Source organism: Schistocerca cancellata, chromosome 10, assembly GCF_023864275.1.
Source record: "Schistocerca cancellata isolate TAMUIC-IGC-003103 chromosome 10, iqSchCanc2.1, whole genome shotgun sequence".
In the NCBI taxonomy this organism is placed as follows: Eukaryota; Metazoa; Arthropoda; class Insecta; order Orthoptera; family Acrididae; genus Schistocerca; species Schistocerca cancellata.
Genome location: NC_064635.1, coordinates 196072080 through 196216258, shown reverse-complemented (window position 1 = coordinate 196216258; position 144179 = coordinate 196072080). Strand labels below are relative to the sequence as shown.

At 46.0% G+C, this 144179-nt stretch overlaps 1 protein-coding gene across 1 annotated transcript; it reads left to right on the top strand.

Moving 5' to 3' along the window:
- The first annotated feature begins 42109 nt into the window (after positions 1–42109).
- LOC126106254 (ankyrin repeat domain-containing protein 2-like) lies at positions 42110–118703 on the top strand. The gene is made up of 3 exons (XM_049912479.1): positions 42110–42173; positions 82802–82901; positions 118226–118703. Exons 2-3 carry the CDS (start codon positions 82813–82815, stop codon positions 118701–118703), a joined length of 567 nt encoding a protein of 188 aa, XP_049768436.1. The 5' UTR covers positions 42110–42173; positions 82802–82812.
- The last annotated feature ends 25476 nt before the right edge of the window (positions 118704–144179 follow it).

The following is a 144179-nucleotide window of genomic DNA, read 5'->3' as shown; positions in this document are numbered from 1 at the left end:
AATCTCTACAGATGGATTGGGACTGCATTCATCTTACGACACACAGCAGTAGTGAGAGGTTGGCAGCCCAGCATACCTTCAGACACCCATAGCACTGTAGGGAAAGCCAAGCAGCATGCGTAAACATATCCATAACACCTGGGGAACAGTGTAGCAGGATTTGTATTCATGCTCACAGCAATGAAGGTGTTAAGATTCGTGAAAGGAGAACATAAAATGTGTGTTTTATTTTACATTACTTTTGTTGCAAATTTGTTTAATATTATATATACTTGATGGTCATCAGCTGAATATTGTTAAAGATTATAGCATGCTGTGGAAAACTCTTGGAAAATATTACAACTAAAAGATGTATGAAAAACACACTAAATAAAAATTATAATTCAGTGTACAAATCCATGGAGTAAAAATTATTATTTTCTGGGCAGCCGTACCAATCACTAGCAAATGACCTAATTATGTACTTGAGTAAATGTGAGGAGATGCACAGCTGAGGCAAGAAGCTGTGCTAAAATAAAATTTAAATTTGTATCAGACGAAACTTTAGGATTAAACAGTGGAAAATCAAGGATGGAATATTATGAAAAGGACAATTACTACTCACCATATAGGGGAGACGCTATGTCACAGATATGCGCAACAAAATGACTGTCAGAGAGTGTGCTTTCAGCCAACTAGGCCTTCATGGGAAATAGAAAAAAACACACACACAAATGCAACTCTCTCTCTCTCACACACACACATGACCACAGTCGCTACTAATCTGGATTCAGTAGCTAGACTCCGAATCTGGCTTCAGTAGCCAGAGACTGTCATTGTGTGTGTGTGTGTGTGTGTGTGTGTGTGTGTGTGTGTGTGTGTGTGTGAGGTGTCTATTTCCGACAAAAGCGTAGTTGGCTGAAACTTCACTTTCTGCCTGTTCTTTTGGTGTGCTTATCTGTGACTCAGCATCTTTGCTGTGTGGTGAGTAGCAACTTATTGAAATATTAGAATTTTTTAAGTTAATAAACATTATGGCAGGTTAATATACATTGAGTAACAAGTCTGTACAGAAACAGCAGTGTATTTCAAAATATATTGTTTGTGGAAATTACAAAATAAATTGGATTATTTATTAACCCTCCTGTTACCAAGCTTTGTCACACCTCTATTTTACCAAGTGGGGTATTTGGGCTACCCCAAAAGAGTTTTGTGTTTTATTGTAATATTTGTTCTCAGATTTTGTTATTTTCATTGAATGGGTTTATTTAGTATTGAAAAACAGCTTTCATGTTATTAGAAGTATTTAATCAGATCACAGATACAAAGTACAAAATTTTTTCATATCTTTCACTAAATTCAGTATTCAACGAACAGAAAATTAATTATCTATGTACCTCAACAGTCACTGCAGTAAAATGACACAAGACTTTTTTCAACTTTTCAGTCAAGTACATTTTTGCACTGCATGCACTTCACAGTAACAGTTTCTTCTCTGTGTATATTACAAACAGGTTTCTTGCACGTTACACAACAGAATCTTGTTTTCCTATCTTCGTTTCTCTTGCAATCTTGACATTGTTGTGGCGTTGGTAACTTGGAACACTGGGTCTGGATCACTGCTATAGGAATTGTAATCCACAAGCTTTCAGCGCATCTTGTACATCTTTATGAAGACCGTCAATATTTATGGCTGTTTCTTCCATGTTGCCTTTGCTGAGTCCAAATGCCAGTTCAGTCATGAAGAATTTACATCGGCTTCAGTTATTCTTCTGCCATTGAGGAAATCTGTGAGTGTACAGAATATACACATTCAATGCTGCAATATCTATCATTTCCATGGAGATTCTTAGTGGCCACCACCTCATTCCTCTAACGCAACTGTATTCTCTTGTCATTTTGTCCCCATTATCTACAGCACCTTTGGTTTTGTTGTAGTGCAGTATGATTTCGGGTTTGTGTTCACTTTCTTCACCACTCACTTGTCTCTCATTATGCTGAGTAGAGAGTAGTATTACTGCCTTTTCCTTCTTTGGAACATAGGAAACTTGGGTCAGGTCATTTGTGAAACCAAACATTGAAGAGTGAACTTCTCTCTTTCTGTTTGGCAAGAATTCCTTCGGAATCTCTTTCTTATTGGAACACAAGGTACCAACCAATGCCATGTTTCGTTTTAGTAGTTCAACAGCCAATGGAAAACTGGTGAAAAAATTATCAGTTGTTACACCATGAGTGTTATTCAGAAATGGTTCCATCAGATCCAAAATGACTCTCTGCCCTTGATTCACTTCCCGAGTATTGTCCACCATTTCTGTGTAAATTTGGATCCGTAATAAGTAAGATGTCTTCACATCAGCACAAACCCAAATTTTAATGCCGTACTTGCAGGCTTACTCTTCATATAAACCCTAAAAAAGCAGTTTCCTCAGTACGTTGCTAATCGTTCATCAATAGTCACGTATTCATAAGGATAGAAGTTCTTGCACAATTTAGATTGAAATTTGTCGAACACTACCCTGATGGCTTGTAGCTTGTCCTTGGTTTCTTCAATTCTATGTGCTCTTGTGTCTCTGTTGTCAAATCGCAAGAATTTCAGTATAGACAAAAATCGGTTTCTTGACATGGCAGCAGAAAAGAATGGTTGCCGAAAGGCAACATTACCTCCCCATGGATTGGAAGTACTTGTGCGATGTCCATGAGTTCGACCAGCTCCTATTAGAATTGCTAATACAGAGTACACTTCAGTTGCATTTATATCTCTCCATGTCGCTTTGTTCGAAGAATGAGCTGCATTCCACAATGAAATTACTTGTTTGGCTTCCCTGTTCGTTTCTTATACAATGATGCTCACGATTTCCAGTGGCATAAATAATAAAAATGACTCTGTTATTGTTTTGATTGTTTTTCCATCATTCACTGGGCCAGGTGTTACATTCAAAATGTTGTGACGTTGACACCATCCACCCTTTATTGGTTCACTACAAAATTGTAGTCCACTTCTAGAAACAAACAAATCTCCAGTGTCTTCTTCTATTTGTTCACGTGAATGTAGAGTGTCTTCTGATATTTCATCATCAGCTTCATCTGATGCTATGATATGGTCCATGCCAAGAGGTTCCAATTATTAATTCAGTTCATTATCAATGTCCCATTCATTTTCATCGTCACTGACATCAGAATTGTATAGAATTTCCCTGATCTCTTTGCTAGAAAGTCCTTTGGACATCCTTACTTGCAGATGAAATACTGACTCGTGTAATGTCAGCTCAACAGCGAACGTCAAATTCAACTCAACAGTAGTGACCAGCAACAATAACAAACATTGGATCTATGGCAAAACTCAACAAAGAAGATGAATGACATATATATTTCCCAAAATCTTCTTTTTCTTCAAATAAGAAAATAAGACGTTTCATACCAAGCGGGGTAGTCTCACAAACCCACCAATAAACGACTTGAATAACAATGATAAAGCCAAAAAAAACTACAGTCGAGAGTGTGAATTCAATGTCAATCATTTTAATACAAAGCCATGACACCACAGGCCCTTCAGATAACATTATTATGGGGAAAAAGTCAACCTGGGGTAGTCAGAATACCCCGCTTGGTAATGCGAGGGTTAAGACAATGGACAGTATGACAAGTGTCATGAACTGATTGGTGGAGGAGATTAGGTGAGGTTGTAATTTGTCTTTATATTGCATTACTCTCAAATGTAAATAAAAACCTATTATATTAGTTTCCTTGTCTTGTTCTCTATAACGGTTTGTGTATAATAAAGGAATATTCCAAATTAACCTACTGAATAAACTTTAGGATATGGTTAATTCATGTTGGGAATCAGACTTAATATAGGAAATAAAAGAATATTTCTCAAAATTTAATCATTGTTCCATGATTATACGCAGATCATACCACTCATATTTAAACAATGCTGCTATACTTAGGACTCTGTCTGATGTATTGTGTAAAGCCATTTTTTACCATATGTTTTCTCAGGTGGCATTGTGGGTATTGTTCCCATGGGGGATCAACTGAAATGGCCATAAAGCAGCACTGTCGCGTAGGGCATCATACTATGGCAGTATTAGTAAAACATAATGAAGAAGTTGCACCACTAAAACTCGAAAATGTAAAGCACCATGCAGTGCCAGAATTAGTGAAATATAATGAAGAAGTTGCATCATCGAAACTAGACGATGAATTCTTGGAGACAAATTATGAGCTTGGTACAAAATCTGTGCCTACTGCTTCTTCTGATTCTTCATCAGCCCAGCATGCAGAATCTCTTGTAAGAATAATTTATTTTATTTTTGAAAATTATTGTAACTGGATAGGCAAAAAAATCTAATCACGAAGCAGTGGCAGGAGAACACACATACAAAGGTTAAGTTAATTCGCAAGCATTTGGAGCTAGTAGTTCCTTCTTCTGGCAGTACTGTTGAAGGGGGAGGATGAGGGATGATAAAAGACTGGCAAGTTTTAGCAAAGGGGAGAGTTTGAGACTTACTGGTCATCTTACTAGTAAGTCTCCTCTGACCCTTAGTTCTGCACCTATTTCATAAACCTCACCAGTCCTTTTCCTTCACCTCTACTCCTTCCTCGTCAGACCTTCTGCCAGAAGGAGTCACTGGCTCCAGAAGCTTAAAAACTTCCTTAACCTTTGCATGTGTGTGTTCTCCTGCCCCCACTTGACAAGTAGTTACATTAGATTTTCAAAAATTAATTGTTTTAGTTACTTTGTGTTTGGCATTGCTACTGCTATAATTGCTTTGGATTGACTCCCTTAACCGCCTCCCCCTTCACCGCCTCCCGCACATCCTCATCATCTCCCCCCTTTTCTCCTTCCCCTCTCTCCCTTAACTTCTTCTTCCCCACCCACTCTTACTACTCTCTTTTCCCCTACCCCCAACTCTACCCCATAAGCCCCTCTCAATTCTCTTACACCCTCTTACACTCATCTCCCCCTAACACCTTGCCCTGCATTCCCCACCCACCCCCCTCCCCTGTGCTTCACCTTGGAATCCTCCCCTATCTCTAGCCTCCTCCTTCCCCAACTTCGCCACCCTCCCTCCCTCCTATCCCATCGCCCCTCCCCCTCTCTCTATTCCTTTCACCATCACCATCCATCCACCTTCTCCTTCTCAGCCCTAGGCCTCCTTTTGTCAGTTATATCTTACCCTGTTGATAAATTTCATCCAGACTTCTTTCAATTTTTTCTTTCTCTGCCATCCTTTGCAAGTTTTTCTGATGTACTTTTACTCTTTGTGCTGATTGCAGGCAGAGGAGGGGTATAGCCAAACAGAACTCCTAGAATTGCTGACTACAGAGGGGGCATGCTGCAAAAAATGGAAAGATTCTCAATCCTCTCAGACAGAAACTGCTACTGTGAAACATCCTAGTACAAGCAGTAAATTGTGTGTTGCTGGTAAATATGTGTGTATGTTGTGTTGCGCAAGGACTGATTCAGAGGAACAGTTTCATGAAGATCATCATAGCGTACACCATCCAAATGTAGAACCAAAATACTGTTTTCAGACAGTCAGTTATAAAGCTAAGCCCACAAAGTTTAAATGTCAAAAATGTTCTTTCTTTTCTGACAATTTTGAAATTCTGAAAGAGCACCTTCAGCGCCATATAAAAGCCTTTCAGATGTGGTTATGTGCACAGCAATGTGATTTAGAGAGTAGTGTTGTTAGACGTTGTCAGTTTTCTCATGAAGATTGTGATGTTGGGGAATTGGAGATAGAACATTTGAAAAAATTAGTTATGCAAAGAAATATGGATGATGAGAAAAGTTTGTGCCCTGATGTTCCAGGGCCAGAAAAGAAGGATATGCAGAGTATTCCACATAGAATTCAAAATGTTGCTCATAAAATGACAGGTTTATCTTCAGTTTCTGATAGGCCAATAATAAAATCATTATCAGCCAACAAGCCTGAACAGAATTGTACACAATCTTCTGAAAGTGATGACCCTAGTAATGAAAGCTCATACTCACACTATGGACGGTCACCATCACCCGTTGATGAAAACAAGTTGCTGGTATCTGTAAATTGTGGTGGTTCGGGTATAAGAATGAGTCTGAGCACATTTAAGAAGCTTTGCCATATTTATCCAAAAGTAAAAGTACGAGATTTGAAGCATGAGACATTTATGTCTGCTTGACAATATGTAACGGCTGTACCGTGTTGCATCTTGCACTAGCAGTTCCTCCATTTCTGCTGTGGGCCATGTCTGTTGGTAATAAATAACATGTTCAGCAGAACACTTATTTCAAATGAGACTGAGCTTTAGTACCATTTTTCAGCATTTACCACTGTACAGTGAACTGTAAAATATGAAAATAGAAGAAAATTTAGCAAAACTTTTGTCCACAATATTGTAGCATTGTAACTGTGTTCTGTATGTCTGCAATTACAAATAATTGTTGTAGAACTAAAAAATGTGATTCCTTTTAACTGTGACCATTTAAAAATAGAATATATTTTTTTTATTTGGTGACAATGCTGAAAAATGTTTTGTAATACTACTATTTCAAATAAATACAGTGTTTTTGATTGATATTACTTGTTAATATTTACCACTTTTGAGTAACATCAGAAGTGTTGTACCAGGTGTACCAGTATGAAATGAGCGTTTTTTTTTTTTGTGGAAATGAAACACTAATTTTGAATTGGAAAGTAAAAATAATTTATTCAAAGTACTGGCCATAGCTTTCTATACATTTTGACCACCTTTCTGGCAATTTGTGGACACCACGCCAAAGAAATATTCGTCTTTTGAAGCAAACCAATGAGACACCAAATTTTCGACTTCTTCGTAGGAATCGAAGTGTTCCTCAGCCAATGCATGTCCCATTGATGAAAACAAATGGTAGTCAGAAGGGTCCAAGTCTGGTGAATACTGCAGGTGGGGTAGCAGCTCCCAGCCAAGTGTTTTGATTGTATCCTGAACCAGTTTTGCTTTGTGTGCAGGTGCATTGTCGTGTAAAAAATTACTTTGCCATGTCTTCTGGGCCATTCTGGTCTTTTTTCGATCAATGCATAGTTCAAATTGATCATTTGTTGTTAGTATTCACAGTTTCACTGGGTTTTAGAAGCTCATGATACACCACACCTTTCTGATCCCACCAACTCAGAGCATTGTCTTCTTGTCAAATCAATCTGGTTTTGTAGTCGATGTTGATGGTTGTCCCGGATTAACCCATGATTTTTTCCCGTTTAGGATTCTTGAAATAAATCCATTTTTCATCGCCAGCAACAATTCGATGCAAAATTGATTTTCTTTCATGTCTTTGAAGCAAAATTTGACAAATGGTCTTTTGGTTTTCCATCTGTCTTTCATTCAATTCATGTGGCATCCATTTTCCACTCTTTTGGATCTTTCCCATAGCTTTCAAACGGTCAGAAATTGTTTGTTGTGCAACATTTAGCATTGCTGCCATTTGCTTCTGACTCAAAGTATCATCTTCATCCAATACTGCTTGCAATTCGGCGTCTCCAAACTTTTTTGGTGGTCTTCCACGTTCTTCATTTCTTACATCAAAATCATTATTTCTGAACCGTTGAAACCATTTTTTGCACGTTGCTTCTGATAGAGCATGACCACCATATGCCTCGACAAGCATTTGATGTGACACTGCAGCACTTTATTTCAAATGAAAACAAAAAATTAATGCTTTCCGCAAATCATCACTTTCTGGTACAAAATTCAACATTTTTAACATGATGAAAACATATGATGATGTTTGTTCCATGACTTGATGTATACTAAATATCTTTGACAGATGTCATACCAACCAAAAAAAATCAAGGCTCGTTCACAACAAATGTTGCCTATCGACACATTTGTATCTTAACGCTCATTTCATACCGGTACACCTGGTATATATAGAAATGATTATACTACTAAAGCCTGTATTCAGTCTCTCAACCTCCTCCTCCCATTTTTTTTGAACAATTTATTTAAACCTGGCTTGAAGAGATAATGAACACACAAATGCACTGCTGGGAAACAGTTGCAACACAATGAAGGTGGTGTGTGACATACAAATAATGACATACAAATAAAAGTTGATAGACATGTTTGTACAACTGAAGGATGCTGTCTTTTCAAATTTCACACCAGTTACATTGGAATGGCGCTAGTAGCACCAATATGAGGATGTAAACCAGGCCAAATGGTACTGGATGTCTACTTCTTATCGCAAAAAGTAGATCGGAGGATCTCCCCCTGTGTAATCCAAGATAGGCTGCAATCTGTGGCAGATTTGATGACAGGGTACAGTGCTGTTGCAGATACAAGTGTTTCACATCACACCGTTCACAGGCCATTGTTGGACATGGAGCTCCACATCACATGAACCCTATGTGTCCTGTTGACCCCAGGACATCGTCAGTTATGATTGCAGTGGGCACAGCATAACTAAGTTTTCATTGTGGATCAATAGAAACGTGTCAGCTGTCAAATGAATCACATATCTGATTACACCAGGTTGATGGTTGGGTCCCTATATGCTGTCATGCAGGTGAATGGTATGGGATACATTGAATTGGGCTTTTTTGAGACGTATGGTAGAATTCGAAGCAGCCCCGGATCTGGAGGAGGGGGTGGGGGTGGGGGGGCAAACCAGGATATCTACCCTGGACGGCAATTTCAGAGGGCGCCAAATTCATATTCATATTCTTGAAGAAAAACCTTGTTTCACAGAGCACCTAGCATACACCGCACGATGTTCTATTGATTATTCATATGATTTTGGAAAGCATCCCACTTTGTTTTTGAACACATTCTAAGTGGGTTGTTTCTGAAGGAATCATAAGTTGGTTGTTGAATGCGTGAATAGTGTATGTGTGTATCTGCCAGAGGAATCCCTAAAATAGGGGATGGGACTATACGAACTGGGACGAATAAACCCGAATGGGTGAATGCCAGCCGGCCGCGGTGGTCTAGCGGTTCTAGTGCTGCAGTCCGGAACCGTGGGATTGCTACGGTCGCAGGTTCGAATCCTGCCTCGGGCATGGGTGTGTGTGATGTCCTTAGGTTAGTTAGGTTTAAGTAGTTCTAAGTTCTAGGGGACTTATGACCTCAGATGTTGAGTCCCATAGTGCTCAGAGCCATTTTTTTTTTTTTTTTTTTTTTTTTTTTTTTTTTTTTTTTTTTTTTTTGGTGAATGCCAATCACTGTTTGTTTATGTGGTTGATTGGGTGTGAATTATCAGCATTGTTATAATTATTAGCAAAATCCATAGATTCAGGCTACCAGAGTGGAAATAAAAGAGTAATAGGAATAACAGGTAAGAAAGATTAAATATAGAAAATAAAATTTTGACAGAAAATGTTTGCTAAAGGGCTACACATGAGTTGTACAGTCCCTGGTTAGCAGCCACTGAGGTTCTGTTCTCAGAATAGTGTGGAAAACATGTATGAATAAGTAATAACACCTAGCTGGAGATAACTGAACCAGTGATTCTGGCAGGCTTAGCAAAGTTAACCGGAGAATAAATTTTGATGATAGCTACAGAGTTAGTGATGACAAAATTGTTTGTTGGAACGATGAAGGAGAGAAAAAACGGGAACATCACACAAATAATGTGGAAAACTATAGCGATTCCAAATTTATGTACTACTACTTTTCGATCTCGTGCTTGAGAAACTGGAGTGTATGAATGAAATTTGTAACTATTTCCTGGTATAAAACCTTTTGCTTGTAGTAGGTCTAATAGGCATTTGATTTTGGTACTTCATGAATTGTATTATCTCGTGTTATTTATGTAAATGAGGTACATAAAGGTGACCATTCATGCCAAAATAGTCTTGCTTATTTTGCGTATATTAAAATCGCTGCAATATTAGAAAGACCTGTTTCATTTTATATAGCAGAATAGCCGTAATCAAATCAAGCAACCACACCAGTCTTGGTACTGTTCATATTACCAGCTTTTTCATTATTAGACAACATTTTGATTCTTTATGCAGCAAAACGTTTGATGAGATAATAGATTCATCTGCAGAAAGGAAAGCACGGCGTGTAAAGCTGTAGCAATATTACAGAGAGAAAAATGCTGGGACCTAAGGACTGAAGAAGTGTGTACTGCTTTGCTTATCTCATGCCATAGCTGATTTTATATTTCCTGTATTTAATTTTAAGTCAACAAAAAAGGAAGTTACACTCCTGGAAATTGAAATAAGAACACCGTGAATTCATTGTCCCAGGAAGGGGAAACTTTATTGACACATTCCTGGGGTCAGATACATCACATGATCACACTGACAGAACCACAGGCACATAGACACAGGCAACAGAGCATGCACAATGTCGGCACTAGTACAGTGTATATCCACCTTTCGCAGCAATGCAGGCTGCTATTCTCCCATGGAGACGATCGTAGAGACGCTGGATGTAGTCCTGTGGAACGGCTTGCCATGCCATTTCCACCTGGCGCCTCAGTTGGACCAGCGTTCGTGCTGGACGTGCAGACCGCGTAGGACGACGCTTCATCCAGTCCCAAACATGCTCAATGGGGGACAGATCCGGAGATCTTGCTGGCCAGGGTAGTTGACTTACACCTTCTAGAGCACGTTGGGTGGCACGGGATACATGCGGACGTGCATTGTCCTGTTGGAACAGCAAGTTCCCTTGCCAGTCTAGGAATGGTAGAACGATGGGTTCGATGACGGTTTGGATGTACCGTGCACTATTCAGTGTCCCCTCGACGATCACCAGTGGTGTACGGCCAGTGTAGGAGATCGCTCCCCACACCATGATGCCGGGTGTTGGCCCTGTGTGCCTCGGTCGTATGCAGTCCTGATTGTGGCGCTCACCTGCACGGCGCCAAACACGCATACGACCATCATTGGCACCAAGGCAGAAGCGACTCTCATCGCTGAAGACGACACATCTCCATTCGTCCCTCCATTCACGCCTGTCGCGACACCACTGGAGGCGGGCGGCACGATGTTGGGGCGTGAGCGGAAGACGGCCTGACGGTGTGCGGGACCGTAGCCCAGCTTCATGGAGACGGTTGCGAATGGTCCTCGCCGATACCCCAGGAGCAACAGTGTCCCTAATTTGCTGGGAAGTGGCGGTGCAGTCCCCTACGGCACTGTGTAGGATCCTACGGTCTTGGCGTGCATCCGTGTGTCGCTGCGGTCCGGTCCCAGGTCGACGGGCACGTGCACCTTCCGCCGACCACTGGCGACAACATCGATGTACTGTGGAGACCTCACGCCCCACGTGTTGAGCAATTCGGCGGTACGTCCACCCGGCCTCCCGCATGCCCACTATACGCCCTCGCTCAAAGTCCGTCAAGTGCACATACGGTTCACGTCCACGCTGTCGCGGCATGCTACCAGTGTTAAAGACTGCATTGGAGCTCCGTATGCCATGGCAAACTGGCTGACACTGACGGCGGCGGTGCACAAATGCTGCGCAGCTAGCGCCATTCGACGGCCAAAACCGCGGTTCCTGGTGTGTCCGCTGTGCCGTGCGTGTGATCATTGCTTGTACAGCCCTCTCGCAGTGTCCGGAGCAAGTATGGTGGGTCTGACACACCGGTGTCAATGTGTTCTTTTTTCCATTTCCAGGAGTGTATTAGCCAATTGGCAATAAAGAGTGAAAATTTTTCCGAAGAGTTCTTATTTTCCTGGTCACAAATAATCCCATCCAGTATTAATTGTGTTTCTTTTAAGGGGCGTAGGCAGTCAAACCAGCCGAATGGCAGCAGGAGAGGCACCACAAGACATTTGAATTTCCGCTGTTCTGAATATAGGTTTGATGGCTTCCATTACAAAATATACGCATTTGAATTACACAGAGCGAAATACAGTGACATGGCACGGAAAAAAGCTGTGTGAAGAGGTGTGGAACTGCACTTTGGCACACTTAAGGCCAAATAACATGTCTTACAGTTCCTAGAATTTATATGTTTTATATATCAAACTCTTCAGAAAGATGTGCGCTACAAAATTAACATAATTTCCATAAATCGATTTTTTTAAAAAATTACATCCTATCTTAAACGCTTGGGAGGGGGGATGGAGCACTACTATCAAGTATTTGCCTAAATTCGGAAATATTATAGAGCCGCGGCTGACTCTAAGAAACCATGGCAGCAGTGAACCAGCAAACTACATGGGCATTATTGCGGACCACACGCAACTATTCATGGTTGAAGTCTACTCTGATGGTGATGACATCTTCCAGGAAGGTAACCCTCTGGAGCACAGAGTCAGAATCGTGCTGCAGTGGTTTAAGGAGCATGGTTTGAACTCACATTGTTGTCTTAGCCAGCAAATACCGCTGATCTGTATCCACTGGAACACACATCAGATGCCAGCTGAGTGCCCACAGACCACCGTCCCATAATTTGCGGGAATGTAGTGACCTGTGAATTGACTTTTGGTGCTACATCGTTTGGGAAATCTATCAAGAACTCGTAAAATCTATGCCAAGCAAAATCGGGGTCCTGTACTGTGTTTGAAAAGCGGACCAACATGCTATTAAACAGGTGGTCATAATATTTTGGCTCATTGGGGTACACTATGATGTTGACTCCTTCAGATGAGGTCACGAACTAGGGCAGAGTGCTGCCATACTAGGATCTGTATTGTCCCACGGCACAAGGGCGTTTCTGTGCTGAGACGGGAGGCGCAGTCTTCACGACTGCATCCTGTACATCGTTGTGGACTGCAGAGAGTCCGAGACCTCGCTAACGAGCAGGTATATAAACTACATAGAGTGGCTATCTGTGAGGTAACAGCGCTCCCAGCGGCAGCAAAAAGCAACATCGGCCGCCATTTTTTGAAACGTCTACATGTCAGTGTATTTACATTTGGTGTATAGTACTGGCGTTAGAAAATCACTGTTTTCCGGTTGTAATTTGTTTTAGAAGTCTTATTGACCGATAGCGAATCACGCCCAGTGTATGTGCAGCGTACAATTGCGCTAATAGAAGTGATAAAACAACTGGAATATCATATTTCAGGTGAGTATCTAAATGCGTGTTGTACTTAGCGTTTTGTGCATCATTTTCGTGTTTAAGCTGTATACAAAATGTAAATAAGCTACTGTATACACGTCTCTTTATTTTTAGATTTCCTCTGAAAAAGAAAGAGCTGTTAAGTCGGTGGGTAGCCAATACGAGACGAGATAAGTGGCAGCCAACTCAATATAGCTACATATGCTGGTTTCACTTTGAAGATAGATACATGTATAGTACAAACGAGAAAAGGCGACTTCTGGCAAACGCAGTACCGACAATATTTACGTTTCCTGACCATCTGCAGAAAACAACTATAGTATAGATACAACCAAGAAAACGGCCTGTCAGTGAAGAATCATCTTCCTTATCAAATGAACTAGGTAAAATAGTTTTCCTGTTATTTATTTGCTGTATGGGTTATGTGTGAATTTTACTATTAATCATCTACATCTACATCTACATCTATACTCCGCGAGCCACCTTACGGTGTGTGGCGGAGGGTACTTATTGTACCACTATCTGATCCCCCCTTCCCTGTTCCATTCACGAATTGTGCGTGGGAAGAACGACTGCTTGTAAGTCTCCGTATTTGCTCTAATTTCTCGGATCTTTTCGTTGTGATCATTACGCGAGATATATGTGGGCGGTAGTAATATGTTGCCCATCTCTTCCCGGAATGTGCTCTCTCGTAATTTCGATAATAAACCTCTCCGTATTGCGTAACGCCTTTCTTGAAGTGTCCGCCACTGGAGCTTGTTCAGCATCTCCGTAACGCTCTCGCGCTGACTAAATGTCCCCATGACGAATCGCGCTGCTTTTCGCTGGATCATGTCTATCTCTTCTATTAATCCAACCTGGTAAGGGTCCCATACTGATGAGCAATACTCAAGAATCGGACGAACAAGCGTTTTGTAAGCTACTTCTTTCGTCGATGAGTCACATTTTCTTAGAATTCTTCCTATGAATCTCAACCTGGCGCCTGCTTTTCCCACTATTTGTTTTATGTGATCATTCCACTTCAGATCGCTCCGGATAGTAACTCCTAAGTATTTTACGGTCGTTACCGCTTCCAATGATTTACCACCTATGGCATAATCGTACTGGAATGGATTTCTGCCCCTATGTATGCGCATTATATTACATTTATCTACGTTTAGGGAAAGCTGCCAGCTGTCGCACCATGCATTAATCCTCTGCAGGTCTTCCTGGAGTACGTACGAGTCTTCTGATGTTGCTACTTTCTTGTAGACAACCGTGTCATCTGCAAATAGCCTCACGGAGCTACCGATGTTGTCAACTAAGTCATTTATGTATATTGTAAACAATAAAGGTCCTATCACGCTTCCTTGCGGTACTCCCGAAATTACCTCTACATCTGCAGATTTTGAACCGTTAAGAATGACATGTTGTGTTCTTTCTTCTAGGAAATCCTGAATCCAATCACAAACCTGGTCCGATATTCCGTAAGCTCGTATTTTTTTCACTAAACGTAAGTGCGGAACCGTATCAAATGCCTTCCTGAAGTCCAGGAATACGGCATCAATCTGCTCGCCAGTGTCTACGGCACTGTGAATTTCTTGGGCAAATAGGGCGAGCTGAGTTTCACATGATCTCTGTTTGCGGAATCCATGTTGGTTATGATGAAGGAGATTTGTATTATCTAAGAACGTCATAATACGAGAACACAAAACATGTTCCATTATTCTACAACAGATTGACGTAAGCGAAATAGGCCTATAATTATTCGCATCTGATTTATGACCCTTCTTGAAAATGGGAACGACCTGCGCTTTCTTCCAGTCGCTAGGTACTTTACGTTCTTCCAGCGATCTACGATAAATTGCTGATAGAAAGGGGGCAAGTTCTTTAGCATAATCACTGTAGAATCTTAAGGGTATCTCGTCTGGTCCGGATGCTTTTCCGCTACTAAGTGATAGCAGTTGTTTTTCAATTCCGATATCGTTTATTTCAATATTTTCCATTTTGGCGTCCGTGCGACGGCTGAAGTCAGGGACCGTGTTACGATTTTCCGCAGTGAAACAGTTTCGGAACACTGAATTCAGTATTTCTGCCTTTCTTCGGTCGTCCTCTGTTTCGGTGCCATCGTGGTCAACGAGTGACTGAATAGGGGATTTAGATCCGCTTACCGATTTTACATATGACCAAAACTTTTTAGGGTTCTTGTTTAGATTGTTTGCCAATGTTTTATGTTCGAATTCGTTGAATGCTTCTCTCATTGCTCTCTTTACGCTCTTTTTCGCTTCGTTCAGCTTTTCCTTATCAGCTATGATTCGACTACTCTTAAACCTATGATGAAGCTTTCTTTGTTTCCGTAGTACCTTTCGTACATGATTGTTATACCACGGTGGATCTTTCCCCTCGCTTTGGACCTTAGTCGGTACGAACTTATCTAAGGCGTACTGGACGATGTTTCTGAATTTTTTCCATTTTTGTTCCACATCCTCTTCCTCAGAAATGAACGTTTGATGGTGGTCACTCAGATATTCTGCGATTTGTGCCCTATCACTCTTGTTAAGCAAATATATTTTCCTTCCTTTCTTGGCATTTCTTATTACACTTGTAGTCATTGATGCAACCACTGACTTATGATCACTGATACCCTCTTCTACATTCACGGAGTCGAAAAGTTCCGGTCTATTTGTTGCTATGAGGTCTAAAACGTTAGCTTCACGAGTTGGTTCTCTAACTATCTGCTCGAAGTAATTCTCGGACAAGGCAGTCAGGATAATGTCACAAGAGTCTCTGTCCCTGGCTCCAGTTCTGATTGTGTGACTATCCCATTCTATACCTGGTAGATTGAAGTCTCCCCCTATTACAATAGTATGATCACGAAACTTCTTCACGACGTTCTGCAGGTTCTCTCTGAGGCGCTCAACTACTACGGTTGCTGATGCAGGTGGTCTATAGAAGCATCCGACTATCATATCTGACCCACCTTTGATACTTAGCTTAACCCAGATTATTTCACATTCGCATTCGCTAATAACTTCACTGGATATTATTGAATTCTTTACTGCTATAAATACTCCTCCACCATTGGCGTTTATCCTATCCTTGCGGTATATATTCCATTCTGTGTTTAGGATTTCGTTACTGTTCACTTCCGGTTTTAACCAACTTTCCGTTCCTAATACTATATGCGCACTATTTCCTTCAATAAGAGATACTAATTCAGGAACCTTGCCCTGGATACTCCTGCAGTTTACCAATATTACGTTAACTTTTCCTGTTTTTGGTCTCTGAGGACGGACGTTCTTTATCAACGATGATAATGTCCTCTCTGGTAAGCCGTCAGGTATTTTATCGTTTCGCCCAAGGGGGGGTCCCTCTAACCTAAAAAACCCCCAATGTATGTTTAAAGAAAAATGAAGCTTAATGATAATACTTCATTTTTGTAGGTGAAAGAGTGAATCAGAATGATCATATAGATCATTCTTATTGTTTGCCTAGCCCCAAAAAATTGAAACAGAATTATGAGGCCCTACAGAAAAGGACCGAGAAACTGAGGAAGCAAGCGAAAGATGCAAGGCAAAGTGTTTCAAGAAAGAAGAAACAAATTGTGACATATAAAACAGTGGTTGTAGGCCTAAATAAGAGACTTCAAGACTGTGCTTCTGAAGTGATAGGATGTGACAAAAATAGTGATATTCTGAAGCACTTTTTGCAATGCAAAACAAATGTTCAATTCCTGATATCTTAAAGAAACAAGACAGTTTGCCCTTACACTCAGTTTTTACTCCTTCAAAGCTTATAATTATTTGAGGAAGTCTGTTAAATTACCCCATCCTCGAACACTCTGCAGGTGGGCAACTACAGTAAATGGCAGTCCTGGATCTACAGAAGAAAGCTTAAAAAAATTAGCAGATGAGGTTCAACATAGTTCAGGACCTATTTTAGCTGCACTTATGTTCGATGAGGGGGCTCTTAAAAAAAGACTTAAATATGGGATGGTAATAAGGTCTGGGGTTATGTTGACTTAGGGCAAGGATGTGAGGAAAGTGATGATAGCCAAATAGCAAACCGAGCGAGGTGGCGCAGTGGTTAGACACTGGACTCGCATTCGGGAGGACGACGGTTCAATCCCGCGTCCGGCCATCCTGAATTAGGTTTTCCGTGATTTCCCTAAATCACTCCAGGCAAATGCTGGGATGGTTCCTCTGAAAGGGCACGGCCGACTTCCTTCCCTAATCCAATGAGACCGATGACCACACTGTCTGGTCTCCTTTCCCAAACAACCAACCAACCAAATAGCAAAAGAGGCACTAGTGTTTATGGTCACTTGGATTAATAAGAGTTAGAAAATTCCTGTTGGCTATTGTTTTCTTAATGGTTTAACAGCCAGTGTGAAACTTAATTTACTGCAGCAGTACCTCCGTAAATTGGAGGAAACTGATGGAAAACAGCTTTCATTGCAATAAAATGCATCAAAAATAGTTTTTATACTGCTCCAAAGAGTGTATTCAAATTGTTAACAGTGGCAGAAAGGGTTTTCAGTGACTGTCAAACCTTAATACTGAAGAAGAACTTCCTTCTGTAGTTGTGTGTGGAATTGTTCAGAATGTTGGGTGACAGGCCGAATTTATTTACTCGATTTTGACCATCTAATGGTGCCAGCTGAATTTGGAGAAGAGTCACATTACTCTTTTCCAGTCAGGATGCTGTTAAAGTAGTATTTTAATTGTAGGTTACACCATTTGTGCAAAAACCAGGCCAATGGAAGAAAGAGGGGAACATATTCGGCAAATATATACAAACTTATATTGCTTAAGGAACAGTGAAACGTCCTGCGCTGTCAATTGATTGTTTTTGGACCTACTGAACTATTTAAAATTGTTTTTGACCTAATCTATATGACATTGCAGCGAAATGAACTGCAACATTTCGTAATAAACTTTTCAATTAATCGATGTCAGAAGTGTGTTTCATTTCTTTTAGCCTTCATCACTAGTAGAGAAATCTGATTGTCAGTGCAGATTGGCTTTTTTTTTTTTTTTTTTTACTCCATGCGTAGTAAACAATAACAACATTCAGTATTAGCAGACGACGTGTAGGCTGCACCTTGACGTTACAAGACATGGCGGCTCAGTTTTCAAGTTGCTTCAAAGATGGCGGTGCCATAGCCAGTCTGTGTTGTTTATATAGGTCGTTGCTCGCTAACATCTGTTATCAATATGTGTTGCCGACTTTGATGTGGCACAGCGATCTCTAGACGATATCAAATTTTGCATAGTTCATCCTAAATGTGTCCTAATTTTTCACTGGACAGTTCAAATATTAATTTATACCGAGTTCTGTTTTGTGTCATCTGATGACTTCTGACTAGTTAGACATGGCTCACCACGATTGTCTCTCCAATGATAATCTCAGTACATCAGAATAATATTTGCAACGTCTTCTATTATTTATTGCGTATGTTCCAGTCAATCTCTGTCATGTAGTAAAATGTTTTTGCTCTAAATTTCCCTCTAGTATTGTGGAAGGTACTGTACAGTGTGTAAACTTTTAGATGGCAAACCTCTCCCTAGTCCTGAATCGGTAGAAGTCGGTAAAACGTCGGGAGGCTTCGGTAGGTACGCATTTTCGACTGCTGCCAACATTACGTAGCTGACTGTCTTGTACAAGGTAGCCATTGTCGTCTGCTTCGTTATTGTTTTGCGCTGCACTGTTCCGCGTGTTTTTATTGTGCAGTTTGCTAAACATTATCAAAACGAGTGAAGAGGCAGTTGCTGGCCCATCTCGGGAGTTTTTTTTTTTAGGAATACGCCCGTGGTTTTATATACTTTTTTTAACACCTTTGCGAAACTTTTTGCGAATAGTGTTAGCAGTGAAGAAATAATAGACAAAACGTCGTGCCTGACGCGGAACTTTGTCACGCATCTCGATGTTTACCACGTCATATCTCCTGAATTATATGTTGTAAAGAGACATAAATTTGCCGGCGCATTTACTGATATATGTGGATACTGTATACCAAATATGTTGCGATTAGAGTTAATAGTATCGAAATAATACATTAAAACGTCATGCCTACTGCGGCAGATTTACGGTATGTACTGAGAAAATGTAGTAAGCGGCAACCTTTTTTCCTTTCATCGTACCTTTTTTGTACTCTCTGATATCGCCCTTTACATTATATCATCTTGTCACTCTTAGTCACTGTTTGTGCATATTCCTTCCCTAAATTATTTTACAGGGTACCTCTTTATTGTGCATTTTCAGCACGTTTTTATTATGCCTCATGCCAGACGCTTTGATTGTCTTTTTTTTTTGGGCCGTTCACAATTCATTTCTACGTGTTGATGTGCTCCAGACACAAGTTCTCAGAAACGAAGTATTTGATACTATAGTGTATTCACCGTAAGAACAATCCTGATGTAAACAAACACATGCGTTGTGGCACACATCTATGGGTATAGTCAGGCCATTGGAAGTAGAGCCGCATAATATATTACGTATTTTGTGTCATACTACCGCTAATGGAAATTTAAGACGTTCTACAGCATTAACAAACAGTTGCCGTTCAGTATGCTAAATGCTCACGCCATGAATTTCTTACTTCGTATCTCAGGTACAGTCGCTTTTCTGAACAACATTGTGCACGAAGTTATGGCTGCTCCAGATTGGTACATATTGTTTTTGGTTGTAAATGCTCTCTCAGTTTCTCGTTTGAACTCGAGTTCCTCAAACGCTTAAGTTTTCACCTACTGTTTATTAAATTTGAGAAACATGGAAATTTATCATTATAACAATATCTTAAATCGATGTAGTTGTGTTGGTATAGTGGATGTAGTAACTGACCTGTACACGCAAGGTTGTGAGTGATTCAACGCATACTTAATTTTCTTGAAATGGTTTTTGAAATGACATCTTGTTTTGTGCATTTGAGAGTGAACGGGGTGTGCGAAGGAAAATCGGTCTTTGTGTGTGACAATGCATTGTTCACCAATCCTCTGTTTGTGATCTACCTGTACAGGAGAGTTTAGTTATATGTGTCATTCTGAAGAAATATCCGAGGGGGTAGCAGGGTGCAAAGAAGTTCTTCCGTTTCTGATTCACCCTCCCCCGTCACGTTGCATTTCAACAATCATGCAGGCAATCATTGTGGTGCTCCTCACTCGTTCGTGTGTACCGTGAAAATTGCTGAAACTGCGTCGTGTTCTTTAGTGAAACACAGAAGAGGAACGCTGTTAAAAAGCGGTGAAATGTTGATGGTTCTAACGCTCTTTTTTTTCTAAGTTAAAATATGGTTTCCGCCTGGTTCCTTAAGAAGCATATTACCGGAGTATCACTGCATATTAATTTATTGCTTTAACAATTTAAATGGCATTTAAAGTTTTATTACTTGTCTGCTGTTTGTCGATTTTATTAATTATACTATGTGATCAAAAGTGGCTGAAAATGACTTACAAGTTCGTGGCGCCCTCCGTCGTTAATACAGGAATTCAATATGGTGTTGGCCCACCCTTGGCGTTGATGATAGCTTCCACCCTCGCGAGCATACGTTCAGTCAGGTGCTGGAAGGTTTCTTGGGGAATGGCAGCCTATTCTTCACGGAGTGCTGTACTGAGCAGAGGTATCGATGTCGGTCAGTGAGGCCTGGCACGAAGTCGGCGCTCCAAAACATCCCAAAGATGTTCTAGAGGATATAGGTCAGGACTCTGTGCAGGCCAGTCCATTACAGGGATGTTACTGTCGTGTAACCACTCCGCTAAAAGCCGTTCATTATAAACATATGCTCGATCGTGTTGAAAGATGCAATCGGAATCCCCGAATTGCTTTTTAGCAGTGGTAAGCAGGAAGGTGCTTAAAACATCAATTTAGATCTGTGCTGTGATAGTGCCACACAAAACAACAAGGGGTGCAAGCCCCCTACATGAAAAACACGACCACACCATAACACCAGTGTCTCCGAATTTTACTGTTGGCACTACATACGCTGGTAGATGACGTTCAACGGGCATTCGCCATACCCACACCCTGCCATCGCATCGCTACATTATGCACCGTGATTCGTCACTCCACACAACGTTTTTACATTGTTTAATCGTCCAATGTTTACGCTTCTTACACCAAGTGAGTCGTCGTTTGGCATTTACCGACGTCAGATGTATCAGGGCTGGAGACTTTCAACAGGCGAGAAGTTATTGCTTATCGTACATCTCAGATATGTGAAGTGTATAACAGAGATCGTGGTTCATCTTACTATATGTCTACAATGCCGTTGGTTCTTAGGACAAGAAATCGTCGTAAAGTAAATGAATGAGCGTCTGTGTCGGTATGGGTTAAAGGTGCACTGAGCTGTGCCAAGATCAAAGTTGTTGGTAATGTGAAACATTACTATAGAAACTGAATAAAAGTACATGTCCTTTCCTTGAGAAATCCAAGTTTTCTCACCTCCCGCCTAACTGTCATGGTACCTGCAGTGGATCCAGATGCAGTTTGGAATTCCTGTGTGATGGTCTGGATAGATGTCTGCCTCTTACACACTACGACCCTCTTCGACTGTCGGCGGTCTTTGTCAGTCAACAAATAAGGTCAACCTGCACGCTTTTGTGTTGTACGTGTCCGTTCACGTTTCCACTCCACTATCACGTCGGAAACAGAGGACCTAGGGATGTTTAGGAGCGTGGAAATATCGCGTACAGATGTATGACACCCAATCACCTGACCACGTTCGAAGTCCATGAGTTCTTCGGAGCGCCCAGTTCTGCTCTCTCATGATGTCTGATGACTACTGAGGTTACTTTGCAGTAGGTGGCAGCACAATGCACCTACTATGAAAAACGTATGCTTTTTTTTTGGGGAGGGGGGTGTCGTCCTTATATTTTTGATGACATAGTGTACCTGCAGGTCCAATGTTTGGTCTAATCTGATTCAGAATGTTTTATTTTAATACTTTTGACGTGAATGATTTCCCCGTTCCAGCATTTTCAAATACCTACCTGTGAGAAATGTTAAAATAAACCAACTGGGAACAGATGAAACGAAATATTATCATTTAGCTGTGGAATATCGAACAGAAACAAACTTCCACATGATGACCTGGGCTTGATGGACTGACTTCCCTGTTTACATGCATCAGTAATGTGAAGTGCACTGAGTTATCTTTCCTGAGTAGTCGGACAAGCTACGCTGCTTCATGAAGTGTAAGGTTACATTAGGTGAAGCTCCGTGCGAAATAAAATCCAACGAGCAAATAGCAAACGCGGAAGAATACACAGGGTTATGTTTACATCAGGATTGTTCTAATGATGAACAGACTATAGTAGACTTTTTGTACCGATGTTCTCCGTGTCGGTACTAATATGTTTCTTATCTTCTCCTTCAATCAAACGTCGTTGTTGTTGTGGTCTTCAGTCCTGAGACTGGTTTGAGGTAGCTCTCCATGCTACTCTATCCTGTGCAAGCTTCTTCATCTCCCAATACGTACTGCAGCCTACATCCTTCTGAATCTGCTTAGTGTATTCATCTCTTGGTCTCCCTCTACGATTTTTACCCTCCACGCTGCCCTCCAATACTAAATTGGTGATCCCTTGATGCCTCAGAACATGTCATACCAACCGATCCCTTCTTCTTGTCAAGTTGTGCCACAAACTTCTCTTCTCCCCAATCCTATTCAGTACCTCCTCATTAGTTATGTGATCTACCCATCTAATCTTCTGCATTCTTCAGTAGCACCACATTTCGAAAGCTTATATTCTCTTCTTGTCCAGACTATTTATTGTCCATGATTCATTTCCATACATGGCTACACTCCATACAAATACTTTCAGAAACGACTTCCTGACACTTAAATCTATACTCGATGTTAACAAATTTCTCTTCTTCAGAAACGCTTTCCTTGCCATTGCCAGTCTACATTTTATATCCTCTCTACTTCGACCATCATCAGTTATTTTGCTCCCCAAATAGCAAAACTCATTTACTACTTTAAGTGTCTCATTTCCTAATCTAATTCCCTCAGCATCGCCCGACTTAATTCGACTACATTCCATTATTCTCGTTTTGCTTTTGTTGATGTTCATCTTATATCCTCCCTTCAAGACACTGTCCAATCCAATCAAACATCTTGTGTTATTTTGACCTCAACGTAGCAGAACCCTTCAATTCGTCTACCGCACAGTCCCAAATGTACTGCAAAGTTGTTCGCTGATCATATTTCGACCAGCCTCGTCGTCAATCTTGTGGCATCTCGTGCCGCTGCTTACTCGGTTTTCTAGACAAACAAAGAACTCGTATTAATAAGTTCTATTACAGTTAATCAAATACAATACTTAACTTTGGCAATTACGTAGATGTGTCGCAAGCAAATGGCGACATACGAAGTAGTCTTTGCAGTGGCTGCTGATCTCTAATGAAAACAAGTCCTAAGCTGCTATCGAAGTGCCTAACGTTGACGCTGCTATCCAATTAGCTAATCTTGAAGCTGCTATCGAACTGGGCCGCCACCAGTCGGTCGCGGGACTGTGTCCTCTTCATATAAGAGCCACTGCTGTCGCGTTGTCATCCTGGAGAGAGACCCAGTCAGCGTGCGACTGGCTGACCCCTCCTCACCGCCTTCTCTGCTTTGTCGTTCCAGACTGGCGTGCCGGCGCTTGTCTTTACGTCATAACATATTATGCTGCTGCTGCTTTCTTTTGTTTTATTCTCATTGCATATTCCGAACTCAGTAGGTTGTTCCTGGTTTCCACTTTGGAAAGCAGGGATGGAAACTCAAAGAAGTTGTTACAATATACAAAGAAAAGTAAGAGAGGTTATCAAAGGGAAAACCTATTCATAAACGATAAAAAACAAAATATGCTAACGCATCTGGAAGGTATCCTAGAAAGATGGAAAGAGTATTTCTCAGAAATATGTTTTGTTAAAGTTTCGAGAACATACCTTCGCCGAAGAGTCAAGCAGTATATTGCTCCCTCCTACGTATAACTCGCGGAGAGACCATGAGGATAAAATCAGAGAGATTAGAGCCCACACAGAGGCATATCGACACTCCTTCTTTCCACGAACAATACGAGACTGGAATAGAAGGGAGAACCGATAGAGGTACTCAGGGTACCCTCCGCCACACACCGTCAGGTGGCTTGCGGAGTATGGATGTAGATGTAGACCAGATATCAGCAGAAAGAGGGCGGAAACAAACTACACAAAGCAATTTATAACCTTATCACAATGATCTGGAAAACTGAAACACTGCCTGAAGATTGGAAAACTGCGGTAATTTGTCCCATACACAAGAAAGGAAACAGAATGGAATGTGGAAATTACGGAGGAATCAGTTTGCTGATTCAGTGACCATTCTGGAAAAACTTAAACCTTATGCAGAAAACATCATTCAAGATTACCAGGCTGAATTTCGAACAAACCGTTCCACAACCGATAATTTGTTTGCTATACGACAGATCTTTGAGAAATAGTGGGAATTTAACAAAAATATCCACTGTCTCTTCATTGACTTCCAGCGAGCCTACGACAGCAGCCACAGAAGTAGCCTCTACAACACATTACGAGAATTTACTATACCCAGTAAAATCATTCGGATGATACAACTGTGCATGGATGGCTCCCAGGCACCAGTGAAGTTCAGAGGATCCATATCCCCCACCTTTCCAATTAAAACAGGCTTACGACAGGGAGACGCTCTTTCATGTGTCCTCTTCAACCTTGCATTAGAGAAAGTGGTTCGGGAGAGTAATTTACATCTATACAATGGCATCCGATTCGAACACAGTGAAGTAAAACTCCCGGCTTATGCAGATGATACAGTGTTGCTGAGTGAAACTGAAGAAAAACTGAAAGACATGTACAGATCTCTCAGGCACAGTGCCAGCAAAATCGGGCTTTTGGCTAAGAGAAACCCGAATATATGGAAATACGTCAAGTCATAAACCCAAATCCTTACTTTGAAATTGACCAACATTCTAAATTCAGAAAAGTTCTCCAGTTTAAATACCTTGGATCACGTTTCAACAGTAAAAATATCATAACAATGGATATAAATGAAAGAATAGCCTCAGGGTCGATGTCTGTACTCACTAAGCAATCCACTCAAAAGTAAAGCTTTGTCAATCACCACAAAGATGAAGATATACAACACTATTATCTGCCCCATAGTACTATACGGTTCAGAAAGCTGGACGCTTACAAAGAATGAAAAAGAAAACCTGAATGTTTTCGAAAGAAAAGTAATGAGAAAAATCTGGGGACCTGTGTTGGCGAATGGCGCATGAAAAATTCGAAAGAACAATGAAAGTTATCAGTTAATGAAGCAACCCACTATCATCCAGAAATTAAAAAGTAGGAGACTGCAATGGGCTGGACATGTGGCCAGAATGGAAAACAACAGAATCTCCAAGAAAGCATTTGAAGGGACTCTCCAGGCAACAAGACCATTGGGCCGACCCCGTACAAGGTGGAAAGGTGACATAGAGAAGGACATCGCAGCATTAGGCATTTCCGCAGGGCGGAGAGAGGCTGCGAGAGATGGAAGGCGGTGGAAGCAGATCGTTGATGCAGCGCGTGGTCTACAGGGCCTGTGATCGCTGAGAAGAAGAGGAAGTAGTAGGCTTTTCCTTCCGTTCAACAGGTCCTGTAATTCATCCGTTTCAATCGCTCATAGTAATGTTTTGAGCATATCTTATCATTGATACACTTTGACTTTGAATAATTCTTCTCCTGGATTTTTTTTCCCGTGTTCGTATACAGCATTTGTAGTGTCCTGCTTGACGTGGTCACGTACTTTAAATATGTGGTGTCACCGCCAGACACCACACTTGCTAGGTGGTAGCTTTAAATCGGCCGCGGTCCATTAGTACATGTCAGACCCGCATGTCGCCACTGTCAGTAGTTGCAGACCGAGCGCCAGCACACGGCAGGTCTAGAGAGACGTACTAGCACTCGCCCAAGTTGTACGACGACTTTGCTAGCGACTACACTAACGAAGCCTTTGTCTCATTTGCCGAGAGATAGTCAGAATAGCCTTCAGCTAAGTCCATGGCTACGACCTAGCAAGGCGCCATTAACCATTTCTGGAGAGAGTCTCACTTGTATCATCAAGAATGCTGTATACAAATGATGGATTAAAAGTTAAGTATCCCAGCAGCTACGTACTTTTCTTTATAGCATTGATTACGTATCCTGTTCCAGACTTCACGCCCGTCTGCGTTAGATTATAGCGTGCATTTCGGCCTCCTCTATCTACAAGGTGTTGGCACATTTGCCAACACGTCAAAATATATGGGCGTAACGTTGCAGATCGACGTGAAATGGAACAAGCATGTGAGGATTGTGGCTGGGAAGGCGAATGGGCAACTCCGATTTATTGGGAAAATTTTGAGGAAGTGTGGTTCATCTCTGAAGGAGACCAAGTATAGGAGTTTGGGTGACATATTCTTGATTACTGTTCGAGTGTTTGGAACCCATGCCAGGTCGGATTAAAGGAAGACATTGAAGCCATTCAGAAGTGGCTACTAGATTTGTTACCGTTTGGTTCGCACAAGACGCTTTTATTACGGAGATTATTTGGGAAATCAAATGGTAATCTCTGGAGGGAAGGCGACGTTCGAGGAACGCTGCCGAGAAGATTTCCAAGAACTGGCATTTGAAGCTGACTGCAGAACGATTCTACTGCCGCCAACATATATTTCGTATGAGGACCACGAAGAAAAGGTATGAGGAATTAGGGCTTATACGGAGGCATATAGACGGTCGTTTTTCCCTCGATCTACACTGAAGCGCCAAAGAAACTGGTATAGGTATGCGTATTCAAATACAGAGAGATGTAAACAGGCAGAATACGGCGCTGCAGTCGGCAGCGCTTATACAGCGTGGTCCATTTATAGTGACCGGGCCAAATATCTCACGAAATAAGCATCAAACGAAAAAACTACGACGAACGAAACTCGTCTAGCTGGAAGGGGGAAACCAGATGGCGCTATGGTTGGCCCGCTAGATGGCGCTGCCATAGGTCAAACGGATATCAACTGCGTTTTTTTTAAACAGGAACCCCCCATTTTTTATTACATATTCGTGTAGCACGTAAAGAAATATGAATCTTTTAGCTGGACCACTTTTTTCGCTTTGTGGTAGATAGTTCTGTAATAGTCACAAACGTATAAGTACGTGGTATCACGCAACATTCCGCCAGTGCGGACGGTATTTGCTTCGTGATACATTACCCGTGTTAAAATGGACCGTTTACCAATTGCGGAAAAGGTCGATATCGTGCTGCTGTATGGCTATTGTGTTCAAAATGCCCAACGAGCGTGTGCTATGTATGCTGCTCGGTATCCTGGACGACATCATCCAAAGTGTCCAGACCGTTCGCCGGATAGTTAGGTTATTTAAGGAAACAGGATGTGTTCAGCCACATGTGAAACGCCAACCACGACCTGCAACAAATGATGATGCCCAATTAGGTGTTTTAGCTGCTGTCGCGGCTAATCCGCACATCAGTAGCAGACAAATTGCGCGAGAATCGGCAATCTCAAAAACGTCGGTGTTGAGAATGCTACACCAACATCGATTGCACCCGTACCATATTTCTATGCACCAGGAACTGCGTGGCGACGACTTTCAACGTCGTGTACAGTTCTGCCACTGGGCACAAGAGAAATTATGGGACGATGACAGATTTTTTGCACGCGTTCTATTTAGCGACGAGGCGTCATTCTCCAACAGCGGTAACGTAAACCGGCATAATATGCACTATTGGACAACGGAAAATCCACGATGGCTGCGACAAGTGGAACATCAGCGACCTTGGGGGGTTAATTTATGATGCGGCATTATGGGAGCAAGGATAATTGGCCCCCATTTTATCGATGGTAATCTAAATGGTGCAATGTATGCTGATTTCCTACGTAATGTTGTACCGATGTTACTACAAGATGTTTCACTGCATTACAGAATGGCGATGTACTTCCAACATGATGTATGTCCGGCACATAGCTCGCGTGCGGTTGATGCGGTATTGAATAGCACATTTTATGACAGGTGGATTGGTCGTCGAAGCACCATACATACCATGGACCGCACGATCACTGGATCTGACGTCCCCAGATTTCTTTCTGTGGGGAAAATTGAAGGACATTTGCTATCGTGATCCGCCGAGAACGCCTGACAACATGCGTCAGCGCATTGCCAATGCATGTGTAAACATTACGGAAGGCGAACTACTCGCTGTTGAGAGGAATATCGTTACACGTATTTCCAAATGCATTGAGGTTGACGGACATCATTTTGAGCATTTATTGCATTTATGTGGTATTTACAGGTAATCACGCTGTAACAGCATGCGTTCTCAGAAATGATAAGTTCACAAAGGTACATGTATCACATTGGAACAACCGAAATAAAAAGTTCAAACATACCTACGATCTGTATTTTAATTTGAAAAAAACCTACCTGTTACCAACTGTTCGTCTAAAGTTGTGAGCCATATGTTTGTGACTATTACAGCGCCAACAATCACAAAGCGAAAAAAGTGGTCGAACTAAAAAATCCATATTTCTTTACGTACTACACGAATATGTAATAAAAATGGGGTTTCCTATTTAAAAAAAGAAAAAAAACGCAGTTGATATCCGTTTGACCTATTGCAGCGCCATCTAGCAGGCCAACCATAACGCCATCTGGTTTCCCCCTTCAAGCTAGACAAGTTTCGTTCTTTGTAGTTTTTTCTTTTGACGCTTATTTCGTGAGATATTTGGCCCGGTCAAGATCAATGGACCACCTTGTATAAGACAACAATTTGACAGGGTGTCCCACTGCAGGCTTTAACGAAGGTACAAGCTTATGGAACAGGTTCAAGATACGTGAATGGCTCGAAGACTTCTTAAGTAATACAACCCAATATGTTGTCCTCGACGGCGAGTGTTCATCAGAGACAAGGGTTTCATCAGGAGTGCCCCAGGGAAGTGCGATAGGACAGCTGTTGTTTTTATGCACATAAAATGAATGTTCTGGTGGACGGGATGGGGAGCAATATGCAGTTGTTTGCTGTCGGTTACTGCTGTTGCAATGGCAGGTTGTCAAGATTTAAGTGAGTTTGAACGTGGTGTTATAGTCGGCGCACGAGCGATGGGACGCAGCATCTCCGAGGCAGCGATGAAGTGGGGATTTTCCCATATGACCATTTCACGAGAGTATCAGGAATCTTGTAAAAAATCAAATCTCCGACATGGCTGCGACCGCAACGCAGGAACAGGACCAACGACGACAGAAGAGAATCGTTCAATGTGACAGAAGTGCAACCCTTCCGCAAATCGCTGCAGATTTCAACGCTGGGCCATCAACAAGTGTCAGCGCGCGAATCATTCAACGAAACAACATTATTATCGGCTTATGGAGCCGAAGGCCCATTCGGGTGGACTTGATTCGGGCAAGCAACAGTCGGTATTGTAGTTGTAAGTTGTCGTAGCTGTGTTGGAGAAGTACCAGAGCTTCAAGCGCTGAAAGAAAGCACTGAAGCTGAAATCGTTATAGGAACAGAAAGCTGGCTAAAGCCGGAGATAAATTCTGCCGAAATTTTTACAGAGGCGCAAACTGTGTTCAGAAAGTATAGATTAAATAAAGTAGGTGGTGGTGTGTTTGTGTCTGTTTGTAGTGGTTTATCTTGTAGTGAAGCTGAAATAGAGAGTTCCTGCGAATTACTGTGGGTCGAGGTTATACTCAACAGCCATACAAAAATAATAATTGGGTCCTTCTATCGATCCCCCGATTCAGATGATGTAATAGCTGAACGCTTCAAAGAAAACTTGAATCTCATTACAAATAAGTACCCCACTCATACAGTTATAACTGGTGGAGACTTCAATCTACCCTCGATTTTTTGGCGAAAATACATGTTCAGAGGCTGTGGTAGACAGAAAACATCTTCCGAAATTGTACTAAATGCTTACTCTGAGAATTACTTTGAACAATTAGTTCATGAGCCCACACAAATTGTAAATGGTTGCGAAAACACACTTGACCTCTAAGCCACAAATAATCATGATCTAGTAGAGAGTGCCATGACGGATGCAGGGATTGGTGAACACAAGGTCATTGTAGCGAGGCTCAAAACCATATCAACCAAAACCACTAAAAATAAACGCAAAATATATTTAAAACAGCAGATAAAAATTCGCTTGATGCCTTCCTAAGAGAGAGTCTCCATTCCTTCCAAGCTAATTATGCAAGCGTAGACTAGATATGGCTCAAATTCGTATCGACAGCAATAGATAGATTCGTACCGTGTAAGTTAATAAGAGACGGGACTGACCCACCATGGTACACAAAACACGTCAGAACACTGTTGCAGAAGCAACGAAAAAAGCATGCCAAATTCAGAAGAACGCAAAAGCCCCAAGACTGGCTAAGTTTCACGAAGCTCGAAATTTAGTGCGGACGTCAATGCGTGATGCTTTTAACAGTTTCCACAATGAAACATTGTCTCAAAATATGGTAAAAAACCCAAAGAGATTCTGGTCGTATGTAAAGTACACCAGTGACAAAAAACAGTCAATACCGCCACTGAGCGATAGCGATGGAAATGTTACCGATGTTGGTGCCACTAAAGCGGAGTTACTAAATACAGTTTTCCGTAATTCCTTCACAAAAGAAGACGAAATAAATATTCCAGAATTCTAAACCAGAACAGCTGTTAGCACGAGTGACATAAAAGTAGGTATCTTAGAAGTTGCGAAACAACTCAAATCACTTAAGAAAGGCAAGTCTTCCGGTCCAGGTGGTATACCAGTCAGGTTCCTTTCAGAGTATGCAGACACAATAACGCCTTTCTTAGCAATCATATACAACCGCTCACTTGACGAAAGGTCTGTTCCTAAAGACTGGAAAGTAGCACAGGTCACACTAATATTCAATAAAGGAAATAGGAGTAACCCATTGAATTACAGACCCATATCACTGACCTCAATCTGCAGTAGGATTTTGGAGCATATACAGTACTCGAACATTATGAATCACCTTGAAGAAAATGACTTATTGATACAGAAGATATCGTTCTTGTGCAACGCAGCTAGCCCTTTATTTCCATGAAGTAATGAGTGCAGTCGACAAGGGATCTCAGATCGATTCCATATTCCTAGATTTCCAGAAGGTTTTTCTGATACCGTTCCTCACAAGCCACTATTAATCAAATTGCGTGCATATGGATTATCGTCTCAGTTGTGTGGCGGGATTCGTGATTTCCTCCCAGAGAGGTCACAGTTCGTAGTGACAGAGTAGTTGAGTAGAACAGAAGTGATACCTGGCGCTCCGCAAAGTAGTGTCATAGGCCCTCTGCTATTCCTGATTTACATCAATGATCTAGGTGATAATCTGAGCAGCCCCCTTAGACTGTTCGCAGATGACGCTGTAATCTACCGTCTAGTAAAATCATCAGACGATCAATTCCAATTACTAAATGATCTATTAGAGAATTTCTGTATGGTGCGAAAAGTGGCAATTAGCACTAAACAAAGAAAAGTGCGAGGTCATCCACATGGGTACTAAAAGAAATCCGATAAATTTTGGGTATACGATAAATCGCACAAATCTAAGGGCTGTCAATTCGACTAAATACCTAGGAATTACGATTACGAGCAACTTAAATTAGAATGACCACATAAATAATATGGGGAAGGCGAAACAAAGACTGCGCTTTGTTGGCAGAACATTTAGAAGATGTGACAAACCCACTAAAGAGACAGCCTACATTACACTTGTCCGTCCTCTGCTGGAATATTACTGCGCGCTGTGGGATCCTTGCCTGGTAGGATTGACGGAGGATATCGAAAAAAGTGCAAAGAAGGCAGCTCGTGTCGTGTTATCGCGCAATAGGGGTGAGAGTGTCACTGATATGGTACGCGAGTTGGGGTAGCAGTCACTGAAACAAAGGCGGTTTTCTTTGCGGCGAGATCTATTTATGAAATTTCAATCACCAAATTTCTCTTCCGAAAGCGAAAATATTTTGTTGACACCCACGTACGTAGGGAGACACGATCGTCATAATAAAATAAGAGAAATCAGAGCTCGAACGGGAAGGTTTAGGTGTTCCTTTTTCCCACGCGCCATTCGAGAGTGGAATGGTAGAGAAGTAGCATGAAAATGGTTCGATGAACCCTTTGCCAGGCACTTAAGTATGAATTGCAGAGTAACCATGTAGATGTAGATGTAGATGGGGGAACACAGCAGGAATATGAGTCTCAATATCAACATCAAAAAGACAAAATTTATGATGGCCACTCGAAATCCAGATGAGCATCAAAATGCAGAATTATTAATGCGTAATAATCAACTCATAGACACGGTGAATAGATTTAACTACTTGGGGACGAGGTTGAGTGAAAATTGGTCATCGGACATGGAAATCAGATGCAGAATAGACAAGGCCCGCAGTATATTCATGAAATTTAACAAAGTGTTCACTAGTTAGATTTATGAATAGCTATGTGTGGTCAATGCTTTTGTACAGCTTGGAAAGTCGGACGTTGAAAGTGAACACTGTGAACGAGTTGGAAGCATTAGAGATGTGGTTATGTCGAAGAATACTTAAAATACCATGGACAGCAAGGAACACAAATGAAGAGAACTTGAGAATAGTAAAAAGAGACCGCGAACTCTTAACGACAATCAAACGTAAGAAAACAGCTTACTTAGGCCATGTGATACGGAATGAAAGGTATCACCTTCTTAAACTGATAACAGAGGGGAAGGTTGGACGAAAAAGAGAACTTAGCAGGAGAAAAATGTCATGGCTCCGCAACATCAGTGAACAGGAATGAGAAACGCCGGTGACTTGATCCATGCTGTAAGAGGAAGCGAAGACTGGGAATATGTGTTCACAATGCAAGACACAGCTGACCCTCTTTGTGAATGATATACAACAGGCTCTAGATGCCGGCTCCCAGGTTGATGCCATATTCCTCGACTTTCGAAAGGCGTTCGACTCAGTTTGGCACTGTCGCATGCTCCAAAAAGTGCGCGCTTACGGTCTATCCGATGACATATGCGGTTGGATAGAAAGTTTTCTAACAGACAGAGAGCAGTGTGTCGTCATGAATGGGGAGACTTAAACAGAAACAAGCGTAACATCAGGTGTGCCGCAGGGCAGCGTAATACACTCCTGGAAATTGAAATAAGAACACCGTGAATTCATTGTCCCAGGAAGGGGAAACTTTATTGACACATTCCTGGGGTCAGATACATCACATGATCACACTGACAGAACCACAGGCACATAGACACAGGCAACAGAGCATGCACAATGTCGGCACTAGTACAGTGTATATCCACCTTTCGCAGCAATGCAGGCTGCTATTCTCCCATGGAGACGATCGTAGAGATGCTGGATGTAGTCCTGTGGAACGGCTTGCCATGCCATTTCCACCTGGCGCCTCAGTTGGACCATCGTTCGTGCTGGACGTGCAGACCGCGTGAGACGACGCTTCATCCAGTTCCAAACATGCTCAATGGGGGACAGATCCGGAGATCTTGCTGGCCAGGGTAGTTGACTTACACCTTCTAGAGCACGTTGGGTGGCACGGGATACATGCGGACGTGCATTGTCCTGTTGGAACAGCAAGTTCCCTTGCCGGTCTAGGAATGGTAGAACGATGGGTTCGAAGACGGTTTGGATGTACCGTGCACTATTCAGTGTCCCCTCGACGATCACCAGTGGTGTACGGCCAGTGTAGGAGATCGCTCCCCACACCATGATGCCGGGTGTTGGCCCTGTGTGCCTCGGTCGTATGCAGTCCTGATTGTGGCGCTCACCTGCACGGCGCCAAACACGCATACGACCATCATTGGCACCAAGGCAGAAGCGACTCTCATCGCTGAAGACGACACGTCTCCATTCGTCCCTCCATTCACGCCTGTCGCGACACCACTGGAGCGGGCTGCACGATGTTGGGGCGTGAGCGGAAGACGGCCTAACGGTGTGCGGGACCGTAGCCCAGCTTCATGGAGACGGTTGCGAATGGTCCTCGCCGATACCCCAGGAGCAACAGTGTCCCTAATTTGCTGGGAAGTGGCGGTGCGGTCCCCTACGGCACTGCGTAGGATCCTACGGTCTTGGCGTGCATCCGTGCGTCGCTGCGGTCCGGTTCCAGGTCGACGGGCACGTGCACCTTCCGCCGATCACTGGCGACAACATCGATGTACTGTGGAGACCTCACGCCCCACGTGTTGAGCAATTCGGCGGTACGTCCACCCGGCCTCCCGCATGCCCACTATACGCCCTCGCTCAAAGTCCGTCAACTGCACATACGGTTCACGTCCACGCTGTCGCGGCATGCTACCAGTGTTAAAGACTGCGATGGAGCTCCGTATGCCACGGCAAACTGGCTGACACCGACGGCGGCGGTGCACAAATGCTGCGCAGCTAGCGCCATTCGACGGTCAACACCGCGGTTCCTGGTGTGTCCGCTGTGCCGTGCGTGTGATCATTGCTTGTACAGCCCTCTCGCAGTGTCCGGAGCAAGTATGGTGGGTCTGACACACCGTTGTCAATGTGTTCTTTTTTCCATTTCCAGGAGTGTAGGTCCGCTGCTTTTTATGATTTACATAAACGATCTGGTTGATGGTACTGACAGCGTTTGCCGATGATGCTGTAGTCTACAGGAAAATAGTATCACACGAAGGTTGTGAACAAATCAATGAGGATTTTCAGAAAATAAATGCATGGTGTAATGACTTACTCTCAATATTAGTAAGTGTAGCCTACTGCGTATAACAAAGCGAAAATCCCTATTAATGTACGAGTAAAAAATGATAGATAGACGACGCGCTAAACGGAAGGGACTGCTCAATAAATTCCAAAATCCGATCTTCGCCGAGGATGTAAACCATATATTACCATATATCACCAACTTTCAAATCGCGCAATGATCACCATTCAAAGATAACGGAAATTAGAGCTCGTACTGAGGCGTTCAGACAGTCGTTTTTCTCTAGCGCGATCCGCGAGTGGAACAGAGGGGGTGGGGGGGGGGAAATGATTTTGGCGCGAATAGTGTCCGCCACACACCGCTTGGTGGCTAGTGGAGTATATAAGTAGATATGTACATGTAGTCAAACATCCATTAGTGGATATGCAGCAGAAGAAGAAGAACAGCAAACGCACACAGAACATGTTACGGATCTCTAACTTTGTTAGTTCATCAGCTATCAAATTAAAATGTTTATTTATACTAATTGTGATCAGATCTCCTCTAGCTTTAAAAGGTCTATCAACAGTGATCTAAATACGTGATCCTTAGATAGTCCTACAACAGCTGTTTGCACATTCATATGACGATTGCAGTATATTCTGTATTATTACACTGCTTGACAGTTGCTAAGGAACAAGACATTTTTTTCCAGGAAAATCACTGGCAATGTTGAGTCACACGAAACACAGAATAGGCTGCAAGGTCTGTAGTTGTCTACCTAGGATTGAAATGTCCATTCCATTTCGCCATTAGGGCAGCGTATCGATCCTCTTGCGGTGTGGTGGTCCATCCACGACCAACGGCAAACTTTCGCATAGTTTTTCCACATTCTGGGGCCTCTTTTACTCGCGAGATGAGACTTTCGGACACACCAATAATCGTGGCCACAATAGTGACACTTCGACGGGCTTCGAATCATGCAGCCGCTTGCTCACAATCGTAAGCACTCAGATGATGTCTCGAGACATGTTGACATACCTCACAAAATATCGCACTAATCGGTTTCAAAACAACCTCTGTCAATCACCGTTGTTGTGTTGTTGTGGTCTTCAGTCCTGAGACTGCTTTGATGCAACTCTCCATGCTTCTCTATCCTGTGTAGGCTTCTTCATCTCCCAGTACCTACTGCAGCCTACATCCTTCTGAATCTGCTTAGTGTATTCATCTCTTGGTCACCCTCTACGATTTTTACCCTCCACGCTGCCCTCCAATACTAAATTGGTGATCCCTTGATGCCTCAGAACATGTCCTACCAACTGATCCCTTCTTCTTGTCAAGTTGTGCCACAAACTCCTCTTCTCCCCAATCATATTCAATACTTCCTCATTAGTTATGTGATCTACCCATCTAATCTTCAGCATTCTTCTGTAGCACCACATTTCGAAAGCTTCTATTCTCTTCTTGTCCAGACTATTTATTGTCCATGTTTCAATTCCATACATGGCTACACTCCATACAAATACTTCCAGAAACGACTTCCTGACACTTAAATCTATAATCGATGTTAACAAATTTCTCTTCTTCAGAAACGCTTTCCTTGTCATTGCCAGTCTACATTTTATATCGTCTCTACTTAGACCATCATCAGTTATTTTGCTCCCCAAATAGCTCCTATACTACTTCAAGTGTCTCATTTCCTAATCTAATTCCCTCAGCATCACCTGACTTAATTCGACTACATTCCATTATCCTCGTTTTGCTTTTGTTGATGTTCATCTTATATCCTCCTTTCAAGACATTGTCCATTCCGTTCAACTGCTCTTCCAAGTTCTTTGCTGTCTCTGACAGCATTGCAATGTCGTCGGTGAACCATAAAGTTTTTATTTCTTCTCCATGAATTTTAATACCTACTCTGAATTTTTCTTTGGTTTCTTTACTGCTTGCTCAATATAGAGATTGAATAACATCGGGGAGAGGCTACAACCCTGTCTCACTCCCTTCCCAACCACTGCTTCCCTTTCATGCCCCTCGACTCTTATAACTGCCATCTGGTTTCTGTACAAATTGGAAATAGCCTTTCGCTCCCTGTATTTTACCCATTCCACCTTTAGAATTTGAAAGAGTGTTCCAGTCAACATTGTCAAAAGCTTTCTCTAAGTCTACAAATGCTGGAAACGTAGGTTTGCCTTTCCTTAATCTAGCTTCTAAGATAAGTCTTAGGGTCAGTATTGCCTCATGTGTTCCCATATTTCTATGGAATCCAAACTGATCTTCCCCGAGGTCAGCTTCTACCAGTTTTTCCACTCGTCTGTAAAGAATTCGCGTTAGTATTTTGCAGCTGTGACTTATTAAACTGATAGCTCGGTAATGTTCACATTTGTCAATGCCTGCTTTCTTTGGGATTGGAATTATTATATTCTTCTTGGAGGCTGAAGGTATTTCTCCTGTCTCATACATTTTGCTCATCAGATGGTAGAGTTTTGTCAGGATTGGCTCTCCCAAGGCTGTCAGAAGTTCTAATGGAATCTTATCTACTTCCGAGGCCTTGTTTCAACTTAGGTCTTTCAGTGCTTTGTCAAACTCTTCACGCAGTATCATATCTCCCATTTCATCTTCATCTACATCCTCTTCCATTTCTATAACATTGCCCTCAAGTACATCACCCTTGTATAGACCCTCTATATACTCCTCCCACCTTTCTGCTTTCCCTTCTTTGCTTAGAACTGGGTTTCCATCTGAGCTCTTGATATTCATACAAGTGGTTCTCTTATCTCCAAAGGTCTCTTTAATTTTCCTGTAGGCAGTAACTCTCTTACCCCTAGTGAGATAAGCCTCCACATCCTTACATTTGTCCTCTAGCCATGCCTGCTTAGCCAATTTGCACGTCCTGTCAATCTAATTTTTGAGACGTTTGTATTCCTTTTTGCCTGCTTCATTTACTGCATTTTATATTTTCTCCTTTCGTCAATTAAATTCAATATTTCTTCTGTCACCCAAGGATTTCTACTAGCCCTCGTCTTTTTACCTCTTTTTACCTACTTGATCCTCTGCTGCCTTCACTACTCCATCCCTCAAAGCTACCCATTCTTCTCCTACTGTATTTATTTCCCCCATTCTTGTCAATTGTTCCCTTATGCTCTGCCTGAAACTCTATACAACCTCTGGTTTAGTCAGTTTATCCAGGTCCCATCTCCTTAAATTCCCACCTTTTTGCAGTTTCTTCAGTTTTAATCTACAGTTCATAACAAATAGATTGTGGTCAGAGTCCACATCTGCCCCTGGAAATGTCTTACAATTTAAAACCTGGTTCCTAAATCTCTGTCTTACCATTATATAATCTATCTGAAACCTGTCAGTATCTCCAGGCTTCTTCCATGTATACAGCCTTCTTCTATGATTCTTGGACCAAGTGTTAGCTTTGATTAAGTTGTGCTCTGTGCAGAATTCCACCAGGCGGCTTTCTCTTTCATTTCATACCTCCAATCCATATTCACCCACTACGTTTCCTTCTCCTCCTTTTCCTACTATCGAATTCCAGTCACCCATGACTATTAAATTTTCGTCTCCCTTCACTATCTGAATAATTTCTTTTATCTCATCACACATTTCTTCAATTTCTTCGTCATCTGCAGAGCTAGTTGGCATACAGACTTGTACTACTATAGTAGGCGTGGGCTTCGTGTCTATCTTGGCCACAACAATGCGTTCGCTGTGCTGTTTGTAGTAGCTTACCCGCATTCCTATTGTTTTATTCATTATTAAACCTACTTCTGCATTACCCCTTTTTGATTTTGTATTTATAACCCTGTATTCACCTGACCAAAAGTCTTGTTCCTCCTGGCACCGAACTTCACTAATTCCCACTATACCCAACTTTTAATTATCCATTTCCCTTTTTAAATTTTCTAACCTACCTGCCCGATTAAGGGATCTGACATTCCACGCTCCGATCCGTAGAACGCCAGTTTTCTTTCTCCTGTAACGACGTCCTCCTGAGCAGTCCCCGGAATATTTTGCCCAAGAGGACGCCATCATCATTTAACCATACAGTAAAGCTGCATGCCCTCGGGAGAAATTACGGCTGTAGTTTCCCCTTGCTTTCAGCCGTTCGCAGTACCAGTACAGCAAGGCCGTTTTGGTTACTGTTACAAGGCCAGATCAGTCAATCATCCAGACTGCTGCCCCTGCAACTACTGAAAAGGCTGCTGCCCCTCTTCAAGAACCATACGTCTGTCTGGCCTCTCAACAGATACCCCTCCGTTGTGGTTGCACCTACGGTAGGGCTATCTGTATCGCTGAGGCACACAAGTCTCCCCACCAACGGCAAGGTCTATGGTTCTTGGGGGGGGGGGGGGTGTCAATTACCGTAGTGCACGAATTGTCGAACGCATACAGAGCGTTCGACCACACGCCCCACCCTCTACATTTCCTTTTACTGTCATTGGACATGCGTTCCGTAGCAATTTGTTGTTCCGTGGCAATTGCCGGTTTTTCCGTACCTAGTATGAGCTGTTCCTTAACAGTTGTCAAGCAGTGTACAATGTCTCTACATCAGTGCTCCGTAATAAGTGCCACTCTGCTGTTCTAAGATAGATATTCATTTCCAATCCGATGTATTTTATTTTCAATAGACTGTACATTTTGATGAAATATAGGTTATCCCGAGCAAATCTCTGTGTGGATTGTGCACTACTGTGCAGTCTGTTCTACCTTTCGTGTACAAGTTGAATAAGTCTGGTTGAGAAACTTTTAACGGAGCGTAGCATGTAGTCACGGTTTATTCTAAATAAATAAATAAAATAAAAAACGGCTCGTCTAGCTATCGATGACAGCTGGTACTTGACCTGTATGGCCCCAATCCCAACTGGTATATGCTCACTAAATAACTTCACTGACTTTCCTTTCTGAATACTGTTGATGTGCATACATTGATTTATTTCAATGCCTGGAGGCGGCTGAAGTCCTTATTTCTCATAAAATATTTTCTCCAGAAAAATTTCCTATAGTTGCAGATATATACGCGTTATCCGGCGACTTCATTTGAGGTAAGAATTTGAAATTTATTCAGAATGATCTTTCAGGGCCATGACGCAGCACTGCTGACGTCCAAAATTTACCAGTTTAGATTCACAGTGGGTTAATTATTAAAAGGTTATATATGAGTCACAATTTTATTGAGAGGTTAGTCTCATTTTTATTGCGAGATTACGGAATAATAATCTGTTGGGAGGTTACACTAAATGTGAATGTTATATACATAATATTTTTACTGTTGGGAGGTTACACAGTCATCGACAGTCCAATGTCGGTGTTGAAGTACCCAGGCGAGGCGCAAAGCTTTGTGTCGTGCAGTCATCAAGGGTACACGAGTGGGCCTTCGGCTCCGAAAGCCCATATCGACCGTACTTGGTTGAATGTTTCGCACACTGACACTTGCTGATGGCCCAGCATTGAAATCTGCAGCAATTTGAACGGTTCTCTTCAGTCGTCGTTGGTCCCGTTCTTGCAGGAACTTTTTCCGTCCACAGACGTAACTGAGCAATCGCGTGTGAAGATATCGTTGTTTTAATCCCCGGACCGGTTACAGAAATGAATATTTGGAGCGCAGTATTGTAAGGTATAAGTCATGATCTGTGGGAACACCGGAACAGAAGAGAATGGAAGCGATCGAGATGTGGTGCTACGTAAAAAGTAGACAATTAGGTGGACTGATAAAAATTAGGAAGTTCTCTGCAGAAATGTCGAAGAAAGGAACAAGAAATTAAAAAAAAAAGGTTCAAAAGACCCTGAGCACTATGGGACTTAACATCTGAGGCCATAAGTCCCCTAGAACTTAGAACTACTTAAACCTAGCTAACCTAAGGACATCACAAACATCCATGCCCGAGGCAGGATTCGAACCTGCGACCTTAGCGGTCGCACGGTTCCGGACTGAAGCGCCTAGAACCGCTGGGCCACAACGCTCGGCGCCGGTGGTGTTTGCTCCGACGAACATGTCTGACAAAAAAGACACCAAATATCAGTAGAGATGTTTGTAAAGATAATTAGCAATTAATTATGGCACTATATGCACAAATCAAATCTTTAGTCCAAACGTGTAACTTTTTTGTAACCAAATAATGCAACGTGATAAATGCTATCCATAATAATGTTAGCTTGCACTATATTTTACAGATTAATTTCGTCTGTGGAGGATAAAAAAGAACCACTCGATGTTACAAATCATGTTGACTGGAACAGAAATCTCGTTATTCTCTCGGTACTTGGGACTGAGCGTGCAAACTCGGTGGCTCACATTTTCAGTTGTTAATGATATTCGAAAAATCTGATCTCTAAATTTCCTTTCATTGGGTTAAAGAATAATCGTGGACAACAGAAGAAAATCTTTGTAACGAAGTGGTCAAAAAGTACGATTAACTACCTCGATATAGCTAACGAAACGGACTGTCTTCTCAACCAAATGAACATCCTGCATTTGATTAGCTATAACTAACACTGTTAGCTTTCTTGAGTAAGACCAGCAGACTTTCTTTCTGTATTCGAAACATGCATCTTCATTTCCATATGGCACCGGTGCGTACACCGCAACATTTTTCAATAAACAGAGAACAGTAAACACATTTATTTGCATGGAGCAATACAGTTCAGCAAAAACCGAGTTAAATAAGACACTTACTCATTTACTTCTGATTCATCAATATTTCGGGTGGCTAGTGCTTGTTCTCACCGAAAACGAGCAGCTGATGCGCTTCAGCTTTTTAATAAGTCCATAAGTCCCTCTATTTCCTCTTGCGAAGCACAATTCCCGCGAAATTGGTCCTCCTTATCAGTCCTGAAATCTTTCAGCTTGTCCTTCATTATGCTCTCAAAAGCAGCGAACATACTGTATTCGCCACGTTTACATGGGGCTCCCAAACCCGGATTTCGTAAACCGATTTCCCAATACCCAGTTTCGGTGGCCATGTAAACAGTTCAAAACCGATTCCGGAAATCCGCTTCTGGTTGCCGGTTTTCCACTTTCACAATCGATAACGCACCCATGTAAAGGCAACCGGTTTTCAAACGTGCTTGGCCTATCAGGTTTAGGTTTGTTTTTCAAAATTTTCGGTTAATATGGGTGGAGTGGCTTTTTGCACAGTGAAGGATAAATAGAAATATTAGACTGAAGCTGTGTATACGTCGTCTAATTGAAGAGGAGTAGCGATTGTCCTGACTATAAATTAGAAACGGTAACAGCTTTTTTTCCAGCCGCAATGTTTAACCGGGCTAGCAAATCCGCTTCATACTTTAACATGTATACACGACAGCGAAAAACAGTTTTATAAATCCGGTTTTCGTCTTTCGGAAGATGTGTCGCATGCAAAGGAAGCAGAGAAAAACTCGAACTAGCGGCACACTGAAAGCGAATGACTACAGAGGTCGATATAAAACTGCATGATCGATATAGTATGACGATACACAAACAGGTTCGCCGTAGCTACACACAGAGAAGCGTGGATAGAAGCTGAAAGGAGCGCGTGAGAGCCAATTGTTTTCTGCGGGTTTACGAAGGACAGGTGAGACATCTATTATTTACGAGAATCACAAATATCGTCGCATTGCTGTTTGGAGGGTTTTGTGTGGTATTTTGCGTCACTCGTAACACATGAATATGTGAGAATAGCCGGAATCTGATGGGGGTGTTATTCTGTTACAAAAGTTGAAGGGTTGCTACAAACGAAAGCTGTGGCTTCGCGTGATGCTTAATAATTAACTGCTTGTTATTTATCGTGAGTTAACGGAATAGCGTAGAATCGAAGACAATTGATACCGTATTCGGTTGTTTAATCTTTTTCCAGTTTTCTCGCACCTAAGTTATTCCAAAACCTAGTTTCTGAACATGCCGCAGCAAAAAAAAAAAAAAAAAAAAAAAAAACTCTTCTGTACGTCGGACACTACAAAACCAATCAAATTCGATACTCAAGCTTCGTAACATTTTGATCCAACATTTCATCTTTCTTGGTTTTCCCTCCCAATATCTTTGCACGATATCATGCCTCTGACAGTGTAACAGACTTATGTTCAGTTCAATATTTTGATTATTTATGTAATTCAGGTTGTGCCGAACGATATGCTAATATTGCTGGACGACATCCTGGATAGAATGAAACTTGAAAGCCAGCGAGCTTTATCCTTTGAGAAGCTAATTTACTATTCGCACATCACGAATTTTATTCCTTGTGGGGTGTCATGACTGAGATGTCAGGTGTCATGTGATGTGATTTAGCCGTTGACAGGAAATAGAGCAGACAACGTAACAACTGCAACTTTCTGAAATTGAAACTACATATATGGATATTTTTACACTGAATTTCCCGTGCTACGAAAACTTATTTCGAAGCAGCAGTGCGTTAAGACATGTTTGAATCGCGTCGATTTTTTCGAGCTTAATGTTGTGCAGATCGTTGCTATCACGGATGTTCAGTGGTATCTTTTCATAAAACGAGTGTCCAAAGCAACACCATCAAATAGCCTTGTTAACGTGTTCACGAGGTGGTAAAACGACCCAAGTGCATTGTAAATTGTGTGTAGCATTTGATAACGTAGATGCCATAGTTCTTAATCATGTCTAAACTTCCAGTGTAAGAACTGTTAAGAAATGACTTTCGTTTATCTCCATGAAAGGAAAAGTTTACTGCAGCCCTAAACTTAGAGGTATTTGCTCAATACGTACGATAAACCCCCGTGGCAACAAGATTTCTTTGTATACTGTTTTTTTCGAAGAGTCCAGTTGGTCGGCTTTGGACCCATGACGTGACTGTTGTAACGTCATTGTTGCAGAGGTATTAACAATAAATCTTGTTTGAAGAGGGCATTTTTATTTTATGGCCGCCCAGTTATGAATGTCAATATTAGAATATGCTGTGAGTGTGATTAGTGTGTCATTGGTGTGTTGGTAAAGTGTTGTACCTAAGGTCTGTCTCGTACTGGAATTGGTTTGGAGATTTGTAGTGACTTATAGTGCCGATAAGTATTGGCTGCAGATTAGTTTTTGGGCTTGGAATTGTTAGTCTGACGTTGTTAGGTGGAGACTAATTGTTCGCATGTGCTCGTTTCGTCAAGGAAACTAACTAGTGTAGCGTTGCTTGCGCAGTGGCTGACAAGATGTTGACAAGGCTCCAGCTGTCTGATCTTATGACAGCGAAGGGCTAGTGGGGCAAGTGGAATGTTTACGGGAAATTCAAGAAGTTAAACTAAGCTGCTGCGTTTCAGGTCATGGTCTCTCTCTCTCTCTCTCTCTCTCTCTGTGTGTGTGTGTGTGTGTGTGTGTGTGTGTGTGTGTGTGTGTGTGGGGACGATTGCTCTGACTGGCTACAGGTGTTCGTGGAGCCTTTTCATGAAATTTGTTGTATTATTAGTTGCAGTTAACGATGAGTTAAGATTCGTGTGTGTGTGTGTGTGTGTGTGTGTGTGTGTGTGTGTGTGTGTGTGTGTGTGTGTATGTAATGGCTTTTTCTTTTGGTTGTTTTAAGGAGTACTGTGTGTGTGTGTGTGTGTGTGTGTGTGTGTGTGTGTGTGTGTGTGTGTGTGTGGGGACGATTGCTCTGACTGGCTACAGGTGTTCGTGGAGCCTTTTCATGAAATTTGTTGTATTATTAGTTGCAGTTAACGATGAGTTAAGATTCGTGGGTACCTTGGAGACTGTCCCAGCAATTACACTAACGTTAGGTTTTAGATAAGATAAAAGCGTCTTGATTTTTTGATGTTGTGGACTTCGTTCTAGCCATATATGTGGTTTCTTTGGTATTTGGAGCGAGTTTTGGTTATGTGGATTTAGTTTCAGGGATATGTCAAGTGACGATTTCGGTACCAACTTTCGGAGCTAGTGCTGCTTTCGTCGCATCAATGGCTAGTTTTGGGATGTGGGTGAAATGAAATGTAATGGTTTTTCGAATGTTGTCTTACTATGTATTTTGTTGGAATGGTTTGTCCGGGCCCAAAACCACCGGATTCCTGCCGCTGTTTCATTGCTTTAATGTTCTTAGAATTAATTTGATTATCGGTGTCTTTACCCTGTAATGTCATAGTAACCATATTGTATGACGCAGAAATTATGGTGCCCACAACCACATTAGCCGCTTTATTGCATCACTAGTTACTGGTACATGAGAGAATAGCCGGTACCTGATGTGGATGGTGTTCTGCGACGAAAACTAAATTAGGGTCGCTGCGAACGAAAGGAAGTGGCTTTGTGTTAAATTTCCGCCTGTAATGCTTAATTATTAGCTGCTTCTTAGTTACCGCGGGTTTTTGGAACATGAAAGTAAAGGAAAATCATGCCATATTTGGTTGTTAAATTTCAATCTCATGCTCGCTTAGTACAGCTTCCACTGAATTTCTGGCACAATAAGTATTCGAAAAAAGTTTTAAAATGCCACTGCTGCAAAACAAGGACGTAGGACGCAAGTTTACAAAAACGATCAAACGTGACACTACAGCTTATGTATTATAATCACAAATGTCATCTCGGTTTGGTTCAACTAGCCCGAGTCCTGGAGTGATATCATGCTTCTGGTATTAAAATAGGATGCTTACAATGTTTAATCAAATATTTTATGGAATTTAGGTTGCACTGAATGATTTCCCAGTATCGTTGCGCGGTATTCTGGACTGAAACGTGAAAGCCAGCGAGTTTGACCTCGTGAGAAGCTAGCATATTATTCGCGCATAATAATTGATTCTTTCGTATTATGGGTGTGGCACGAATCGTATGATTCGCCGTTGGCAGTAAACGAGCAGGCACTTTTTTTTTCTCATTTTGTTCGCTTTTGTTCGTTGCATCTGCTCGGGGCGGACGTCGTAAGACATCCGTTAAAGTTCGTTGTTGATCCATTAACTATGTTTTTTGTTACAGAGGGCAGCTAACCCTCTGACCGAACACGCTGAGCTACCGTGCCGGCGGCACATTAGTGACTTCAAGTTTTTGAACCTACAACGCCATATATGGACATTTTTCCTAATATTTCCGTGCTACGGAAACATATTTCGAAGCAGCAGTGCGTTTAAGATGTGTTCGAATAGCGTCGATTTTCGTACTGTTGTGCAGGTTGTTACTATCAGCGCTGTGCATTGTTCGTATTTTTGTCATAAGTTTGTTGAAGACGACGCTATCAGTCGCCGCGTTAACATTAGATGAAATGAGAAACGTACAGTGTAAATTTTTATGTGCAGCATTTAACAACGATAGAAATAAATTTTCATAGTTCTTAAATGCTCACGTAAAAAATTACACTATACTTCTGTCTTGGAAATACGGAAGCGTCCGATCCCGCCCGTCTGCTTTGACCCATGACGTCACAAATATGGCGGAAACAAAAACACACACACTTTCCACAAGAAATCTAATGACACTAACGGGACAAGCGCGGAAAATGGGATGTGTTGGGTGGGGGGCAAACTAAATATAAACGAATTTAGACGCCTTGTGAAGCTACAACGTGTAAGTGAAGACAGCCATGCATGAATACCCGCCCACCTCCCCAGGGGTCGTAACCCCTGCAACCCATAGAAGATAAAGATGCTTCAGTAGCTGATTAGTGTTTCTCTTTTTTTAAAAAAATCTCACGGGATAGAACGAACAGATCAGAAAGATAAATATAATAAACTAAAACAGAAATTGGAGGAAACAGATAATTAAAATAAGTAATAAGTGTTTTTAAATTTAAAAAATCTCAAGAGATAGAACGAACAGATCAGAAAAGTAAATAAAATAAGATAACAGAACTGGAGACAGCCACACTCAAACCAAACTCCGCGCCGTCATGACGTCACACACAACACCCTTACGTCACGGGTCAAAGCCAACGCGTGGGATCGGACGCTTCTGTCGACCCTCTGTCGTTTCCTGCCAAAGACGAATCATACGATTCGTGCCACACCCATAATACGAAAGAATAATTTATTACGCGCGAATAATATGCTAGCTTCTCACGAGGTCAAACTCGCTGGTTTTCACACCAGTAATTTCCAATGCACGAACTGTGCGAAACGAGGTTCATTTCTTGTTTTTAGTTTCCTTCAAAGGAGAGGATCGCTGCACTTCTAAGATTTATAGAGGCACTTAATAAATACGTACGAAAAAAAAACTGTAGGATTAGATTTCTTTTAACCACATACTGATGGCTTGAGGTGAATTTCTTAGCCAACCTAATGATACCACTAATTTTTAACGAATTAACCGGATTTCGACACTGCTAGGAGTGTCTTCCTCAGAATTTACATCAAAGAATGGTGTATAACATGGTCACAGAATTGACTAAAAACGTGTGATACAAATTGTAAGTACGGAATTATCGTGAAAGACTGGCAGTACTTAAGTTTACAACCTGCTCCACGCAAGTAACGAGCAGTCCTTAGTGGCTCGCCGTCAGTTTTTTTATCTTAAATATCTTTGTGACTGTCCTTTTGGCATATTTATTATTTTATAAATGACATAAGTACTGCCAGTCTTTCACGATAATTCCGTACTTATAATTTGTATCATGCGTTTTTAGTCATAATTCTGTGACCATGACCATGTTATAGACCATTCTGTGGTGTAAATTCCGAGGAAGACATTGCAAGCAGTGTCGAAACCCGGTTAATTCGTTAAAAATTAGTGACAGAGGGCTGTTTTCTTTTAATTATAACTGTTCACGGTCTCTGAACGCGCAGCCATGTACAAAATCTTTGTTCAGATATGAAGATAGTAACCATGCTTAGGAAGCTGGTGACACAATAAAGATTTACAAGCGATCTTGGCTGGGAAGTCCACCTTAGCTGTGTACTGACTCCTTGAGCAGCCTACAAGCTATCGACCAGTGCTAACCTCGTCATCCTTCGGTAGCGACCATCCAGGAGTCCATCCGTGCACTGGAACGGTCCAGTCGTTCAGTGGTATTTGTCTGGACCCCAGGTCACGTCGGAATCCCAGGCAGCGAACTTGCAAATAGGCTGGCCAAACAGGCTACGCGGAAACCGCTTATAGAGATAGGCTTTTCTGCAACTGACGTGCGTTCAGCACTACGCTGCAAGGTTATGCAGCTTTGGGAGACGAAAGGGCATAACCATAGTACACACACACACAAACTGCGTGCCATTAAGGGGACTACGAATGTGTGGGCTTCTGGCAGGGACTCTGTGGTTCAGTCTGCTCCGCATTGGACACGCTGGAGTGACACATGGCTACCTCCTGCACCGTGACGACCTACATCTACATACATACTCCGCAATCCACCATACGGTGCGTGGCGGAGGGTACCTCGTACAACTAGTATCTTCTCTCCCTGTTCCACTCCCAAACAGAACGGTGGAAAAATGACTGCCGATATGCCTCTGTACGAGCCCCAATCTCTCTTATCTTTGTCTTTCCGCGAAATATGTTGGCGGCAGTAAAATTGTACAGCAGTCAGCCTCAAATGCTGGTTCTCTACATTTCCTCAGTAGCGATTCACGAAAGTTCGCCTACTTTCATCCAGAGACTCCCACCAGAGTTCCTGAAGCATTTCCGTAACACTCGCGTGATGATCAAACCTGCCAGTAACAAATCTAGCAGCTCGCCTCTGAATTGCTTCTATGTCCTCCCTCAATCCGACGTGGCAGGGATCCCAAAAGCTCGAACAGTACTCAAAAATAGGTCGTATTAGTGTTTTATAAGCGGTCTCCTTTACTGCCGAACCATATCTTCCCAAAATTCTACCAATGAACCGAAGACGACTATCCGCCTTCCCCAGAACTGCCATTACATGCTTGTCTCACTTCATATCGCTCTGCAATGTTACGCCCAAATATTTAATCGACGTGACTGGGTCAATCGCTTCACTACTAATGGAGTATTCAAACATTATGGTATTCTTTTTCCTATTCATCTACATTAATTTACATTTATCTATATTTAGAGTTAGCTGCCATTCTTTACACCAATCACAAATCCTGTCCAAGTCATCTTGTATCCTCCGACAGTCACTCAATGACACCTTCCCGTACACCACAGCATCATCAGCAAACAGCCGCACATTGCTATCCACCCTATCCAAAACATTTATGTATATAGAAAACAGCGGACCTACCACACTTCCCTGGGGACTCCAGATTATACCCTCACCTCCGATGAACACTCACCATCGAGGACAACGTACTGGATTCTATTACCTAAGAAGTCTGTCACACACACACTTGGGAACCAATCCCATATGCACGTACCTTAGTTACGAGTCTGCAGTGGGGCACGGAGTTAAACGCTTTCCGGAAGTCAAGGAATACAGCACCCGCCTGTTACTCTTCATCCACGGTTCGCAAGATGTCATGTGAAAAAAGGGCGAGTTGCGTTTCGCAGGAGCGATGCTTTCTAAAACCGTGCTGATGCATGGACAGCAACTTCTGTCTCAAGGAAATTCATTAAATTCGAACTGAGAATACGTCAGAGAATCCTGCAACAAACGGATGTTAAGGATATTGGTCTGTAATTTTGAGGATCCGTCCTTCTACCCTTCTTATATACAGGCGTCACCTGCGTCTTTTTCCAGTCGCTCGGGACTTTACGTTGGGCACGAGATTAGCGATAAATGCAAGCTAAGTAAGGAGCCAACGCAGTAGAGTACTCTGTAAAACCGAACTGGAATCTCATCAGGACCTGGCGATTTATTTATTTTCAACCCATTCAGCTGATTCACAACCCCAGGGATGTGTATCACGATGTCCTCCATACGGGAATCTGTAAGAGACTCAAACGGCGGTATGTTTGTACGATCCTCCTGCGTGAGAGATTTCTCAAATGCTAAATTTAAAATCAGTTTGGATTCCGTAGAAATACTGGAACACGTGAGGCAATACTGACCTTACGACTTATGTTAGAAGAAAGATTAAGGAAAGGCAAACCTACGTTTCTAGCATTTGTAGACTTAGAGAAAGCTTTTGACAATGTTGACTGGAATACTCTCTTTCAAATTCTGAAGGTGGCAGGGGTAAAATACAGGGAGCGAAAAGCTATTTACAATTTGTACAGAAACCAGATGGCAGTTATGAGTCGAGGGACATGAAAGGGGAGCAGTTGTTGGGATTGGAGTAAGACAGGGTTGTAGCCTCTCCCCGATGTTATTCAATCTGTATATTGAGCAAGCAGTAAAGGAAACAAAAGAAAAATTCGGAGTAGGTATTAAAATCCACGGAGAAGAAATAAAAAACTTGTAATTCTGTCAGAGACAGCAAAGGACTTGGAAGAGCAGTTGAACGGAATGAAGTGTCTTGAAAGGAGGATATAAGATGAACATCAACAAAAGCAAAACGAGGATAATGGAATGTAATAGAATTAAGTTGGGTGATGCTGAGGGAATTAGATTAGTAAATGATACTTAAAGTAGTAAAGGAGTTTTGCTATTTGGGGAGCAAAATAACTGATGATGGTCGAAGTAGAGAGGATATAAAATGTAGACTGGCAATGGCAAGGAAAGCGTTTCTGAAGAAGAGAAATTTGTTAACATCGAGTATAGATTTAAGTGTCAAGAAGTCATTTCTGAAAGTATTTGTATGGAGTGAAGCCATGTATGGAAGTGAAACATGGACGGTAAATAGTTTGGACAAGAAGAGAATAGAAGCTTTCGAAATGTGGTGCTACAGAAGAATGCTGAAGATTAGATGGGTAGATCACATAACTAATGAGGAAGTATTGAATATGGTTGGGGAGAAGAGAAGTTTGTGGCACAACTTGACCAGAAGAAGGGATCGGTTGGTAGGACATGTTCTGAGGCATCAAGGGATCAGCAATTTAGTATTGGAGGGCAGCGTGGAGGGTAAAAATCGTAGGGGGAGACCTAGAGATGAATACACTAAGCAGATTCAGAAGGATGTAGGTTGCAGTAGGTACTGGGAGATGAAGCAGCTTGCACAGGATAGAGTAGCATGGAGAGCTGCATCAAACCAGTCTCAGGACTGAAAACAACAAAAATTTTAAAATTTCCGCTTTCGTTTTGCTGTCTTCCGTTGCCAGGCCAGACTGATCAGTGAGTGACTGGACGGAAGCCTTGAACCTGCCTCAGCGTCGGTGCGGTGCCCGGCTGACAGTGGCCCGTAACTTGGTGAGCTGTCCTCCTATGGCTGCCCCGCGACGGACTCTCCAGTTAGCGCACTCGTTGCCATTAATTTTAGCTGACAACTCCTCATCGGCTAACTTAGTTCTACGTTTTGTACGTGACGGTGGGTTTTATCATTCTGTATAAGTTGTGGCATGTCCTTTGTCCCTTTGTGTTCTCTACTCAAATGATTTTAGGCTGGATGTTTTAATGTGTCGCAGAGCGGCTGGCTTTTCCTTTTATTCTCGTGGCCGGCCAGCCACGGCCATCTGCTCTCTTTATCCCTTCTACCTGTTCCTTGATTCTTATATGGTTTCCCTGTTTTGTCCATAGTAGTGTTGGGTGTCCTGTCGTTATTCTGGTTCTTGCCTTCTCTTGGTATTGTGCTGTAAGTCTCCTTTCTTTCCCTTGTGTAATTATTTTGCTGGGAACAAGGGTCCGATGAGCTCAGTTTGGTCCCTCCCCCGCACCCACCTTTAAACCACCCACCTTTAAACCAACCACCTTAGCTCACGCAATTGTTACAGATCACCTTGTAATGTCCCCACAGCAGATACCCCCTACCACGCACCAATTAATCATTTTCAATCAAACCATCCACATTCATTCACTTTGGAAAAGTTATCTGATCTGATTTTCTCGTAATATATGCGGCGACAGCTAGTCGACGCCAAAGTATTTTCAAGTGCATTTATTCTTCGAAATAAGAGAAACATACATGCATTCTCCATGGCTGTTAGAGTGGTAACTAGGACAGCTTCTGGAGTATCTGTTGAGGGATCGAAGTGTTTCTGAGAGATACATATTCTGCTTTTTTCTCGCTAAAGCGAGCCAATTAACATTTGTGTAGCTAGCGGTTTGTTTTGAAGAGAAAGATTGTAAAAGGAAAATAATTAAGGCGTGGAATCACCGGAGATCTGGACATGTAATGGAGATGGACTTAATAAGATTTCATCCATAAATAAGGTTTGTGACTTTTTTGTTCTGGAGTGAATGAACGAATGAGTTTTTTCTGAATCATTTGTTGATCACGTTGGCCCTGTAATTAGTGGGGAAGGTTCAGCTTTGTCGAAGAGAGCCTGCAATCACTGAGTCTGTGTAAAATCGTCCAAAAAGGCTCGTACACATCTGGAATTCGCAATCTTTCGTAAAAGGAACAAATTGTCCAAACGATTGATTCTCCCGACTGACTGCAGTGTTTAACAATAATAATAAATGTAAAGATCTCTTACAGCAAGCCAGCCGCTGATTACCAAGACGAAGGACTCCACCAAAGATTCTATTTGGCTGATTTATTTACCACTATACACGTAATGAAATCTTATATTAAAAACTATACATAGATAAAGGGGGAGAGAGAGAGAGAGAGAGAGAGAGAGAGAGATAATACTAATAATTATCACAGATCAGCCAAGAACTGGGAGGGCCTTACTTTGCTGTATAGACTTGTGTGTAGATGAATGGATCTTAGACAAGATACGTCTATACAGACAAGACATTACACAGAGATAGCGGCTAGTGCATTGATAATCTATTCTTAGATTAGAGACGGCAACTTATTATCCGAACATTTAAAAATGTTAAAACCTCTTACCACTGAAGAAGAGTAAACTAATAAACACACAGGTTTTACGAAATCCTGGCGCCGACCGAAACTGGCAGTATTCGGACTGTTCGTAACGGCTATCGCAGCGTCATTGTTGCAGGCGTATTCGAAACAGGTCTCGTTTGAAGAGGGCGTTCTGTAGTACGTTGTGGCTCTAGTTGTGAATATTGACGTTCGAATATGCAGTTTAGCGTCTGTTTCGTGTTGGAATTCTGTTTCAGGGCGTTTGTTGGTGAGCTACTGTAGTGTCGGTACGTATCGGCTACAGATTTCTCTGCTTTAGAGCTGTTGGATCGGCGTGTGGTTAGAGGTCGGAGATCTTTTATACGTCCTTGTTGAGTCAAGAGAATTCACTACTATGCCGTTGCATGCGCGATGGGTGACGATATGGCAACCAGGCTAACCCTCCAGTTCTATGGTCTGGAGCAAAATATGGCAAGTGCCACGTCCAGTCACTGAGACTCGGAGCAGGGACGAATACACTGCTATGTCAATGTTTGCCGATATGTAAACATTACACCATGTATTTTTCAGCGTTTGATCTCTGATATCGTTTCACGTGTAGCGGAAGCGAAGCTGTCACCAGTACAATCAAGTACGATCATAATGATATGTTTTATGCCGTATTACACGCAGATAGATGCGGGACAACAGCTTTACCGCCGCATTAAACTTGGACAGCATTGGCCATCCAGCGGTCAAAATAACGTGCAATGATGTGAGCAGTTGGTTCAGACGTAGGGAGGCGAGTGAGCAAACAATATAGCTTTGAATGTAATTTAATTTTTAAAGAGGATGAAATAATATTCAGCAAAACACTTTAGCTTCTAAGATGACCGGAAGGAAAGGACAAAGTGATGCAGATTTCTAACTTAAACACGTGGTAACTTTCTGAGCGAGCTGTGTGTGATGCAAAAGCATACTGCAGGGATTCACGGTACTGTTGAACATTGAAGCTACTGAAGATATTAACTATTCGTCTGATAGTCTCGTAGCTCTTGCTTATCAGAGTCCAACAAATACATTACAGTTCTGGAAGTGTCATCTGCGACGTTGACAACGAGCCGCTCAGTAGAATCCCCTAGCCAACCAGGCGCCGCATTTTCTTTTTGGCGACGAGTCGTTCTGTACCCCTCCAGCGTTCGGCAGTGGCACGTGAAAAAGCTGCGTGCCTTAGTTACAGGACGTCTGAAAGCTCAGGTTGTTACTTCTCGGACAAAATCACTTAACTCGGCGCCAGATCAGTTCTTTTGGGTTCATATTGTAATTGTACCGTGGAAAATGTAAAAATGCAGCATTTGTATGGTTTGCTCGATGCTGTGAAACATGATTTTCGTGTTTCTATGTCACTTGTCGACATGTTATAAAACGGTGGACAGTCCAAATAAAGTGTTTGGTTTTCATTTTTGCCTTAAAATTTTCTTAATTTAAGCAATTTCTACTGGTAGGCCATCATAAAATACGGTAATTAATCAATATTTGAAGTGAAAACAGTAATTTCGCGTGCAGTGCGTAATTAGGAACAAGATCTGCATTATTCATAATATAACGATGAATTTTACAATTAAGAGATGTAGCTATTTCAGAGTGAATGAGAAAAAAATGACCCTAATGAGAGCTGAACCAGCGAACCTTAAAATGCCCAACTTAGGTCCCCAATGAGAGCTGAACCAGCGAACCTTAAAATGCCCATCTTAGGTGTGTGTGTGTGTGTGTGTGTGTGTGTGTGTGTGTGTGTGTGTGTGTGTGTGTGTGAGAGATTCACCAGATAAATTTGGCTGATATGTGAGGGTTTTTCTCTTTGTTGTGTGAAGTTCCTTGTATGCACGATTGTTTTTATTGGGTGTAGGTGGTCATAGTGGAACCTTCGTATGAAATTTGTTTCATTATTGGGTGCAGTTAGTAACGATCAGGTAAGTTTCTTGGTGCGGTAGAGATAGTTCTAGCTATTTAAGACAAGTTACATTTTCTATAACAGATTGGAGCGTCATGGCTTTCTGATGTTGCGGACTATGTTCTAACGATATAGATAGTTCGTATTCTACTTCTTGGAGCGAATTATGGCAGTGGACGTGGTTTGAGGGATATATCAACTGCAGATGTAAATACTTTCGGAGCCAGTTCTGCTGTGGTGCCATTCTTTCGAGCTATATAGGTCTGCTGAAATATTCAGTAGCAGTCTCGTGTAATGGTAGTTTATTGGATTTTCGAGTGTTACGTACTAGGATGTACTTTACATTAGAAATGTTTTCCTCCACGTTCAAAACAACTGAAATCCCGCGGTTCGGCTATTGTCAGGTTCTTATACTAATTATTTTGGTTGTATTTCGTATAATGGCTTGCTTTTGCCTGTCGGTGTCTTCAATGTGCAACGTCCTAATAACCATCCTGCGTAAGGCCGAAGTTGTTGCGTCCACAACTTCAAAGTCATTGCGGGTCAGAGCCATAGAGTAAATATCTCTGGAGTAAGCATTCACATGCGCAGAACAGATTTTGTGTTGTCAACATACGTTGCCGGCCTGGTCACGTGATCTCGGGACGTCGTGTTTGTCCGTATAGCGCCCTGTATATTTAGAATGTCACTACATCCCTAGTACAGACGGATTCTTTTCGTACTTGTCGTGGATTATTTATAAATGTTGCGCAGACATTTTAACGGTATCCATTTGATACCGGGAATAAACCAGCTACGTAACTTTCAAGGGCAAGTGATATTACATCCTGCTTCTTTGCGATAGGTGTCACCGGTCAGATACACTCGATTTTTGGTAGTTTTCGGTATGATACAGCACTTTATAGTATTACAGAGCCTGACGTACATTTTTGCTGTGATAGTCTTAAAAAATGACTTGACAGTACGCTAGTACTTTCGCAAGTGTCTGAAAAACACCGAATTTGCCACACATTAGCGATTATATCCTTGCTAATTCGTCCTTTTTTCTTCTATTTCTGCGTATTTTTCTCGTTTTCGCACACTTTTTCTTACTGGTGGCACTTTGAAGTATTTATTTAACGCATTTTACGTACTTGCTCCCAGTTCATTAAATAAAGAGTAGACTGAATAATCTATATACATAATCGACAAGTCACTGATAAATGCATGAAGGATAGTATTTGCTGCAACAACTATTCCCTTTCCTGTTCCACTAGCAAATTTACGAGAGGAAGCGAGTGTTTAAGCTTTTGTACGAGCCGTAATATCTATCATATAGTCATAAAATCGTAGAAAAATAGGTCTACAGAATCAAGCCTTAATTATAATGCGTCTCCAAATTTTTAAACATATACAGTGTCTTTTACTAGTATGATAACTATAATTAGAGCTACATGGTATGTACCCATGAAAAGTTACTATCCCTCCATTCACATATTTTTCTTCGCATCCGTAGCAACAACAGTAATTCACCATCGCTATTACACTATCAACAAACGGTGAAACACAACAAAAACCCTTGATAAACTCCTGGAAATTGAAATAAGAACACCGTGAATTCATTGTCCCAGGAAGGGGAAACTTTATTGACACATTCCTGGGGTCAGATACATCACATGATCACATTGACAGAACCACAGGCACATACACAGGCAACAGAGCATGCACAATGTCGGCACAAGTACAGTGTATATCCACCTTTGGCAGCAATGCAGGCTGCTATTCTCCCATGGAGACGATCGTACAGATGCTGGATGTAGTCCTGTGGAACGGCTTGCCATGCCATTTCCACCTGGCGCCTCAGTTGGACCAGCGTTCGTGCTGGACGTGCAGACCGCGTGAGACGACGCTTCATCCAGTCCCAAACATGCTCAATGGGGGACAGATCCGGAGATCTTGCTGGCCAGGGTAGTTGACTTACACCTTCTAGAGCACGTTGGGTGGCACGGGATACATGCGGACGTGCGTTGTCCTGTTGGAACAGCAAGTTCCCTTGCCGGTCTAGGAATGGTAGAACGATGGGTTCGATGACGGTTTGGATGTACCGTGCACTATTCAGTGTCCCCTCGACGATCACCAGTAGTGTACGGCCAGTGTAGGAGATCGCTCCCTACACCATGATGCCGGGTGTTGGCCCTGTGTGCCTCGGTCGTATGCAGTCCTGATTGTGGCGCTCACCTGCACGGCGCCAAACACGCATACGACCATCATTGGCACCAAGGCAGAAGCGACTCTCATCGCTGAAGACGACACGTCTCCATTCGTCCCTCCATTCACGCCTGTCGCGACACCACTGGAGGCGGGCTGCACGATGTTGGGGCGTGAGCGGAAGACGGCCTAACGGTGTGCGGGACCGTAGCCCAGCTTCATGGAGACGGTTGCGAATGGTCCTCGCCGATACCCCAGGAGCAACAGTGTCCCTAATTTGGTGGGAAGTGGCGGTGCGGTCCCCTACGGCACTGCGTAGGATCCTACGGTCTTGGCGTGCATCCGTGCGTCGCTGCGGTCCGGTCCCAGGTCGACGGGCACGTGCACCTTCCGCCGACCACTGGCGACAACATCGATGTACTGTGGAGACCTCACGCCCCACGTGTTGAGCAATTCGGCGGTACGTCCACCCGGCCTCCCGCATGCCCACTATACGCCCTCGCTCAAAGTCCGTCAACTACACATACGGTTCACGTCCACGCTGTCGCGGCATGCTACCAGTGTTAAAGACTGCGATGGAGCTCCGTATGCCACGGCAAACTGGCTGACACTGACGGCGGCGGTGCACAAATGCTGTGCAGCTAGCGCCATTCGACGGCCAACACCGCGGTTCCTGGTGTGTCCGCTGTGCCGTGCGTGTGATCATTGCTTGTACAGCCCTCTCGCAGTGTCCGGAGCAAGTATGGTGGGTCTGACACACCGGTGTCAATGTGTTCTTTTTTCCATTTCCAGGAGTGTATTATAAACTACGAACGCTGCAGAAAGCACACACGCACAGCGAAGTCCCGAAAGCACGCGACTAGACTTGGCCACTGTTTCTATGTTTCGATACAGTGTATCGATACCTCGAACTGTTCCCGTGTTTCGGAACGGCTATGGTTCACTGTTTCGAAACAGTGGTGTTTCATTCCGCCCCTGTCTCGGATCTCGAGCCAAACGCAGAAACTGTATCGTTCTTTCAAAATAAGGCTGTTTCAGTCCACCTGTGCTTGGAACGGACTAATTGTATCGAAACACTGATGTTTCATTCCGCCCTGTGCCGGACGAGATTCGGGCTCGACACAGGTACTAAAACACAGCATAACACTTCATGAAACACTTTCAAGAGTGTCGAAATCTTTTGACAAGCAATAGCATGAAGCTTAAGATATCCGAAAATAAAGCTTAGTTTCTAGCTGACTGTCCTATTCCGAAATGGCGTAACATCTGCTTTATAAACACTAACCAAACAATAAAACAACGCATACTATTCACATTCAAAATAATAAATGTGAAAATCATTCAGTTAAATTACACTTTTTTTATAACATACGCTTCTCTGTTCATGTACAGTAATCATATTAAGAAACGCAAGTAAGACTACAACATTTTAAATAAAAAAAGGCGTAGAGTGACAGTTATTAGACATGTACATAAATTTGATGTAGGTATAATTGCAATCAATCTGTTTGACATATCACTGATAGTGTAATGGTGAACGGGAAGCATCGTAAATTTGTAGTTACGGTTCGAAACACCTTGAAACACAAAATTTTTTCTGTTATATTTTGTCATTTATTCGAATTATTTGGCGTTATTTGTGAGTCTATAGTCACTGTGTCTATTATCCACAATGATTCCCATTGTGTGCATGGAAATTAGCAGGATGGGTATATTACCCATACTAATGGAATGTGGGAATCCCAGTAGCATGTCTGTTGTTTCAGCAGTTTGCTCCCACCTCCAGTTCCGTTCGTGGTGGTTCTTCTGTCTTCAGCTAAGGTTTTCCTCAGCCAATTGAAAAGTATGAAAGTCACATGACACAAAAGCAGCGCATTTGCTGCAGGAAATACGAAACTGCCAAGATGCCTAAGTGATAGTTTCATACTTTCTGCGTTATGATTAGCGCTCTCGCACATCATTTGTGTTTATATGGACATACTTATACAGTAGACATTCAAGATGATAAAATGTGTAGGTTTATTAGATTACAAAACACACTGTTTCACTGTTTCGAAACACCGTATCGAAACATTACATTGTACTTCGACCATAAATATAATAGACTGGCCCTGACGTCATTTTCGTGGCTCCAACATCTCTGGGCTGAAGTCACTTGAATGTTGGCAAAACATGGTTGTTTCGTGTTGCGCTTATGGCTGTACTCGGCGTTTTGTCGGGGAAATGGCATTACATTTCACGTGTAAGTGTTTCTATGATAGTGCAGATGCGTTTATTGAAATCTGTTGAAGTGACTTTTATATGTTTTTTACACTTGAAATAGAGTATCACGTAAATTAAAGTGTTGAAAGTGATGCCTGTAAAGTCAGGCTCATATTTCATTTTGGAAAGTATCTGTGATAATTCGGTTGCAGAAGTAAGTATAATCGTTTCTCGTTCCTACTCATAGGTTCACTAAGGATGAAAACCAAAGGCAGCTTTGGATACAGGCCCTGAAACGGAAAAACTTTAAGCCATCTGCACATACGCGCCTTTGCTCGAAGCACTTCGCGGAGAAGTGTTTCATAGGTTAGTTATTATTTACAGAGTATATCTATAATATGTATTTACAGTGTCTGTCATTTTTAAACCTAGGCTCCAAAATTATTTTCTGAAACTGCCAAGTCTCATCTTTCATCTAAAATAACATTTTTTTTAAACTGATAGGTTAAACTTTTGTAAAATTAGTGGGAACTGAACCTTTGAAGTGCACCTAAAATTGATACTCTAAAATGGACCTGCTCCAAAAGTAAACAATTTTGACACCTATAGTTGACATAATTCCCATAGCCAATTTCTTTTATAAGTGACTAGAGCTCGAAACGTGGCGAATACAATGTTTAAAGTTTTGACACGAGCCCACTCTTACTGTTTAAAAGAATTTAACGACGTTTATAGCAATTTCGTCCCGCTGCCCACCAGAGTGGCGTTCGATGTATTTGTTAGATTTTATAAATAGTACTTTGAACAAATCCAGGTCAAATGTAGTTCTGGCATAATTTTTCACAAATAAAAAAGTAGTTTTGATTGGAAGCGTTTGGCAGTCAATTGAGAAATGTGGGTAAAATCCGACACAAACATAGGATGGCAGACCGCTGATTTGAAATCCCGCCACGTTTTGCCAACAGTCACGTGGTTTATGTTGGAGCCACACTAGCCCCTTAGCTTCTGCACAGCAAGGCCAGTCTACTAGTATCTATGGTCGAAGGAGCTGACGGCCGGTATCAGACGCTTTGGTTACTGTTTCCAGAGGGCGTGTTGGAGTAAGCGGTGGTCTTCCGTAATCGTTAAGAGATGTTCTCTCAGACCGCCGCGAAAATTTTCGAGCAGGCTCTCAAAGGTCAGTTGTTGTAAAATGCTTCTATACTCCCCCTACTCCTTAAATTGCCAAGCCTACGATGTTTTATCGTCGGTTGCGTTATCGCCTTTTGTGTTTATTGTTGACACGGCTATTGATAGGTGTTGAAGTCTTAGACCGCGCCTCGTGTGCTACGTACCTGTTTTCTTCAGTACGGTACCGTATAGCTCAACATGTTAACATGAATTTGCCAGTTTTAACCTTCCCGAGTTTGATGAGATTGTCGATCTCTGGGGAAGGTGTGATATAGATCAAGAAATGTGCGAAACAGACTAAGATTTTACATTACCCAGTGATCAGTTCTGCTGTCGTACGAGAGTGTCATTCAGAGGAAGAGCCTCGGGAAATTTGTGATGGGGATCTGTCCGTTTCTTCAATGAAATACTTCGTCTCTCTTAAAAACGAACGTATTCGGAGTAGCAAGAAAATTGTTGTTCCAAGCAATTCATGTGAATTTGACATTTTATTTTTGTAGCTATCGGGTTGAATCTTTATGCGCAAATTTAAACCCTGGAATTTAGTTCCATATGGAAATTGTCTACAGCGATTGTATCATTTTTCAGAATTTAAAATTCAGCACTCCAACAGTCAAATTAAGTGTACTATTTAAAATAACCACACAGATTGTACTTCTGTGTGATAAATAGTAAAATGCTGCAGGCTTTGTTTAGTACATTAAAATTAACTAGAAGCCTTTAAACACCTAAATAACAGTGAAAATGTTGTATAGCATAAATTAAAAAATTGACTATACCTTAAATCTCTGAACGTAAGGGTCGCACGCCCTACCTCGTGGAATACGTTACAGGAGTCACCTCGCGAGTGAAGGCTAGTGTACGAAATTATTTATAATGCGTGGTGATGCTAATTGACGTTTAGAGTTTCGTGTTGCCTTGAAAGTTAGTTTAATGACATCTATTCGTTACTGATTTGTTTTGTTTTGAGATTTTTCTCATTCTGATTAATGGTTTGAAAGTTCCTTATTTGGTGTTTGGTTTGGTACTACGTATGAATCTTATAACGAAATTTAGTTGTTCGTCGGTGGCTGCTGTGGGCAACAAGATGTCTACAATAATTGGGTTCCAGTAATGATTATTTGGGTGCGTGTGCGCGTTGGTATCATTCTCAGCCATATAGGTCAAGTGAAATATTGGATTTCGGTTTATTTTTTTTTGTTCGGTTTATTCTGGAAGATTTCGTGATCTTTCGGTTTTGGGTTTGAATGGTGGTGATCTTGTTGCATATTCAGATTGTCCCCGCCCTAAAACCCCTACTTCCTACGGTTGCTCCAGTAGTTTTTTATTTTATTGCTAGAGATATTTCTCGTCGCTCGTATCTTTGTTCGTGGGCGTATTTGATGGCCATACTGTATACCGGTTAGCTGGAAATAGCTTTCCGCTTTCTTGATGACTTCGAATGGGAGCAGATCGGCGGAATCTGAATTTCCCGTAGCGAGACGTCTCGCTTCATACTGTTAGCACTAGCTTTGCTCAATATGGCAACAGTGTTGCGGTATCGCTCTGAAGTGTGGAAAAGTGTTCTAGCACTGTACAATACATTGGTGTCGAACCATGCCTCCGTGTGAAATGACTGACCAACTTTTTTTTGTGCTTCTGGCCCATTTGGTTGTTCAGTAATTGGTTGCCTGAAAGAAGAAAAGCCAGTTGGCAAAGATTTGGGGCTTGTATTTACATTCGCATTTCTTTCCCTAATGAATCACCAGTGGCGTGTAAGTACCAATATTTTCACAACCAACTATTGTCAATTTGCATAGGTCGAACATGCTACCGAGCATCTGTTGTGACGCTGTGGCATGTGAGGGGGGCGGAGGGGGGGGGGGGAGGACGTGATGTATGATTTCTGGTAGCGGAGGCGGTGATGGGACTGTACCGTAGCCAGTCTAGGCTAGATTGACTGCGTAGCTATGAGTAGGCGAAAATAAAGAAACGTGTCACGATACTAATTAAAATTTTGATTACGGAGAGCATTTTACGCATACTGCATTAGCAAGGATGCCTTGTCCACCATTTTGATAATGTCATGGGTTTAGGCAAGTCTATCTAGATGGAATGGCCGAACAGCTGCGAGAATTTGTGACGTCAGAGAAGTGGTGAAAGTCAACAGCTACCGTATGTTGCATCAATATGTTGGATACAAAACACTCGTTATGTGAGCTTTAATAGATTGATTTAATCGCACAGAAATCAGTGTTGCTAAGTGTTTGTTGAGAGTTTAATGCAGCGTAATATATGTTCATGCAGTTTAATCTTAATTTAGATCACGGAGTGTTAAGCGCCAGCTGACAGAAACTACACAGCAAGAAACAAGGTTCGTGAGCTCAAGTTTTCTGAAAACGATGTAATGAGACAATGGTTGCATTAAAATCAAAGGCAAGATTTGGCAGTTACGGATCATTCAGTGGTAAGCTCTGAACGTAATTTGGTGACGCACGTTTCAGATTAGGGTATACGGTTTGCCGGCTCACTTGGCTTGAATATACAGTATCATCATTAACGTACTACACGGCTCAACTTGCAGCACAGGCGTTTCAAAGTTAGGGGCATTGTCTGAAAAGCATGTCTGCCACAGACAGAAACAAAGTACCACGTTCAAAACCACGGTTTGATTCACATGCCGTGCCAGGCGTTCTCCGATTTCCCAGCCTATCTTAGGCCGCAGCGACCAGGAGTAGGAGTGCGTTGAAGTGATCAGTATTGCAGGAAAGCACAATATTAGTGTAGCCAGCCATAATGAGAATTAAAAAAATCCTATAATAGCGTTCAAAAACTGGAAGATGAAATTGTTAGTTTTTTGTGTGTAGATCTGTGCAGTACTGTTACTTGGTGTACATTGTGACAACCACTTTAAAGTGGACATACATTCGAAAGTAGTTCCATTAGACAAAATTCTAGCCGCGCAGTTTTTTCTTGAACTTCTACTGGCAGTAGAACACTACGTGAATCCAACTGACTGTGCGCATCAGTTTTTGAATAAAAATGCTGTTTCTAAATGTTTCACTAACCAACTACTGTACATTTAAACTAGCTCCTACACGTCGCTAACAGATCTTAAAATCGTGACAAGTCGAGACTCGAGGGGAATCGACGCACGCACTATAGGGTGGCCTGCAGCGAGTAAGAGGGGGAAAGAAACATTAATTTAAGGACGCGTGGCAAAAGTACTCATACGCAAAAGTAAAAGCCGGCTGCGGTGGCCAGGAATCGAACCCGTATCAACTGCTTGGAAGGCAACTATGCTGACCATTGCACCACACGCACGAAAATAAGTCATTGTTTCCAAAGACGGCAGCAACTTAGCTTACAATGTGCTAATCATGTGTGTGTGTGCTGTGCACGAAGTTAATCGCAGTTGCGCGTTCTTAACTCTAATTTCCACATGAACAACTACACTCCTGGAAATGGAAAAAAGAACACATTGACACCGGTGTGTCAGACCCACCATACTTGCTCCGGACACTGCGAGAGGGCTGTACAAGCAATGATCACACGCACGGCACAGCGGACACACCAGGAACCGCTGTGTTGGCCGTCGAATGGCGCTAGCTGCGCAGCATTTGTGCACCGCCGCCGTCAGTGTCAGCCAGTTTGCCGTGGCATACGGAGCTCCATCGCAGTCTTCAACACTGGTAGCATGCCGCGCCGGCGTGGACGTGAACCGTATGTGCAGTTGACTGACTTTGAGCGAAGGCGTATAGTGGGCATGCGGGAGGCCGGGTGGACGTACCGCCGAATTGCTAAACACGTGGGGCGTGAGGTCTCCACAGTACATCGATGTTGTCGCCAGTGGTCGGCGGAAGGTGCACGTGCCCGTCGACCCGGGACCGGACCGCAGCGACGCACGGATGCACGCCAAGACCGTAGGATCCTACGCAGTGCCGCAGGGGACCGCACCGCCACTTCCCAGCAAATTAGGGACACTGTTGCTCCTGGGGTATCGGCGAGGACCATTCGCAACCGTCTCCATGAAGCTGGGCTACGGTCCCGCACACCGTTAGGCCGTCTTCCGCTCACGCCCCAACATCGTGCATCCCGCCTCCAGTGGTGTCGCGACAGGCGTGAATGGAGGGACGAATGGAGACGTGTCGTCTTCAGCGATGAGAGTCGCTTCTGCCTTGGTACCAATGATGGTCGCATGCGTGTTTAGCGCCGTGCAGGTGAGCGCTACAATCAGGACTACATACGACCGAGGCACACAGGGCCAACACCCGGCATCATGGTGTGGGGAGCGATCTCCTACACTGGCCGTGCACCACTGGTGATCGTCGAGGGGACACTGAATAGTGCACGGTACATCCAAACCGTCATCGAACCCATCGTTCTACCATTCCTAGACCGGCAAGGGAACTTGCTGTTCCAACAGGACAATGCACGTCCGCATGTATCCCGTGCCACCCAACGTGCTCTAGAAGGTGTAAGTGAACTACCCTGGCCAGCAAGATCTCCGGATCTGTCCCCCATTGAGCATGTTTGGGACTGGATGAAGCGTCGTCTCACGCGGTCTGCACGTCCAGCACGAACGCTGGTCCAACTGAGGCGCCAGGTGGAAATGTCATGGCAAGCCGTTCCACAGGACTACATCCAGCATCTCTACGATCGTCTCCATGGGAGAATAGCAGCCTGCATTGCTGCGAAAGGTGGATATACACTGTACTAGTGCCGACATTGTGCATGCTCTGTTGCCTGTGTCTATGTGCCTGTGGTTCTGTCAGTGTGATCATGTGATGTATCTGACCCCAGGAATGTGTCAATAGTTTCCCCTTCCTGGGACAATGAATTCACGGTGATCTTATTTCAATTTCCAGGAGTGTATTTCCTGTTAACTTCATTAAAGTATCAACTCAAAAATCGTTGACATTACGAGTCACGCAATTGTTCCAGCGTTGGCTCCTTTATATTGCGATCACAGCTTAGCCATGACGTCACGATGCGGTTGTTCGGTCTCGTCTCTAGATGGTGTTGGTTTACGCAGACGGGTGGAGTGCACATGCCCATTATTTGTGAGTGCAGGCTTTCTCGGCGTATTAAAATGATAAAATCTTCTCGGGTGATTAGCCGAGTGGTGGTGTTTTATTGGAGCGTTTCGCCGAGTTTCGTATTTCTTGTCTTTAGGGGAAGGGTCGTTCTCGTAAGTCCCCGGTTCAGTGGCTATGTAGATACGCAGAACACCACATGTCTGTTCTTCCCCTGAAGAAAATGGGAACGAAACTCATTGAAGCGTTGGGACAAGACGACGCCACCAGTCAGCTGTTCACCCGAGATTATTTTCATTGTTCAGTATTTAATATGGGCACTCGCATTCCGTAGAATAGCAACAGGGAATACACACATTCCCATAGTGCAAACGTCCCGCACATCTTGTCGGAATGAGTGTGTGCACATGTATACCTGTAGGGAAATTGAGACCACATTGTATAACATAATCCTTCATCAATAGATACTTTACTTCCGGTCTGTAAATTACATATATGATCTAAGTAATAACTTACGGTACGAAAATCGGGCGTAATCTGGTAAGATTGTAATCTTACTTTCTACACTATAAGTTCTGTGGAACGCTTTTAGCGATGTTATGTAATACCATACCCAACACAATGTTTTCGTGAGGTCGATTGGTGAGTCAAATCACGCTTTACATGTCATTTTATGAGCAAACATTGGATCACTTCCTGTGACGATTACTTCTACTTTCCTAAGAACAACATGGTAAGCATTCCGAAGTTGGAAATTTAAATTAACAAAACAGTTCGTTCCCGTTGAGTGCTTCGCCGTTGATTTTGAACTGTTTCGTGCTCGTTCTGTGAACTTAATTTGCCTTCTCTTTTAGTTTTTGGTTCTGCTGTGTTTGTTTGAAGGTTTCAAATAATGTGCCATAAATAATTTCCCCTAGGCTAGATTTGTCTTAAACAGAAGGATGCAACCTTCTTATTAGCTCTTGGTTAAAAATATATGTATGGCTACACCTAAGTCTTGTTCATTTTCTTGGCGTTTCAGTAGATACGAGGGTAATTCCAAAATAAGGTCTCGTATTTTTAATAATACGTAGACCTGTTTATTTTTACAATGGTTTACATCAGTTTACAGCTTGAACATTTAGCTATTTTTCGACTTAATCACCATTTCTGTCAGAATGAGATTATCACTCTGCAACGGAGTGTGTGCTGACATGAAACTTCCTGGCAGATTAAAACTGTGTACTGGACCGAGACTCTAACTCGGGACCTTGGCTTTCGCGTGCAAGTGCTCTACCAACTGAGCTACCCAAGCACTACTCACGCCCCGTCCTTACAGCTTTACTTCTGCCAGTACCTCGTCTCCTACCTTCCACACTGTACAGAAGCTCTTCTGCGAATCTCAATTGGTAGAGCACTTGCCCGCGAAAGGCAAAGGTCCGGCACACAGTTTTAATCTGCCAGGAAGTTTCACCATATCTGTCAATGAATTTTTTTAGACGCTGTGGCAGTTTTTGTGTGCCCATGTCATACCAGCTCGCCGCCATGCTGTTCAAAAAGTTACGAACATCTTCCTTCACCTCGTCGTCGGAGCTGATTCGCTTTCCGGCCAAATGTTCTTTTAACCTAGGGAACAGATAATAGTCAATGAGCGCCAAGTCAGGACTATAGGGTGGGTGACTATGTTCCACTGAAACTGTTGCAGGAGAGAAACGGTTTGCCCAGCGATGTGTAGACGAGCGTTGTCATGGAGAACATGTACGTCCTTGCTCAACATTCCTCTTCTCCGGTTCTGAATTGCCCGTTAGTTTTTTCAGTCCCCATACCGATACGTAGAGTACTCACCTCTTGGTCTCCCTCTACGATTTTTGCCCTCCACGCTGCCCTCCAGTACTAAATTGATGATCCCTTGATGCCTCAGAACATGTCCTACCAACCGATCCCTTCTAGTCAAGGTGTGCCACAAATTCTTCTCCCTAATTCTCTTCAGTACCTCATTAGTTATGTGAGCTACCCATCTAATCTTCAGCATTCTTCTGTAACACCACATTTGGAAAGCTTCTAGTCTCCTCTTGTCCAAACTATTTATCGTCCATGTTTCACGTCCATACATGGCCACACTCAATACAAATACTTTCAGAAATGACTTCCTGACACTTAAATCTGTACTCGATGTTAACAAATTTCTATTCTTCAGAAACGCTTTCTTGCCATTGCCAGTCTAAATTTAAAATCCTCTCTACTTCCACCATCAGTTATTTTGCTCCCCAAATAGCAAAATTCCTTTAGTACTTTAAGTGTCTCATTTCCTAATCTAATTCCCTCAACATCACCCGACTTAATTCGACTACATCCATTATCTTCGTTTTGCTTTTGTTGATGTTCGTCTTATACTCTCCTTTTAAGACACTGTCCATTCCATTCAACTGCTCTTCAAAGTCCTTTGCTGTCTGACAGAATCACAATGTCATCGGCGAACCTCAAAGTTTTTATTTCTTCTCCATGGATTTTAATACCTACTCCGAATTTTTCTTTTGTTTCCTTCACTGCTTGCTCAATATACAGATTGAATAACATTGGGGATAGGCTACAACCCTGTCTCACTCCCAACCACTGCTTCCCTTTCATGCCCCTCGACTCTTATAACTGCCATCTGGTTTCTGTAGAAATTGTAAATCGCCTTTCGCTCCCTGTATTTGACCCATTCCAACTTAAGAATTTGAATCCAAACTGATCTTCCCCGACGTCGGCTTCTACCGGTTTTTCCATTCGGCTGTAAAGAATTAGTGTTAGTGTTTTGAAGCCGTGGCTTATTCAACTGATAGTTCTGTAATTTTCACATCTGTCAACCCCTGCTTTCTTTGGGATTGGAATTATATTCTTCTTGAAGTTTGAGGGTATTTCGCCTATCTCGTACGCTTCCTCACTAGATGGTAAAGTTTTGTTAGGCCTGGCTCTTCAGAGACTGTCAGTACTTCTAATGGAACGAAGCTTACTCCCAGGGCCTTGTTTCGGCTTCGGTCTTTCAGCGCTCTGTCAAACTCTTCACGCAGTATATCTCCCATTTCATCTTCATCTACGTCCTCTTCCATTTCCATAATATTGTCCTCAAGTACATCACCCTTGTACAGACTCTCTGTATACTCCTTCCACCTTTCTGCTTTCTCTCCTTTGCTTAGAACTGGCTTGGAGTATACGTGGACAAGGAAAAAATCCCGGATTTCCCGGTTAAAAATACTTTCTCCCGGGTGAAAATACTTTTACCGTGTTATGTGACAACTCTTCCTCGGCACAGTAAAACTCATCAATCCTTTGAATGTTTATGGTTTTATATACCGGAGTAAAATTTCCCGGCGCCTTAAACGAAACTCAGGGGGGAAAAACACTTTTTGAAAGACCTTTGATGTGTAGCAACATGCACTCTGCATATTTTCGTATTACGAGGGTATAAATTCAAATTCCACGAAACACCGCACGCTACTTTCCGAAGCACTGAAATTGAGATTGCGACGCGCTTTGTAAGCCAGTCATAGCTCATGTCACGTGATCTCGCCAGCTGATGGCAGCATAGGACACGTGATGTAGTTAGCCAGTAGCAAGATCACTCTTCAGTAGCACGAACACACAAATAAGAAAAGTTAATGGTTTAAATTAATATACAAAGTATTCACATATAATATTGGTCTCGAAGATTAATAGGCTGGAAGAGAAGCTAAGTTTCCACATATAATGTTGATCTTTTTTGCGCATGTTAAACTTTTAGATACATCACACAAATGTGCCAGTAAAATTTTTAATAACGACGTAAATGTCTGACCTTTGGGCTCGAAATTCTAACTGATCGCTCTGAGTTGATTTGTAAATAAGTCAAACGCTTTGTGATTTAAGAAATTCATCGTACATTCTCGCACATAGTTCATCTTGGGTAAAAGGAAACCTGCTTTGAATGTAACTCTTTTCAAACCACCATTCGCAATATTTTCTGGCGACCAGTTAGAAATAGGTTCGTTTCAGCAGTTGCAAGAGAGCGCCAGATAACAGGCGTCACTGCGCTTGAGCAGCTACGATGACTCAGGAAGCCCATATGTTCGTACGTGTAAAACATTAAAAGATTTTACATGTGTTATAAAAGAAAGAAGACATCAGGCGATACTTAAGATCGTCGGAATTTCGTGAACCAGACTAAAACGCATAATTCGGCTTAAAATGCACATTCATACGTAAATTTTCTTGGAGTACGAGTATTGTATTATCTCATGTTTGGTTCTTTATTGTGGCATAATGCCATACGTACACTTGAAATGTAGCGAAAGTTGAATCTAGCCAATAGTGTGAAATTAGACACTTCGTTTCAAATAAATTGACTGCTTCAGCAGACAAGATTAATTTTAAGCCAAATCTCTTTACTTCATTGTTCTTGTAAGGCAATTAATGCTTGACTGTCAGAAAGGTGGAAATAAAATCTGAAACGAATATTTTAGCCTTCCGTAATTATGCGAACGTATTTTATTTGATTTGATAGCTCCCGGCTGCAAAAATCCCTTTCGTTATCATTTAACGTGAGAGCAGTAAACGAAGAGGAAACAGCAAAATCACTGAACGTAAACACTGGTCACGTGGAGACGACCCACCTCAACTCAGACTGCTCTGTGCATCAGCCCCGGATTTACTAATTTCCGAACCGTGGGAATATTTAGTGGCGCCCAGCCACACTTCTGTAACCAAAAGCGGGAGAAGGTATTACTCACACGCGACTCAACTGCGCATGCTCAAGAGCCCGCCCGTAACAGCTCAAACAAATCTAATTTAAACAGTTGTCACGTCACACTCATCGGAGACAATTTGTTATAAAGTTTTGCATAGTCTTCCTAGAGCCTTTGACACGCTTAGCTGTTGGCTGACGCTTGTATGAGCACTGTTTTATTGTTGTATACGGCGCATTTCCGTTGCAACTTAAGTTTTATTTTCGTTGCTGCAGTATTATTCTGCAGTAGCGCGATAAAGTAATATCCTTTGTTAGAGTATTGGTTCTTACCAGTCAAAATCACAAATTTAACTGAATACTAAAACAATGAAAAATTCACGGAATTCTAAAAAATTCCAGGGTTTCTCCAGGGTTTTTTCCGGTTTTCTCCCGGATTTTTCCCGGATCTCCCGGTTGTCCCGGGTCGTATACACCCTGACAGGGTTTCCATCTGAGCTCTTGATATTCATACAAGTGGTTCTCTTTTCTCCAAAAGTCTCTTTAATTTTCCTGTAGGCAGTATTTATCTTACCCTAGTGAGATATGCGTCTACATCCTTCCATTTCTCCTCCAACTATCCCTGCTTAGCTATTTTGCACTTCCTGTCGATCTCATTTTTGAGATGTTTGTATTCAATTTTGCCTGCTTCATTTACTGCATTTTTTTCTGGATAAGTTTGGCTGCAGTCCCACGTGAGACGGAAATCCAATGAGGTTCCAGCCAATGTGGAAGAATGCATAATTGAATGTTTACGTCAGGTTTATTATTATGGTGAACGGATTATAGATGGATTTTTAAAGTGGCAGATATCCCAGGTTAATCTGGTGTTATATTCATTTAATCGATGAGTATTACCAGGGGCAGTAAGAAACAGGAATATCCATTACTCCAGCAGCGGTAGCAGCGCTCTACTCCACCCCCTCCCTCCCCAAACAGCTGATTTCAAGTATGCAGGGCTACTCAGTCGTTGCTAAAGTAGTAGTCATTCTTTCGTGTTTTATTGTCTCCGTTACTACTAACCCATAAAACAAATATCATATATGGGATAGCTCTATCACATGGGCATGTAACATTCCACTTCAAAAATGTTTATGTTCAAAAACAGAAACTGCTTTTCGTCTACACTGGGTGTCACATCAACGACGTGACTAGCACTATTTGTCTGGGATGACTCCAGCTATACGGTGCAAAAACGAAATTACAATCAGCTGAAACTCAAAAGGAAAAGCGACCAATGACTCCTAGGAGAGACGCCATTTATGTTGTAAGACAAAAGACTCACCACGGAGGAATTATGGAATGGGACAAGAAATTCAGAAAACCGGGGTGATTTATTAGAGAGAACGAGCTTCACGATTTGAGTAAGTCAGTGAAACAGTCTCGGTCGGGGAGGGGGGGGGGGGAGGAGAGAGAAACAGTCTCGATCGGGGGGGCGGGGGAAGAAACAGTTCTTACGTAAGCAATTATTCAACCTTGTGCTGATGACGGAGTAAATGGATGTCCTCCTGAAGGATGTTGTGTCCAATTATGTCCAACTGGCGCATTATATCGTTAGAAACCTGATGTTGTCGGGGGGCCTGCCCATAATGCTCAAATCGTCTCCATTAGGAAGAGATTAGGCGATCTTGCTGGGCAAGGTAGGCTGTGGCAAGGATGAGAAGCAGTACAGTTGCGCATATTTGGCCTGAAATCTGGAACTGCAGCAGAATTTCCCCCAGTGAAGTCCCACTTCGAAATGAGCCCCAATGACAAGCACATCTGGAGACCCACTCAACCTGGCTGTCACGCGCAGTATGGCTTGACAACCAGTAGTTACTGTGTGGTGTAACATTTCTTTTCATAGCAGGAAGCCTTCGGTTGTCATCCGCGCACCCCCCCCCCCTGCGGGTCCGGGGATTAGAATAGGCCCGAGGTATTCCTGCCTGTCGTAAGAGGCGACTAAAAGGAGTCCATCCCCCTCACGGGGGTAGTTAGCGCCTGCGTCCGGAGACGGACGGTTTCACGACCTATAATCGTGGTCTTTTTGGTTTTAAACTTCTCGTTTCTTCCTTCCTTTTGTTGGTCCCTTTCTTTGCTCTTCTCCACCTCACTGTCTTCCTTACTCTTTCCCTTGACTTCTCCTTGCCTTCTCATTGCCTTTTTCTCCTTGCCTTCTCATTGCCTTTTTCTCCTTGCCTTCTCATTGCCTTTTTCTCCTTGCCTTCTCATTGCCTTTTTCTCCTTGCCTTCTCATTGCCTTTTTCTCCTTGCCTTCTCATTGCCTTTTTCTCCTTGCCTTCTCATTGCCTTTTTCTCCTTGCCTTCTCATTGCCTTTTTCTCCTTGCCTTCTCATTGTCTTCTTCTCCTTGCCTTCTCTGGTCTCCGCCTCGGCGTTTGAGACAGTCTGTCCTCTTTCTCCCTCTCTCTCTTCTTTTTCCTCTTCTTCCTTCCTCCCTGTGCGTGTCTGAAGGCCGACCCACGCGTTCGCACGCGTAGCCGGTGACGGGGTAACGCGTAAGTCCCCGCCCTGGGTAGACATGTAAGGCATGCGCGTACCCCCTGGTAAAGGCCAGGCCCGGGGAGGGGTGATTGCCTGAGCTGATACCTTCTGACCATGCCGATTGGTCCCTCCGTCTGTTTCTCGGGAGGTGTGACCTGAGGTGTAAACATTCACCTAAGGCGGGAGTGCCCTCTGAGAGGGTCCCCACAAGGAAGGAGCGCGCCATCGGAGACGCTGGCAATCATGGGGGATTCCTCCGCAATGGATTCTACTCCATCGCTTTCGACTTCGACCCAAAAACGGAAACGTGACCAGCCAACAGTGACAAAAGTACTACCGCCTGCCCCACAGTTCCTCGTAGTTTCTCGCACTGAGGACGGAAAGGATTTTTCCTCTGTCAACCCTTTTGTTATTCAGAAGGGCGTTGATGCCATAGCCGGATCTGTCAAATCTTGTACCAGGTTGCGTAACGGCACCTTATTACTAGAAACTGAGAATGCCTTTCAGGCACAAAAACTGCTTCGGGCCACCCTCCTGTACACGTTCCCTGTCCGGGTGGAGGCCCACCGAACTTTGAATTCGTCTCGTGGTGTAGTGTATACTAGCTCCCTCGACGGATTGACTGACGAGGAGCTTCAATCTTTCCTCGCTGAGCAGGGCGTGACGGCTGTCCATCGGGTCATGAAAAAGGTCAACAACGACCTTGTACCGACCCGGACACTCTTCTTGACCTTCGATAGTGTTAAGCTGCCATCGCGCATCAAGGCGGGCTACGAGGTTATTTCTGTTCGCCCCTATGTCCCGACACCTACGCGCTGCTACCAGTGTCAGCGTTTCAATCACACTCGACAGTCTTGTTCCACTGCGGCTAAATGTGTCACTTGTGGCAGGGATGCCCATGAGGGTGACTGTCCACCTCCGTCTCCTCATTGTGTGAACTGTCAGGGTGACCATGCCGCATCCTCCCGCGACTGTCCTGTCTATAAGGACGAACGTTGCATCCAAGAAATTCGTGTCAAAGAGAAAGTGTCCACCTCGGCTGCTCGCAAGCTATTGGCTAGTAGGAAGCCCACGCTGCTCCCAGCGGGGAAATATAGTACTGTCCTCGCCTCTCCTCGGACTACCCGGGAGGTCGCAACCCAGACATGCGATCTGACCTTCAGCACCACGGTCGTCCGTTCGGCCAGTGCTAAGATCGCGCGGTCGACGTCTCCTCTTCCTCCCATCACACCACAGACACCAGCCACTTCCTCAGCTTCTGCTAAGTCGAAGACACCGAAGTCAGATGCACGGTCCTTCAAGAAGGAACCATCCCGTGCAGACTTCCTCCGTCCCTCGACCTCCCAGCCTTCGACCGATACTTCCACCAAACGTCCTTCCAAAAAGGCGCATAGGAAGCACAGTTCTCCTTCTCCGCCACGGCGCATCTCTTCTCCTGCGCCACCCAGCGGTTGCCGCCCCAGGCCGTCATCCGTTTCGCCTGGCCGCACCGCCGGTAGCCGTACATCTGGCCGTTCACCGGCGGAGGAAGCTCCCCCTCCCGGCCATCCTCCCGAGATGGCCGATGACCCTATAGACCCCATGGACGATGACTGTCCGCCTACTGATAGCGGCGGCAGTGCTCGCTCGAAGCCAGGCCCTAAGCGGCCTTCGAGGTGACCCCTTCTCTCATCTTCCCTTTCTTACGATGGCACTTATTCACTGGAATATTCGCAGCATTCGCTCCAACCGAGAGGACTTGAAGTTGCTGCTCCGCTTGCATCGTCCGCTCGTCGTAGCCCTCCAGGAAACGAAGCTACGCCCATGCGATCACATTGCCTTGGCACACTACACCTCTGTGCGTTTTGACCTACCCCCTATGGTAGGAATCCCAGCTCATGGAGGGGTTATGTTGCTGGTCCGGGATGATATTTACTACGATCCCATCACATTGCACACCGGCCTGCAGGCAGTCGCCATCCGCATTACTCTCCCCACTTTTACGTTTTCCTTTTGTACTGTTTACACTCCATCGTCATCTGCCGTTACCAGGGCAGACATGATGCAACTTATTGCTCAGCTACCTGCACCGTTTTTGTTAACTGGAGACTTCAATGCCCACCATCCCCTTTGGGGTTCTCCAGCCTCCTGCCCGAGGGGCTCCTTGTTAGCAGACCTTTTCAACCACCTCAATCTTGTCTGCCTTAATACTGGCGCCCCTACTTTTCTTTCGGACACATCTCATACCTATTCCCATTTAGACCTCTCTATATGTACTCCCCAACTTGCACGCCGGTTTGAGTGGTATGCACTTGCTGATACATATTCGAGCGACCACTTCCCGTGTGTTATCCATCTCCTGCAGCATACTCCCTCTCCGTGCTCCTCTAGTTGGACCATCTCCAAGGCAGACTGGGGGCTCTTTTCTTCCAGGGCAACCTTTCAGGATCAAACCTTCACAAGCTGCGATCGTCAGGTCGCACACCTCACGGAAGTCATTCTCGCTGCTGCTGAATATTCCATCCCTCACCCTACTTCTTCTCCACGTCGCGTACCGGTCCCCTGGTGGACCGCAGCATGTAGAGACGCTTTACGTGCTCGTCGACGTGCTTTACGCACCTTTAAACGCCACCCTACAGTGGCGAATTGTATTAATTATAAACGATTACGTGCTCAGTGTCGTCGTATTATTAAGGAAAGCAAGAAAGCCAGCTGGGCTGCTTTCACAAGCACCTTCAACAGTTTTACTCCTTCTTCTGTTGTCTGGGGTAGCCTGCGCCGGCTATCTGGCACTAAGGTCCACTCCCCAGTTTCTGGCTTGAAGGTCGCGAATGAAGTCCTTGTGGCCCCTGAGGCTGTCACCAATGCCTTCGGCCGCTTTTTCGCCGAGGTTTCGAGCTCCGCTCATTACCACCCTGCCTTCCTCCCCCGCAAACAGGCAGAGGAGGCTAGGCCACCTGACTTTTGCTCCTCGAATTGTGAAAGTTATAATGCCCCATTCACCATGCGGGAACTCGAAACCGCACTTGGCCGATCACGGTCCTCCGCTCCAGGGCCTGATTCTATTCATATTCAGATGCTGAAGAACCTTTCTCCTGCGGGTAAAGGTTTTCTTCTTCGTACATACAATCGCATCTGGATTGAGGGACATGTTCCCGCATGCTGGCGCGAGTCTATTGTTGTCCCGATTCCTAAGCCGGGGAAGGACAAGCACTTGCCTTCCAGTTATCGACCTATCTCACTTACCAGCTGTGTCTGTAAAGTGATGGAGCGACTGGTTAACTCTCGATTGGTTTGGCTGCTTGAGTCTCGACGCCTACTTACAAATGTCCAATGTGGATTTCGTAGGCGCCGCTCTGCTGTTGACCATCTGGTTACCTTGTCGACCTTCATTATGAATAACTTCTTGCGGAAGCGCCCGACCGCGGCTGTGTTCTTTGATTTGGAGAAGGCTTACGACACCTGTTGGAGGGCGGGCATTCTCCGCACCATGCATACATGGGGCCTTCGCGGTCGCCTCCCTCTTTTTATTCGTTCCTTTTTAATGGATCGACAGTTCAGGGTACGTGTGGGTTCTGTCCTGTCCGACACCTTTCGCCAGGAGAATGGGGTGCCACAGGGCTCAGTTTTGAGCGTCGCTCTGTTCGCCATCGCGATCAATCCAATAATGGATTGCCTCCCAGCTGATGTATCAGGCTCCCTTTTTGTGGACGATTTTACCATCTATTGCAGCGCGCAGCGTACACGTGTCCTGGAGCGCTGTCTTCAGCGTTCTCTTGACCGTCTTTACTCCTGGAGTGTCGCCAATGGCTTCCGTTTTTCTGCCGAGAAGACGGTCTGTATTAACTTCTGGCGCTACAAAGAGTTTCTCCCACCGTCCTTACGACTTGGTCCCGTTGCTCTCCCAATCGTGGAGACAACCAAATTTTTAGGCCTTACCTTTGACAGGAAACTTAGCTGGTCTCCACATGTGTCATATTTGGCCGCCCGTTGTACCCGTTCTTTAAATGTCCTCCGTGTTCTCAGTGGTATGTCGTGGGGAGCGGATCGAACCGTCCTCCTTCGTCTATATCGGTCGATCGTCCGCTCCAAGCTGGATTATGGGAGCTTCGTATACTCCTCTGCACGGCCATCCATCTTACGCCGCCTCAACTCCATACAACATCGGGGTTTACGACTTGCGATCGGAGCATTTTATACCAGTCCCGTAGAGAGTCTTCATGCTGACGCTGGCGAATTGCCGCTCACTTACCGGCGCGATATACTGCTTTGTCGGTATGCCTGTCGGCTACTGTCAATGCCCGACCATCCGTCTTATCGTTCCTTTTTTGACGACTCTCTCGACCGTCAATACGGGTTGTATGTCTCTGCCCTGCTACCCCCTGGAGTTCGCTTTCGTCGCCTCCTTCAACACCTTCATTTTTCACTCCCTGCAACCTTTCGAGTGGGCGAGAGCCACACGCCACCTTGGCTCCAGGCTCAGGTCCGCGTTCACCTCGACGTCAGCTCGCTCCCAAAAGAGGTCACCCCCAGTTCGGTCTACCACTCCCGTTTTTTGGAACTTCGTTCGAAGTTCATCACCATGACTTTCATTTATACAGATGGCTCTAAGACCAATGACGGGGTCGGGTGTTCCTTCATAGTCGGGGCACAAAGTTTCCAATACCGGCTCCATGACCATTGTTCGGTCTTCACAGCTGAGCTCTTTGCCCTCTACCAGGCTGTTCTTTACATCTGCCGCCACCGACATTCTGCTTATGTCATCTGCTCAGATTCCCTGAGCGCCATCCAGAGCCTCAGTGATCCGTACCCAGTTCACCCTTTCGTACACCGGATCCAACGCTCTCTTCAGCGGCTGGTGGACGTCGGTCCGCCGGTTAGCTTTATGTGGGTTCCTGGCCATGTCGGTATCCCTGGGAATGAAGCTGCAGATGCCGCGGCCAAGGCTGCGGTCCTCCAGCCTCGGACAGCTTCTTGTTGTGTCCCTTCGTCCGATTTTAGCAGGGTCATTTGTCGGCGCGTTGTGTCGCTGTGGCATGCCGATTGGGCTGCACTTACCGACAACAAGCTTCGGGCCTTAAAACCTCTTCCCGTGGCTTGGACGTCCTCCTCCCGCCCTTCTCGGCGGGAGGAGGTCGTTTTGGCCCGGTTACGAATTGGACACTGCCGGTTCAGCCATCGCCATCTGCTGACGGCTGCGCCGGCGCCGTTCTGTCCATGTGGGCAATTGCTGACGGTCCGCCACATTTTAACGTCCTGCCCGGATTTTAACACACTGCGTCTTGATCTTGGCCTGCCATGTAGTCTAGACGCCATTTTAGCGGATGACCCACGAGCAGCTGCTCGCGTTCTTCATTTTATCAACTTGACCAACCTCTCTCAGGACCTTTGATTATGCTGTTTTTTTTTTAATCCTATGCCTGTCAGTCTGTCTTTTATCGTGTTTTCCCTTTTAGTTGCTGTTTTAAACTTGTGCCTGGCGTTGCATTCCTAACGTAGTCTGGGCGCTAATGACCATTGAAGTTGTGCGCCCTAAAACCACGAAACAAACTTCCTAAGTAATAGAACCCAGTACGTTGTCCACGATGGTGAGTGTCCATCGGAGATGAGGGTATCATCTGGAGTGCCCCACGGAAGTGTGGTAGGTCTGATGTTGTTTTCTATCTACATAAATGTTTTGGATAGGGTGGATAGCAATGTGCGGCAGTTTGCTGATGATGCTGTGGTGTACGGGAAGGTGCCGTCGTTGAGTGACTGTAGGAGGATACAAGAGGACTTGGACAGGATTTGTGATTGGTGTAAAGAATGGCAGCTAACTCTAAATATAGATAAATGTAAATTAATGCAGATGAATAGGAAAAAGAATACCATAATGTTTGAATACTCCATTAGTAGTGTAGCGCTTGACACAGTCACGTCGATTAAATATTGGGGCGTAACATTGCAACACTGCAGAGCGATATGAAGTGGGACAAGCATGTAATGGCAGTTGCGGGGAAGGCGGATAGTCGTCTTCGGTTCATTGGTAGAATTTTGGGAAGATGTGCTTCATCTGTAAAGGAGACCGCTTATAAAACACTAATACGACCTATTTTTGAATACTGCTCGACCGTTTGGGATCCCTATAAGGTCGGATTGAGGGAGGACATAGAAGCAATTCAGAGGCGGGCTGCTAGATTTGTGAATGGTAGGATTGATCATCACGCGAGTGTTACGGAAATGCTTCAGGAACTCGGGTGGGAGTCTCTAGAGGAAAGGAGGCTTTCTTTTCGTGAATCGCTACTGAGGAAATTTAGAGAAGCAGCATTTGAGGCTGACTGCAGTACAATGTTACTGCCGCCAACTTACATTTCGCGGAAAGACCACAAAAATGAGATTTCGGCTCGTACAGAGGCATATAGGCAGTCATTTTTCCTCTTTCTGTTTGGAGTGGAACAGGGAGAGAAGATGCTAGTTGTGGTACGACGTACCCTCCGCCACGCACCGTATGGTGGGTTGCGGAGTATGTGGATGTGGGTGTTATTGACTTGGCAACTGGTGAAGTTTTCTCGTGAATAAATCATCCAGTTGTGACATTGTAATGATTTGTTCGTCGTTACATGTGATATCTACAGATTTACGTCCCATTCGGATAATTCCTTAGCCTTGTCTGACCTATTTGATTACTCACTTGACTGTTTTTCTTTAGTTCCCCGTTGTTGGAGGCGCTGTGTGTGCCCGTCAGTCACAGCGCCATCATCTCTTGGAAAGAAGTAGAGATGAGTCCAAAAAGTGGATCTTGATTGACACAATAGAACTTCGTGCCTGGTATGTCCTCAGAAGTGCTTAACAGCCACATTGCAATTATCAGCTCTCGCCATGTCATGAGAACTGCGAATGGCATCGACTTTGCTGTCTCATACCGTACAACCAACAACGTAGTTTCACTGCCCGTGAATGTCTAGTGCTTGGTCTCCAAGATATACGCTCACCTATTCTACAGTCGAAGTAATATGCTGTGTTCATTAACTTAATGGAGTCAATTAAAGTTTGAGGAGCAAGTCACTTCACTGCATACATAGCAAAATTTTTAGCTGTCAAGACTTTAATGCGACATTCATACAAAATAAATTTACTTAACAAAACCCAGTCCGATCAAAAAAGCTATGTGCAAAAATTGATTTTTCAGCAGCGGTCATAGCTCTAGTTTCACTGATAAAAATCAGAGGTATCGTATAACGCTTGGCCTAGCCACCATTTGTATAGCAATCAAAGACCGGGCATACTTCAGCTATCGCACAGTAGAGTGGCTAAATTCAAACTGTACTCTCTTCAGCCTGTACAAATTGAGCAAATATATTGCTTCTTACGCGTTAAGTGTGGTCCAAGGCAACCCACAGGCAGCATATAAAAGCACTATTTCTTCATGAGCGATTCCTGAGAAAATCTCTAACAACGATGCATTTTGGTATGAAAAGTATCAGTTGTGAGATGGGGACTTCTATAATTTCTGTTCGTGGCGGATGGTCAGAATTTCTACCATAAATTCTTAGGATATTTTCGGGAACATAAATTTTTTTAGTATCATTACCCATTACTGAGATCCAGATATACAAAGTAATCTTAATTCTGCATGTAAAAAAAGCACATAACATCCGGTCTGAGGCGTAAAAATAGTTTCACCTGACATAATTTACATAAAGGCTCTAAAGTCACCGCAACGGTTATGAGGATGCTAAACTGTCGGTATTAATAACCAATATAGTTCTGTGACGTGCTGTTCCTGTGTGACATTTCACTCCTAAACAAATTTGCCGAAAGTGGTACTGCAGTGATAAGTGGGCTAAAATGGGTCTTAAGATGCCACATAAGACTGCGAAAAATTATCTGCAACTGTAAAGACGGTAAATTCAGTAAAACGTTTCTAACATCTTCGCCCTTTTAAGATTCAATTAATAGGGTGGATATTTTCGATTTGCGATCGATGAGCAAGGTATCCGGAAAAAAGTGAAGCATACTATTTTTTGTTAACCTTACTTCATACTTGTTAAAATGTCAAGGTATATAAATCGTCAGAGGGTTATTGACCCGTAGATTTAGTTTTATATAAGCAGCGCACCCAGCTGTAGCAGGGAAAAGAAGGGAATCGTCGAAAAACTGCTTCTGTTCGAGCATGAAAGAGGCGAATATTTTCCTCTTTCAAAGACTGGCAGAAAAACAGGAAACGAGTTGCATGAAGCCTGTTTCCACTGCCCACCAATAATTTTGGAACGCTTTCACATAAATGCTATTTTGTGCTGAAGGAGACTAGGAGTGGTCATAGAAGTGAGTAGATAGTCAGTGAGAAAGAGGGGGATGAAGATAATGGAAGCATGGAAGCTAGAGGGGCGTGTGGGCGCGCGTAAATGAAAAATACAGATTTAGACCATATGTAAGCTTGGGACCTTGACCATCGGAGGTATTTTGGACCAAAATTTTAAACCCTTGTGTATAGGTGCAGAACCCTTGGGTATAGGGGCAGATGCCAGATTCATCGGAAGAATCCTAAGGAAAAGTAGGTTATAGTACACTTTTCCGCCCACTGCTTGAATACTGCTCACCAGTGAGAGATCAGTACCAGATAGGGTTGATAGAAGAGAGAGAAGATTCAACGGAGAGCAGCGCGCTTCGTTACTGGATCATTTAGTAATCGCGAAAGCATTAGGGAGATGATAAACTCCAGTGGAAGACTCTGCAATAGACACGTTCAGTAGCTCGTTACGGGCTTTTGTTAAAGTTTTGAGAACATACCTACACCGAGGAGTCAAGCAGTATATTGCTCCTTCCTACGTATATCTCGCGAAGAGACCATGAGGATAAAATCAGAGAGATTAGAGCCCACACAGATGCGTACCGACAATCTTTCTTTCCACGAACAATACGAGACTGGAATAGGAGGGAGAACCGATAGAGGTACTCAGGGCACCCTCCGCCACACCGTCAGGTGGCTTGTGGAGTATGGATGTAGATCTAGAAAATCAGAACTTCCCCCCCTTCCCCCCCTTCCCCTGTTGAGGAGTGTTGTAGGCAGTGGCATTGGGAGAGGAAAAGAAAGGCGACCGTGTGAGACGAAACAGTGGTAGTGGAATGTATTGTAAATCAACGGGAGAAAAGAACAGTGGGAGACACAAATACATAGACAGTGGCAGTGAGAGGGAGATGCTCGGCATGAAGGCTTACTAGTCTGAGTAAAAGGATTTAGAAAACAATGTTCAGAGTGAGAATCTGTTCATATGCCAAAATTTGAGAGGGCGGAATTAGGATTGAAGCAGATGGTTCTCCACATTTGTCAGTCTTTCACAGAGGAACGTATTCACATTTTTTGTCCCTCTGACAGGAACATATTATGAAGGTCTTCCACACCCACGAAGATACATAATGGTTTGCACTAAATTTCCTACTTATCAGTTAAAATGTAAATTCAGACATATAGAATCGCTGAGAAAGAGCAGATAGGTTCACTAAGCACAACAAAACATGCACCTAAATGCAGTGACTTCTACAGAAAGAAAATGTGTACTCAGTGGCGACAGCCTTTACTTGCAACTATAAAAATAACCAAAACCACAAAATTTCCCCCTATCATAAAATTAAATCCTGTTCTGAGGTAAGCAATCATTTTAAATGTCAATTATTTCACATAGAAATCGATGTAATTGTTTGAAACAAGGATACATCTTGAGTGTAGATCAGTGTGGCTTCTGTATCTACATGCAAACTCAGCAAACCACTAATGAAGAATGTGAAATAGGTTGCTGGTCACAGAGCTCAGCAAGTTTGTGTTCCAATTGTTTGACAGCTAATATGCCTCAGTGCATGCTGCAGTCTAACCTTGTCTAGACAGCCCTTACTACAGATTTAGGTTTATCACCATTTCAATAATGCTGACAAGTCAGACATGTGACTATGTCCTTGTATACTTTCAGTATCCCCATAGAGCCTATGTGGCAAGGGTTTTCAACTCAAAATTCATGTAGAAAGATAAACCGCTGTACTCTCTCCACTGCTTTTACCTAAGTGTTTCTGTAATGACGTTATCCTAAATAGTTACATTAGCCCTGAAATGATAGCATTGCTGTGTTGCAAAAAATGGCTGTTGCTTAAATTGTTCCCAGGGAACATACTCAGAACATCTTTGCCATTCGTAACGAGGGAAGTTATTGAATAATATACAGTTTCCTTTGTTCTGTGTTAACCTCTCTCCTCCTGCTATGACTCGTCATGTGCAGGAACACCTCCATGCTGCTATCGGTACAGCTTGTTTCTGCTGGTAGTGGTGGCAGATAGCGTTTCCCACAGGGTAGCTCCAACTGCAGTTTCCTGAAATGACACTTTCAGACAACAGCGCCTGTTGTCACATATTGTACTTTATTGCGAAGAAGGATATGAAAACCAATATGTGATAGTGTGTCGATACTGCAAAGCAGCAACAAGCCAATATTTCGTTTAGATTTCTTGTATTAAAAACTCACCGTTACTCGTTTCGAATCCACATTCTCGTCAGGTCTTACAGGCCTTTATCAAATTACGTGGACGTTGATTTGAAGAAAAGTTGCCAAAGTACAAATAAAAATTCACTTTAGAATGTTCGACAATCAGTGATTCTGCTGAAGGCTCTCGTTCTTAAATGCAGCACTTGAATTCAGCACCAGGAATGTTTCTCAGTCTTTCTTCAACGAATAACACTAAAGTTGTTCATGTTTACAGAATCTTTGGCTCACTTCTATCACGCAGAGTATTAAAATTTACCAGCTGTTGACACACATCTGCCTTTGGCTTATGCAAGAAATAAGGCATATACATACTGAGTGATGCTATGTTTCAGATTCGTCCTGAATGGAAGACACTAAGGACAATGCGGAGACCGCAGCCATAGTGGACCCAGACACATGGTTGCATGATGAGGAGACAGCAGCAGAAACTAGGTAAGCAGAAGAGAAAACGATCATTCCACATCCCTACATGTCTCCTACCCAGCTTACGACCCTCTATACATTCTGACATGGATGTGTGTGTGTGTGTGTGTGTGTGTGTGTGTGTGTGTGTGTGTGTGTGTGTGTGTGTGTGTGTGTGTACATGTGATTGCCTAATGTTTCTGAAATGGAATTATCACACCTACAAATGCTTCAAATGACAGTTATCAACAATTAACACCTAAGCATGTATGTAAAATGAAGTATTGTGCTGCGGTATCACTTCTTTAATTCTTTCTAGAATAATCCCAATAGGAATGATTCATTCCTATTGGGATTATTCTAGAAAGAATTAAAGCTTGATACTGTAAATTATTTATTCTCAAAAAATTGCCCTCCAAGCGATCTGGGGGTTAGAATAGGCCCAAGGTATTCCTGCCTTTTGTACTAGGCGACTAAAGGAGTTTCACACGTTTCGGCCTTTGTGACGGTCCCCTGTAGGGTTTGACCTCCATTCTTCAAAGTTTTCCCCAAGAGCGAGCCAATTCGAGAAGGGCGCCTTAAAAGGTGCATCGTGTCCATCGTGCGTTGAGATCTTGAGCCCACTTTCTCGTTGTCGCATTGCAGTCCTGTCCATCCTCCATCTCATGGGTGAGGACACCTTCCTAGGTGCGTTTTCCACCATGCACTATGCAGTGTCGATTTCTGCGTCAACAATGACCATGGACATCTTTTCACCTGATATCCAGCACGGTAGCCAGTCCGTTGTGGTGGGGCTGCCATGTACCCTGTTGGTTGTAGCCTCCTGACCACACAGGTATAGCTCTGCTGTGCTCCTCACATATTCCAAGGGGTTGATGCCCATCCCCCTGGGGCATCGGGACCAAGCAATGGCAATGCTGCTAGGTGGCTTTTTCTGCAGCTGGGTGGCGCCTGTGGGGATGCCCCTGGTGGGAGCGGGTGGCAGCAGGGTGGATGATGCAATGAAACTCAGTACATCAGTACATCTGGTGGTGAAATACCAACAGTCTCTAAGCGATCACGAGCTCAATTCACCACACAGAAGTGCGGCCCCAAATCGTTCCCCTCCCTGGCCTCACCATGGGAGGAACATCGGGCTAAGGATGGCAGCAGACCTTATTTGCTCTGGTACCTTGTATGTTCGAGAACTGATGGGGAATCTTACATGACGAAGCCTCAGTTTTTTGTTCAGCATTTAGAGGACAAGTTTGGGGAGGTGGAGGGCTTGTCCAAAATGAGATCTGGGTCAGTCTTGATCAGAACAGCATCCTCTGCTCAGTCACAGGAGTTACTTACTTGTGACAAGCTGGGGGTGTTACTGTAACCATCACACCCCATAAGAGCTTAAATATGGTCCAGGGCATCATATTTCACGGACCCCCCAGGGGGTCAACAACTCTTTTGTGGATACGTGCGTAGCGAGCACGGGACCCCGAGCTAATGTGGCCTTCCTTCCTTTCCGGGCTGCATACCTTCCCATTCCGCATCCTTCCCCATCCCTATCTTCGCCCCTCCTCCCCTCACCTCTGGCTCTTTCCTTGCCTTTCTCCCCATCTGGGAGTATGGTTTGTGCCTACGTCCGGAGACGGACGCTCGTAAATGTACTGCATTCTTTGCCTTCCTTGCTTTTATGTCTTCTTCCTTCCTTTGTCCTTCTGTCTTCTTCCTTCCTTTGTCCTTCTGTCTTCTTCCTTCCTTTGTCCTTCTGTCTTCTTCCTTCCTTTGTCCTTCTGTCTTCTTCCTTCCTTTGTCCTTCTGTCTTCTTCCTTCCTTTGTCCTTCTGTCTTCTTCCTTCCTTTGTCCTTCTGTCTTCTTCCTTCCCTTGTCCTTCTCTTTTCCTTACCTCTTCTTTCCCTTTTCTCCGCTGCGGCGTTTGAGACCTCTCTTCCTTCCTTTCCCTTTCTCTTTCTTCCTCCCTGTGCGTGTCTGAAGGCCGACCCACGCCCTTCGTGCGTAGCCGGTGACGGGGTAACGCGTAATTCCCCGCCCCGGGTAGACAGGTAGGACACGTACGTACCCCCTGGTAACGGCCAGGCCCAGGGAGGGGTGATTACCCGAGCTGATACCTTCCGAAAATGCCGATTGGTCCCTCCGTCCGTTTGTCGGGAGGTGTGACCTGAGGTGTGACCTGAGGTGTGAACAATCACCTAAGGCGGGAGTGCCCTCAGAGAGGGCCCCCACAAGGGAGGAGCGCGCCATCGGAGACGCCGGTAATCATGGGGGATTCTTCCGCAATGGTTTCCTCACCTTCCACTAAGTCTGCTCACAAACGTAAGTATACTGAGTCTCAGCCACAGACGATTCTTCCATCGTTGCCACAGTTCCTTGTTGTTTCTCGGTCTGATGGTCACGACTTCTCCACGGTCAACCCTTTCATTATTCAGAAAGGTGTCGACGCAATAGCAGGTCCTGTAAAGTCTTGTTCCAGATTACGGAATGGCACCCTGTTGTTAGAAACACACAGTGCCCTCCAGGCACAAAAATTGCTGCGTACTTCTCTGCTCCACACTTTCCCTGTCCGGGTGGAACCGCACCGTACCTTAAATTCCTCGCGTGGAGTCGTTTATACACGCTCCCTCGATGGATTGTCTGACGAAGAAATTCAGCACTATCTGTCTGACCAGGGCGTAACGGCAGTTCATAGAGTAATGAAACGGGTTGGCACGAACATCATTCCAACCCGCACTGTCTTCTTGACATTTGACACGGTTCAACTCCCATCGAAAATCAAAGCAGGCTATGAGATAATTTCCGTTCGCCCTTACGTCCCAAACCCTACGCGTTGCTATCGATGTCAGCGGTTCAATCACACCAGCCAGTCCTGTTCCAATCCAGCCAAATGTGTTACGTGTGGCAAGGATGCCCATGAGGGTGCTTGTCCACCTCCATCCCCTCGCTGCATCAACTGTATGGGTGACCACGCTGCTTCCTCTCGAGATTGCCCCGTTTTTAAGGACGAGAAGCTCATCCAGGAAATAAGGGTGAAGGAAAAGGTGTCGACCTTTGCTGCTCGAAAATTATTCGCCAGTCGCAAGCCCACCGTGCCTCAGACAGGAAAATACAGCACTGTCCTTGCTTCTCCTCGGCCAACAAAGGAGGCGGCCACGCAGACTTGCGACCTCACCTTTAGTACCACGGTCGTCAGATCGGCCAGCGCAAAGATCGCTCGTTCAACCTCACCACTTTCGCCTGCCCACTCTATGGCTCACCCTTCGTCGGGTTCTGCTACATCTCGAGCCCAAAAGTCGGACGCCAAGTCTTCGAAAAAAGAGCATACTCGTGAAGAGTTTTTACGTACCGCAACTTCACAACCATCGGTTCCTTCTTCATCTAAACCACATCCTTCCAAGAAGGCTACAAAGAAACCCAGTTCCTCTCCTTCTCCGCCAAGGCGTGCCCCCTCTACAGCACCACCTGGCGGAAATCGCCCTCGGCCATCTTCTGTGTCGCCGAGGCGCACTGCTGGTGGCCGGTCAACCGGCCGATAGCTGGTGGCAGGGACTGCTCCTGACCAACCTATGGATCAGGATCTTCTGCCTTCGGCTGAATGCCATTCCATGCTGTCGGTTGCTAGCTCCGAGCAGTCTTTGAGTTGACAGCAACTTTAGTCACATTCCTCCATTTTCTTTTCACCCCATGTCCATTATCCACTGGAATATCCGCGGCATTCGAGCCAATCGGGATGAATTGTCGGTCCTCTTACGCTCCTACTCGCCGGTCATCTTCTGTCTTCAGGAAACAAAGCTGCGTCCCCATGACCGCTTTGTTCTCCCTCACTTTCAGTCCGTCCGATATGACCTCCCCTCTGTTGAAGGCACTCCAGCCCATGGAGGACTCATGATTCTTCTCCATGATACTCTCCATTATCACCCAATCCCCTTAAACAGTTCCTTCCAAGCTGTCGCCGTCCGTCTTTCCCTTTCTGGATACACGTTCTCTCTTTGTACTGTATACATTCCATCATCCACACCAATGGCACGAGCTGATCTCCTTCATCTTCTTGGTCAGCTTCCACCCCCCTATTTGCTGGTTGGGAACTTCAATGCCCACCACCCGCTTTGGGGATCTCCTCATCCTTGTCCACGTGGCTCTCTATTGCTAGACGTCTTCCACCAAGCGGATCTAGTTTGCCTCAACACTGGGGTCCCCACATTTTTGTCTGCCTCCACGACAAATTTATCTCATTTGGACCTTGCGGTCGGTACTGTTCCGCTAGCTCGGCGCTTCGAATGGTTCGCCCTTGATGATACACACTCGAGTGACCACTTTCCATGTGTCCTCAGACTGCAGTTTCAACTGCCATATATGCGCCCGCGACGCTGGAAATTTGCCCAAGCCGATTGGACATTCGATGACCGTCGCTTTCCCAGCGTCGACGATGAGGTCACACATATTACCGACGTTATTCTTACAGCTGCGGAACGTTCAGTACCACGCACCTCCGAATTGCCCCGGCGCCCCCCAGTTCCTTGGTGGAACGAGGCATGCCGTGACGCACTACGTGAGCGGCGACGTGCTCTACGCAATTTCCGTCACCATCCTGCTTTGGCCAACTGTATCCGCTATAAGCAGCTCCGTGCGCGATGCCGTCGCGTCATCCGCGATAGCAAGAAGGCAAGCTGGAAATTCTTTATTAGCTCATTTAACACCTTCACTCCCTCCTCGGAAGTTTGGAGTCGGCTTCGACGGTTCTCAGGCGCGCCTAGTTTCTCCCCAGTCTCTGGGCTCACTGTCGCGCATGATACCTTAGTGGACCCCGTCGCAATTTGTAACTCATTGGGTCAGCACTTTGCTGAGATTTCGAGCTCTTCAAATTACCCGCCAGCGTTTCTCCCGAAGAAACGTGCAGCAGAAGTGCGACATCTTGCTTTCTCCTCTCCAAATCACGAAAGCTACAATACTGTTTTCTCCATGCGGGAACTCCAACATGCCCTCTCTTCTTCTCGCTCCTCCGCCCCAGGACCGGATGGAATCCATGTCCAGATGTTGCTGCATTTATCAACCCATAGTCTGCGTTACCTCCTTCGCCTTTATAATCGAGTTTGGACCGACAGTACGTTTCCCAGACGGTGGCGGGAAGCTATTGTCGTTCCCGTTCCGAAACCTGGAAAGGACAAACATCTCCCCTCTAGCTATCGTCCCATTTCTCTCACGAGTAGTGTCTGTATGGTTTTGGAGCGTATGGTGAATTACCGTTTAGCTTGGTGGCTGGAATCCCGCAGTCTTTTAACACCTGCCCAATGCGGATTCCGAAAGCATCGTTCTGCAGTTGACCATCTTGTTGCTCTCTCCACTTACGTCATGAACAATTTTCTCCGGAAACGCCAAACGGTAGCAATATTTTTTGATCTGGAGAGAGCATACGATACCTGTTGGAGGACAGGCATCCTCCGCACACTGTTCTCTTGGGGGCGTTAGAGGCCGGCTGCCCCTTTTTCTTCGCGAATTTATGGCAGAGCGCACATTTAGGGTGCGGGTGAACACTACTCTCTCCCGTACTTTCTCCCAAGAAAACGGGGTACCCCAGGGTTCCGTGCTGAGTGTTATACTGTTTGCCATCGCCATAAATCCAATTATGGATTGTCTCCCTCATGATGTCTCGGGCTCCCTCTTTGTGGACGATTTTGCGATCTACTACAGCGCTCAACGGACCAGCCTTCTTGAACGACGTCTTCAAGGATGTCTCGATAGCCTCCACTCGTGGAGCATCGAAACTGGCTTCCGTTTCTCACCCAGTAAGACCGTTTGTGTCAATTTTTGGCGACGTAAGGAGTTTCTTCCGCCCTCCTTACATCTAGGTCCTGTCAACCTTCCGTTTTCAGACGTTGCTAAATTCTTGGGTCTTATGTTTGACAGAAAACTATGCTGGTCCTCCCACGTTTCCTATCTTTCGGCTCGCTGTCTGCGATCGCTTAACACCCTCCGTGTCCTGAATGGTACCTCCTGGGGAGCGGACAGAGTGGTCCTTCTCCGCCTCTATCGCGCCTTAGTGCGCTCGAAATTGGATTATGGAAGCATAGTCTACTCCTCTGCTCGGCCGTCTATTCTTCGGCGTCTCGATTCTATCCACCACCGTGGATTACGTTTAGTGTCTGGAGCTTTTTACACTAGCCCTGTGGAAAGCCTTTATGCTGAGACTGCTGAACCTCCGCTGTCCAATCGGCGAGCAGTCCTCCTGAGTCGTTATGCTAGCCATCTGTCTTCCATGCCTGCTAATCCAGCCCACGACCTTTTTTCGACGCCTCCTTTGATGTAGGGTATGCAGGCCGCTCCTCCTCCCTACTACCCCCGGGAGTCCGCTTCCGTCAACTGCTCCATTCTCTTTCCTTCCGCTTTCCTAAAACCTTCTTGACAACTTGGGGTACAGCACCGCCTTGGCTCCGTCCCCGGATCTGCCTGCTCCGTGACCTTTGTCAATTTCCCAAGGATGGTACCCCTACACTTGTTTATCGTCGGGCATTTGCTGCTCTATGTGCACAAATGACGGACGCCACATTTATTTACACCGACGGCTCGAAAACATCGTTAGGTGTAGGGAGTGCCTATATTGTTGGCGACACCCCAAATCGCTTTCGGCTTCCCGACCAATGTTCGGTTTATACTGCGGAGCTTTACGCTGTTCTCCAGGCTGTCCACTACATCCGCCGCCATCAGCGGATACAGTACGTTATCTGCTCAGATTCTCTCAGCTCTCTCCTCAGTCTCCAAGCTCTTTACCCTGTGCACCCTCTGGTCCACCGGATTCAGGACTGTCTGCGCTTGCTCCACCTGGGGGGCGTCTCGGTGGCGTTCCTCTGGCTCCCGGGACACGCTGGTATCTGTGGGAATGAGGCGGCCGATATAGCGGCCAAGGCTGCAGTCTCTCTTCCTCGGCCAGCTATTCAGTCGCTTCCCTTCACCGATCTACGGAGCGGTTTATGTCGCCAAGTTGCTCATTTATGGCATGCGCATTGGTCGGCACTTCCCCGTAATAAATTGCGGGAAGTGAAAGCCCTTCCTTGCGCTTGGAACTCTTCCTCCCGAACGCGTCGTCGGGAGGAGGTAATTTTAGCTAGACTCCGGATAGGGCACTGTCGTTTCAGCCATCGACATCTTTTAAGCGGCGATCCTCCCCCACTCTGTCCCCACTGCTCTCAGCTGTGGACGGTAAGACACCTTTTAATTGAATGCCCCTATTTTAATCCGTTACGCTCCCGTCTACAGCTATCGCCTGATTTATCGTTGATTTTAGCAGATGACACGCGCTCAGCCGACCGCGTTCTCCAGTTTATTAGTGACAGTGAAATGACGTCAGTCATTTGAAGCTGTTTTTGGGGACAACCACCCCCTTTCTGTAGCAGATTTTTAAGCTTTCTTCTATTTTTAGTTTCTCCAATTTTCTGACTTTGTTCCCATTGCTGCTGGTTTTAAATTTCGGTTTTTTACTGTCTTAAGTCACGGGCTGGGCGCTAATGACCATAGAAGTTTTGCGCCCTAAAACCACAAACAAAACAAAAAAAAAAATTATTTCACGGAGACCTTCTTTTGCAGTCCGACAATGAGCTGCACGACAGTTTAGAGCAGTGAGGTGTACATTTCGTCTGGTGTGTCCACTGGAGTCCGAAGGATAATCACGTTGCCACTGGTGCCTTCATTTTGACCTTTGAGGGTGATACGTTGCCCAAGGTGATCTAATGGTGTGATAAAGCCCTATATCCCTCCGCCGGTGCGGTGCTTTAAGTGCTGGAAGTTTGGCCATGTCATCCCACTGTACTTCCAGCGTCACATGCCGAGATTGTGGGCGCCCATTACATCCCAATACTCAATCTGTCTCAGCTGCAGAGAGCACTATTCGCCTTGCTCACCTGACTGTAGGATTCTCCAGAAAGAAAGGAAAATCATGGATTAAAAGACCCTGGCCCGACTGACTTACACTGAGGCTAAGAGAATTTGAATGCCTGCATTCTGTGCCTGACATGGTCTTATGCCACTGCTACAACAGTTCTGGCACCATCAGCTCCGCCAACCCAGGTCACCGCTGAGCCAGAAGACTACACCTGCCCCTTGATGGTAGCCAGAATTTCCCTCCCTGTTGCTCCTGCACTACCTACTTTGGGAGCAACCCCCTCCCCAACCATCAGGGACGTCCATCTCCACTTCTAAGCTGGAGAAGTGTAAGTCGTCTTCAGCTTCTATCGCTAAGAAGGGGTCCCTTGGGTCACTCCCTTCCTAGGTTTCTGCTAGTGGGAAAGATGACACCTGCCAGTGGCTGAAGAGCCCAAAAGCAGCTGGTTGTAGGGCTTCATGTTCATCCTCTGTCTTGGAGACAGAGCCAGTGAAGTCCTAGCCAGGGAAACCCAAGGAGCAGCGAGAGAAATCCAAAAAGAAAACCCCTAAGATCAAGGAAATTGCGGTGGCACCCACACCACCGCTACCTACAAGCTCTGGCTGAGAATGGGGTGGAGATTTTGGCGTCTACTGAGGACCTAGATCTCGCCAGACCCTCAGATACAATGGATATAGACTGCTCAGGCAATAAGTCGGTGACGGCAGGTGACTGAGGCGTAAACTGCCTCATTGAATTTTCCATGCCTTCCCAGTCTCACAACGTCATCCTCCAGTGGAATTGCGGCCATTTATCCACCGTCTAGCTGAGCTACAGCAACTGTGAAGCTTTACACCTGCTATCCGCATTGCCCTCTGAGCCTATAAGGGATATTACAGGAACTGTAGCGACTATGTCAGGTGGAGTTTGCGTTCATGTCCTAAACTCCGTCTGTAGTGAACATATGCCTCTTCAAACCCTTCTTGAAGCTGTGGCTGTCAGAATGACGACACAGGAAATAACTGTCTGCAATGTATATCTTCCTCCAGATGGTGCAGTACCCCTGAATGTATTAGCTGCAGCTCCCTAAATCTTTCGTACTTCTGGGTGATTTTAATGCCTGTAACCCCGTGTGGGGTCGTACCATGCTTACTGGCAGAGGCAGAAATGTCGAAACTTCTGTCGCAGTTCGACCTCTGCCTCGTAATACTGGGACCGCCACATATTTCAGTGTGGCTCACATAAGTTACTCGGCCATTGATTTATCAATTTGCAGCCCAGGGCTTCGCCCATCTATCCACTGTAGAGCGCATGACCTGTGCAGTAGTGACCACCTCCCCATCTTCCTGTCACTGCCCCAGCGTCAGGCACATGGACGCCTGCCCAGATGGGCTTTGAACAAGGTGGACTGGGGAACTTTCACCTCTGCTGTCACCGCTAAATCTCCCCCCACACCGATGTGATGGTTGAGCAGGTGACTAGCACAATTGTTTTGCCGCAGAAAACACGACCCCTCACTCTTTAGGATGGCCAAGGCGTAAAGCAGTCCCTTGGTGGTAGCTGGAAGTCGCTGAAGCAATTAAGGAGCGTCGGCGAACTCTACAGTGGCATAAGTGGCACCTTCCCTGGAGCATCTCAGACTTTAAACGGCTCTGTGCCTGGGTTCGCTACCTTATCAAACAATGGAAGGAGTGTTGGGAGAGATACATCTCCACCATTGGTTGCCACGTCACCTTCTCAAGTCTGGGCGAAGATCAAACGTCTTTTTGGGTACCAGGACCAAACAGCTGTCCCCAGTGTTACCATAAATGGCGAGTTTCGTACCGATGCAAGTGCTACTGCCGAGCACTTTCCTCGAGCATGTGTGTCAGCCTTTCGCACACTCAAACGGCGGCTGGAAGGAACACGCTGCAGTGAATTCTATAACGCCCCATTTAGAGTGGGAGCTCCTCAGTGCCCTTGCACATCGCCCTGACACAGCTCCTGGGCCTGACCGGATCCACATTGTAAACTTCTATGTGGTATCGCTGTTTACCATGGTTCCACTTAATGATGTATTGGAACAGCTGGATTGAATTTTTCCTGCCGATATTTCAGAACTGTTTAAGTGTGGAATGAGCAGTTTTATGAGCAAACGGATGGCTTGGCTATGGGAAGCCCCCTAAGTCCCGTAATTGCAAACTTCTTTATGGAGAAATTCGAAGAACAGGCCTTAGGTACTGCCAGCAAAAAACGAAATGTGTAGTTCCGATACGTGAATGACACGTTTGTGCTGTGGAGACATGGTAGGAAGGACCTAAGCCGGTTCCACGAACATCTGAACAGTATAAACTCGAGAATTCAGTTTACAATGGAGGGGAGGTAGACGGCAAATTACATTTCCTCGATGTGCTTGTTTTTAGAAACGAAAATGGTAGTTTGGACCACTCAGTATACCGCAAACCCACGCACACGGACCGTTATTTGTACCGGGATTCGAACCACCACCCACAACAGAAGTGGGGTGTTATCAAGACGTTAGCGGACAGAGCTAGAAATATTTGTGAACCTGAGTTGCTCGACGCTGAGATGGAACATCTCCACAATGCACTAACGAAGAACGGATATTCGTCCGCCGAAATAAAACGTGCGTTGAGGCAGCCACGCAGAAATCATACTGACGTACAGGCTACTGCAAAATCTAAGGTTTTCCTGCCGTTTGTTAAAAATGTAACGGAAAGAATAGGGAGGATCTTGACGAAGCGGAATATTACTGTAATTTACAAGCCCACCAGGAAGATACAGGAATACCTTAAGCCTGCCAAGGACGCTCGCAAACCATTGGAAAAAGCTGGAGTGTATAGGATCCCATGCAACTGTGGAGATCTTTATGTGGGTGCCACTAAAAGAACTGTTCTAAACGTTTGGAAGAGCACATGAGAAATTGTAGAAGAGAAACGGAACGATCAGCTGTCGCGGAGAATGCTTTCCAGCCAGGGAACCACAATATTCGTTTCTAGGAGACGCAAGTACTAGCGGCCACAAGCGGATATTACGAAAGGCTCTACAGGGAGGCAATCGAAATCGCTAAACACCCAAATAATTTCAACCGAAAGGAGGGCGTGAAATTAAATGGTATATGGATGCCGGTGCTAAAGATGTGTACCACCCGTCCACTACTGGGTGATGGCAACGGCGATCGACGGCGACGGGCAGCGGCCAATTCCACTGTTTTCAAAACACGTGACGAGACGCCGCGGCGCGGGAGCGCGGGGACACGGAATTTAGCGGCAGTCAGTAGCGAGCCAGTGGGTGTACTGGACCTTCCATCGAGCTACGGACCCCCTTGAAGATGTCTGCCGCAGTCCGAGACGTTGGGAACTGACAGAATTCATCAACCGACCACGGCATAACGGCCCGGATAATTATAATGGACCTAAGCACTAGTTCACCCTGCTGCTCTCAGCTGTCACTTCCTCTCGATTGTTGAAGTGTTCCGGGGCTCTGAAGCGGTTTAAACTGACGGCTCAATGGCTGATGGTGATCTAGTCTTCACATATGTTCATGGAGGACATATTGAGCAGCACTCCTTGCCAGTTGGCTGTAGCGTTTTCACTGCAGAGCTGGTGGCCACATCTCGTGCTCTTGAGTACATCTGCTCATGCCCTGGCGTGTCATTTCTCCTGTGTACTGACTCATTGAGGAGCCAACAAGCTATCGACCAGTGCTACCCTCGCCACCCTCTTGTAGCGTCCATTCAGGAGTCCATCTGTGCCTTGGAACAGTCCCGCCATTCCGTGGTGTTCGTGGGACGCCAGGACACGTCGGAATCACTGGCAAAGAACTTGCCGATAGGCTGGCTAACAAGTGACGTGGAAACTGCTTCTGGAGATAGCTATCTCTGTAGCTGACCTGCGTTCTGTCTTAAATCACAGGGTTCTCCAGCTTCGGGAGATGGAATGGCATAACAGCATGCACAACAAACTGTCTCTTGTTAAGGAAACTATGCATGTGTGGAAGTCTTCCATGCAGGCATCTCACAGGAAATCAGTCGTCCTCTGCATGGTTCTGGTCTCCCCCGCCCCCCAGGGGTCCACATATCTTTTGTGAATATGTGCATGGTGAGCATGGGACCTGGAGCTAGTGCAGCTCTTTCCTATCTGGGCTGCATGCCTTAGTTTTCCACATCCTTCCCCATCCCCCCATTCTTCCCCCCCCCCTCAAGTCCGCCTCTTCCCTTCCCCTGCTCACCCCTCTGGGAGTGTTTTGTGCCTACGTCTGGAGACGGATGCTTGTAATTGTAAGACAATTTCTTCCTCGCTTTTTATGCTGGAAAGTATAGGTCCTACCTTTGTCCTTCTCTTTTCCTTGCCTCTTCTCTTTTCCTTGCCTCTTCTCTTTTCCTTGCCTCTTCTCTTTTCCTTGCCTCTTCGCTCTTCCTTGCCTCTTCGCTCTTCCTTGCCTCTTCGCCCGTCCTTGCCTCTTCGCCCGTCCTTGCCTCTTCGCCCGTCCTTGCCTCTTCGCCCGTCCTTGCCTCTTCGCCCGTCCTTGCCTCTTCGCCCGTCCTTGCCTCTTCGCCCGTCCTTGCCTCTTCGCCCGTCCTTGCCTCTTCGCCCGTCCTTGCCTCTTCGCCCGTCCTTGCCTCTTCGCCCGTCCTTGCCTCTTCGCCCGTCCTTGCCTCTTCGCCCGTCCTTGCCTCTTCGCCCGTCCTTGCCTCTTCGCCCGTCCTTGCCTCTTCGCCCGTCCTTGCCTCTTCGCCCGTCCTTGCCTCTTCGCCCGTCCTTGCCTCTTCGCCCGTCCTTGCCTCTTCGCCCGTCCTTGCCTCTTCGCCCGTCCTTGCCTCTTCGCCCGTCCTTGCCTCTTCGCCCGTCCTTGCCTCTTCGCCCGTCCTTGCCTCTTCGCCCGTCCTTGCCTCTTCGCCCGTCCTTGCCTCTTCGCCCGTCCTTGCCTCTTCGCCCGTCCTTGCCTCTTCGCCCGTCCTTGCCTCTTCGCCCGTCCTTGCCTCTTCGCCCGTCCTTGCCTCTTCGCCCGTCCTTGCCTCTTCGCCCGTCCTTGCCTCTTCGCCCGTCCTTGCCTCTTCGCCCGTCCTTGCCTCTTCGCCCGTCCTTGCCTCTTCGCCCGTCCTTGCCTCTTCGCCCGTCCTTGCCTCTTCGCCCGTCCTTGCCTCTTCGCCCGTCCTTGCCTCTTCGCCCGTCCTTGCCTCTTCGCCCGTCCTTGCCTCTTCGCCCGTCCTTGCCTCTTCGCCCGTCCTTGCCTCTTCGCCCGTCCTTGCCTCTTCGCCCGTCCTTGCCTCTTCGCCCGTCCTTGCCTCTTCGCCCGTCCTTGCCTCTTCGCCCGTCCTTGCCTCTTCGCCCGTCCTTGCCTCTTCGCCCGTCCTTGCCTCTTCGCCCGTCCTTGCCTCTTCGCCCGTCCTTGCCTCTTCGCCCGTCCTTGCCTCTTCGCCCGTCCTTGCCTCTTCGCCCGTCCTTGCCTCTTCGCCCGTCCTTGCCTCTTCGCCCGTCCTTGCCTCTTCGCCCGTCCTTGCCTCTTCGCCCGTCCTTGCCTCTTCGCCCGTCCTTGCCTCTTCGCCCGTCCTTGCCTCTTCGCCCGTCCTTGCCTCTTCGCCCGTCCTTGCCTCTTCGCCCGTCCTTGCCTCTTCGCCCGTCCTTGCCTCTTCGCCCGTCCTTGCCTCTTCGCCCGTCCTTGCCTCTTCGCCCGTCCTTGCCTCTTCGCCCGTCCTTGCCTCTTCGCCCGTCCTTGCCTCTTCGCCCGTCCTTGCCTCTTCGCCCGTCCTTGCCTCTTCGCCCGTCCTTGCCTCTTCGCCCGTCCTTGCCTCTTCGCCCGTCCTTGCCTCTTCGCCCGTCCTTGCCTCTTCGCCCGTCCTTGCCTCTTCGCCCGTCCTTGCCTCTTCGCCCGTCCTTGCCTCTTCGCCCGTCCTTGCCTCTTCGCCCGTCCTTGCCTCTTCGCCCGTCCTTGCCTCTTCGCCCGTCCTTGCCTCTTCGCCCGTCCTTGCCTCTTCGCCCGTCCTTGCCTCTTCGCCCGTCCTTGCCTCTTCGCCCGTCCTTGCCTCTTCGCCCGTCCTTGCCTCTTCGCCCGTCCTTGCCTCTTCGCCCGTCCTTGCCTCTTCGCCCGTCCTTGCCTCTTCGCCCGTCCTTGCCTCTTCGCCCGTCCTTGCCTCTTCGCCCGTCCTTGCCTCTTCGCCCGTCCTTGCCTCTTCGCCCGTCCTTGCCTCTTCGCCCGTCCTTGCCTCTTCGCCCGTCCTTGCCTCTTCGCCCGTCCTTGCCTCTTCGCCCGTCCTTGCCTCTTCGCCCGTCCTTGCCTCTTCGCCCGTCCTTGCCTCTTCGCCCGTCCTTGCCTCTTCGCCCGTCCTTGCCTCTTCGCCCGTCCTTGCCTCTTCGCCCGTCCTTGCCTCTTCGCCCGTCCTTGCCTCTTCGCCCGTCCTTGCCTCTTCGCCCGTCCTTGCCTCTTCGCCCGTCCTTGCCTCTTCGCCCGTCCTTGCCTCTTCGCCCGTCCTTGCCTCTTCGCCCGTCCTTGCCTCTTCGCCCGTCCTTGCCTCTTCGCCCGTCCTTGCCTCTTCGCCCGTCCTTGCCTCTTCGCCCGTCCTTGCCTCTTCGCCCGTCCTTGCCTCTTCGCCCGTCCTTGCCTCTTCGCCCGTCCTTGCCTCTTCGCCCGTCCTTGCCTCTTCGCCCGTCCTTGCCTCTTCGCCCGTCCTTGCCTCTTCGCCCGTCCTTGCCTCTTCGCCCGTCCTTGCCTCTTCGCCCGTCCTTGCCTCTTCGCCCGTCCTTGCCTCTTCGCCCGTCCTTGCCTCTTCGCCCGTCCTTGCCTCTTCGCCCGTCCTTGCCTCTTCGCCCGTCCTTGCCTCTTCGCCCGTCCTTGCCTCTTCGCCCGTCCTTGCCTCTTCGCCCGTCCTTGCCTCTTCGCCCGTCCTTGCCTCTTCGCCCGTCCTTGCCTCTTCGCCCGTCCTTGCCTCTTCGCCCGTCCTTGCCTCTTCGCCCGTCCTTGCCTCTTCGCCCGTCCTTGCCTCTTCGCCCGTCCTTGCCTCTTCGCCCGTCCTTGCCTCTTCGCCCGTCCTTGCCTCTTCGCCCGTCCTTGCCTCTTCGCCCGTCCTTGCCTCTTCGCCCGTCCTTGCCTCTTCGCCCGTCCTTGCCTCTTCGCCCGTCCTTGCCTCTTCGCCCGTCCTTGCCTCTTCGCCCGTCCTTGCCTCTTCGCCCGTCCTTGCCTCTTCGCCCGTCCTTGCCTCTTCGCCCGTCCTTGCCTCTTCGCCCGTCCTTGCCTCTTCGCCCGTCCTTGCCTCTTCGCCCGTCCTTGCCTCTTCGCCCGTCCTTGCCTCTTCGCCCGTCCTTGCCTCTTCGCCCGTCCTTGCCTCTTCGCCCGTCCTTGCCTCTTCGCCCGTCCTTGCCTCTTCGCCCGTCCTTGCCTCTTCGCCCGTCCTTGCCTCTTCGCCCGTCCTTGCCTCTTCGCCCGTCCTTGCCTCTTCGCCCGTCCTTGCCTCTTCGCCCGTCCTTGCCTCTTCGCCCGTCCTTGCCTCTTCGCCCGTCCTTGCCTCTTCGCCCGTCCTTGCCTCTTCGCCCGTCCTTGCCTCTTCGCCCGTCCTTGCCTCTTCGCCCGTCCTTGCCTCTTCGCCCGTCCTTGCCTCTTCGCCCGTCCTTGCCTCTTCGCCCGTCCTTGCCTCTTCGCCCGTCCTTGCCTCTTCGCCCTTTCCCCCCCCCCCCTGGCTCTGCGTGTCTGATGGCTGATCCACGCAGCTCACGGGAATCTGGTGACGGGGTAACGCATAATTTCCAAATCCGGGTGGATAGGTAGGACACGTACATACCCCATGGTGAGGGCCGGGCCCATGGAGGGGTGATACCCAAGCTGGTACCTCCGAATGGGCCGATTGGGCCCTCCGTCCATTTCTTGGGAGGTGTGAACAATCACCTATGGCAGGAGTGCCATCAGAGACGGCCCCCTAGGAAGGAGCGCGCCATCGGAGACACCGGTAATCATGTGGGATACTTCCGCAATGGTTTCCTCATCTACAGTGTCTGCTCACAAGCGAAAGTTAGTCTGAGCCATGGACAATTCTTCCATCAGTGCCACAGTTCCTTGTTGTTCCTAGGTCGGGCAAGGGTCAAAACTTCAACACAGTCAACCCTTTCATTATTCAGAAAGGTGTTGACGCATTAGCAGGTCCTGTTAAGTCTTGTTCCCGATTACGAAATGGCACCTTGTTGTTGGAAACAGTTCCTTCCAGGCACAAAAATTGCTGCGAACTTCACTGTTACACACCTTCCCTGTCCGGGTGGAAGCGCACCACACTTTAAATTCATCACATGGGGTGGTTTATACATGCTCCCTCGACGGATTGTCAGACAAGGAAATCTAACACTACCTGTCTGACCAGGGCATAAGGACTGTTAGTCCTGAATATGGTTGACAAGGACTTGGTTCCAAATTGTACTAGCTTACTTCATATTTGATAGCAACTTCCATTGATCATAAAAGCCAAACAGTACGCCCTTACATCCCAACCCAACGCGTTGGTATCAGTGTCAGTGGGTCAATAATTCCAGCCAGTCGTGTTCCAGTCCGGCCAAATGAGTCACGTGTGGCAAGGATGCCCATGAGGGTGCTTGTCCTCCTCCGTCCCGTTGTTGCATCAGTTGTATGGTTGCCAGCAATGCTTCCTGTAGAGATTGCCCCATTTTCAAAGATGAACAGCTTATTCAGGAAATCAGAGTGAACGAAAAGGTGTCTATTTGCTGCTCTTAAGTTATTCGCCAGTCGAAATCCCACTGTGCCTCCAGCAGGTAAATACAGCAGTCATTGCATCTCCTCAGCCTACTAGGGAGGCAGCCATGCAGACTTATCTCACCTTCAGCGCAACGGTCGTCAGATCGGCCAGCGCAAAGATTGCCTTTTCAACCTCCCCACTATCACCTGCTCGCTCTACAACTCACCCTCCATCGGCTTCTGCTAAATCAAGAGTCCAAAAATCACACTTGAACTTCCAAAAAAAAGCCTACTCGTGAAAATTTATGTACCCCGACTTCACTACCATCGATTCCTCCGTCGTCTCAACGTCTTGTTTTAAGAAGGCTCGTAAAAAAGCCAGTTCTCTCCTTCTTTGCTACGGCATGTCTCGTCTACAGCGCCACGTGGTGGTAACCGCCCTCAGCTGTCTTCTGTGTCCCCAAGGCGCACAGCTGGCGGCCCATCGCTGGTGGCAGGAGCTGCTCCCGAACAACCTATGGATCAGGATCTTCTGCCTTTGGCTGAATGCCGTTCCATGCTGTCGGCTGCCGGCTCTCAGCAGTTGTTGAGATCAACGGTGGTACGATTCTTCCCTTTTCTGTCCATCCTATATCCATTATCCACTGGAATATCTGCGGCATTAGAACCAATCTGGATGAATTGTCGATCCTACTCGTCGGTCATCTTCTGTCTTCAGGAAACAAAGCTGTGTCCCCACAATCGTTTTGTTTTCCCGCTTTTCCAGTCATTCTGGTTTGATCTCCACTCTGTTGATGGCACTCCAGCACATTGAGGACTCAAGATTATTATCCATGATACTCTCAATTATCACCTAATCCCCTTAAACACTTCCTTCCAAGCTGTTGCTGTCAGTCTTTCCCTTTCTGGATACACCTTCTCTCTTTGTACTGTGTATATTCCATCGTCCACACCGATGGTAAGAGCTAATCTCCTTCATCTCCTTGGTCAGCTCTCCCCCGTCCCCCCTATTTGCTGGTTGGGGACTCCAGTGCCCACCACCCACTTTGGAGATATCTACGTCCTTGTCTGCGAGGCTCCCTATTAATCAATGTCTTCCACCAAGGTTGTGTATTCTCCCATAAAGATGCACTGAAACCAGTATCAGCCTCCACAGAATTACAGTTGTTACTTTGGTAAACACCCCCCTGCGGGTCTTGGGTAAGAATAGGCCCGAGGCATTCCTGCCTGTCGTAAGAGGCGACTAAAAGGAGTTTCAACCGTTTTGGCCTTCCATGTGATGGTCCCCCTTGGGGTTTGACCTCCATTTTTCAAAATTCTACAGAAGTAAGAGCCTTTTGGGGAAGGACGCCTTACGTGGTGTATCACTGGTCCTCAGTGCACTAAGACCTTGGCACTCAGCATTGTAACGGCGTTGTAACCACACCCACTATTCCTCAAATTGGGCCTAAACGCCTGATGGGTTGTTCAAGTTACGCCAATAGTGCGTCCCCATCTGCACCTACCATCATGATGGACTTTCCATGGCACCCAAAATCCAGCACGGTAGCCAGCCCGTTGTGGTGGGGGTCGTCATGTACCCTCTAGGTTGTAGCCCCCTGACAACACAGGGATCGTACTGCCGATACCTGAGCTGCACCCTCCCCACGTCGGCCAAGGAGTAGATGCCCATCTCCTTGGGGCATCGGGACTCCTGGCAATGGTCATCCTGCCAGGTCATGGGGAGAGCCCCTGGTCGGAGTGGGTGGTATCGGGGCGGACGTTTCGCAGGTGAAACGTCAACATGTCAGGTCGCTCTGTGGCAGTCTTTTAAAAAGAAAGGTACTGTCTCTGGTTCTGGTTCTCCTGCCATTTCCCCTTGGCCACTCCCTGGGAGGAAGGACAGGCTCGCCGGCTTGGGGCGAAGTACTTCCCTGCTATTTAGTCTGTTCTCGGACCGATGAGGGGACGTTCGCCACTTCGAAGCCCATGTTCGTTGTCCAGCACATCGAGGACATCTTTGGGGAAATCGAGACTCTCAGTAAAATGCGTTAGGGGTCCATTCTTATGAAGACCGCCTCCTCCACACAGTCGGCGGCGCTCCAGGCGTGCGACCGACTAGAGGATGTCCCAGTGTCCATTGTCCCACATCTGGCACTGAATAGGACGCAGGGGGTTATTTTTCATCGGGACCTCCTGCTGCAATCTGATGAGCTCAGAGCCAACCTGGAGCGCCGAGGCGTGCATTTCGTTCCGCGAGTTCAGTGCGGCCCCAAAGACCATCGCATCGACACCGGAGCCTTTATACTCGCCTTCGAGGGGGATGTTCTCCCGGAGAACGTAAAGGTGATGTGCTACCGGTGCGACGTGCGACCTTACGTCCCGCCTCCTATGCGCTGCTTTCGGTGTTCGCGCTTCGGACACATGTCGTCACGGTGTGAGGCTGAGCCCCTTTGTGGCGATTGCGGACGTCCTCTTCGTGAGGAACATACATGCACTACACCACCTCGGTGCATCAATTGTCCTGGCATCCATTCGCCTAGATCTTTAGACTGCCCCGTGTATCAGAAGGAGAAGAAGATTCAAGAATTAAAAACTTTGGATCGTCTGTCTTATTCTGAGGCCAGGAAGAAGTATGACCGCCTCCATCCCGTGACGTTGACAACTTCGTTTGCCTCAGTCGTGTCCACTGCTTCCACAGTATCCTCACCCCTATCCTGTCCCCCCTCCACCTCCTCACCCCATCCGGGGTCTATGCCTCCGCCTCCCAAATCCCTCCCTTCCCAATCCTCCTCCCTCGCGGCCCCTGCCCCCTCTGCCCCAGGGGCCACCCTTCCTCCTCCCCCTCCGCCTCCTGAGAAGCGATCCTCTTCTCAGGCGTCCATCGGGGAAACGTCCCGGACCCCAGATTCTGAGGTCCGGCGTTCCAAAGCGGACGCCGCGCGTGAGGACCTCCTTCGGGTCCAGCCCACCATCCCTGTGCCTCATCGGCCTTCCAAGAAGGCCTCCAAGAAGAAATCTTTATCCCCCTCCCCACCCCGGCGCGTTTTGTCTGACGCTCCATCCGTGAGTCGCTGCTCCCGGCCGTCCTCAGTTTCGCCGGGATGCTCTGCTGCCAGGCGCTCAGTTGGCCTCTCGTCGGCGAATGATGCTGCCCCTCCTACGCAACCCGGGAAAGCGGCCGCCGCTGGCGACGACTCGATGGAACAGGATCCACCTCCCGCCGGTTGTAGCGTTGCTCCCTCGACACCTGGCCCTCCGCGGCCATCGAGGTGACCAGCTCTTCACCCATTTCGTTCCCCCTATTTTCTGACTAGCGATGGCTTTGTTACATTCGAACATAAGAGGTATGCTATCTAATCGGGAGGAATTACAACTGCTCCTCCGCCTGCACTGTCCGTTCGTCCTTGGTCTCCAGGAAACCAAGTTGCACCCGACTGACTGTATTGCTTTCACCCACTATACCTCGGTGCGGTCTGACCTCCCTCCTGTGGACGGTATTCCAGCTCATGGTGGGGTCATGTTGCTCGTTCGGGACGATGTCTATTACCATCCCCTCCCATTGACCACCCCACTCCAAGCAATAGCTGTCCGTATTACTCTGCCTTTACTTTTTCTGTTTGTACCGTCTACACTCTATCGTCATCCGCAGTTAGTCGGGCTGACATGATGCACCTGATTGTTCAGCTTCCTCCGCCGTTTTTATTGTTTGGCGACTTCAATGCCCATCATCCCCTTTGGGGCTCTCCTGCATCCTGTCAAAGAGGCTCCCTCTTGGCAGATATCTTCAACCATCTCAATCTTGTCTGCCTCAATACTGGCGCCCCGACTTTTCTCTCGGACTCTACTCATACCTACTCCAACTTGGACCTCTCGATCTGTTCTACCGTCTTGCCCGTCGGTTCAAGTGGTATGTCCTTTCTTACACCTATTCGAGCGACCACTTCCCCTGTGTCGTTAGTCTCCTGCACCACACCCCATCCCCACGTCCTTAGAGCTGGATCATACCGAAAGCTGACTGGGGACTTTACTCCTCCCTGGGGACCTTTCCGGGCCACGATTTTCTCAGTTGACAGTCAGGTCGAATACCTCACGGCTGTTATCATCAATGCTGCCGAACGTTCCATTCCTCATACTGCCTCTTCTTCACATCGCGTATCTGTCCCCTGGTGGAATGAGGCTTGTCGAGACGCTATCCGTGCTCGACGACGTGCTTTACGCACCTTTCGCCGCCATCCTACGTTGGCGAATTGTATTGTATACAAACGACTCCGAGCGCAATGCCGTAGAGTCATCAAAGACAGCAAAAAAGCTTGTTGGGCCTCTTTCACCAGCTCCTTTAACAGTTTTACTCCCTCTTCTGTCGTCTGGGGTGGCGTGCACCGGCTGTCGGGCATTAAGGCCCACTCCTCAGTACCTGGCCTGACTTCAGGTGATGAGGTCCTTGTTGATCCTGTGGATATCTCCAACGCCTTTGGCCGCTTTTTCGCGGAGGTTTCAAGCTCCGTCCATTACCAACCTGTCTTCATTCCCAGGAAAGAGGCAAAAGAGGCTCGGCGACCTTCCTTCCACTCGCTGAATCTGGAAAATTATAATGCCCCTTTTACTACACTCCTGGAAATTGAAATAAGAACACCGTGAATTCATTGTCCCAGGAAGGGGAAACTTTGACACATTCCTGGGGTCAGATACATCACATGATCACACTGACAGAACCACAGGCACATAGACACAGGCAACAGAGCATGCACAATGTCGGCACTAGTACAGTGTATATCCACCTTTCGCAGCAATGCAGGCTACTATTCTCCCATGGAGACGATCGTAGAGATGCTGGATGTAGTCCTGTGGAACGGCTTGCCATGCCATTTCCACCTGGCGCCTCAGTTGGACCAGCGTTCGTGCTGGACATGCAGACTGCGTGAGATGATGCTTCATCCAGTCCCAAACATGCTCAATGGGGGACAGATCCGGAGATCTTGCTGGACAGGGTAGTTGACTTACACCTTCTAGAGCACGTTGGGTGGCACGGGATACATGCGGACGTGCATTGTCCTGTTGGAACAGCAAGTTCCCTTGCCGGTCTAGGAATGGTAGAACGATGGGTTCGATGACGGTTTGGATGTACCGTGCACTATTCAGTGTCCCCTCGACGATCACCAGTGGTGTACGGCCAGTGTAGGAGATCGCTCCCCACACCATGATGCCGGGTGTTGGCCCTGTGTGCCTCGGTCGTATGCAGTCCTGATTGTGGCGCTCACCTGCACGGCGCCAAACACGCATACGACCATCATTGGCACCAAGGCAGAAGCGACTCTCATCGCTGAAGACGTCACGTCTCCATTCGTCCCTCCATTCACGCCTGTCGCGACACCACTGGAGGCGGGCTGCACGATGTTGGGGCGTAAGCGGAAGACGGCCTAACGGTGTGCGGGACCGTAGCCCAGCTTCATGGAGACGGTTGCGAATGGTCCTCGCCGATACCCCAGGAGCAACAGTGTCCCTACTTTGCTGGGAAGTGGCGGTGCGGTCCCCTACGGCACTGCGTAGGATCCTACGGTCTTGGCGTGCATCCGTGCGTCGCTGCGGTCCGGTCCCAGGTCGACGGGCACGTGCACCTTCCGCCGACCACTGGCGACAACATCGATGTACTGTGGAGACCTCACGCCCCACGTGTTGAGCAATTCGGCGGTACGTCCACCCGGCCTCCCGCATGCCCACTATACGCCCTCGCTCAAAGTCCGTCAACTGCACATACGGTTCACGTCCACGCTGTCGCGGCATGCTACCAGTGTTAAAGACTGCGATGGAGCTCCGTATGCCACGGCAAACTGGCTGACACTGACGGCGGCGGTGCACAAATGCTGCGCAGCTAGCGCCATTCGACGGCCAACACCGCGGTTCCTGGTGTGTCCGCTGTGCCGTGCGTGTGATCATTGCTTCTACAGCCCTCTCGCAGTGTCCGGAGCAAGTATGGTGGGTCTGACACACCGGTGTCAATGTGTTCTTTTTTCCATTTCCAGGAGTGTATGTGGGAGCTCGAACGTGCACTTGCACTGTCCCGGTCCTCTGCTCTGCCATTCACGTTCAGATGCTGGCACACCTTTCTCTGGCAGGCAAAAGCTTCCTTCTTCGCACCTACAATCGCGTCTGGACCGAAGGTCAAGTCCTCATGCGTTGGCGTGACGCTGTCGTTGTTCCTATACCCAAACCCGGGAAGGATAGACACCTTCCTTCTAGTTACTGCCCCATTTCTCTTACAAGCTGTGTCTGTAAGGTGATGGAGCGCATGGTTAACACTCGGTTAGTTTGGATTCTTGAATCTCGACGGCTACTTACCAATGTTCAATGCGGCTTTCGTCGCCGCCGCTCCGCTGTTGACCACTTTGTGACCTTGTCGACATTCATCATGAACAACTTTTTGCGAAAGCGTCGCCGTGTTCTTGGATTTGGAGGAGGCTTATGATATCTGTTGGAGAGGAGGTATCCTCCGCACTATGCACAGGTGGGGTCTACGCGGTCGCCTGCCCCTTTTTATTGATTCCTTTTTAACAGATCGAAAGTTTAGGGTACGTGTGGGTTCCGTATTGTCCGACGTCTTCCTCCAGGAGAACGGAGTGCCTCAGGGCTCCGTCTTGAGCGTAGCCCTTTTTGCCATAGCGATCAATCCCATTATGGATTGCATTCCACCTAGTGTCTCAGGCTCTATTTTTGTCGATGACTTCTCAATCTACTGCAGTGCCCAGCGAACATGCCTCCTGGAGCGCTGCCTTCAGCGTTGTCTCGACAGCCTATACTCATGGAGTGTGGCAAATGGCTTCCGGTTCTCTGAAGAGAAGACGGTTTGCATCAACTTTTGGCGATATAAAGCGTTCCTTCCGCCATCCTTAGATCTCGGTCCCGTTGCTCTCCCATTCGTGGAAACAACTAAGTGTCTAGGGCTCACACTGGACAGGAAACTTTGTTGGTCTCCGCACATCTCTTATTTGGCTGCTCGTTGTACACGTTCCCTTAATGTTCTCAGAGTTCTTAGTGGTTCATCTTGGGGAGCGGATCGCACTGTCCTGCTTCGCTTATATCGGTCCATAGTCCGATCAAAGCTGGATTATGGGAGCCTCGTCTACTCGTCTGCTCGGCCATCCCTCTTACTACATTTCAACTCCATCCACCATAGGGGGTTACGTCTCGCGACTGGAGCTTTCTACACTAGTTCCGTCGAGAGTCTTTATGCTGAAGCTGCCGAATTACCATTGACCTACCGGCGCGACGTACTGCTTTGTCGGTATGCCTGCTGACTGTTCTCAATGCCCGACCACCCCTCTTATCGGTCCTTCTTCGCCGATTCTCTCGACCGTCTGCCCCCTGGAGTCTGCTTTCGTCGCCTGCTTCAACAATTGGATTTTGCCCTCCCTACCACCTTCAGAGGGTGAGAGCCCGACACCACCTTGGCTCCAGGCTCCGGTTCATGTTTATCTCGACCTCAGTTCGCTCCCGAAGGAGGGTACTCCGGCTGCAGTGTATTGCTCACGGTTTGTCGAACTTCGTGCGTGACTTGCCAGTCACACCTTTATTTACACTGATGGCTCCAAAACTGACGATGGTGTCGGCTGTGCCTTTGTCGTCGGGGCCGTCACCTTTAAATACCAGCTCCTCGACCAATGTTCCAGCTTTACGGCCGAGCTTTTTGCTCTCCATCAGGCCGTTCAGTATGCCCGCCGCCACCGCCATTCATTGTATGTACTCTGTTCTGATTCAGTCAGTGCTCTTCAGAGCCTTGGAGCTCCATATCCGGTCCATCCCTTGGTGCAACGGATCCAGCAGTCCCTCCATTCTTTCGCTGAGGATGGCTCTCCTGTAAGCTTTCTGTGGGTTCCCGGCCATGTAGGAGTGCCTGGGAATGAGGCTGCTGATGCTGCAGCCAAGGCTGCAGTCCTCCTGCCTCGGCCAGCCTACCATTGTGTCCCGTCATCTGACGTTAGTGGGGTTGTTTGTAAGAGGCTTGTGTTCTTGTGGTGGGATACTTGGTCCTCACTTCAAGGAAACAAGCTCCGGGCAGTAAAACCGTTTCCAACTGCTTGGACAACCTACTCCCGACCATCTCGGCGAGAAGAGGTCCTGCTGACCAGGTTGCGGATTGGGCATTGCCGGTTTAGCCACCGCTACCTGCTCTCCGGTGACCTAGCCCCACAGTGCCCTTGTGGTCATGCATTAACAGTGCGCCATGTTTTATTGTCGTGTGCCCATTTTAGTCAATCTCGTGTTGTCCTGTCACTGCCATCTACTTTACAAGATATTTTAGCGGATGACGCTCGAGCAGCTGCTCGTGTTCTTTGTTTCATTACTTTGACTGGATTGTCCAGACACCTAACTCTTTCACTTATTTTATCTGCCTCTTCGTAAGAACTTTCTGGTGCCCCCCCCCACGAGTTTTACTAGATTCTATGTGCTCTAACAATTGTGACTGGGCGCTAATAACCTCAGTAGTTGAGCGACCTTAAACCCCTCCGCACACGCACGCACAAACTCTGGTAAACAGAATAACTCTGTTCACAGCTCTTCGAGTCGCAAGCAACACTTCTCAAAATATCAGCAAAGTATCAAGGTACAGCCCCAGACACTTCGATCCCCAAAAGTAAGTGTACGCCATACGCCGCTTCCTCCTGGTCCGAAGCATCTGTTTGTGCTCGGCCCCCCCAGGGGGGCCACAACTCTTTCGTGGATACGTGCGCAGCGAGCACAGGACCCCGAGCTAATGTGGCCCTCCTTCCTTTCCGGGCTGCATACCTTCCTTTTCCGCGTCCTTCCCCATCCCTCATCTTCGCCCCCTCCCCTCACCTCCGCCTCTTTCCTTCCCTTTCTCCCCCTCTGGGAGTATGTTTTGTGCCTACATCCGAAGATGGACGCTCGAAAATGTAACACATTCTTCACTCTCTCTGCTTGCATGTCGTCATCCTTCCTTTGTCCTTCTCTTTTCCTTACCTCTTCTCTTTACCCTTTCTCTGCTGCGGCGTTTGAGACCTCTTCTTTCCTTTCCCTTTCTCTTATGTCCTTCCTGTGCGTGTCTGAAGGCCGACCCACACATTTCCATGCGTAGCCGGTGACGGGGTAACGCGTAATTCCCCACACCGGGTAGACAGGTAAGACACGTACGTACTCCCTGGTAATGGCTAGGCCCAGGGAGGGGTGATTATCCGAGCTGATACCTTCCGAAAGTGCCGATTGTTCCCTCCGTCCGTTTCTCGGGAGGTGTGACCTGAGGTGTGAACAATCACCTAAGACGCCGGTAATCATGGGGTACTTCCGCAATGGTTTCCTCATCTTCTCCAATGTCTGCTCACAAGCGCAAGTTCAATGAGTCTCAGCCACAGACAGTTCTTCCATCGTTGCCACAGTTCCTTGTTGTTTCTCAGTCTGCCGAATGTCATGACTTCTCCACGGTCAACCCTTTCATTATTCAGAAAGGTGTCGACGCAATTGCAGGTCCTGTAAAGTCTTGTTCTAGATTACGAAATGGCACCTTGTTGTTACAAACAGTCAGTGCCCTCCAGGCCCAAAAATTGCTGCATACTTCACTGCTACACACCTTCCCTGTCCAGGTGGAAGCACACGGCACTTAAAATTCCTCACGTGGGGTCGTTTATACACGCTCCCTCGACGGATTGTCCGATGAGGGAATCCAACACTACCTGTCTGACCAGGGCGTAACAGCTGTTCATAGTCATGAAAAGGGTTGACACGAACATCAATCCAACCCGTACTGTCTTCTTGACATTTGGCAAAGTTGAACTCCTATCGAACATCAGAGTGGGCTATGAGATGATTTCCATTTGCCCTTACATCCCAAACCCTACGCGTTGCTATCGGTGTCAGTGTTCAATCATACCAGCGAGTCCTGTTCCAATCCGGCCATATGTGTTACGTGTGGCAAGGATGCCCATGAGGGTGCTTGCCCACCTCCATTCCCTCGTTGCATCAACTGTACGGGTGACCACGCTGCTTCCTCTCGAGATTGCTCCGTTTTTAAAGACGAAAAGCTCATCCAGGAAATAAGGGTGAATGAAAAGGTGTCGACCTTCGCTGCTCGAAAATTGTTCGCCAGTCCAAAGCCCACTGTGCCTCAGACAGGTAAATACAGCACTGTCCTTGCCTCTCCTCGGCCAACAAAGGAGGTGGCCATGCATACTTGTGATCTCATCTTTAGTGCCACAGTCGTCAGATCGGCCAGTGCAAAGATCGCCCGTTCACTCCCCACTTTCGCCTGCTCACTCTAAGGCTCACCCTTCATCGGGTTCTCCTAAATTTTGAGCTCAAAAGTCAGACACCCGGACTTCCAAAAAAGAGCCTACACGTGAAGATTTTTTACGTACCCCAAATTCAGAATTATCAGCTCCTCCTCCATCTAAACATCCTGTTTCCAAGAAGGCTAATAAGAAACCCATTTCCTCTCCTTCTCCGCCACGACGTATCTCGTCTGCAGCACCACCTGGCGGTAGCCGCCCTTGGCGGTCTTCTGTGTCGCCGAGGCGCACTGCTGGCGGCCGATCGCTGGTGGCAGGAGCGGCTCCTGAACAACCTATGGATCAGGATCTTCTGCCTTCAGCTGACTGCTGTTCCACGCTGTCAGTCGCAAGATATGAGTTGTCGTTGAGGGCAACCTTGGTCACTTTCTTCCATTTTCTGTCCACCCTATGTCCATTATCCATTGGAATATACGCGGCATTCGAGCCAATCGGGATGACTTGTCGATCCTCTTACGATCCTACTCGCCGGTCATCTTCTGTCTTCAGGAAACAAAGCTGTGTCCCCACGACCGCTTTGTTTTCCCCCATTTTCAGTCAGTCCGATTTGATCTCCCCTCTGTTAAAGGCACTTCAGCACATGGACTCATGATTCTTTTCCATGATATTCTCCATTATCACCCAATCAAACACTTCCTTCATAGCTGTCGCCATCCGTCTTTCCCCTTTCTGGATAAACCACCTCTTCGTACTGTATACATTCCATCGTCCACACCAATGGCACAAGCTGATCTCCTTCATCTCCTTGGTCAGCTTCCACCCCCCCTATTTGCTGGTTGGGGACTTCAATGCCCACCACCCACTTTGGGGATCTCCACATACTTGTCGCGTGGCTCACTATTGCTAGACGTCTTTCACCAAGCGGATCTTTTTTACCTCAACACTAGGGACCCTACATCTTTGTCTGCCTCCACGACAAATTTCTCATTTGGACCTTTTGGTCGGTAATGTTCCGCTAGCTCGGCGCTTCGAATGGTTCGCCCTTGCTGATACACACTAGAGTGACCACATTCCATGTGTCCTTAGATTGCAGCCACAACTGCCATATAAGCGCCCGCGACGCTAGAATTTTTCCCAAGCCGATTGGACACTTCCTTCGTCTCTGACGACATTCGATAACCGTCACTTTCCTAGCGTCGACGATGAGGTCACTCATATTACAGACGTTATTCTTTCAGCTGCGGAACGTTCAATACCTCGCACCTCTGAATTGCCCCGGCGCCCCCCAGGTCCTTGGTGGAACGAGGCATGCCGTGACGCAATACGTGAGGTGCAGCGTGCTCTTCGCGTTTTCAGACACAATCCTACATTGGCCAACTGTATCCGCTATAATCAGTTCCGTGCGCGATGCTGTCGCGTCATCTGCGATAGCAAGAAGGCAAGCTGGGACATCTTTACTACCTCATTCAACAGCTTCACTCCCTTCTCGGAAGTTTCGAGTCGGATTCGACGGTTATCTGGCGCGCCTAGTTTCTCCCCGGTCTCTGGGCTCACTGTCGCGCATGATATGTTAGTGGACCCCGTCGCAATTTGTAACTCATTGGGTCAACACTTTGCTGAGTTTTCGAGCTCTTCAAATTACCCGCCAGCGTTTCTCCCGAAGAAACGCGCTGTGGAAATGCAACCTCTTGCTTTCTCCTCTCAAAATCGCGAAAGCTACAACACTGTTTTCTCCATGTCGGAACTCAAACATGCACTCTCTTCTTCTCGCAATTCCTCCCCAGGACCGGATGGTATCCACATCCAAATCTTGCTGCATTTACCATACCATAGTCTGCGTTACCTCCTTCGCCTTTATAATCGAATTTGGTCCGACAGTACTTTTCCCAGACGGTGCCGGGAAGCTATCATCGTTCCTGTTCCGAAACCTGGAAAGGACAAACATCTCCCCTCTAGCTATCGCCCCATTTCTCTCACGAGTAGTGTATGTAAGGTTTTGGAGCGTATGGTGAATTGCCATTTAGGTTGGTGGCTGGAGTCCCGCAGTCTTTTAACACCTGCCCAATGCGGTTTCCGAAAGCATCGTTCTACAGTTGACCATCTTGTTGCTTTCTCCACTTAGATCATGAACAATTTTCTCCGGAAACGCCGAACAGTAGCAATATTTTTTGATCTGGAGAGAGCATACGATACCTGTTGGACAGGCATCCTCCGCACACTGTTCTCTTGGGGCTTTCGAGGTCGGCTGCCCCATTTTTCTTCGCGAATTTATGGCAGAGCGCACATTTAGAGTGCGGGTGAACACTACTCTCCCCTGTACTTTCTCCCAAGAAAACGGGTTACCCCAGGGCTTCGTGCTCAGTGTTGTACTGTTTGCCATTGCCATAAATCCAATTATGGATTGTCTCCTTCCTGATGCTTCTTTGTGGACGATTTTGCGATCTACTACAGCTCTCAACGGACCAGCCTTCTTGAACGACGTCTTCAAGGATCCCCCCTGCGGGTCCGGGGATTAGAATAGGCCCGAGGTATTCCTGCCTGTCGTAAGAGGCGACTAAAAGGAGTCCATCCCCCTCACGGGGGTAGTTAGCGCCTGCGTCCGGAGACGGACGGTTCCACGACCTATAATTGTGGTCTTTTTGGTTTTTCACTTCTCGTTTCTTCCTTCGTTTGGTTGGTTCCTTTCTTTGTTCTTCCCCACCTCAGTCTTCTTTACTCTTTTCCTTGACTACTTCTCCTTGCCTTCTCATTGCCTTCTTCTCCTTGCCTTCTCTGGTCTCCGCCTCGGCGTTTGAGACAGTCTGTCCTCTTTCTCCCTCTCTCTTCTTTTTCCTCTTCTTCCTTCCTCCCTGTGCGTGCCTGAAGGCCGACCCACGCGTTCGCACGCGTAGCCGGTGACGGGGTAACGCGTAATTCCCCGCCCTGGGTAGACATGTAAGGCACGCGCGTACCCCCTGGTAAAGGCCAGGCCCGGGGAGGGGTGATTGCCTGAGCTGATACCTTCTGACCATGCCGATTGGTCCCTCCGTCTGTTTCTCGGGAGGTGTGACCTGAGGTGTAAACATTCACCTAAGGCGGGAGTGCCCTCTGAGAGGGTCCCCACAAGGAAGGAGCGCGCCATCGGAGACGCTGGCAAGCATGGGGGATTCCTCCGAAATGGATTCTACTCCATCTCTCTCGACTTCGGCCCAAAAACGGAAACGTGACCAGCCACCAGTGACAAAAGTACTACCGCCTGCCCCACAGTTCCTCGTCGTTTCTCGATCTGAGGACGGAAAGGATTTTTCCTCTGTCAACCCTTTCGTTATCCAGATGGGCGTAGATGCCATAGCTGGATCTGTCAAATCTTGTACCAGTTTGCGTAACGGTACCTTATTACTAGAAACGGAGAGTGCCTTTCAGGCACAAAAACTGCTTCGGGCCACACTCCTGTACACGTTCCCTGTCCGGGTGGAGGCCCACCAAACTTTGAATTCGTCTCGTGGTGTAGTCTATACTAGCTCCCTCGACGGATTGACGGACGAGGAGATTCAATCTTTCCTCGCTGAGCAGGGCGTGACGGCTGTCCATAGGGTCATGAAAAAGGTCAACAATGACCTTGTACCGACCCGGACACTTTCCTTGGCCTTACATAGTGTTAAGCTGCCATCGCGCATCAAGGTGGGCTACGAGGTTATTTCTGTTCGCCCCTATGTCCCGACACCTACGCGCTGCTACTAGTGTCAGCGTTTCAATCACACTCGACAGTCTTGTTCCAATGCGGCTAAATGTGTCACTTGGCAGGGATGCCCATGAGGGTGACTGTCCACCTCCGTCTCCTCGTTGTGTGAACTGTCAGGGTGACCATGCCGCATCCTCCCGCGACTGTCCTGTCTATAAGGAAGAACGCTGTATCCAAGAAATTCGGGTCAAAGAGAAAGTGTCCACCTCGGCTGCTCGCAAGCTATTGGCTAGTAGGAAGCCCGCGCTGCTCCCAGCGGGGAAATACAGTACTGTCCTCGCCTCTCCTCGGACTACCAGGGAGGTAGCAACCCAGACATGCGATCTGACCTTCAGCACCACGGTCGTCCGTTCGGCCAGTGCTAAGATCGCGCGGTCGACGTCTCCTCTTCCTCCCATCACCCCACAGACACCAGCTCCTTCATCAGCTTCTGCCAACACGAAGACCCCGAAGTCAGATTGCACGGGCCTTCAAGAAGGAACCATCCCGTGCAGACTTCCTATGTACCTCGACCTCCCAGCCTTCGACTGGTACTTCCACCAAACGTCCTTCCAAAAAGGCTCATGGGAAGCACAGTTCTCCTTCTCCGCCACGGCGCATTTCTTCTCCTGCGCCACCCAGCGGTTGCCGCCCCAGGCCGTCATCCGTTTCGCCTGCCCGCACCGCTGGTAGCCGTTCATCTGGCCGTTCACCGGCGGAGGAAGCTCCCCCTCCCGGCCATCCTCCCGAGATGGCCGATGACCCTATAGACCCCATGGACGATGACTGTCCGCCTACTGATAGCGGCGACAGTGCTCGCTCGAAGCCAGGCCCTCAGTGGCCTTCGAGGTGACCCCTTCTTTCATCTTCCTTTTCTTACGATGGCACTTATTCACTGGAATATTCGCAGCATTCGCTCCAACCGAGAGGACTTGAAGTTGCTGCTCCGCTTGCACCGTCCGCTCGTCGTAGCCCTCCAGGAAACGAAGCTACGCCCATGCGATCAAATTGCCTTGGCACACTACACCTCTGTGCGTTTTGACCTACCCCCTGTGGTAGGTGTCCCAGCTCATGGAGGGGTTATGTTGCTGGTCCGGGATGATATTTACTAAGATCCCATCACGTTGCACACCGGCCTGCAGGCAGCTGCCATCCGCATTACTCTCCCCACTTTTACGTTTTCCTTTTGTACCGTTTACACTCCATCGTCATCTTCCGTTACCAGGGCAGACATGATGCAACTTATTGCTCAGCTACCTGCACCATTTTTGTTAACTGGAGACTTCAATGCCCACCATCCCCTTTGGGGCTCTCCAGCATCCTGCCCGAGGGGCTCCTTGTTAGCAGACCTTTTCAACCAGCTCAATCTTGTCTGCCTCAATACTGGCGCCCCTACTTTTCTTTCGGACACATCTCACACCTATTCCCATTTAGACCTCTCTATATGTACTCCCCAACTTGCACGCCGGTTTGAGTGGTATGCACTTGCTGATACATATTCGAGCGACCACTTCCCGTGTTATCCATCTCCTGCAGCATACTCCCTCTCTGTGCTCCTCTAGTTGGACCATCTCCAAGGCAGACTGGGGGCTCTTCTCTTCCAGGGCGACCTTTCAGGATCAAACCTTCACAAGCTGCGATCGTCAGGTCGCACACCTCACGGAAGTCATTCTCGCTGCTGCTGACTATTCCATCCCTCACCCTACTTCTTCTCCACGTCGCGTACCGGTCCCCTGGTGGACCGCAGCATGTAGAGACGCTTTACGTGCTCGTCGACGTGCTTTACGCACATTTAAACGCCACCCTACAGTGGCGAATTGTATTAATTATAAACGATTACGTGCTCAGTGTCGTCGTATTATTAAAGAAAGCAAGAAAGCCAGCTGGGCTGCTTTCACAAGCACCTTCAACAGTTTTACTCCTGTTGTCTGGGGTAGCCTGCGCCGGCTATCTGGCACTAAAGGTCCACTCCCCAGTTTCTGGCTTGAAGGTCGCGAATGACGTCCTTGTGGCCCCTGAGGCTGTCTCCAATGCCTTCGGCCGCTTTTTCGCAGAGGTTTCGAGCTCCGCTCATTACCACCCTGCCTTCCTCCCCCGCAAACAGGCAGAGGAGGCTAGGCCACCTGACTTCCGCTCCTCGAATTGTGAAAGTTATAATGCCCCATTCACCATGCGGGAACTCGAAAACGCACTTGGCCGATCACGGTCCTCCGCTCCAGGGCCTGATTCTATTCATATTCAGATGCTGAAGAACCTTTCTCCTGCGGGTAAAGGTTTTCTTCTTCGTACATACAATCGCATCTGGATTGAGGGACATGTTCCCGCATGCTGGCGCGAGTCTATTGTTGTCCCGATTCCTAAGCCGGGGAAGGACAAGCACTTGCCTTCCAGTTATCGACCTATCTCACTTACCAGCTGTGTCTGTAAAGTGATGGAGCGACTGGTTAACTCTCGATTGGTTTGGCTGCTCGAGTCTCGACGCCTACTTACCAATGTACAATGTGGATTTCGTAGGCGCCGCTCTGCTGTTGACCATCTGGTTACCTTGTCGACCTTCATTATGAATAACTTCTTGCGGAAGCGCCCGACCGCGGCTGTGTTCTTTGATTTGGAGAAGGCTTAAGACACCTGTTGGAGGGCGGGCATTCTCCGCACCATGCATAGATGGGGCCTTCGTGGTCGCCTCCCTCTTTTCATTCGTTCCTTTTTAATGGATCGACAGTTCAGGGTACGTGTGGGTTCTGTCCTGTCCGACACCTTTCGCCAGGAGAATGGGGTGCCACAGGGCTCAGTTTTGAGCGTCGCTCTCTTCGCCATCGCGATCAATCCAATAATGGATTGCCTCCCAGCTGATGTATCAGGCTCCCTTTTTGTGGACGATTTTACCATCTATTGCAGCGCGCAGCGTACACGTGTCCTGGAGCGCTGTCTTCAGCGTTCTCTTGACCGTCTTTACTCCTGGAGTGTCGCCAATGGCTTCAGTTTTTCTGCCGAGAAGACGGTCTGTATTAACTTCTGGCGCTACAAAGAGTTTCTCCCACCGTCCTTACGACTCGGTCCCGTTGCTCTCCCAATCGTGGAGACAACAAAGTTTTTAGGCCTTACATTTGACAGGAAACTTAGCTGGTCTCCACATGTGTCATATTTGTCCGCCCGTTGTACCCGTTCTTTAAATGTCCTCCGTGTTCTCAGTGGTATGTCGTGGGGAGCGGATCGAACCGCCCTACTTCGTCTATATCGGTCGATCGTCTGCTCCAAGCTGGATTATGGGAGCTTCGTATACTCCTCTGCATGGCCATCCATCTTACGCCGCCTCAACTCCATACAACATCGGGGTTTGCGACTTGCGATCGGAGCATTTTATACTAGTCCCGTAGAGAGTCTTCATGCTGATGCTGGCGAATTGCCACTCATCTACCGGCGCGATATACTGCTTTGTCGGTATGCCTGTCGGTTACTGTCAATGCCCGACCATCCGTCTTATCGTTCGTTTTTTGACGACTCTCTCGACCGTCAATACGGGTTGTATGTCTCTGCCCTGCTAACCCCTGGAGTTCGCTTTCGTCGCGTCCTTCAACACCTTAATTTTTCACTCCCTGCAACCTTTCGAGTGGGCGAGAGCCACACGCCACCTTGGCTCCAGGCTCAGGTCTGCATTCACCTTGACCCCAGCTCGCTCCCAAAAGAGGTTACCCCGGTTCGGTCTACCACTCCCGTTTTTTGGAACTTCGTTCGAAGTTCATCAACATGACTTTCATTTATACAAATGGCTCTAAGACCCATGACGGGGTCGGGTGTTCCTTAATTGTCGGGGCACAAAGTTTCAAATACCGGCTCCATGGCCATTGTTCGGTCTTCACAGCTGAGCTCTTTGCCCTCTACCAGGCTGTTCTTTACATCTGCCGTCACCGACATTCTGCTTATGTCATCTGATCCGACTCCCTGAGCGCTCTCCAGAGCCTCAGTGATCCGTACCCGGTTCACCCTTTCGTACACCGGATCCAACGCTCTCTTCAGCAGCTGGTGGACGTCGGTTCTCCGGTTAGCTTTCTGTGGGTTCCTGGCCATGTCGGTATCCCTGGGAACGAAGCTGCATATGCCGCGGCCAAGGCTGCAGTCCTCCTCCTCCAGCCTCGGACAGCTTCTTGTTGTGTCCCTTCGTCCGATTTTAGCAGGGTCATTTGTCGGCGCATTTTATCGCTGTGGCATGCCGATTGGGCTGCACTTACAGACAACAAGCTTTGGGTCTTAAAACAGCTTCCTGTGGCTTGGACGTCCTCCTCACGCCCTTCTCGGCGGGAGGAGGTAGTTTTGGCCCGGTTAAGAATTGGGCACTGCCGGTTCAGCCATCGCCATCTGCTGACGGCTGCGCCGGCGCCGTTCTGCCCATGTGTGCACTTGCTGATGGTTAGACACATTTTAATGTCCTATCCAGATTTTAACACACTGCGCCTAGATCTTAACCTGCCAAGTACTTTCGATGCCATTTTAGCGGATGACCCACGAGTAGCTGCTCGTGTTCTTCGTTTTATCAATTTGACAAACCTCTCTAAGGACATTTGATGATGCTGTTTTTTAATCCTATGCCTGTCAGTCTGTCTTTTATTGTGTTTTCCCTTTTAGTTGTTGTTGTCAACTTGTGCCTCACGGTGCATTCTTAGAGTAGTCAGGGCGCTAATGACCATTGAAGTTGTGCGCCCTAAAAACCACAAAAAAAAACATCCATGTCCGAGGCAGGATTCTAACCTGCGACCATAGTGGCCCCGCGGTTCCGGATTGAAGCGCCCAGAACCGCTCGGTCACAGAGGCTGGCAATGTTTAGTTACATTCTGGAGGGCTCATAGTTACACTCCTACGAATAGTTCTATAATTTGGCTTGTGTATTCGAATTAATGTGAAAGAATTTCACTGTTTCCTACAGGAGTCTTAATGGACAAGAGAGAGGCCAGATGCTGATCCAGGCTGCTGAGGAGGGAGTAGTGGAAGAGATCCAGACGCATCTGGAGGCAGGCGCGGACGTGAGAGCAAGGGACAGCGACAGGAAGACAGCTCTGCACTGGGCAGGTGCCAGGGGTCACGTGGAGGCAGTGAGGTGTCTACTGAAGGCAGGAGCTGATGTGGACGCCAGGGACAGCGAACTGAACACCCCCTTGCACTACGCCGCATTAAGTGGCAATGTGCCTATGGTTCGGCTGCTGACGGCGTCGTCCGCCGACCCCAATGCTAGGGATGTCAGCGGGATGACGCCACTGCACGTCGCTGCAGATGAAGGCAACACAGAGGTGGCAGCAGTACTGCTGGCCGCGGGGGCCGACAGAGGCGCCAGGGATGAGGATGGGGACACCCCGCTGGACCTTGCCCTGCAGAACAGGCAGCAGCTTATAGAGAAGTTAAGCTAGCAGTCCAAACGTCGATGCGAGGAAACTGAAATACATGTAAATGTACTTTTGATATTCTGAAAATAAAAAATGTAAAAATTAATTCTGGAGTCATTCATTTGTACCCACCTTTATCTAGCGTATATACAGGTTTGGACAGAAATGTGGAAAACCTGAGAAATGAATGCTGAAAAATAAACATGCTAGCCAAGCTTGCAGGCTACGCTCTTGCATTTGATCACACACCTCACTTCGCAGTGTCCTCAACATGATGCGTCAGTCGCCCTCAGGGAAGTATTCTGTTCAGATATTAAGTCTTTGGGCAGAACGAAGCCTACTGGAATTGGAGAAAATAACTGGTGGTCGCATTGTTGATGCTTCTGCAACCATCATCCGCCAGACGAAAGTTCGTGTGTTTATCGTGACAGGCGGTCATGCAGGACGATTGTGACTAAAAATAAAAGGACGACAGCTCCAAGTAACTGCAGAAATGAATGTCGGACTTGTGCCCCTCTGAAGACCTAACACCTCAAAGGGAACTCTATTGGCTCAGAATAGCAGGACAGGCAGGAATTCCAAAACCAATCATGATGCAAATGCCTGTAACTGGAAAACGTGGCGTTGAAACCATAAAAACCGGGGTCTCGAAGTGGAAGAAAATAATTTGACTGGATGAGACTTCTCACACTATCGGCAGTTTACATCCCAAAAATGAAACATGGGAAGGATTGTTTGGCCACGATTTAGGCAGCCATACGGTGGTATTACTAGGGCCCCACGGTTAGTTCGCGAGGCTGCGTTACTACCAAGGATGATGACTATTTTGGCTGCTCAGGTGCATACCATAGTAAGTCTGTTCCCAGTGGTGATGCTATGTTGTAAACGATTGGGCCTTTGTTCATACTGCTCTTATTGTCAAAGACGGGTCTCGTTAGCTCTCGGGTGAACTGCTACTCATCCCATAATCTTAGAATTATTGGACTTTTGTGATACTTCGGATAGACTGATACGGGATCGATCTTTCATAGTTACCTGAACTTGGCACTATTTTGCAGGAATAGTAGTACGATTACTTAGAAAAAAGGGACGCGTATTTATCCATTCCAAGGCTGGAAGCCGTTTCGAATGCCAGTGCGTTTCCCTGATTGTGAGTAATGGTAATGTGATACGGAGTTTGCTTCCATAGTGTTGTCCACCCTCTGCATAACAACTCAGTAAATGTGACAAAAGTCAGCTGCAAGTAAACTAATTTAAGTAACAAGAGGCAACTCCTTATTTGAGGAAAATGTCTCAAATACGTTTGTGGCGTTAAGATGCTCTTCAGGTGTAGATGTTTGATCAACCAATTGTCCTCAGAAAATCTGAGTGCTTACAGATGCAGTCACTGTCTCTGGGCAAACGATAGGAAACGGGGCTTTAATAGAAATAATCATAATTAATATGATCCTAATAATCATTACTAAGACATGACTGGTCTCACTGAAATCTGGCCAATCGAAGAAAGGGAAAAAATGACTAACGGTACATGGAAAAAATTAAGTAGTTGGGGTAATTTCAAATACATTTAACTCGCTATATACGTAGCGCCATTCGCGTCCCTGTCACGGTATCAGCTAAACGTGGCTAGAAGAGAACAATTTGACAGTACAATTGATTCCTTTTGAACTGCAGCCGGTCTCGACGGACGCACTATCGCTGTCTGTGTCCACTTGCAGTTGCAAGACAGCAGTGCCCAGTGGTACATATCTTTCTCCAACATATTTACCACACGATTTAACATAGAATTTCACTCATTTTGAACCATAGGTGCACCATCAGTTTTATCTTCATCAATTAACAGATCGTGAGTTGGATTAAGATATAGATTACTGCTGTCGCAGTAAATGGACCCTTAAACATTTAACATCGCAAAAAAAAATTGACATTGATGGCCGGGAAGTTCGGCCACCGGATGCAAATCTTATTTCAGGTGCCGCCACGTTGGACGACTCGCGCGTCGATGATGATGATGATGATGATGATGATGATGATGATGATGATGATGATGATGATGATGATACCCAGTCAACGAGCGGAGAAAATCTCTAACCCGTCCGCGAATCGAAGCCGGCCCTGCCTGCATGGTAGGCAAACACGTTACCCCTCAGCTAAGCAGGCGAGCAACTTTGTAAAAGTCAAAAAGAACTCAATATTACACGCTTTATTGCTAATAAATACAACTGCTTGAAACTGATTTGTGATTAGTGTGTGATACAAGTTATCAAATATGCGAACAGTAGCCACTCCTGACAGAGTTTAGGACATTTGTGTATTATGTACAGTTACTCTTATTTGGACACTGCCCAGATAAGGAACGTTTAATAGTGGGAAATGTAAGAAATAGGATTCGGAGATAGAAGTGGGTTTCATATTTGTCGAACTTCTATTTAGTTTTAATGACCAGTATGAAAGCTCACTGCAATGTTACTCTTAAACACAGAAAACCAACGTGAAAAAGTGAATCTAATTATGTAGAATTTGTTTAAAATCGTTCAGTGTGTTCCTCTGGCCAGCTCGCATTTTCATATAAGAAAAAGAAATAACTCGAGGGTGCACAACTGAAATAGAGATGTTAATGACTGACTCTGAAATCCGCTTGACACTTCATGCTATCTGTGATTTTACAAAAGCGATTATTAAATCTTCAAACTCGACATCGGCACGATACGAAAGGCTAAATATCTTCGTACTCAGGCCTGAGCAAAGCCCAAACGACAGCATGATTGTTGCTAGGATGACGACGTGAATGTGACAAGATGCTTAAATGGGGGGAATGCAGCTAAAATTTAAGATGCTGTACAAATACACCAAATAAGAGAGAGGCCTAAATATGGCAAAAATCCGATTGCATGTCTAAAGACGGTCAAGGAAACACCCTTGAAGAAAAATTGAATAGTCATTGTGAAATGAATACTCAAATTTATCAGAAACGAATAGCAAAGAAAATAAGGAAACTCGTAAGTGCAGAGGATATTCTAGAACAGAGATGGGAGAAAATCTAGATATTGCAGCGGCAGCTCAAGCAGTACCAGAAACAAGAGTTACAAAGCAAGAGAGGAAATTTGGGAAATTGTAAGTTCCTAGGGACCAAACTGCTGAGAACATCGGTCACTCGCGCACACGCACACGCACACGGGTGACCACGCTGCTTCCTCTCGAGATTGCCCCGTTTTTAAGGACGAAAAGCTCATCCAGGAAATACGAGTGAAGGAAAAAGTGTCGACCTTTGCTGCTCGAAAATTATTCGCCAGTCGCAAGCCCACCGTGCCTCAGACAGGAAAATACAGCACTGTCCTTGCTTCTCCTCGGCCAACAAAGGAGGCGGCCACGCAGACTTGCGTCCTCACCTTTAGTGCCACGGTCGTCAGATCGGCCAGTGCAAAGATCGCTCGTTCAACCTCACCACTTTTCGCCTGCCCACCCTATGGCTGACCCTTCATCGGGTTCTGCTAAATCTCGAGCCCAAAAGTCAGACACCAAGCCTTCCAAAAAAAAAGCATACTCGTGAAGAGTTTTTACGTACCGCAACTTCACAACCATCGGTTCCTCCTTCATCTAAACATCATACTTCTAAGAAGGCTACAAAGAAACCCAGTTCCTCTCCTTCTCCGCCAAGGCGTGTCCCATCTACAGCACCACATGGCGGAAATCACCCTCGGCCGTCTTCTGTGTCGCCGAGGCGCACTGCCGGTGGCCGGTCAACCGGCCGATCGCTGGTGGCAGGAGCTACTCCTGACCAACCTATGGATCAGGATCTTCTGCCTTCGGCTGAATGCCATTCCATGCTGTCGGTCGCTAGCTCCGAGCAGTCTTTGAGTTGACAGCAACTTTGGTCACATTCCTCCATTTTCTATTCACCCCATGTCCATTATCCACTGGAATATCCGCGGCATTCGAGCCAATCGGGATGAATTGTCGATCCTCTTACGATCCTACTCGCTGGTCATCTTCTGTCTTCTGGAAAAAAAGCTGCGTCCCCATGACCGCTTTGTTCTCCCTCATTTTCAGTCCGTCCGATATGATCTCCCCTCTGTTGAAGGCACTCCAGCCCATGGAGGACTCATGATTCTTCTCCATGATACTCTCCATTATCACCCAATCCCCTTAAACAGTTCCTTCCAAGCTGTCGCCGTCCGTCTTTCCCTTTCCGGATACACGTTCTCTCTTTGTACTGTATACATTCCATCGTCCACACCAATGGCACGAGCTGATCTCCTTCATCTTCTTGGTCAGCTTCCACCCCCCTATTTGCTGGTTGGGGACTTCAATGCCCACCACCCGCTTTGGGGATCTCCACATCCTTGTCCACGTGGCTCACTATTGCTAGACGTCTTCCACCAAGCGGATCTAGTTTGCGTCAACACTGGGATCCCTACATTTTTATCTGCCTCCACGACGAATTTATCTCATTTGGACCTTGCGGTCGGTACTGTTCCGCTAGCTCGGCGCTTTGAATGGTTCGCCCTTGATGATACACACTCGAGTGACCACTTTCCATGTGTCCTTAGACTGCAGTCTCAACTGCCATACATGCGCCCGCGACAATGGAAGTTTGCCCAAGCTGATTGGACACTTTTTTCGTCTCTAGCGACATTCGATGACCGTCACTTTCCCAGCGTCGACGATGAGGTCACACATATTACCGACGTTATTCTCACGGCTGCGGAACATTCAATACCACGCACCTCCGAATTACCCCGGCGCCCCCAGTTCCTTGGTGGAACGAGGCATGCCGTGATGCACTACGTGAGCGGCGACGTGCTCTCCGCGTTTTCCGCCAGCATCCTACTTTGGCCAACTGTATCCGCTATAAGCAGTTCCGTGCGCGTTGCCGTCGCGTCATCCGCGATAGCAAGAAGGCAAGCTGGAAATTCTTTATTAGCTCATTTAACACCTTCACTCCCTTCTCGGAAGTTTGGCGTCGGCTTCGACGGTTCTCAGGCGCGCCTAGTTTCTCCCCGGTCTCTGGGCTCACTGTCGCGCACGATACATTCGTGGACCCCGTCGCAATTTCTAACTCGTTGGGTCAGCACTTTGCTGAGATTTCGAGCTCTTCCAATTACTCGCCAGCGTTTCTCCCGAAGAAACGTGCAGCGGAAGTGCGACCTCTTGCTTTCTCCTCTCCAAATCACGAAAGCTACAATACTGTTTTCTCCATGCGGGAACTCCAACATGCACTCTCTTCTTCTCGCTCCTCCGACCCAGGACCGGATGGTATCCACGTCCAAATGTTGCTGCATTTATCAACCCATAGTCTGCATTACCTCCTTCGCCTTTATAATCGAATTTGGACCGACAGTACTTTCCCCAGACGATGGCGGGAAGCTATCGTCGTTCCCGTTCCGAAACCTGGAAAAGACAAACATCTCTCCTCTCGCTAATGCCCCATTTCTCTCACGAGTAGTGTCTATAAGGTTTTGGAGCGTATGGTGAATTACCGTCTAGCGTGGTGGCTGGAGTCCCGCAGTCTTTTAACACCTGCCCAATGCGGATTCCGAAAGCATCGTTCTGCCGTTGACCATCTTGTTGCTCTCACCACTTAGATCATGAACAATTTTCTCCGGAAACGCCAAACAGTAGCAATATTTTTTGATCTGGAGAGGGCATACGATACCTGTTGGAGGACGGGCATCCTCCGCACACTTCTCTTGGGGCTTTCGAGGTCGGCTGCCTCTTTTTCTTCGCGAATTTATAGCAGAGCGCACATTTAGGGTGCGGGTGAACACTACTCTCTCCCGTACTTTCTCCCAAGAAAACGGGGTACCCCAGGGATCCGTGCTGAGTGTTGTACTGTTTGCCATCGCCATAAATCCCATTATGGATTGTCTCCTTCCTGATATCTCGGGCTCCCTCTTTGTGGACGATTTTGCGATCTACTACAGCTCTCAACGGACCAGCCTTCTTGAACGACGTCTTCAAGGATGTCTTGATAGCCTCCACTTGTGGAGCATCGAAACCGGCTTCCGTTTCTCACCCAGTAAGACCGTTTGTGTTAATTTTTGGCGACGTAAGTAGTTTCTTCCGCCCTCCTTACATCTAGGTCCTGTCAACCTTCCGTTTTCAGACGTTGCTAAATTCTTGGGTCTTATGTTTGACAGAAAACTGTGCTGGTCCTCCCACGTTTCCTATCTTTCGGCCCGCTGTCTGCGATCGCTTAACACCCTCCGTGTCCTGAATGGTACCTCCTGGGGAGCGGACCGAGTGGTCCTTCTCCACCTCTATCGCGCCTTAGTGCGCTCGAAATTGGATTATGGAAGCATAGTCTACTCCTCTGCTCGGCCGTCTATTCTTCGGCGTCTCGACTCTATCCACCACCGTGGATTACGTTTAGTGTCTGGAGCTTTTTACACTAGCCCTGTGGAAAGCCTTTATGCTGAGACTGCTGAACCTCCGCTGTCCAATCGGCGAGCAGTCCTCCTGAGTCGTTATGCTAGCTATCTGTCTTCCATGCCTGCTAATCCAGCCCATGATCTTTTTTTCGACGCCTCCTTTGATGTAGGGTATGCAGGCCGCTCCTCCTCCCTACTACCCCCGGGAGTCCGCTTCCGTCAACTGCTCCATTCTCTTTCCTTCCGCTTTCCTAAAACCATCTTGACAACTTGGGGTACAGCACCGCCATGGCTCCGTCCCCGGATCTGCCTGCTCCGTGACCTTTGTCAGTTTCCCAAGGATGGTACCCCTACACTTGTTTATCGTCGGGCATTTGCTGCTCTATGTGCCCAAATGACGGACGCCACATTTATTTACACCGACGGCTCGAAAACATCGTTAGGTGTAGGGAGTGCCTATATTGCTGGCGACACCCCAAATAGCTTTCGGCTTCCCGACCAGTTTTACGCTGTTCTCCAGACTGTCCACTACATCCGCCGCCATCAGCGGCTACAGTACGTTATCTGCTCAGATTCTCTCAGCTCTCTCCTCAGTCTCCAAGCTCTTTACCCTGTGCACCCTCTGGTCCACCGGATTCAGGACTGTCTGCGCTTGCTCCACCTGGGGGGCGTCTCGGTGGCGTTCCTCTGGCTCCCGGGACACGCTGGTATCTGTGGGAATGAGGCGGCCGATATAGCGGCCAAGGCTGCAGTCTCTCTTTCCTCGGCCAGCTATTCAGTCTACATCTACATCTACATTTATACTCCGCAAGCCACCCAACGGTGTGTGGCGGAGGGCACTTTACGTGCCACTGTCATTATCTCCCTTTCCTGTTCCAGTCGCGTATGGTTCGCGGGAAGAACGACTGTCTGAAAGCCTCTGTGCGCGCTCTAATCTCTCTAATTTTACATTCGTGATCTCCTCGGGAGGTATAAGTAGGGGGAAGCAATATATTCGATACCTCATCCAGAAACGCACCCTCTCGAAACCTGGCGAGCAAGCTACACCGCGATGCAGAGCGCCTCTCATGCAGAGTCTGCCACTTGAGTTTGTTAAACATCTCCGTAACGCTATCACGGTTACCAAATAACCCTGTGACGAAACGCGCCGCTCTTCTTTGGATCTTCCCTATCTCCTCCGTCAACCCGATCTGGTACGGATCCCACACTGATGAGCAATACTCAAGTATAGGTCGAACGAGTGTTTTGTAAGCCACCTCCTTTGTTGATGGACTACATTTTCTAAGGACTCTCCCAATGAATCTCAACCTGGTACCCGCCTTACCAACAATTAATTTTATATGATCATTCCACTTCAAATCGTTCCGCACGCATACTCCCAGATATTTTACAGAAGTAACTGCTACCAGTGTTTGTTCCGCTATCATATAATCATACAATAAAGGATCCTTCTTTCTATGTATTCGCAATACATTACATTTGTCTATGTTAAGGGTCAGTTGCCACTCCCTGCACCAAGTGCCTATCCGCTGCAGATCTTCCTGCATTTCGCTACAATTTTCTAATGCTGCAACTTCTCTGTATACTACAGCATCATCCGCGAAAAGCCGCATGGAACTTCCGACACTATCTACTAGGTCATTTATATATATTGTGAAAAGCAATGGTCCCATAACACTCCCCTGTGGCACGCCAGAGGTTACTTTAACGTCTGTAGATGTCTCTCCATTGAGAACAACATGCTGTGTTCTGTTTGCTAAAAACTCTTCAATCCAGCCACACAGCTGGTCTGATATTCCGTAGGCTCTTACTTTGTTTATCAGGCGACAGTGCGGAACTGTATCGAACGCCTTCCGGAAGTCAAGAAAAATAGCATCTACCTGGGAGCCTGTATCTAATATTTTCTGGGTCTCATGAACAAATAAAGCGAGTTGGGTCTCACACGATCGCTGTTTCCGGAATCCATGTTGATTCCTACATAGTAGATTCTGAGTTTCCAAAAACGACATGATACTCGAGCAAAAGACATGTTCTAAAATTCTACAACAGATCGACGTCAGAGAGATAGGTCTATAGTTTTGCGCATCTGCTCGACGACCCTTCTTGAAGACTGGGACTACCTGTGCTCTTTTCCAATCATTTGGAACCTTCTGTTCCTCTAGAGACTTGCGGTACACGGCTGTTAGAAGGGGGGCAAGTTCTTTCGCGTACTCTGTGTAGAATCGAATTGGTATCCCGTCAGGTCCAGTGGACTTTCCTCTGTTGAGTGATTCCAGTTGCTTTTCTATTCCTTGGACACTTATTTCAATGTCAGCCATTTTTTCGTTGGTGCGAGGATTTAGAGAAGGAACTGCAGTGCGGTCTTCCTCTGTGAAACAGCTTTGGAAAAAGGCGTTTAGTATTTCAGCTTTACGCTTGTCATCCTCTGTTTCAATGCCATCATCATCCCGGAGTGTCTGGACATGATGTTTCGAGCCACTTACTGATTTAACGTAAGACCAGAACTTCCTAGGATTTTCTGTCAAGTCGGTACCTAGTATTTTACTTTCGAATTCACTGAACGCTTCACGCATAGCCCTCCTTACGCTAACTTTGACATCGTTTAGCTTCTGTTTGTCTGAGAGGTTTTGGCTGCGTTTAAACTTGGAGTGAAGCTCTCTTTGCTTTCGCAGTAGTTTCCTAACTTTGTTGTTGTACCACGGTGGGTTTTTCCCGTCCCTCACAGTTTCGGTCGGCACGTACCTGTCTAAAACGCATTTTACGATTGCCTTGAACTTTTTCCATAAACACTCAACATTGTCAGTGTCGGAACAGAAATTTTCGTTTTGATCTGTTAGGTAGTCTGAAATCTGCCTTCTATTACTCTTGCTAAACAGATAAACCTTCCTCCCTTTTTTTATATTCCTATTAACTTCCCTTCACCGATCTACGGAGCGGTTTATGTCGCAAAGTTGCTCATTTATGGCATGCGCATTGGTCATCACTTCCCCGTAATAAATTGCGGGAAGTGAAAGCCCTTCCTTGCGCTTGGACCTCTTCCTCCCGAACGCGTCGTCGGGAGGAGGTAATTTTAGCTAGACTCCGGATAGGGCACTGTCTTTTTAGCCATCGACATCTTTTAAGCGGCGATCCTCCCCCACTCTGTCCCCACTGCTCTCAGTTGTGGACGGTAAGACACCTTTTAATTGAATGCCCCTATTTTAATCCGTTACGCTCCCGTCTACAGCTATCGCCTGATCCATCGTCGATTTTAGCAGATGACACGCGCTCAGCCGACCGCGTTCTCCAGTTTATTAGTGACAGTGAAATGACGTCAGTCATTTGAAGCCTTTTTTGGGGACAATCACCCCCTTTCTGTAGTGGATTTTTAAGCATTCCTCCTACTTTTAGTTTCTCCAATTTTATGCCCTTGTTCCCATTGCTGCTGGTTTTCGATTTCGGTTTTTTACTGTCTTAAGTCACGGGCTGAAACACACACACACACACACACACACACACACACACACACACACACACACACACACACACACACACACCCCAGACAACCATGGTTTCGAAAAGAGTTTAAAGAAATGATAAAATTATAAACAGCCGACTAGTTGCAATGGATAAAGAAATTCTTTACCTAGGTTTCGACAAATATGAATTTGTATTCTTCAGAAGGTAGCAGCAATTTTACATTAGTAAGGACTAATGTACCATCGCCGTTTTTACAATTGTCGGCATAGATCCATTTGTCAAATCTATGCCGACAATTGTAAAAACGGCGATTGTACATTAGTCCTTACTAATGTAAAATTGCTACCTTCTGAAGAATACAAATTCATATTTGTCGAAACCTAGGTAAAGAATTTCTTTATCCATTGCAACTAGACGGCTGTTTATAATTTTATCATTTCTTTAAACTCTTTTCGAAACCATGGTTGAAGAAGACAAATTTATATTTGTCGAAACCTAGGTAAAGAATTTCTTTATCCATTGCAACTGGTCGGCTGTTTATAATTTTATTACGTGGAACCGTGGCTGTTGTGCAGCTACGTTTAAAATATTAAAGAAATGTGTGAAAATGCTACCTTCTCGTGATCAATTGTCCCCTTGTTTGCCGAGCCTGACAGCACTCCTGGCTGCTCTAGTGTTTAACTTCAAAGTTTCAGAGCGTTTCTGGATATGAAGATTCTATCCTGAAAGACGTTATTACGATATCTCTAGATGAAGGTACTACATTCAGTTTCATTACAGTAGCGCGTACTGTCTGCTCGACACTGTCGTCAAACTGCTGACCCGGTTGTTCTTGCCTTTAGTCTCGTATAGTCTGTTGAAATAAGTTCTCACTCGGTTAAGACACTATTGCACAGACGACGGACGCTCCGCACTTAGCGGCATCTCGGTCAGTTTCTAACAATTTTATTCTTGTACTTACTACTCTGTTGTGTAACAAACCCACATAATTACACAGAAGCTTCTGTTGCTGGCAGCGCGGGGCAGCCGGTCGGTCTAAGGCTTCTTGTCACGGTCGGAGGTTAGTCTTCCCTCGGTTATGGGCGTGTGTGTTGTTTTTAGCGTAAGTTAAAGTTAGATTAAGTAGTGCGTAAGCTTAGGAACCGATCACCTCAGCAGTTTGGTCCCATCTTACCACAAACTTTTCTGTTGATAAATCGGCACATATTCAGAAAGCACCACTCGTCAGAGATGGGGCTCGCTCTTTCCTCACGTGATATCCTCCGAACTGTGGACAGGTAGACTCTATATTCCTAAATTTTCAGCAAGCGTTTGTCACAGCGCCCCATTGCAAACTGTTGAAGTTCCAAGCACGTAAACTACCTTCTCGAGAGTGTTCATCAGGAATAAGGGTATCGTGTTGAGAGCGGGGACTGCTCTTCTTCTTCTTCTCTCTCTCTCTCTCTCTCTCTCTCTCTCTCTCTCTCTCTCTCTCTCTCAAAATAATGAATTAATGAAATTATAAAATGAAATTTTGAAAGTTATTTGTTCAAGAGGAGGGACATCGCCACTGACGACAGCGGCATTAGCGCATTAATACGTAGAATTTCGCATTGTCAGTGCTGAAAGCCTGACAAGTCCACAAAAGACTCATTTACCTGCATTTTCAAATTATTCTAAGAATGAGATTCTGATGTCATTCGAGAGTGGAATAGCTTACTGATGTACGACCGTAATAATATTAAATTGCAAGACAGTAAATGCTTTTGTTAATAAAAGCACTAATGATTGGATTTTGTATAAGAAAAATTTGAATGTAGGACTGACCTGTGAAACACTTAAATGTACATCCAACAGCGCATTGACGGTAGATAATCACGCCACCAAGCAGTTAAATACCAACGGCTTACTTAGCTTTAAAATATAAATAGAAAATAATATATATAAATATATATAAATTGACTATAATAATAGAAGGAATGAACTACTTTGACAGTAAATGAAAATCTATGTATGTATATGTATTATGTTTATTATTAAAATTTACAGAGAATAAAACATATAGAACCGCTCCAGCTGGCCGTCCGGAGACGAAAGGGCAACAAGAGAGAGAGACTCACTGCGTTGTTTTCACAAAATGTTAGACGAACAAAATTTAAGCATAGACATATTCAATTTCGCAGATATGTTACGTCATGGTCAGACAGAGATTCCGAAATCAGATACTGGATTGTAAGGCGTACCCACTAGCAGATTCAGACGGATTCCAATTTAGTAGTGGCGAAGAGAAGACTGAAGTTTAAGAGATAAGTCAGCAAGAATCAATACGCAAAAAAGTGGGCTACAGAAGTACTAAGGAATGAAAAGATACGCTTGAAGTTCTTTGAGGCTATAAGTACTGCAATAAGGAGTAGCTCAGTAGGCAATCCACTTGAAGAGGACTGGGTGGGTCTTAAAAGAGCAATCACAGAAGTTGCATAGAAAAAACGTAGGTACAAAGAAGGTAACTGCGAAGAAATAGGTCAGTTAATCGAAGAATGAGGTACGTACAACAATGTTCAGGTAAATTCATGACTACAAAAATAAGTCAGTTAGGACTGAAGTAAATAGGAAGTGCACGGAAGCGAAGGAGGACTCGCTGCATGAAAAATGTGAAGAAATCGAGAAATGAATGAATGATTGTGGGAAGGACTATAGAAAAGTGAAACCAGTCTACGGTGAAATTAAAAGCAAGAGTGATAACATGAAGAGTGCAACGGGAATTCCACTATTAAGTGGAGAGGAGATACCGGGTAGGTAGAAAGAGTACATTGAAGGCCTCTGTGAGGTGGGCACTCGTGTGATGCGTGATAGAGGAAGAAGCAGGAGTCTATAGAGAAGAGAGAGGCGATCCGGCATAAAATCAAAAGTTAAAAGATGTTTGGAACACTTGAGATCAAAAGAGGCAAAAAGGACAAATAACATTCCGTCTAAATTTAAGTCATTGAGGGAAGTGGCAATAAAACGATTGTTTACGTTGCTGTGCAAGATATATAAGACTGGCGGTATACCACGATCCACAAAATTCCGAAGATTACAAGAGCCGAAAAGTACGGAATTATCGCACAGTCAGCTTAACAGCTCATGCAACCAAATTGACAAGAATAATATACAGAAGGATGGAAAATAAATTTGAGGATCTATTAGATAACGATCAATTTGGCTTCAGGAAAGCTAAATGCAACAAAAATGCAGTTCTGAGATTGCGGCTGATGTAGGAAGCAAGCCTGAAGAAAAGTAAAGACACGTTCTTAGGATCTGTAGACGTGTAAAAGGAATTCGACCATGTAAAATGGTGCAAGATGTTTGAAATTCAGAGGAAAATAGAGATAAGCTATAGTGAAAGACTGGCAGTATACAGGGTGAGTCACCAAACATTACCGCTGGATATGTTTCGTAAACATCAAATACTGACGAACCGATTCCACAGACCGAACGTGAGGAGAGGGGCTAGTGTAAGTAGTTAATACAAAACATAAAAAATGCACGGAAGTATGTTTAACACAAACTTACGTTTTTTAAATGGAACCCCGTTAGTTTTGTTAGCACATCTGAACATATAAACAAATACGTAATCAGTGCCGTTTGTTGCATTGTAAAATGTTAATTACTTCCGGAGATATTGTAACCTAAAGTTGACACTTGAGTACCACTCCTACGCTGTTCGATCGTGTGTATCGGAGAGCACCGAATTACGTAGGGATCCAAAGGGAACGGTGATGGACCTTAGGTACAGAAGAGACTGGTACAGCACATTACGTCCACATGCTAACACCTTTTTATTGGTCTTTTTCACTGACGCACATGTACATTACCATGAGGGGTGAGGTACACGTACACACGTGGTTTCCGTTTTCAATTACGGAGTGGAATAGTGTGTCCCGACATGTCAGGCCAATAGATGTTCAATGTGGTGGCCATCAGTTGCTGCACACAATTGCAATCTCTGGTGTAATGAATGTCGTACACGCCGCAGTACATCTGGTGTAATGTCACCGCAGGCTGCCACAATACGTTGTTTCATATCCTCTGGGGTTGTAGGCACATCACGGTACACATTCTCCTGTAACGTACCCCACAGAAAGAAGTCCAGAGGTGCAAGATCAGGAGAACGGGCTGGCCAATTTATGCGTCCTCCACGTCCTATGAAACGCCCGTCGAACATCCTGTCAAGGGTCAGCCTAGTGTTAATTGCGGAATGTGCAGGTGCACCATCATGCTGATACCACATACGTCGACGCGTTTCCAGTGGGACGTTTTCGAGCAACGTTGGCAGATCATTCTGTAGAAACGCGATGTATGTTGCAGTGCTCTCCGATACACACGATCGAACAGCGGAGGAGTGGTACTCAAGCGTAAACTTTAGGTTACAATATCTCCGGATGTAATTAACATTTTACAATGCAACAAACGGGACTGATTACGTATTTGTTTACATGTTCAGATGTGCTAACAAAACTAACGTGGTTCCATTTAAAAAAAACGTAGGTTTGTGTTAAAAATCTGTGGAATCGGTTCGTCAGTATTTGATGTTGTTTACGAAATATATCCAGCGGTAACGTTAGGTGACTCACCCTGTATAATACGTACAAGAACCAAGAGGGAACAATAAGAGATGGAGACAAAGAACGAAGTGTTCGGATTAAAAAGAGCGTAAGAGAGAGATGAAGTCTTTCGTGTCTTCTGTTCCATCAATACATTGAAGAAGTAACGACGGAAACAAAAGAAAGATTAATGTGCGGGATGACAATTAAGGATGCAAAAATCAATGACAAGATTCGCTGATGGCATTATATCCTCACTGAAAGTAAAGGCCGGCCGTTGTGACTGAGCGATTCTAGGCGCTTCAGTCCGGAATCGCGTGAATGCTACGGTCACAGGTTCGAATCCTGCCTCGGGCATGGATGTGTGTGATGTCCTTAGGTTAGTTAGGTTTAAGTAGTTCTAAGTTCTAGGGGAGTGATGACATCAGATGTTAAGTCCCATAGTGCTCAGAGCCATTTGAACCATTTTTTTGAAAGCAAAGAAGAATGAAAGCATCTGCTGGATTGAATGAATGATCTAATTGGTAGAGATTAGGGATTGAGAGTAAATCGAAGAAAGACGAAAATAAAGGAATGAGAACAGCGAGAAGCTTGACAACATAATTAGTGTTCACGATGTAGACGAAGTTAAGAAATTCCGCTTCCTAGGCAGCAAAATAACCCGAGGACATGAAAAGTATACAAGCGCTGGCGAAAAGGCCATTCCTGTCCAATAGAAGTCTACTAGTATCAAACATAAGCCATAATTTGAGGAATGTACGATTAGAGTACACTGCTGCGCCACGAATAAGTACAGGCGTGGATTTAGGGAATTCTTGTGAATTTCTTACAGCTATGTCTGGAATGTAGTCGTTAAGGGACCGGTTGGTAGGCGCCAGCGACTTTGATTTACGACACCACTCACAGGCGAGAAACCACGTCCCGGCGGGCACTGTGTACAGGTGTGAAGTAAACAGGACGGTACAGGGCACTGACGTACTGTGAAGAGCCCATACGTAGCAGCTATAACATCGCCTAGCGACGTGTTAGTAGGGGCGAAGAGGGCTGGAGAGGCTGACGTAAGTATTAAAGACCACTCCTCCGCTTCAGAGGAACTGTTGGAGGCGTAGGGAAAAGACGTATAAAAAGCGAGCCCATAACGAAAGAAACAACTACACATTGCAGGATCCATGTCCAGGGAGACGTCCTAAAAGTACTCCATAAAGAAGAGCGCCGTCCCTATGGTTAGAATATTCTTCTACATAAATGATTATGACGTCAGGATGTGGTTAAATAAGTCCACAACATTGTCTTGAAGTAACTAAGAGAGTAGAATAGCCGGCCGAAGTGGCCGTGCGGTTAAAGGCGCTGCAGTCTGGAACTGCAAGACCGCTACGGTCGCAGGTTCGAATCCTGCCTCGGGCATGGATGTACGTGATGTCCTTAGGTTAGTTTGGTTTAACTAGTTCTAAGTTCTAGGGGACTAATGACCTCAGCAGTTGAGTCCCATAGTGCTCAGAGCCATTTGAACCATTTGAACCAGAGTAGAATACTTGATGGGAACGCGAGTGAACAGTGAGACCACGTCGAAGTTGACCATAATATCATCTTAAAGACGCAGGCATTTAATTCGACTGACGATGTAGGTCTATTCTTGATGTGGTGCACACAGTGATCAATGGGCGGAGTAAGGAGGCTGGACAGCAAGTAGGCAATCCACTAGTGCTCATCGTGAGATGTAGAGGTGAGTTCTTCTTGTGAATCTTTTGAAGGCCATATACTCAACCATGAACCATGGACTTTGCCGTTGGTCGGGAGGCTTGCCTGCCTCAGCGATACAGATGGCCGTACCGTTGGTGCACCCCAATGGAGGGGTATCTGTTGAGAGGCCAGACAAACGTGTGATTCCTGAAGAGGGGCAGCATCCTTTTCAGTAGTTGCAGGGGCAACAGTCTGGATGATTGACTGATCTGGCCTTGTAACACTAACCAAAACGGCCTTGCTGTGATGGTACTGCGAACGGCTGAAAGCAAGGGGAAACTACAGGCGTAATTTTTGCCGAGGGCATGCGGCTTTACTGTATGGTTAAATTATGATGGCGTCCCCTTGGGTAAAATATTCCGGGGGTAAAGTAGTCCTCCATTCGGATCTACTGGCGGGGACTACTCAGGAGGACGTCGTTATCAGGAGAAAGAAAACTGGCGTTCTACGGATCGGAGTGTGGAATGTCAGATCCCTTAATCGGGCAGATAGGTTAGAAAATTTAAAAAGGGGAATGGATAGGTTAAAGTTAGATATAGTGGGAAATAGTGAAGTTCGGTGGCAGGAGGAACAAGACTTTTGGTCAGGTGAATACAGGGTTATAAATACAAAATCAAATAGGGGTAATGAAGGAGTAGGTTTAATAATGAATAAAAAATAGGAGTGCGGGTAAGCTACTACAAACAGCATTATTGTGGCCACGATAGACACGAAGGCCATACCTACTACAGTAGTACAAGTTTATATGCCAACTAGCTCTGCAGATGATGAAGAAATTGAGGAAATGTATGATGAGATAAAAGAAATTATTCAGGTAGTGAAGGGAGACGAAAATTTAATACTCATGGGTGACTGGAATTCGAGAGTAGGAAAAGGGAGAGAAGGAAACATAGTAGGTGAATATGGATTGGGGGTAAGAAATGAAAGAGGAAGCCGTCTGGTAGAATTTTGCACAGAGCATAACTTAATCACAGTTAACACTTGGTTCAAGAAACATGAAAGAAGGTTGTATACATGGAAGAATCCTGGAGATACTAGAAGGTATCAGATAGATTACATAATGGTAAGACAGAGATTTAGGAACCAGGTCTTCAATTGTGAGACATTTCCAGGGGGCAGATGTGGACTCTGACCACAATCTCTTGGTTATCAACTGTAGATTAAAACTGAAGAAATTGCAAAAAGGCGGGAATTTAAGGACTAAAGCAGAGGTTGTACAGAGTTTCAGGGAGAGCATAAGGGAACAATTGACAGGAATGGGGGAATGAAATACAGTAGAAGAAGAATGGGTAGCTCTGAGGGATGAAGTAGTGAAGGCAGCAGAGGATCAAGTAGGTAAAAAGACGAGGGCTAGTAGAAATCCTTGGGTGACAGAAGAAATATTGAATTCAATTGATGAAAGAAGGAAATATAAAATGCAGTAAATGAAGCAGGCAAAAAGGAATACAAACGTCTCAAAAATGAGATCGACAGGAAGTGCAAAATGGCAAAGCAGGGATGGCTAGAGGACAAATGTAAGGATGTAGAGGCTTATCTCACTAGAGGTAAGATAGATACTGCCTACAGGAAAATTAAAGAGACCTTTGGAGAAAAGAGAGCCACTTGTATGAATATCAAGAGCTCTGATGGAAACCCGGTTCTAAGCAAAGGAGAAAATGTTGAAATGTGTGTGAAATCTTATGGGACTTAACTGCTAAGGCCATCAGTCCCTAAGCTTACACACTACTTAACCTAAATTAACCTAAGGACAAACACACACACCCATGCCCGAGGGAGGACTCGAACCTCCGCCGGGACCAGCCGCACAGTCCATGACTGCAGCGCCTAAGACCGCTCGGCTAATCCCGCTCGGCGAGCAAAGGAGAGAAAGCAGAAAGGTGGAAGGAGTATATAGAGGGTCTATACAAGGGCGATGTACTTGAGGAGAATATTATGGAAATGGAAGAGGATGTAGACGAAGATGAAATGGGAGAAACGATACTGCGTGAAGAGTTTGACAGAGCGCTGAAAGACCTGAGTCAAAACAAGGCCCCAGGAGTGCATTAGGACTTTGTTTTTATGAGGCCGGTATGCCTCTTCACATTTAAAGCGCACAAATGTAAATTTTGTCAGTACTACTTTTCAATATGCTCTATGTATTATTCTTAAGCTGTATACAGTTTGCGAGTGTATTTATATTTTTCCCGTTGTTGCCTCAGATCTGATGATGGTCATTAAAGACCGAAACCGGTAATCTGTTAAACAGAAAAGATTGTGACCATAGACGTAAAGTAAAGGAAACTTATTACATATACGGGTCACTGTGTTTTTTCGCGACGATGTCGCAGCTTGTGATTCCATTAGAAGTACTGACGGCCTTGGGAGAGCCAGTCCTGACAAAACTTTACCATCTGGTGAACAAGATGTATAATACAGGCGAAATACCCTCAGACTTCAAGAAGAATATGATAATACCAATCCCAAAGAATGCAGGTGTCGACAGATGTGAAAATTACCGAACTATCAGTTTAATAAGTCACAGCGGCAAAATACTAACGCGAATGCTTTACAGACGAATGGAAAAACTGGTAGAAGCCGACCTCGGGGAAGATCAGTTTGGATTCCGTAGAAATATTGGAACACGTGAGGCAATACAGGCCTTACGACTTGTCTTAGAAGAAAGATTAAGGAAAGGCAAACCTACGTTTCTAGCATTTTTAGACTTAGAGAAAGCTTTTGACAATGTTGACTGGAATACTGTCTTTCAAATTCTAAAGGTGGCAGGGGTAAAATACAGGGAGCGAAAGGCTATTTACAATTTGTACAGAAACCAGATGTTAGTTATAAGAGTCGAGGGGCAGGAAAGGGAAGCAATGGTTGGGAAGAGAGTGAGACAGGGTTGAAGCCTCTCCCCGATGTTATTCAAGCTGTATATTGAGCAAGCAGTGAGGAAACAAAAGAAAAATTCGGTGTAGGTACTAAAATCCATGGAGAAGAAATAAAAACTTTGAGGTTCGCCGCTGACATTGTAATTCTGTCAGAGACAGCAAATGACCTGGGAGAGCAGCTGAACGGAATGCACAAAAAAAAAAAAAAAAAAGATCTGAGCACTATGGGACTTAACATCTTAGGTCATCAGTCCCCTAGAACTTAGAACGATTTAAACCTAACTAACCTAAGGACATCACACACATCCATGCCCGAGGCAGGATTCGAACCTGCGACCGTAGCAGTCGCGCGGTTCGGGACTGCAGCGCCTAGAACCGCACGGGCACCGCGGCCGCCGCGGAATGCGCAGTGTCTTGAAAGAATGATATATGATCAACAACTAAAGCAAAACGAGGATAATGGAACGTAGTCGAATTAAATCGGGTGATGCACAGGGAATTAGATTATGAAATGAGACGCTTAAAGTAGTAAAGGAGTTTTGCTATTTGGGGAGCAAAGTAACTGATGATAATCGAAGTAGAGAGGATATAAAATGTAGACTGGCAATGGCAAGGAAAGCGTTTCTGAAGAAGAGAAATTTGTTAACATCGAGTATAGATTTAAGTGTCAGGAAGTCTATTCTGAAAGTATTTGTATGGTGTGTAGCCATGTATGGAAGTGAAACGTGGACGATAAATAGTTTAGACAAGAAGAGAATAGAAGCTTTCGAAATGTGGTGCTACAGGAGAATGCTGAAGATTAGATGGGTAGATCACATAACTAATGAGGAGGTATTGAATAGAATCGGGGAGAAGAGGAGTTAGTGCCACTACTTGAGAAGTAGAAGCGATCAGTTGGTGGAACATGTTCTGAGGCATCAGGGGATCACAAATTTAGCATTGGAGGGCAGCGTGGAGGGTAAAAATTGTAGAGGGAGGCCAAGAGATAAATACATTAAACAGATTCAGAAGGATGTAGGTTGCAGTAAGTACTGAGAGATGAAGAAGCTTGCACAGGATAGAGTAGCATGGAGAGCTGCATCAAAGCAGTCTCAGGACTGAAGACCACCACACACATGCAGTGTACGTGTTCGAGATGCCAGAGGGAGGCGATTTTTAAGGACTCTCTCTATCTGTGAAAACCGCTTGAGAAGCTCCAGTCTCTTCCTCATTGTTCTGGATGTTGGGTCCCTTGATTATTCTTGATACGTCTTCTCCTACAGTATCAACCGGAACTTCACATCATAATCTGCTCGATCCGTGATGACCGCCGCGTTGGCCTTGTCAGCTGGTAGCACTATGATGAGAGGATCATTGCGAAGTTCATCAAGACCATTACTCTCAGCTCTTGCCGTGTTGGAGGTTGGCGGCTTGGAATCTGAAAGAACGCTGCTCGTTTCTCGACGAATTTCTTCTGCAGTTTCACTGGATATCTTGCGAAATGCTTTTTCGAGACCGCTTATTACGTCGGCGAAAAGGATACTCCGCGGCGATAGTGAAAAATTAAGTCCCTTCTTAGCAGCCGACCTCGTACCTGCGTCGATGTTTCTCTTCGTTATATTGACAGTGGCGCGTTCTGTCGTAATACTTTGTCAATATCGCCCTGGACACCGCTCCTGCAAAGCCCAGTTGCTTTTTATCGTTGAATTGAAGATACGTTTCTTTGTCTGGTCTCACGGACGTGAAAAGCTGGGAGAATTCTTGGACTACTTCAACAATATCCATGACAACATCATGTTCACGATGTAGGATGACACAGATGGTGCCTTGCTTTTCCTAGACATCCTCATTCGCCCTAAAGTAAATGGGGTCTCCGTCATAGTGTTCACCGAAAAGCCATCCACACGGACCGATATATGCGTACTAACAGCCATTACCATCCGTCACAGAAACGTTATGTTCTGAGGGCTTTGGTGCATCGAGGCGGAAGCCGCCTCAGACGCTGAAAATCTACCAAAGGAACTGAGCCACTTTTGAAAAGTATTCAAAGAAAACGGCTACGAGAATCGCCAGATTTAATAGGCCATCTTTCCGGAAGCACGTAAGCAGTAGGAATCCCGAGCAGGACACCAAGAAGCTTACGTTTTTGTCATTCTGCGGTTCGGTACCAGGAAAGATTAGCCAGCCCCTAAAGACGCACAAAATCGACTTGATTTCTGGTTCACAGCAAAAATTCGACAACTCGTGAGGCATGTGAAAGACAACGTAGGTATCAGAGCGCCAGGAGCGTATAAAATATCGTGTGGCCGTGGACAGTTTTATGACGGGCAGTTTGTCCGCACTGCTAAACAGCGCTTTGTAGAACACGAGAGATGTTTTCGCCTGCAGTATCTGAGAAATCACGGTAGCAGAGCATCCTCTATAAAACGGACATTTGCATTGCATTGCATTGCATTGCATTGCATTGCATTGCATTGCGTTCGACAAGAAATGTTATTACACAGACTAATACACTCCTGGAAATGGAAAAAAGAACACATTGATACCGGTGTGTCAGACCCACAATACTTGCTCCGGACACTGCGAGAGGGCTGTACAAGCAATGATCACACGCACGGCACAGCGGACACACCAGGAACCGCGGTGTTGGCCGTCGAATGGCGCTAGCTGCGCAGCATTTGTGCACCGCCGCCGTCAGTGTCAGCCAGTTTGCCGTGGCATACGGAGCTCCATCGCAGTCTTTAACACTGGTAGCATGCCACGACAGCGTGGACGTGAACCGTATGTGCAGTTGACGGACTTTGAGCGAGGGCGTATAGTGGGCATGCGGGAGGCCGGGTGGACGTACCGCCGAATTGCTCAACACGTGGGGTATGAGGTCTCCACAGTACATCGATGTTGTCGCCAGTGGTCGGCGGAAGGTGCACGTGCCCGTCGACCTGGGACCGGACCGCAGCGACGCACGGATGCACGCCAAGACCGTAGGATCCTACGCAGTGCCGTAGGGGACCGCACCGCCACTTCCCAGCAAATTAGGGACACTGTTGCTCCTGGGGTATCGGCGAGGACCATTCGCAACCGTCTCCATGAAGCTGGGCTACGGTCCCGCACACCGTTAGGCCGTCTTCCGCTCACGCCCCAACATCGTGCAGCCCGCCTCCAGTGGTGTCGCGACAGGCGTGAATGGAGGGACGAATGGAGACGTGTCGTCTTCAGCGATGAGAGTCGCTTCTGCCTTGGTGCCAATGAAGGTCGTATGCGTGTTTGGCGCCGTGCAGGTGAGCGCCACAATCAGGACTGCATACGACCGAGGCACACAGGGCCAACACCCGGCATCATGGTGTGGGGAGCGATCTCCTACACTGGCCGTACACCATTGGTGATCGTCGAGGGGACACTGAATAGTGCACGGTACATCCAAACCGTCATCGAACCCATCGTTCTACCATTCCTAGACCGGCAAGGGAACTTGCTGTTCCAACAGGACAATGCACGTCCGCATGTATCCCGTGCCACCCATCGTGCTCTAGAAGGTGTAAGTCAACTACCCTGGCCAGCAAGATCTCCGGATCTGTCCCCCATTGAGCATGTTTGGGACTGGATGAAGCGTCGTCTCACGCGGTCTGCACGTCCAGCACGAACGCTGGTCCAACTGAGGCGCCAGGTGGAAATGGCATGGCAAGCCGTTCCACAGGACTACATCCAGCATCTCTACGATCGTCTCCATGGGAGAATAGCAGCCTGCATTGCTGCGAAAGGTGGATATACACTGTACTAGTGCCGACATTGTGCATGCTCTGTTGCCTGTGTCTATGTTGCCTGTGTCTATGTTGCCTGTCAGTGTGATCATGTGATGTATCTGACCCCAGGAATGTGTCAATAAAGTTTCCCCTTCCTGGGACAATGAATTCACGGTGTTCTTATTTCAATTTCCAGGAGTGTAGTTTCTGGGAGAGCGCCATAAAAGAAAAGATGAAGATAAAAATTGTTCAAACGCACTCAGTATCCTGCAGCTAAGCACGGCTTAGAATCCAGCAGTCGAAGGGCTGAAACGAACTGGCGGGGGCGCAACGAAAACATTACCTTCCGTGGTCCTGGAGTGAGCACCAGTGACGTCACAGAAGACAGCGCAGCTATGTAACGATGGTAGCAGCAAACAAGACAGTCGCCTTGACAATAGCCGAAGAGTACTCGGCCGAAAGCTCGTGGCTTTTAAACCACTTAAGGTGGCTAGAAGCTCGAGAGAATTTTCGAAGTACATATCGCTGGAAAACCATGCATTCGTATACCACTAGTCCAAGCTTGTATCAACAACTATACAATCCAGAAATTTTACGTAACTGTACTCACTGTTCACTAAGATTGGCTTTACAGAAACTTATTTAAGGGTTTAAGTGAATTGCAGGTTGTATTGATGAGTCAATGTTTCATGCTGTGGCCATAGGTTCCTCTATATGGTTGGCTACATTAGATTTTTTTAAATTTAATTTCTAAAACTTAACTTATTTAAGAATAGAGTGTCAGTTTTACTTAAGTTAAATTTTCAGGTCTGCGGTTTTGACTAGAGTCTTCAGTCTTTTTATGCAAATATTTAACGCTATGAGCTAAACACTTTTCATAATTTCTTTATTTTGTTATGAAAGTGAGTGTAATAAAATATGTGTCAAAATGAGTCATTTAATGTCAGTCCAGCACCTTATCACTATCCTTACCCCTACAAGGAAAGATAGTGATTTTAGTTTGTACGTTTTTACTGTTGACTGCATAAGTGTGGCAAGAGGACTAGTAAGGAAATATGTTTCACTGTATTTGGGTTAATGAACAGGGTAAGGGACCATTGAGATAGGTTGAACAGTACAAGTGGGAAACTAGAAATAAGTTCATGGGGTGCAACTTTTAAGAGCACGCAGGCGAGTAGTATGTACTTAGCTTACAGATTCAGGGGTAATTTAATGACAGTAGAGAACTGGCCTGGAGCAACATCCAAGAGGGACCGGACCTTCATATTGGAGGTAGAGGGGGGGGGGGGGGGTTGCTGTTGCTGTAGTGCCACTAGCCAATCTTTGAGCAAAAATTATGTCTTTAGCAAAAGTAATGAGAAATAGTGCTGAAGCCACTATGGAAGCCCCGAGTTCATAGCCGCCAGTGTGACAACATCTGACTCACAATAACAGAGGAATGCAATGTGCCGGCCGCTGTGGTCAAACGGTTCTAGGCGCTTCGAATACACTTCACTGCCGATCCACTGCCCACAACAATCTTACTTCCCACAACACCGAAAACCATTTATTCGGTCTCTGCGAAGTTTCCTCTTATATCCTAGCGCTCGCAATATTCTTTAACCTTTCTTAACATATAATATACATCTTCTTCTTCCTCGGCGAAAATAACTTGATGGTCGGCAAAATTTAGGGAGAACAGAGCGTCATCACCTATTCAAATTCCCATGCGTTTTTCACTTTCTTATCCATTTTTTCAGAGCTTCGAGCAAAAACCATTAGAAAGGGGGTAGGCGTTAAGCAGCCTTCTTGTCTCAGTCCTTTGCTAACCGTAAGTTTCTATGATAGTAACTTCCCAACTTTAACACAAGTATTGTCTGAATACAGCTTTCTAACTCCTTGTACATAACATTATTCATTGCTGCTCACATCCTACAAACTAGTACACTGTCAAAGGTCGTAAGGCCGGCCGGTGTAGCCGTGCGGTTCTAGGCGCTACAGTCTGGAACCGAGCGACCGCTACGGTCGCAGGTTCGAATCCTGCCACGGGCATGGATGTGTGTGATGTCCTTAGATTAGTTAGGTTTAAGTAGTTCTAAGTTCTAGGGGACTGATGACCACAGATGTTAAGTCCCATAGTGCTCAGAGCCATTTGAAAGGTCGTAAGCAAGTCTATATGAATAGCTGTATCTTCAAATTATGTGCCTTTCTCTTGTCCTTTAAAGAAACTTTTTATAGCCGAGACGGCATTTAAAATGTTATTCCATTGACCAGTTCCGACATGTAAGACTGTAATCTTCAAATATTGAACATTATGCATTTATATATACTACGCCTACCATCATTTTTCCTAGACATTACAGATGAGGAAATGACTGTTATATGTCCATATAGCTTCAATAACTTTTGTGATTGTACAATACTGTGCGTTAATTACTCATACCATATTAACATTTTAATAAAGAATCTATTGCACATTTCACACAGGTTTAAAATTACAATGAAATGAACACCCTGAGCTGCTTACAGGCTTTGACATATGTCAACGGGGCAGATGAAAATGTGTGCCCCGACGGGGCCTCGAACCCGGGATCTCCTGCTTACATAGCAGACGCTCTATCAATCTGAGCCACCGAGGATAGCGCGACTGCAGGGATTTATCTCTGGCACGCCTCCCGCGAAACCCACATTCTCAACGTATTGTCCCGCACTACATTCGTAGTGCCCCCGCCCGTTATACTCATTACTCGCGGCGCGTTGCCGATTCCCGTAAAAGTTCGAACAGTGTTTGTGCATTCGCACA

Excerpts from the sequence above, each read along its gene's own strand:
- LOC126106254 (XM_049912479.1), top strand. The coding sequence starts at position 82,813 with ATGGAAGACACTAAGGACAATGCGGAGACCGCAGCCATAGTGGACCCA. Across the intron at positions 82,902-118,225 it reads GAGACAGCAGCAGAAACTAG|GAGTCTTAATGGACAAGAGA; the intron begins GTAAGCAGAAGA and ends TGTTTCCTACAG.